The 128,705-nt window shown below is 46.7% G+C and overlaps 1 protein-coding gene and 1 non-coding gene across 4 annotated transcripts; one reads left to right on the forward strand and one right to left on the reverse strand.

Annotated features, from left to right (window-relative positions):
* Positions 1-15,988: 15,988 nt before the first annotated feature.
* CLIC5 (chloride intracellular channel 5) lies at positions 15,989-119,380 on the reverse strand. Of its 3 annotated transcripts, none has more exons than XM_042986491.1 (6): positions 119,142-119,380; positions 64,517-64,626; positions 60,661-60,786; positions 51,892-51,998; positions 26,849-27,033; positions 15,989-20,562 (listed from the first exon to the last, which is right to left on the reverse strand). In XM_042986491.1, exons 2-6 carry the CDS (start codon positions 64,570-64,572, stop codon positions 20,395-20,397), a joined length of 642 nt encoding a protein of 213 aa, XP_042842425.1. In that variant the 5' UTR covers positions 64,573-64,626; positions 119,142-119,380; the 3' UTR covers positions 15,989-20,394. The 3 variants fall into 3 exon arrangements, with proteins under 3 accessions (XP_042842425.1, XP_042842423.1, XP_042842424.1); XM_042986489.1 differs by lacking the exon at positions 119,142-119,380 and adding an exon at positions 118,259-118,649; XM_042986490.1 differs by lacking the exon at positions 119,142-119,380 and adding an exon at positions 64,227-64,363 and having other exon boundaries at positions 64,517-64,607.
* A 2,003-nt stretch (positions 119,381-121,383) lies between these two features.
* LOC122238912 lies at positions 121,384-121,491 on the forward strand. The gene has a single exon (XR_006218060.1). It is a non-coding gene; the product is annotated as a U6 spliceosomal RNA (small nuclear RNA).
* Positions 121,492-128,705: the final 7,214 nt, after the last annotated feature.

Genomic DNA, 128,705 nt, shown 5'->3' on the forward strand with positions numbered 1-128,705 from the left:
CCAGGTCACCCTTTCCAAGTGCAGAAGGTTGTGTTTGGCCAAAGGAAAACCAGCCTGACCACCGAGGGCATGGGCCTGGCTTGAAATGTCGAACACGAGAATTTGGACTGGGTTTTGGCAAAGGGAAAATGACTTCCCCCTGGTCCCGGTGTTTACACAGAGGAAGAAGCCGTCCTTTAAAAAAGGAAAAAAGAAAAAGACGTGATGATGTACACATCAACTCCGGAGCGTTACCCGGTGGCCATCGGCATGTGAGTGTTAGCCTCTGGTTCACAGGTTCAGGAAGAACGCTTGATGCTTTACTTTGAGGTTCTTTGAGAAAATGCTTTCACCCAGAGACTCCCAGCTACCCCCAAACACTCTGGAACCCTCTTGGATGGATTTCAAGGACCATGGCATTTCTGCGTCCAGGACATGCATTTCCCCACCCTCCATCCACAGCAACCCAACCACTGCATGGAAGCCACAATGGCATTCCTTCAATCCAAAACAAACATGTCATTACCAATCTCAGATTAATTGACGCCATTTGTGTGCCCTGCCTTTTGGGTTTCAGCTGGAGTCTGCCCAACAGCAATGGCCACCGCCCTTGCAAACCTCAAGGCACTCACAACGTTGGCCTTTGGCAGAATTCTCCTAGCTATTCTTTGTCACCCCTGTGACTCCAAGCCCTTTCTCCTTCCCACTCCCTTCCCGCTCTGAGGCTTTGGGTAAATTTGAAATGAGTTGCTGGTAGAATGAGGTTATCTGCAGAGCAGAGTTTCGCTTGGAGTCAATGCCTTTGTTCTATTTCATGAATTGTAAGAAACACATTTGTTTTTGTTTTAACACCCCCTGAAATTGGGATATTCCTTACAGCTCACGATGAGAAGCATTATGGTGAGGTCATGGAAAACATTTCCCTTTCTCGTGGTTCATGTGATGGTGCATCTATTCTGGTCCCCAAAGAGATACATAATCACTCTTGAGAACACCGATAAACTTGCACCTCCCTCGCTCATTCTTTTGCCATTCATTCTTCAGTAAGAGCATATTGACCGCATGCCTGACTCTGCAGTGAGGAGATTGGAACAGTGTTGAAATGGCCTCTCCCTTTCAGAAAGCTGTAATTTAGTTCTAGACATAAGTGAATACATGACCAACCATGCACAGTGCTAAATTAGCGGTGTGGCCAGAAAGTGGCGCAGGAGAGTAAGACAGAGCCACAGAGTGGGATGGAGTGACTCTAAGCCAGGGGCCGGGTGGCCTCACTGCTGTCGTGGCTCTGTGCTCCCACCTGTAGTATGAGGGCCTTGTAGCAGATCCGAGTATCCCGGTGTGGGTACAGCAGAACAGAGTCCAAGGGCATGCTCTGGGACACGAGGGCTCCGCGGTGGGGGTGGGGCATCGACAGCTATCACCCCACTCCTTTCTCAGAGATTCTTTACATGTACTAGCACAGTGTGGGCTCTGGGAAGTTCTACAGTGAAGGATATGTTCGAATTGTGTTTAACTCCGTGTTTCCCAAATATATTGGTTCCTGGGGTCCTTTCTTCCACTCAATATAGCCATTGCTCTAATAAAACTTAGGGACACTGCAAGTCTATTCCGACCCCAACATCGTGGGAATTCATGAGACGACACAGAGCTGTAGCACATGGGGAGAAGAAAGCCTGCCCAAGAGAAGAGGCAAGGGCTGTGCTTGCGGTGTGCTGGGCTCCTGCATGGGGGCAGAGTGTACCTGATAAAAAGAACATAGTTTAATCCTGACAGTGTAGATTGTAATAAATAGAACATACCGTGCTGGCTGCCAGGAACTCAGAAACGAGCAAAACACTGGCCCTGACCTCAAGTGCCTCCTAATCGTGGAGAAGACTAGATGTTAACAAACGGTATACCTGGCTTGGCGATTCTCCTGGAGGTAGAAAGAATGGGCCCTGAGGAGACGAAGAATGCCTGGAGGAAAGCAATGAAGGCTCCGGGTAGAAGGAACCGTCAGAACTGGATCTTGAAGGAGGAGGGTGAATATCCGTGTGCCTGAGACAGGAGCAGGAGGAGAGCATCCTGGGCAGGAAAAGGAACATGAATAAAGAGAAAGAGGCAGGAGAATGCTTCCGTAGCTGGAGGGCAAGATACATTGTGATGAAGGCTGGCTGGTTAGGTTGGGAGCAGACCATGAAGGGTCCAACTCAGCAAGTAACAACAACAGAAGAGGAGACTTAATTATCTCCCATAATAAGGAGTCTCCGGGTCCGTAATGAGAGGGTCTAAGACTGGCTCAGTGGCTCAGTGATGCCTCCAGGGGCCTGAGCTCCTTCCATCCCTCTCCTTGGCCATTCTTCACCACGCTGGCTTTTTATCCACATGCTTGTTGCCTCCTGTCAACAGATGCTGCCCCAGAACCAGGCGTATTTCTGGTGGATGATACACCTTATCCTTAAACATCGGCATCTGGAGCTAATTTTCAGGCAAGGGAAGCAGGCTTTTTTGCAAGGAGAAGTGAGCTGATCCATCAGACGGTTGTTTTTATAGGATGACTGGTCACAATGTAAAGGCAGGAGGGGAAGAAGAGAGACTGGAGGCGGGAGACAGTGTAGCATTGAAATGTTCTAGGCGAAAAACTCTTGCGTGCTAACATCAGATCCCTAGCAGTACTTGGAAGAAGGAGGCAAAAGAGAAAATGCTGTTCTTTTATTACGGAAGGCAATTCTAGGCAGCCCCAAAGACTCGCCTTCTCTTCCATTGGCTAGAACCTGGACACATGGCCACTCCTGGCACATGGAAGGCTGAGAAATCCAGTTTCTGGTACAGGCAAATGCCGTAGCCATGAGACCACTCGGGATTCAGTCACCGCAGCTGGGCTGCGACCTGAATGACAAATTAACCTTTTATTTCATTAAGCGCTGAGATGTGGCAGTTACCGGTTACAGCCGTTAGACCACCTTTTCCAATACATGAGAACCCCAATGCTTAATCACTAAGGAAGACAATATGGCTTGATGTACGAGAAATGGAATTGAAAACTGAACTGTGTCAACTGCACTTTTGGGGAGAGGGGACACGTTGGGGATCATGTACCCCTTGCCGTTTCACCTCTTCAGAGGTTAATGATTTATAACCACCCCAAATGTGATAAGCGGTCAAAAGTCCAGGAAAAGTGCTGTGTATCTCATGAAATCATTTTTCGATAATTTCAACTTTTTTATTAAGGGTTAAAAACAATGACCATTCAGTTGAGAAGTCTAATTGAGACCCCCCATCCCACCCCTGCCCACTATCTAACCCAAGTATGAGCCTCCCCTAAGTATTTTAGTCAATGTTGTGTTGTGCCCGTCATGTCCACAGAAAATCGTTGTTTCCCCAGAGAAACAGGTCTGATTGAGAGGGTGGGGTCTGGTCAGTGAAGGTGTATGGAAAATGCTTCCCCACTGTTGACACGAATCTGACAGGGAGACGATGAAAAGATGGGAGGGACTTGCAACTCCCTGGTTACTGCCTCTGAATCTAATTTCAAGCACAAACAAGGCCAATGAAATGAAGTCATAGAAATCCAGGGGAAAGTGGCCCTCTCATTCTAGAGCTCCTAAAAGCTAAGGGAGCACCGTGATTTTAGGATGTAGGCGGACTTTCAGAAGTAGGCGTTCAAGTAGGGCCAGAGAAGAACACGTATGCAGCCATGTCAAGAAGCTTCAAATGTAGAAATGGCCCACGAGGGATGGGAGGCCCTCAAAAGTCTGAAAACATGATGAAAACATGACCTTGGTGAGGAAGCAGGGCTCCCCATCGGAAGTAAACCGATACGGCACAGGAACTTCTTTGGAAAAATTCCATGAGACGAAAACAGGGGAACATGGATGTTCTTAAGATGGGTTCAAAAGAGTGGGCCCAGCTGACTCGAGGAGAATCTGGGAGATGAGCTCCCAGTGAGATCAGCCTTGTAACCTGACTACCACAGGGGCTCTTGTGGGTCTCTTCAGAATAAGTCCCGAAAATGGGTTGGTCTGGATTCATAGATGGTACCACACGGCGTGAGGAAGCCAACTCCTCAGCACCTCTCCCAGGTGCAGTCCTGACGCTGCCCAGGCTTCTGCCTCAGCATCCGGGTCAGTAACGGAAGGCGAACCCCAGGGAAGACGCTTGCCCAACCCTCCACCCTTGGGTGTGCGCTGAGCGGCCCCCACCCTGTCCTTGTCCGTGTAAGTCACACCTGCACAGACCCCTTTCATCAGCACAGCTTCAAGTGGCAATTTAAACCTTTTAAGGCCACCTGTCGAGCACCCACTCTGTAGATTTCCTTTTATCGCCAGCTCGAGGGGAGTAACTAGATAACATAATTATGAGGCAGGAGAATGGGGTGTTTTGATTTGTGTTCTTTGAGGATTAGCCAAGTGCCCCACTGCCAAATCCGCGATCACCTGAAAGGAAATCTGAAGGAAGAACCTGCCAGGTAAGTCCTCCAGGTGCTCTTCAGGCAAACGGCTTTGAAAATGGGCCTTTTCTGCCTTTTTCTCGTCACTGCAGAGCTCAAAGGCGTTTGGGGTGGACAAAGTTGGTGGGTGCCTTCTTGCACAACGAGGTGGAGGGAGGCAAAGAAAGGTGTTTTCCAAACGCCTGGAGCTGGGGCAAGACATTTGGGAAGCCCTTTGGATGTGGGATGATGTGCAAAGTAATGAAAGTAATGATATGGAGCCACACCTCTGATCTCCCGAGCATCCCTGGGACATTACCTGTGCCCCCTTCGGTGCAGACGCTCTTGACTACTTCCAGGGAATGTCAGGGAGGTGGCAAGAGCAGGCAACTTCGTCTCAGGCTGCAGGATGTGAAATGCTGAAATCCCGTCTTTGAGGCAGCAGGCGGCCTCTCTGAAGATGCTTGAGTGACGTGCCAGCTTGGGTGGGAGCACGCAGGCTCAGATCAAGAGGGGCCACGGGCAGGACATTGTTGCGAATACAGATGCACAGTGTGTTAGTCTCCAGGGCTTCCATAATAAAGCACCATATCCTGCGTGGCTTAAAACAACACAAATCTATCTTTCACAGTTCTGGAGGCCAGAAGTCCAAAGTCAAAGTGTTAGCATGCTTTTCCAAGGCCTCTAGAGGAGAATCGTACTTTGTCTCTTTCAGCTGCTGGTGGCTCCAGCTATGGCAGCATTATCTCCAGCCTCGGCTTCTGTCTTCACATAGCATGTTCCTTCTGTGTCTGTCTGTGTTCAAATCGTCATCTTCTTATAAGGATGCCAGTCCTGTTAGATTAGGGTCCACCCTAAGCCAGTATGACCTCATCTTAACCCGATTACATCTGTAAAGACCCTACTTCCAAATAAGGTTTACATTCACCGGCACCGGGGGTTAGGACTCCAACGCATCTTCTGGGGGGATATAATTCAACCCATAACATGTGGATATATGAAAAAGCAAAGTTACAACTGCTATAACTTATCACATGAGTAGCTGGAAGGCTTTGGAATCTTGAACCTATTGTCACTTCAGTTTTGGGTTTGCCCTCTAAAAGAGGCAATGGCTTTTTAATATTTTGTTCTAATTCCAAAGAGAGACATAAGACATTAAATAATGTATAACAAACTCACATGCAATAAAATTATAATACAAATTTAGAGGGTGGTTGTAAGCCTGAGGGAAAGGGAAGCCACAGGGGAAGACTTGTTATAGGAAGACGTTAGGGGAGAGGGGTAAAAAAATATTGAGAGGAGGGAGGAAAATGATCTACTTATTAATGGATAGAATTCCCCGCCCCCGGTACCTCCTGCTGATTATAGCATGGCTTGTTGAAGGTGGTGGTTAAAGACAAACCAACAAGGTAGCACCAGTGTGGTCCTAAAATTCTCGGAAGGCCCAAGTGGTGGGTTTTGGTTGGTGACACTTCTGGGCATTCACAGAAGTAGCAATTTAGAGAAGTGGACTGAGTGAGAACAGTTCCAGAGGGCTCGCCCCTGGGAACCTGCGGAGCTTGAGGCTCAAGGCAGTATGTAGCCCCATCTCACCCGTGGGCCCTCGCCTGGGCTTGGCAAACCCAGGCTGCCAGAGAATTCTCTACAGCCATATGTTGTCTCCTCACCCAATGCTGGATCTGTATGTCATATGGGTATTTTCTACCAATTACATTTCTTTTTTTTTTTTTAACTCTTATTCATTTTTGAGAAACAGAGAAAGAGTGTGAGTGGAGTAGGAGCAGAGAGAGAGGGAGACACAGAATCCAAAACAGGCTCCAGGGTCCGAACTGTCAGCACAGAGCCCGAGGCGGGGCTTGAACTCACGGACTGTGAGATCATGACCTGAGCTGCAGTCCGTCGCCCAACAGACTGAGCCACCCAGGCACCCCTATCAATAACATTTCTTAATTTAATTCTGTGGGAAGGATCGGTTAACTCGTATATCTTTCTTTTTTAAGATACTTTTTTTTTAATATCTTATTTATTTTGAGAGAGAGACAGAGGGCAAGAGCATGGCTGTGAGCGGGGGAGGGGCAGAGAGAGAGGCAGAGAGAGAATCCCAAGCAGGCTCCACACTGCCGGGTTCCATCCCCCAAACTGCGAGATTATGACCTGAGCCGAAATCAAGAGTCAGACACTTTACCAACTGAGCTGCCCAAGTGCCCCCATGTTAAATGGTATTTCTAATATTCCTAGGGTTTCAGGAAAAGGGATAATGCTAGCAATATTAAATGAAGCAACTGGGGAAGAAAATTCATGAAAACTTATGCTGATGGTTGTACCACAAGCCAGGTGGAGCAGAGACGGGATGGATTTGGAAAAGAAGCATATGGACATTTATAACTCTGTTTCAAGAGCCTGTGGATGCACTGAATGGCCCGTTTTAAAAAATAACATATGAGTTCACCTGAACCTGTCATAAACAGATTTTGATGCATATTACGTATTATCCAAAACAGGTACAGAATGCAGCACTATAGCATAGTCACATGACCTAAATAATAAAATATAAAAAGGTGTACAGAGAAAAACCTCCTTCCTATCTTGTTCCCTTCCATTCAGCTCCCGTCCTTCCCAGCAAGGAACATTATTATGTTGTCTGTTTATCCTTTCAAGGGATTGTCAAAAACCTGCCTGCCAACACAGATATGTAATTCTGTTTTCCCTTATTGTTTTAACCCAACTGGTAACGCACTGTATGCATGTTTCTATATTTATTCACATGAATGAACAGTGATGTATGTACATATTTATTCATTACAGCCTTGTTTGCAGTAGCAAAAATTTAGAAATAACTTTGGGGTCCATCAGAAGGGGAGTAACTAAGTTATGGAATATCTATACTTATGGAATGGTATGAAGCTATAAAAAAATGAGGATAAGCCCTATGTGCTTATACGGAAATATCCGGGGGTGCATTAAGTAAAAAATGTAAGAGGACAATGTATGTAGTATGTATGTACTCAGGGTAACGGAAGAAGGGAAAGGATAAGAATACATATTTGCGGGGTGCCTGGTAGGCTCAATTGGTTAAGCGTCCGACTTCGGCCCAGGCAACGACCTCACGATTTGTGAGCTCGAGCCCCACGTCAGGCTCCGTGCTGACAGCTCAGAGCCTGGAGACTGCTTCGGATCCTGTGTGTGTCTCTCTCTCTCTGCTTCTCCCCCGCTCATGTTCTGTCTCTTTCTGTCTCTCAAAAATAAATGTTAACAAAAATAAATAAATAAATAAATAAATAAATAAATAAGAATATATACTTGCATTTTCTTTCAATTGAATAAAGAACAATCTGGAAGGATTCACAAAAGCTAATAAAATCTTTACTCACAGATGATGAAGGAAGTATAATGATGAGGGATAAGGTGGTGAGATTTTCCAATATTTATTTTGTTACACTATTTTAAGTTTTGAACCACACAAATGCATTTTCTGTTTAAAATACAAATGAAGGGGCGCCTGGGTGACTCCGTCGGTTGGGCATCCGACTTCAGCTCAGGTCATGATCTCACAGTCCTTGAGTTGGAGCCCCGCGTCGGGCTCTGTGCTGACAGCTCAGAGCGTGGAGCCTGCTTCGGATTCTGTGTCTCCCTCTCTCTCTGACCCTCCCCCATTCATGCTCTGTCTCTCTCTGTCTCAAAAATCAATAAACATTTAAAAAAATTTTTTTAACAAAAAATAAAAAATAAAATGCAAATGCAAATGAAAATAAATTAATTAAATGCATATCCCTCAGATCTGCTAATCCTACAGTTATGTTCTCATGTATTCCCAAAAATACCACCAAGAATGTTGGCTGCAGCATTATTTCAATGGCAAAAGACTGGAAATGACCTTATTGATTATTAAACGTAGGCTGGTTAAGTGAATTAAGTCACATTCATACAGTCAAACACTCTGCAGATGTTACAAAAGATGTGAAATGTATTGATAAAAGATATTTATATTTAGTAAAAAAAAGGCAGGATAAAAAAATCATGCTCCCTTTTGTTGATAAAATATGATGCATGTATATGCACCCACATATCCTATATTCTTCCAGTAAGGTGCAATGTGGTGTGTGTGTGTGTGTGTGTGTGTGCGTGCGTGTGTGTGTGTCTGCATTAAAAATTTCTGGAAGTTGATGTAAGAAATTGTTAACAGTGGTGTCTTCTGGGAAGTGGGTGACAGGTGTTTGCAATAGTAAGGTCGCCCTCTTCTTGTAATTCCTCTTGAACTTTCCTTTTACTGTGCATGTTTTTCTTTTCCAGTTCAAAAATATTTACAAATAAAGCAACAAATAAAGGGGCATCTATACAATAAAAATTGTACACCTATAACACAAACAACTGAGGAAGTTCTTCATGAACTTCTACAGAACAGTTTCCACCATACGTTGTTAAGGAATGTATATTTTTAATTTTCGATGTTCCAGGGATTCCCATGCTAGGTGTACCTGGTTCACACCTCCACCTGGTGAGCAGGTCAGGGGGCTTTTCATTCCTTTGGGTATGATCTTATTTCAGCTCTGCCTTTCAGATTGAGGAAGACTCTTTTGGTTTGTTTGTTTCAGCTCATCTTCCTCACCCGTAAGATCCACTGTCAGTCTTTTGGGTTGAAATCCTAGTTCCTACTGGCTAGTGAACACAAGCAATTTGTTTAATGTTGCTTAATGTTCTTAATGGCTACGGGCCTCAGATTGCCTTTCTGTAAATACAAAATGGATTACGTTATGGGAATGTTGTGACAGCTCGAGATCATTGCAATACATACTATTTAGCAAGTGAGGACCCAAGGGTAGGCATTCAACATGGTGGCTATTGCCACCATTAATATTCCTTGGCGTTTGTCGGTCTAAACCGCGGACAGAAGTGACCACACCCTGGGTTTGCACCAGGAAATACAAAGCTTTGTGTGTCGTGGCCAGTACTGTTCCAGAGGAGCCCAGCATTTTTCTGGTCTTTTCGACAGTAGCCTTGGGCTGGTATCTCAGAGAATCAATGTTCTGTGAATGAAATTGGGGTTGGATTCTTACTCATATGGGGCATTTTACAGCCCCTCTTAGGGAAACTTATTCCCACTTTTTGGACATAAATTTTATCCAGCGGCTTCCCCCCTCAGGATGCCTCTTGTTGCCATCTGTTGCCCCAATCCTATTTGAGTTGGAGTCCATGTTTAGGGCAATGTCTTCAAAAGAGGAAGTGAAGATGTCCTTGTAGTCCTTCTTCATTTTTAGAGAGTTAAAAAGAAAAACAACTGCCTCTCCATTTTATCTCTCAATATAGCTCTGGGTCAAGTGGTCTCACTGATTATCTAGTTGGCTTTCTGCCTTGATGCATTTATAGGATCTTTTATTATTGACTTTGGAGCTCCTTGCAAGGTACTCCAAAAAAGCATATTACAATAGTCTCTAGTGGGCAATTTACCTTTTAACTGCTCCTTTCATTACCTCCCCCCAACACCCTCATTTAGTTCCCCTTTCTAGAATTAAATAACCACATGATAGCTTTTGGGCTCCATGTCTCTTTTGGTTGTTGAACTTGGCCCTGTGGTGGTCTTAATTATGTAATGGTTCAGTTAGACTCTCATGCTCTTTTACATTCATCCCCTTTCTTCTACATTTGTTTTCAGGTTATACGGCATCTTGATAGATTCAGAGCCAAATAATTAGGACCATCTTGGTTTGGTTTTTTGAGAATCTCTCTGAGAATCACTGACACCGTGATAAGAGATCGTGCTCAAGGAGTTGTGTGATGCATGAGAATGGGCTGGGGGCAAAAGGGAAAAATAAAGGCTACCATTTCCCAAAAGTCTTTTGGTTCCAGGTGAATGTGAAGTCTCTTTTCCCCATTAATTAATCTAGGATTAAAGATCGAAGATCTGCCTGTCTATTGGGTCTTACTTTAGAGGCCATCATACTCTAGAGACCATCACCCTAGAAATACAGACTTGGATTCAAGGTTTTCTCAATTTACTTTTCTATCACACTTCCCATAAATCCCATGGCAGGGCCTGCCGACTCACCATTTTTCTCTCAATTCACTTTATCCACACTCATCTTCCCTAAGGACGGGACTGACCTTACTCTGAAGGCCAAAAGCTCAGTGAGTTTCTGGTAGAAATTTCTGGCAGAAAATAGCTCTTCCCAAGTCCAATGCTAATGTTTCCAAAGCCATAAGTCAGAGAGGAACCCTGCCCCTCCCACGCATATCCATAGACAGCTTCTCACCATGTTCCTAACACCCTTAAGACTATACCGACAGGGTATAAACTGAGTTTGATCTAGAGTAGCAATCCTTATGTCGCCAAAAGTATTTCTTTTTCTTTTTAAATTCCCTCACATTTGATCTAAAGAAGGAATTCTATGTGTTTCTGTTCTACTTAAAAATACATCAAGGAGTCCAAAGGGGAGCAAATAAACCAGTTTATACTCGACTCATTCCATGATGTGGCAGCTTCATGGATATGTAGTAGCTAAATACTGGAGGAGGAAACTTGCACACTCCCTTCTAAGAGAAAGAAAACCTAAAGACAGTAAAGAAAGTAGAATTGTGCACTTAGGAGAGATCCTCAGCAAGTGGGTAAGTAGACAACCATCGGGAGCATGTCACTTCTCAAACTGAGAAGAATTGAAAAAGGATGAATCTCTATACTGGCAATGATGTAAGAAAATAAGCATTCGTATTCTTCTGATAAGAGAGTGAGTTTAGAACAATCTGGAGGCAAATTTAGTAACACATAATAGGTGTCTTAAAAGATGCATGCCATTTGATTGAGTAATTTCACTTCCAGAAGTCAATTCTACAGGGAAAATAGAGGTAATGAAGAATCTAGCTTACTGGAACTTCATAATAGCATTGATGATGAGTTAAAAACTTAGAAAAATCCTAAAGGTCAAATAATAGGCAGCTGATTAGATAGATTATGATACACAAGAATGATGTTATAGATGTTATGGAAAAGGGACATGGAAAGGTGTTCACGATATGTGAGTGGGAAAAAAAAAAAAAAAAACACTGAAAAATGGTAAGCAGAATGCCAGTTGACAATTACCAAAACAAAACAAACAAGAAAAAAACACCAGAAAAACTTGATTTTAAAAAGTTACATTTATTAGATTGATTTCAATCAAAAAGAACACCTCTTTGACAGAGTCTTAGCAGTGTTAGAGGAGGGAGGTTGGGAAGGATATTTACAGGGTTTCAGAGCCAGAGTCCTGTGACTATAAGGTGGGTCTCACCAGGTAAGGGGCTGGTTATGACTGGGTAGTTGATGACATAATAATTTTGAATTGGCGGTCACAGTAAGGTAAGGTCTTGAAGCAAATACTGTTGAGTAAGATGCTGGTTTTAATAAGTAAGCAAGTAACAAGTTTGTTACTATTCTTGTCTGGTCCCGGTATTATCCGGCAGAAAAACAGGAAAAAGTGCTTTACTCATAACTGTTTATCATAGAGACAGGAAAGTTCAGTGGTTTTAGCTCTTAATCATAGCTCTCTTTTGGTGAAAAAAAAAATATATTCACGTTTATATTTCTATCTCACTAGAAAAAGTCTAGGAAGATAATCATTTACACATTAAAGGTGGTGGTTATCCCTGGGATCCCATGGGTGGCTCAGTCGGTTAAGTGTCCGACTTCAGCTCAGATAACGATCTCACGGTTCATGAGTTCAAGCCCCCCATTGGGCTCTGGTGCGGACAGCTCGGAGCCTGGAGCCTGCTTCGGATTCTATGTCTCCCTCTCTCTCTGCCCCTCACCCACTCATGCTCTGTCTCTCTCTGTCTCACAAAAATAAATAAACATTAAAAAATTTTTTTAGAAAAAGGTGGTTATCTCTGGATGGAAGGATTACAGGTATTAACTTCTTTGCTTCTCTGTATTTTCTAAATTTGCTCTAATGAACATATATTCAGAAAAAAAAGATTTATCTGTTTAACTCATACGTAACCAGACTATGCCAGAACTACAGTATCCAGAGTCACCCTCACTTCAGAGCATCTAGTCTTCTTGTAAATATAACACGCCATCTATGCAGAATTTTGTGGCCAGCTTGGGAAACTGGCTAAACCATTCCCTAATCACAACCATGCAATCCAATAAGCATCAGGCAACTCTCCATCTTTTCAGACAGACAAACAAATGCTGTGTAGACTGCTTAGGAGGCCCCATTGGTCAAAAATATAATGGAAGCGTATTTAACCAACAGATGCCTGTTTCTCTCCTAGACTCACGGTTATCACCCCCTCTTCAGAGTTCTGGTGCAGTGGGTGTCGGGGAAATGAACTGTGAGATATGAGGTGAACCCAGAAGCCTAGAATACTGACTCATGACCTCTCCAGTGAACCACTAAAGGATGTTTTTGAGCAAATAATATTTGCTGAGTGCTAGACAAGGTGAGGCGTGGTACAAACATTGGATAGCTGACATCCCGCCCCTTAAAAGAGCTAGTTGTGGGGGTTTTTTTGTTTGTGTTTTTGTTTTAGGAGCTTGGGTTTCAATTGGGGAAGGGGTGGTGAGGAGCGACGAGCACACAGGCACAATTCCAAATGCACAAAATGGCATGCAACCAAGCACTGCTCCACAGGTAGGGGAGCACTTCATTCTATGCTGGCCCCATTATAGTATTTGTATCGTGGGTCTTGCATGGTCCAGTCTCTGCGTCATATATTCATTTGGAGATAAGAAGCTTTGGGTTATCAAGCTATCCTAGTCAAAGGAGGTTAAACTCAAACTTTTTTTTTTTTAATTTCCATACTTCTTACTGACAATCTTACCAAAATTTGATCTGCTTTATTTTCTGCAGCTAATGACGCAAAGTGCAGGTCCCCAGGGTCATTTCAATTGCACATAGATATCGATTTCATGGAATGTGAACTCAAAAGATAGGAGAGTGACATACATGTGCATTGATCCCAAGACCAACTGAAGTTTACTTTAGAAGAAAGGAAAAGAGCGGCGCTTGGGTGGCTCAGTCGGTTGAGCGTCCAACTTCGGTTCAGGTCATGATCTCATGGCTTGTGAGTTCGAGCCCCGTGTCGGGCTCTGTGCTGACAGCTCAGAGCTGGAGCCTGCTTCTGATTCTGTGTCTCCCTCTCTCTCTCTGCCCCTCCCCTGTTCTGTCTCTCTCTCTCTCTCCCTCTCTCTCTCTCTCAAATATAAATCAACATAGAAAAGGGAAGGGAAGAAAAGAAAAGGGGGCTCCTGGGTGACTCAGTCAGTTGAGCGTCTGACTTCTGCTCAGGTCATGATCTCACAGTTCTTGAGTTCGAGCCCTGCATTGGGCTCTCTGCTGTCAGCACAGAGCTTGCTTCAGATCCTCTGTCCTCCCCTCTCTCTGTTCCTCCTTCCCCCACCTCAAAAATAAATAAACATTTAAAAAAAAAAAACAATCCACCAGTTCCAAATACCCAAGTCTTTTCTGGTGATCAGCTTCTTCCATTAAGGAGGATCACAATGAGACCTTCTAATAGACTGATAGTTCCAATTGGTTGAAATGTCTTTTCACTTGAAATAACCCTTTATTACCTATAAGCACTCTTCATCAGGGATCTCATCACCTCAAATAAGGAACTTTCGTAACCCTCTTGGGGAAATGGGCCCAGAAAGTTCACAGAGTTAATGTAGTGATGGATTTAGGATTACAAGTCAGACCTGCTATTTTCAACTCTGACCCTCCTCCAGTCTGATACCCCAGTTCTTTTCCTACAAGGTAAAACTTATTGGGGATTCTGGGGATCTTAGCTAGTAGACATAAACATGAAAGAGACACGGCTCATGACACTTGTAAGTACAATGAGATGCTCTTGTCCCCCAAGGGCACTTTCTTGGCAGGTTCTCTGGAACAGGACTCTGTTCTCCTTAATGCCAGGCACAGGCACCGCCACTCATGTGCCCCTTGGTTTCATCACCACGCGATTAAGGAAACCAAGATGCAGAGAAATGAAGTCTCCCGTGCTCTCAGCTCTTGGTCAGCCTATGGAGCCAACAATGGGAACACGGAACACCTCCTGGCCGGGCACTCTGATGACCAAACTGACTCTTAAAAACAGCGGTGGGGCGCTTGGGTGGCTTGGCCAGTTAAGCGTCCGACTCTTGATCTCAGCTCAGGTCACGTTCTCACCGTTCCTGAGACCAAGCCCTGCGATGAGCTCTGTGCTGACAGTGCGGAGCCTGCTTGGGATTCTCTTTCTCTCTCCCTCTCTCCCTCTCTCCCTGTCTCACCTCTCTCTCTCTCTCTCTCTCTCTCTCAAAATAAACAAACACTTAAAAAACAAACAAGAACAGCAACAACAACAAACTTGGCTAATACACCACTTAAGATGCCTTTGGCTGCCTGTAATAACAAACATACAAACACCCTTCAATGCTCTAGGATGCATTACGGAACAGGAAATGAAGAGTGAGAGCCACTGGCAGGGTTGGCTGATTCAGCAGCTCAGTGGTCCATTCCAGGAGGCAGGCTCCCTCCATTCTTGGAGAGAATGCGGTGTATTGCCTGAAGCACACCCCTCATGGTCTCCCTGGGTGGCAGCATTTCCAGGCCTCACGCCCGCATCCAGGAGCAGCCTCAGAGGCAGTGACTTAGGGAGTCACTTCTTCAGACCAAGGAGATCTTTCTCAGAAGTTCCTGAACAAATCTCCTTTCACAATACGGAGTGGAACTTGGTCAAGAACCCACTCTGAAGTCAACCACAGCCGGAAGGACAGGATCAGACCCTTCATGATTCACCCCCTGGAACTGGGGTTGGAACCACGTTTACCTGAGTCCTATGAAGGTAGGGAGTAGGAAGGAGTGGGGAGGAAGGCCCCGGACCCAGTCAGAGCTCTGCCTGAGGAAGCCAGGGGATGGTCAGGAGGGAGGGAAACCATCGACAGCATCAACTACACCTACTCTGAGCGACAGGCCACCTCTGATGGGAGTTCCTGGAGTTGGGTGTTACCTCCCTTCCAAGGTGAGGAGAGCCTATTCTGACAGAGCAGGAAAGACTCAGGAAACTGAATGCTCATAGAGGTCCCGTTGGGTGTTCATGCTGGCTTCAAGTAAAACTTACTAAAGACTCTGGGGACCCTAATCTAGAGTCAGTGATGTTCTAGGGGTAGAAATTAGGGCCACGAACCCTGACAGGGCTAGGTAACTGGGGGGTGGGGGTGGGTGGGGGACAAGAGAGAGTTTGGGGTGCAGGTGGACCAGTATTTTAAAGTACTCCTTAAATCTTATCTGGATTGTCACTGTTTGCCTACCCCCAAGTGTGACCCTACGGATTGGCAACTGAAGTGAGAAACATGAAGAAACATCAGTGTATTTCTTGACCCAGCCCACGTTCTATAGAATAGAATCGAATTCATTCTTGCTAAAATAAAAATTGATTTTTGGATGACTGGGTCACAAGCTTCTTGCTTTTCCTTCCCCTCTTCCTCTTTTTTTTGCTTTTGATTTTTAAGAATAATGAACATATTCTCTTTTATAATGGGAAAACAGAATAACCCTTATTTGGAAAAAAAAAAAGGGGTATTTCACGCTTCTCATTTAGAACAGCATAGGAAATCCCCACCTCAAATAAGCAGTCTGAGGATCGCTTTTGTAATATTTGAAAATAAACCAACTTTATTTGAATCAGCCAATACCAATCAAGACTGGAAAACAAATTTCTAACTGCTTCAGATTCATGAAGAAAACATTCAACAATATCTTCATTAAAAGGCAACTTATATTTATTAAGGCTTGAAAGCATGTCTTAGTACTTTATCACCACAGTTAAAGGTCTTGAGAAAATCAAGTGACCATCATTTGGAGTGTCTTTCTAAAATGAAATTTTGTCCTTCTATAAAAGCTAGGCATCTTTTGCTAAATTAGCTACACCCCAGCTTTCCAAATGGGAAAAACAGGAAATCAGGAAAGGAAGACAAATTCAAACGTCAGCCGGATATTATATATTTTAAGTATAGGCATAATCGATAATATGAAATCGCTAACTATACATAAAATACCTTAGATAATTGGATCCTTAAAACTATGGTTTTCCAAAAAAAGATTGCTTTTAGCGACACACAGATTAGCCCAAACCCTATAATGAAGCAATCCTCCATTTTATTTTTGGTGGGTAAGGGGAACATTGGATCTAATTCCTCAGGTAACATTAGGCAAAATTATGCACACTTTGGATCATACCGAATGATGAAAGGAAAGCATCCTGAAACTAAGCTGCAAGAAGAATATTGGCAAAGGTCGAGGAACAGGCATTCATGAAGGGGGCACACGTTCCTTGGTTTGAATGCTACAAAGCACTGGATAGAAGACAATGGTCTTGTTTGCAGAAAGGGCTCCAAGCCCAAAGATGTTCAACTCCAGATGTTTCACATGCATACTTTTCTCTAACGCTTACAATTCTTTTCAATGGCATATCAAAAACGACGAAGTGATCCCTTAGGAATCAATGAACTTAGTTTTACTAATGACTTAATACTGCTTCATCTTTCCAAGGAGAGAGACACTGGCATCTTGATTCACTCTGCTATCAAAAAGGCTCCTGGCCACTGGCAATAGTGGTGCGTCAAATACATCTCCTGCTGCCTCTAAACCAACTGATTTTTAGACACAGACCTCAATGGTTTCTCGCCACGGAAAACTCTTACTAACACACCCTCCTGACTCTGTCCCTTTCTTAAATTCTATTTGCCTAAGCCTCCTGGGATTCTTAGATCTGCAGGGTCTGTTCCAGGCATCATCCACTTTGCAACAATTCTAAGATGCTGGCGTCGTCTGCCTGCAGAGTGGCCAGAGGGCACAGATGTCGTGAAGAGCTTCCGTTGTTTCATTTGATAAATGCTAGCATGTGTAGCTCAGGAAACTTCACTCTTGGTGAAGCCTTTTTTCTAATGAAAAGGCCAAGATCCTTGCTGGCCCCACCAGCGGGGGATGTGAACACCAAAAACAGTGGCATTTCCTGGGAAGCTGAAACCGTCCGAGATTGTATGACCAAATAAAAGTGGTTTTCACTTTTCACAGCCTGTGATTCTGAATTGTCAGGCATCTGAATTCCCTTATCAGGGGATAAAGACACACAATAGAAGGGACCGTTATCCAGCCCATCTTATAAAGTTATTAAAATCATATCCAATACCTTCTCTCTGGGCCATCCTGAGAGGCAGCCCAGCCTGACAGATGGGTAAATTCTACACAGTTATTCTAAGTTGGGTTCTCCTTTCTGCCTCTGCCTCCCACCATGCTATCCCATAAAAATCAAATAAAACAGTGACACGGAAACCAAAGAAGAAAAATAAATCCCAAACAAAATAGGATCTCATCCCAAACCTTTTCAAATGCCAATGAAATGTTTTCTGAAGGATCAGTATCCATTCGAGACCGGTGACAAGGGTGACCTCCTCTTAAAACTCTGGAGTCTACACTGCAAACCTTGAATACTTCCTGAGTTGGTTCTGGAGACACCTAAGGACCTCACCATACGGATGTTGGAAGATGATTTGCCATGTATATAACAAGGTTATGGCCAAGATTCTTCAGGGAGGCTGCAGAATCTGGAGGCAAATCTCTTTTGGAAAAAAATAATCAGAAGATAATATTATTGTTACTTAAAAATATTCTAATAAATCTGGTCATAAAACATTAAAGCTCTCAGTCAATACTCGTATTATATAGTAATCTACTGTTGAAAGAAAAAAGATATTCCTGAATCAAGTACTCAGAAGTGCTTTCCATCTATAACTCTGCCCCCTGTGTTAAATGGTTATAAGTGATCACGTAACTGCCCCCCCAAACTCGTGCCTTAATATTTATGTAAAACTAAGTCAGCCACAGAAGGAATATCTAGAAACAACCATGTTGATTTGGTTTGGCTTGTTTTTAAAGACTCGCCAACGCTGAATTCTGACAATCAAATCAGTCATTAGTATCTGACAACTCGTGTGGGGAGCCATCCCCCCCGGGTGGCCTGTTTTCTCTGTCGCGCTGGCCATGCTAACACCTACCTGCTTCAAGAACAGCACCACTGTGGGTCTCTGGAAAGTAAACTGCCTCTTAGGTCATCATGCCTGTGTTGGTCAACTCAGGAAGGGGTTTCTGGGGACAACAGGATTTACACTAATTCAAAGTCTCTTGGGATCATTCAAGACTTCATCTCCCAAGAGGCCAGTCTGGGGCTTTACTGTAGAGTAAAAGGGGCCATTTCCTCAGCATTCTCCTTTTTAAACATGTCTCGGGACTAAGTTCCCGGGAAGTCCCAGGGAAGGTTCCTTTAGGGGTGGAAATGAATCGACTCCTCCTGCCCTTGCAAAGCTCTCAGGCTAATAAAATGTCCTACTGAGAAATTTCCTCTTCCTCAGTGGGCTAAGGGGTCCCCTGTTTCCTCCCCACTGCTCAGATCTGTGTGCCATTTTTGTTCTCCAGAGCTCCCTGGAGGCAGGTGGGTCTGGGGCCTGCCGGGTTGAAGATGCACGGATGTCTTCACGGAAAGGCCCCATGCTGTCCTGCCACCCTTCCTGAGCAACGAGCCAGGTCCCGAGGCTTTCTAGCACTTGGAAGCCTCATCCTGTGGCAGGTGGCTTTTCTCACAGGGTGTTCACCAGGATAGGGGGCCGATGGTTAGCTCATTTCCCTGAGTTTCCTCTGCCCGGGTCCCCAGGCTCAAGCCAGGTGAGCTTTGAAGGAGGTGACACTCAAGGAGAGTGACCAAGGAGAGAAATACCAACTAAAAAATATCCTTTTTCATCTGGCAGGTGAGTCAGATGGCAGGAAAATTAGCCCAGATGGGGCACATATTTTTCTTCAAGTTCAAACCACATGGTTTCCCAGTCAGAAAGGCCCATGGACTTTCTTCCTAAGGTGTTCCATGACCATGCCACCTCCCAAATGGACCCATCACCCGATGGAGGCTGCAGCCGACTCAGCCAGGAGCGCCCAGCTAGCAGACCCAAGACCCACATCCAGGAGCAACTTGAAGGAACTGGAAAGTCATGTTTGGCCAATTCTTGGTTTTTTTTGTTATAGGGTTCGCAGTGATATATAACATCAGCAGTTCAAGACTTAGGGAGATCATAAGAGAGAAGACCTATCTGAAACATTGCCAGGGAACATGGAGCCTCATGAAGAACTTCTTCACCCAACCACCCCCCCCCCCCATCTGCTTTCTCCAAGACTGAAATTCACTCGTGGATCAAACGTAATCTCCACCAAAACAACTACCCCTAAAGCAAGCAAAATCCATGGCTGGTAGACCCCGTGGTCCTTTTGGCATTGACGCTCCTCCTCTGGCCCTTCCCAGTCACTCTGCTTTGCAACTGCATGCCAACTTCCCTTCCTCGAAAGGCCTGGACAGTGTAAAAACAGAGGCTGGTGTCAGCCAGATACACGAGGGCATCGCAATGCCCTCAGCACGGCAGCAAACGGAGACTACGTCTGAAGTGGTTTTCCAATCTGGTCTTCAGCGCCCAGTGGGACGGCAGGTGTCAAGACTGGGTGTGTCTGTCACGTGCCCAATCCCCAGCCTGCCGGTCCTCCGTTCACTCTCTCCATCTCCCCCAAACGTAGCGGATCTGTTTCTACTAAGAACTACGATGGCATCTGTCCTTGGCCGTGGAGTTCCCAACAAAGAGGAGGGCGGAAGAGGGCACAGTGTCGCACGTTTTCCTAATGCAGCTGAGGAGAGGTTCTGATATTGGCGGAGGGGGCAGTGACGGTCCCTTACGTGGGTTCTCCAACACTGACCCCAGATGCACGGAACCCAGGCCAGGCCCAAAGGTTGAGAGCTTGACTATTTCTATCATTTCTGCTTGCAGATTCCTGCACGATCACATGGGGTCGGCGCTGACCTTCCTAAGAGACAGCAGGCCGGGGTTCCATGAGGCCAGCAAGAGGCGGCCGGCTACAAAAAGGAGTGTCCCCGAGGCAACGCGGAAGAGGAGTGTGTGAGGCCGGAGTCCTTTGGGAGAAGCGGAGTCCTTCTGCTGGAGCGGTGGGGCAAGGTGGCCGAGCTCAGGACCGACTGAGGCGCTTGGCAACATCCGCGTAGGCCGACTCGATCTCCTTGTCTGCCGCACAGGTGTTGGTGAACTCATCCCGGGCATAGGCGTTCTTGAGGTACCGCCACAGGCCTGTCATCTCAGCGGGGAAATCGTAGTTGCGGTATTTCTTGGCCACAATCTACAACACAGGCGACAGGACAGAGATGGCGTGAGCGGGCAAAGCAAATCACTGAGAAGGAGTTAAGCGGCTTGACCTACCATGTGGCCTGGGAGGAAACCCAGCAGGCATCACAGGGGGCCATCAGCAAAGTGTCTGTGACACAAGCTGGCAAGCACTGCCTCCTTGTCATCTTATCTAAGCTTATTTATTTCTTAAGTAAATACAATTTGCCCTTTGACCTCGCCATTCTGCTTCTAGTGATGTTTCCTTAGGAAACAATCATGTACATATACCAAGATTCAGCTACCCGTATATGATCATGGAACTAACAGTAAAAAAAAGAATGCAACGGTAAAAAAAAAAAGGTATAGAACACAAATGTCCGCCAATATCGAAATGGAGAAATACATCATCATACGTAAATACAGGGCCATTCCGGACAGCCATTGAAAATGATGCTGCGGGGGCGCCTGAGTGGCTCAGTTGGTTAAGCATCCGACTTTGGCTCAGGTCATGATCTCACAGTCCGTGAGTTCAAGCCCCACGTTGGGCTCTGTGCTGACAGCTCAGAGCTTGGAGCCTGCTTCAGATTCTGTGTCTCCCTCTCGCTCTGCCCCTCCCCCACCTGTACCCCCCTCTCTCAAAAATAAAGATTAAAAATTTTTTTTGAAAATAAAGTGCAGTATAAAATAAAGTTTTTAAGAAGTGCAGTATCATGCATTTGGAGAAATGTGTGTGATTGCTTAGAAGTACGGGTACCAAAATGTGATCAGTGGTTAAGTCTGACTGATCGAGCTATAAACTGTTTCCTGTTACCTGCTCTGTTTTACCTAAGCACCCGTATTTTTAGGAGAGAATAAAAAGCATAAGGAGTGTAAGTTAGATGTGGGAATGGATAGGCAGGTTCTCGAATGAACAGATCTTGAGCGGGAGTGAACGAATGGTGATTTTTATTCTGTCTGGAGTCTGCCACACGTGGGGGCTGTGGATGGGCGTTCTGGGAAAGCGGAGTTCGTGCTGAAACGGTCGGACAGTGGTTAAAGCGTGGGCTCTCGATCCCAGCTGAATGCATCTGGAATTTTTACTCCACTACTTAATAGCTGTGTGGCCTTGGACTACTTACTTAGCCTCTCTGAGCCCCAATTTCTTTATCTCTCAAAGGAAGATAATAATAGAACCTATCCTGGAATAACAAATTAGTTAACACACACGAAACGTTTAGAGGGGTACCTGGCTCATACTGAGTGCTCGAGAAACATTACCTCCTCTTCTAATTCATTGAGACCCACCTTTTGCCCATTTGCATGTGTTCACAGATAAGGATAAGGTGGTCTTCGCTGAGGGTGACCTGTGTAGTTACACAGGGCCTCGAACTCAGAGGGGCCTGTTCTTGGTTTAATGCTCTGCTGTCACCATCTGGAAATTCTGAGTACTTTTTTTTTTAACAGGGCCCCCTTTATTGTCACTGTACATTGGGGTCCACACATTAGCCGTTCTTGCCTCGAGCCCTCGGGGGGCTAGGGTGGGAACAATAAAGAGTAGCCTCTCTCCTAAGGCACTGACTTCTGACTCCTTTCCTCGCTTTCTTTTTAGAGAGGTTGTCAGACTGCTGACCCTGGGATCCTCCCACTCAGAGAACCTCCCCACCCCCCCCCCCGCCACCCCAATTCAGCTACTCTGGACTTTCACCTTCATGTTGATGCCCGTGATGTTCAGGGTCCCCTAGAGAGCTGTGCTGAGTGAGGGCAACGATGAGGGAGGGCAGGAAAAGCTCAGCCTCATCAATTTGACCACATTCCCAAGGAGCACGCATCTCCCCCTCCCTATTCTTCAGTTTGGAACGTCTGTTACATACTAAGCTCTGTTCTATTCTGAATTGCAATTACTGTTTTCATATCCTCTCTCTCTTCTCTAGCTTGTGAGCAGTAGGAGGACAGGAACCACAACTTCTTCATTTCTGTACTGCCTGATAATCTCAATGACACGGTTTATAAGCATAGCGACACTAGCAAATACTTATCTACTCTGCACCCTGCTCTAGGCTCCACCTTAAGCCCTCTGCAAGCTACTTTAAATCTCTAAATAACTTTATAAGGAAGAGTGTATTATATTCCCATTTTTACAGATGTGGAAAGTAAGGCAAAGGGAAGTTAAATAAGTAAAGGTTCCATAAACAGTTGTACGGAATCTTTACTATCTTCAGTCATCCCAAATCAGAGTGCATCTCCTAGAGTCAAACGTAAGAAACGTACTTTTAAAGACCAGAGGTCCTCAGCAATGAACAAACTGAAGCCACAAGAGATTCAATGGCTTACACAACATTACACAGGAAATGAATTAATTCGACCAACATCTACTGAGTAATCACTAATATTTATTCCGGTCCTTGCTTTTCTTTTCTTTTTTTTTTTTTATTTGAGTGTAGTTGACGTGCAATGTTACATTAGTTTCAGGTGTACAACCCCGTGATTCAGCCAAGTTTCCATGCTGTGCTGTGCACAGCCACAGTGTAGCTCCTATCTGTCACCACAGGACACTATCAGTATCACTGACTACGTTCCTTAGGCCCTGCCTTTTAGTCCTGTGACAGTCCTTCCCTCCTAATCTGCGGTCCTCTCCACGGGGCTACCGAGCCCTGTGCAAATGATGCAGGAACCGCTATACTCAGAATCCCTCTTGTGCCAGTTATTCAGCTATAGCTGCTGATCTCCAAACCACCCTTGGGCTTGTTTCTTCCAGCCGCTGGGGCAGAGACTCTGCAAATCACATCTCTGCTTTGCCAGTGACTCCCTGTGAGACTCTGTCACGAGGGGGCGCTAGAGAGAGAGGCTGCAAGGCTGGAGGAGGGGGAAGAGACGTCCCTTCCCTTCCTAGGCATTCTGTTCCTCTCAGTCCCCTTTGCTCCCGCAGTGGCAACTGACTCCAGTTTTCTTGTTTTGCCTACACTAGCGGAACCCGTGCATCACCCCGTCTGAGAGAGGCCAGCACACGACAGTGACTCCTCTGGACTGTCCTCTTAACTCCCCCTCCAGTGCTGGCTCGGCAGCGCCCCACCTCAGAGGTCCAAGGTTCAGCTCTGCAGGGGCCCCTCATCTAAGTTTCCAAGTTTAGATAATTCTGACCTCTTCCGTTTACCTCTGCTGCCCTGGGGGTTGTAGCTGCCTCATCCTGGTGAAATGTCATGGTACACTTTGCCTTCCTAGATCTTCAGTACTTAGTGCTTCTTTCTATTAAATTCTTTTGGTGGGGCGCCTGGGTGGCTCAGTCGGTTGAGCAACCGACTCTTGATGTTAGCTCCGGGCAAGATGCCAGGATTGTGGGATCGAGCCCTGCATCGAGCTCCATGCTGAGCATAGATCCTGCTTAAGATCCTCTCTCTGTCTCTCTCTCTCTTTTTCTCTCTCTGCCCCTCTCTCCGGCTCATCTCTCTCTCTCTCTCTAAAATGAAAAAAAAATTAAATTCTCTTGGCTAAGATAACTGGTCTGGTGTGGTCACTGGAGAAGCCATCCCCACAATGTTGTGTCCGGCTCAGGTGTGGCTAAAAAAGCAAAGGGGATGGAATCTGAGTCCTCTGGCAGAGCACCGGCCATAAGCAAATGCCGGGTCCAACAGACACTGCCCGTTCACCTTGGCCTTCCCCTATTCACCGCAGGGTGAGGGCCCTTGGGTTTGCCCAAGAGCCTTTGAGAAGAAGCTGTCCCTGCCCCGGCAAGAGCAAGTCCCTGCAGGATCCGTGGGTCACACGCTGACCGACAGAGCGGCCTCAAGTCCCTCCGTGCTGGGATCTGTTTTCATTTTTAAAAGATACGACATGAGATTTAAAACAGCAGAAAAGCAATTTATGGACATAGACTTGTGTTCATGCCTCCCTTCCTGTTTGCTTCAGGGGCTGAAGCAGGTCACTGTGCTAGGCAGGGGTCCCAGTGGCCCCGAGAGAAGGCCCGCCATGCCCCTCCCTGCCCGGATCTGCACGCCCTGAGCCTTGGCCACGGAACCGGCTATTTCCTCGCATGTCGGTTTGACTTGAGGAGCCAAGGACTAGAAGGGAGCCAGACAGCACGAGTTCAAACCAGGCTCTCAGGCAGGATGAAGATGAACCTGAACGAGAGCCAGGCAAGAGAGAGAGAGGGAGGGAGAACGCACGCGCAAGAGAGCAGGCGGGGATGCGCGCACGGAGCTCTGACGTTCACAGGAACTTCCACGCTCCTGCTCTGAATTTGCTCTTTCATATGAAAACAGTTAGCTCCCACAGCCCAGATTAGGTTTTGGCATCAGAAGCCAAACTTGACTTGGCTCCCCCTTCACTCTTTCTTCATGTCGGGGGTTTGCCAGGTCTCTGGGATCTGATAAGCTGGATCAGCAGAAATATGAGGAGACAGAAGGCGAGGCCCAGCCTTGTCCCCTCCAAGGCCGCCATCCCCCCCACCCCCGGCCCGCCCCGATCCCCAGCTTCTCCAAGGACACGGGTGTCGCATCATCGTTTAGGGCTAGGAGGCACTGGAGGAGTCGAAGGATGAAGCACGGGGCCTGGGAGATCCATTTGTTTACCTTATTTGACAAGAGATTCTTCAAGACAGAAGAAAAGAGCGAAGGAAGAGAGAGAAAGAGGCAAGAAGGAATATACTTCCTATCTCTTCGTTGGGGCATGAGAAAAAAGAGTTCCAAAGAGATTAAATGACTCGCCCCAGCTCATGCTGTCAGGACTAGCATGGGGGTCTCACGCCTTTCTGAATGGGGGTCCTTCCGTTACACCACTCTGACGCAGTGTGGCTGACCTGGAATCACACCATCCCTAAGGGTGCCACTTGTAACTCAGGAAAAGAGAATAAAAGGCGTTTCCAGGGCTGTGGTGGTGCATGCAGTAATTAACAACCTGAAAGACTTGTAAGCTTGGGTGGACTTACAAGTAACCGTTGGCCTGGCCCCGAACCCAAAGTGCCTTCATATTCATAGGCTGCATTTTCCCAGCCTATCGGTAACGGCATGCATGATTCCCACCCAGTCTCCAGCTCTGACCAAGTCCCATGGCGCTTGCCCAGCTACGATCGCAATTCAAGCTGGTTGTGCTCTGATTGGAGGGAGGCCCGCGTTTCCAGCTCAGGACTACAGCTGAAACACGATAGGCAGATAGCCAGCTGATAAACGGTTCTTTTTACGAAGGGTAGAAGGAAAGTGGGTATGATAAAGTCACAAGCTAAGTGATGAAATGGCCAATCAGTGAGTATTTATGAAAGGGCCACCATGAACCCGCCCACCGTCATGCTTGGAGAACCCACTATCCCCACAGAGCTGACTGCCTGAGACGTACGATACGAGTACGTATGAGAGTAGATGACGATCTAACTGCACGATCCCACTGTGTGTTTCTCTAGGCTGGTGAGGGCCGGGAAAGGAGGTAAGAAGAAGCATCAGTTTAGAGAGAGAATGTTGGGGCACCCTACTGTTGTCTTCAAATGAGATGAAACAGAGCAGTCCCGTTCCATGCTGTTCCAGGATACAAAGGGTGGCCTGGAGGCTGATGGGGCTCAATATAAGGATGTTTTAATAATCACCGCTGTCCAAAGGGATAGGGCTGACTTGCTAGGCAGGGGACTCTTCATCATCAGAAAGGTGCAGTGACAGCTGCATGGAAGCCTGTCACAGACACACAGAAAGTGGTCCCGTTTGGGGTGGGAGATGGTTTGGGATGACCTTGGGATTCCCTTCTTTCCAACTCTCGGATCCTCCGATTCTTACAGGACAGGATTACACGGGGTGACGAAGTTGACCAGTGAGTGCAACCATGACAAGAAAATGATGTCACTTCTTACAGCCTCTGGCTCTTCAACTGATAGATGAGGAGGATGCTATATGCCTGCCCTAGGGAGTTACTGAAGGGAATGAGAAGGCTCGCACATGAAGCAACTTCAGAGAGATGTGGGGGTGTGGCCAGTGAGAACCCAGGAGGCAGAGACAAGGAAGAAGTGCCCCCACTCACTCTCTCTCTCATACATGAAATGACAATGAGCTACTATGTATTGAGCCTTTACAATATGCCAGGCACTGTCACACTGTATTTACTCTCCCGGCCAAGAAGTAAGAATGAGAATAAGGAGGAAGTAATATATGCCTGTTTTACTGACACTCAGAGAGTCTATACAGCCACCAGGCAGTGGAAGCTGACTCTGGGTTCCTATTCGTGTGACTTCAGAGCCCAGACTCTGGACCGGCCGTGTGGCACTGTCCTTGACTCATCCACACAAGTGACCGGGCCTATGGCGGACCTGGATACAGTGAGCCACCTGCAGATAGAGCGGTCTTTACCTTGACCACATGGAGTTTGGGCAACAGATTGCAGTCGGCCAGGGTCAGCTCGTCCCCGTCTAGGAATTTGCGCCGGGACCTCTTGTCTTCATCCCCGCAAGTGTTGGCATCGATCTCCTCTGGAAGAGGGGTGTTCAGGTAGTCATCCAGTTTCTTCAGTGCCTTGGTCAGGCCTTTCTCAAGGGCTGGCATGAAACAGCAAAAGAAGTATCTTTAGCAGACCTTCCTGCCACTGGCAACAACCGCAGGGACTTCGGAGTAAAGGGGCTCATCCCGAATCCTGTCCCCCTCGTCACACGGCCAGCTCCCCACACACTACAGAATACCTGGCAGTCACCAATCTAATGCAGTGGAAGAGGACTAAGTGGTCTGAAAAAGCAAACTTTTTTTTTATTAAAAAAAAAAAAAAGCTTTTGAATATTTATTTATTTTTGAGAGAGATTAGCGCAAGTGGAGGAGGGGCAGAGAGAGAGAGGGGGAGACAGGATCCAAAGCTGGCTCCGTGCTGACAGCACTGAGCCTGATGCAGGGCTCGATCGAACTCATGACCCATGAGATCACGACCTGAGCCGAAGTCGGACACCCCACCGACTGAGCTACCCAGGTGCCCCAGAAAAAGCAAACTTTAACCAAGTAATGTATACTAGCTAATCATTTGTGGAAAAAACATAAATATAGAAATACAACCATTAGGATATACGTCTGAGTTTTTAGAGTGCTTATCTCCAGTAGATATAATAATGACAGTTAATTTTCATTTTCTATTTTGCTTCTCTATATTTTGCCAATATTCCACAATCAACCCACATAATAATTTTGTAGAAAGGGCTCCTGACTAAGTAAATAACAACTGCGTGAAATCCCTAGGACAGAGATATGCACCAGACTTTGCAGAAGCATTAACCATGGGAGCACTGACGAACCCAACCTGAGAAGGGAAGGTGACAAGGTTTGCAGGAAGACCTGACATAGGAAAGTAAACCACCTGTTTGGTGTTGCCCCTAGAGGACCAATGCATACCAGAAAGCCCTACTTCAGTTTAATCTAGAGAAGGTTGTTCTAAAAATCAGGGATGTCCAAAATGGAAGGGCCAGTGCACCAGAAATGCCCAGTCACAGCTGCGTGGAAACCTGTCACGGACACAGCTCAAAGAATGAACGTCCAAAGGAAGATCATGTGGTGGATGACGTTTGCAGTCTTGTCCCAGTAATTTCCTGCCGAGTAATTCATTTAGTCACAAGAGCAGAACAAAATATTCAAAAGAACAGCCGGATGGGGCGCCTGGGTGGCTCAGTCGGTTAAGCGGCTGACTTCGGCTCAGGTCACGATCTCGCGGTCCATGAGTTCGAGCCCCGCGTCGGGCTCTGTGCTGACAACTCAGAGCCTGGAGCCTGTTTCAGATTCTGTGTCTCCCTCTCTCTGACCCCCCCCCCCCCCGTTCATGCTCTGTCTCTCCCTATCTCAAAAATAAATAAAATGTTAAAAAAAAAATTAAAAAAAAAAAAAAAAAAGAACAGCCGGAAGTCACTATCACTCAGAACCATTCCATCCAGAACTTCATAGTCTATTCCAGGCACAGAACACTGGCCACCTGAACTCAGAGGACAGAGGCGGACAGAGGTCAGGTCACCAGCCAGTCTTGATGCTAATTCTAGCAGATGAAAGGGGGATGCTCCCTCTGGAGGAAGAGCCCAGAGGACTGTACTCTTATTTACTTTTTCCCAAATGGGCCTTCTGTTAGCCACTCCTCCCTCAACCCAAGTTTGTCTTTTCATAGAAGGCCTTTGTTTGAGACAATGAAATGACACCAGCCCAAGATAAATCAATTGAACGCTTACTGGAATGTTGAAAACAGGCTGGAGGTTGGACGTGGTTTCTCAATACTTCCTTCTCCCTGGTGTGGCATTTGAACTTGTACTTCATCATCTGCTTTGTGTTTCCAGTTTGGGAGAATAGTGAGCAGGGCTGGGAAAAATGCTTGTATTCCCCTTAGTAATTGTCTAGACTAGGGATGGGACTGCAAGCCTATTCAAGGGCAGGAGCAGAGGGTGGGTACCAAACAATAGTTATTATGCTCCCCACCCCCACCAAAGCACTTGTGATCTATATTGGGTTTGTCTGCTCCCTTAAATCCCTCCCTCCCTTTCAGTTATGGAGATTCTGACAAAATCTTGATGATAATGGAGATAGGAAAAGTCAAATAGAGGAGTGCTTGTTGAAGTCTGACCAATGGATAGCAATGCAAGGGAAAGAGACATATGATGGGAAATGAAACACTGCTGATTGTACTTCTAAAATGCCCGCTGGAGACCGGAGCAGGCCACTGCAGAAGTCTGTGCCCAAATTGCCCAGCGTGGGAACTATCATGACATTTGCAAAAGCCGCCTAGCACAGCAACTGGAGCTCCTTGGGAGGGCGGTTCTGGATGTATCAACTATCTCTCAACGAGCTCTTGAGGTGGAAGAATAAAGTCCGGCAGTGGGCGTGGCTGTTGTCCTATCCTGTAACTGACATGTATGTAACATACCAAGTGGGTGTGTTCTGAGGATGTCCTCCGAGCTTCAGTTTCATACTGGACTTTGTGTAATTTCGATCAGGAATGTGAAGGGGGTGGGGGAGTTGGTGTTAACCCTGGTAGAAAGAAGAGGAGACCAGGCCGCAGGGAAGGGGCCAAGTGACCTGGAGCTAACCCTGTGTTTAAATTTTGACCCCGCCCAGGGTGTATTTACTGCGACGTTGCTGAGGTGAAAGCTTCGGTTCCCTTAATCACATGGGCCCCTTCCAAGGCCTTGAGCTTGATTTTTTTTAATTCCTTATTTGTACTTATTCCATTGGCTTCAGACCCCGCAAGTGTTGGGAACGTCCCTGATCCTGGAACTTACCAAGAAGTGTGACCTTGGGCAAGTTCCTCAACTTCACTGAGGTTCCGTTTTCTCATGTCAACTGTGAGAGGAAGATCGCTAATCTTCGTAAAGCCGGGGCGAGGACTAGCTCAGATTATGCAGGGAAAAGTGCCTCAGACTACGCCTGCCCCATGCTAGGACAGCAGTTAATGACTGCAATACCAAATATGGCAGCCATCTGCGCTCTGTCCCTGACCCCACACTCGCCACCAGTACTTTCCTCAAAAATCCAAGGTGCGGCAGGCCATGAGAGATTCTCAGAAGCTCCAGTTCTGAGGCCCGGTCCCTGAAGGAGAGAATCAACAGCCCCGAGCCCTGCTTCTCTTCCCGATTTAACATACAGCCACAGCCGGTCCCTTACACTCCGCCGGGACCCTTCTTGGTGACGAGCTGTGTGAGGGGCACGGCCAGAGGGAAACAGACGCAACATGTCTGTGCTAACACACTGCCCTTATTATCGAATACCAGATGCCAGCACCAAGAACTTCTCTGCCAGTTCTTTTCCCTCCCACCTGCCAACTTATTCCTCTGACCCTGGCTCAATCTGGCATCCATAGAATTTAATTATCTCTTTCGGCTGACGGTACCCAGGTCATGAAAGCACAGGCGTTCACCTTTCTGGTAACAGCGCAGGGGACATAAGAGAAACCAGAGTGACAAGCAGACGGTAATCCTTCAGTGTTCGCATTTGGAACCCTCCCTCCCAAAGACTTCCTCTGAGCCGCAGGATGGGGCAACCCTCAGACCACAGCAAGTAAGCCTGAGGCCAGGGGACCCTGAGACCCAGGACCAACCACGTCCCAGGCACTTGACGGGTACCCAGTCCTTTAACTGCTTTCTGCCCTCTCCACCCGCCCTTCCTGTAAAGATTTATTCTGTACCACACGCAAATGTGCTGGGTAAAATATGTGATGAGGAAGCAAGGGGAATAGTTCATAAATATTCTCAGCCATATGCAAACAATCTCAAATTTATTTTTCTCCTTTTTAAGGAGGAAAAAAAAATCCACCCATTCCATGATCACTTCCAGATTCATTGAGGTTGATATTACATAAGAACCAATATTGTTTTCTCGTCGTAGAGAAATAATGACTTGGAAACGGCAATTTGAGCTAAGAAAATAATATACTCTTACCAGGGCATGGAGGCTGAATGAGGACCAGGGAGCCAAGACTCTAGCTCAGCCTCCAGCAAGCTCTTGCAAGCACGGCTCAACCCTGCTTTGCTGGCACGTCTTGTGCAGCGGGGATATCAGCAAGCAGCCACACAGACTCTTTGGGGCTCAGAACTCACTTAGAGCGGAACAGATGTCAAAGGTGGTCTTTGAAAGGACAGGAGCAGCTCTGTGGGCCCAGGTTCCTGTACCCTCAGCTCCTAGCGCGCGTTTTCTCTCTGGCATGTGAACTTGCAGAGAGGTAAGAACCAGGGGACCACCTCCGATCACCGGCTGCAGCCTGGATGGGCGTCTCTTCCACTCTCCCATGGAGAAGAAGATCATGGCTCCTGGGAGCTGGCCCCAGGCCGAGGGACTCTCTGTCCCGCGGCGCCTCGTTCATGGCTCTGATCCAGCACCGGCAAGAAATACACTAGCTGAATTTCTGAAGTAGACTGGGGATGTTTATGCGACCTAGCATCTAAGTACACAATGAAGCTATTGAAATGGGCATTATTATTCATACCCATTTAGCAGATAAAAAAAAAAAGTGAGTCCTAGACTTTCCCAAGGCACACACATATGTACAAGCAAACTGTTCCCAGGATACATACTGAAATTGCACCTTGTTTGCTTTTTCACTGCTGTTGCCTTCCTTACAAGGCCCAACCTCTGGGTAATGGGAAAACAACAACTTTAATTTAGTCCACTCTGGATTACAACATAGTCCAATGTAATAAATAGTCTCTCAAAAAGAATTCTCAGTCTCTTTGACATGAGAATGCTCAGTCTTACAGAAAGTCTCCATCACCTGTGCTCTCCTCCCTGAGTAAATGAGGGTGGGAGGATTCCTGTGACCTCATGGCCTTGGGGAGAGAGGGGTCCTGGGATCTAGTGGGTGGAAGGCTTTAGGAAGCTACCACAGGTCCCGCGTTTCTGCTCAGTTACCGTTTCCTCAGCAAAACCTCCACTCCCTTCCAGAGTAAGGCTGGGGATGTTGAGCCTTGGGTGGTGGTCACAGGTAGGCTGTTGGGCTCCCTCCAAAGCCCTGGAAGGCTGCCTGAGCAAAGTGTCATGTGGGGTTTCCCAGATACGACTCTAGGCCCCTGGCCCTTCTACCTCTCTCTCCTCCTTCATCCCCAAATCCCCTGGGCCAGGAGGAGGAAGGAAGGCTTTCTTGTACGTCTTCCTAGGTCAAATAGTCTAACAACCACAGACTACTTCTCTAGGAGTCAAGTCCTCTAGATACGGTTCTTGATGTGCTAAATCTGAGAGATAAAGGAATTGAGAACATTCGGAGATAACAGCTTGGCTTGTGAGGCCACTATCTTGACGGAAATGTTAGTTTGAATCAGCAGCTAAATAGTGAATGCTTTTTTTTTTTCTTCCTTAGAATTCCTTCTGTAGAATTCTTCTCTCTCACGGGGCCAGTGGATCCTCAGGACAGATTAGAATCAAGAGTGTGGCTACTCCCTCACGTCCTACCTTCGGCTCCTTTGATAAAATATCTGTGTTCTTCTATTAACGGCTTGACTTCCTCTGGAGTTCTTGGTACTGTTAATGACCATCAGTGGATCCAGAAGGAGTTACTATCTCTGAGAAGCGAGCCTACTAGGACCCTTCCCGTCATTTCTCAGCAACAGATACTAACTTTGTCTGCACTCAGGGCCAATGCTGTCACATTGTCTGTGTGAGAGCAGAACATCTGGGTGAAAAGACAGAAAGTCATTTGGGTTTTGCCTATGAAGAAAGAAATATCTAGATATTGGGAAATACCTGGAGGACCAAATCACATTGTTTCTCTTCATCTCTTTCGAGATCATGTCGATACAACAACGACGACGACAAAGCATAGCTGTGGCTTGAGGGAGGCCACAAAGGAGATTTCTCTGGCCATCACATATTCTTGGAGAGAAAACACAAAGATGGCCACACCTTGTTGACATTTGATAGTTTTAAACCTGAATGATAATGTGATGGGAACCCCCCAAAATCAAATGGTAACAATGTCATATCATCTCTCCCTCGCCTTTCTGGAGCAAGAAGCCTTTCTTTAGAAACAGTGAGGTCATATGGCTTTAGACAAGATGCCCAGGGCCAACGATCCAAGCAAGAGGAGGAGGCTGGGGCAGCAGTAAGGCTCAGGAGAGTTACCGTGGTGGGAAAAAAGGAGGTGCAGGTAGGGTGGGCAGGAACATAAATGCTCATAAAGAGGACATGTTTAAGGAGGGACAAGGATGCTCTAAGGTGGAGAAGGGTGGTTAGGACATTTGGCTTTGGGCTGGGCAGTGTAGTTCCCTCCCCCCAAGAAACCTTCCATAAAGATCTACATTCATCTTTCAAGTTTAAGGAATTGGAAGCCATAGAGCTTTTCTGTGTTGTCCAAGTCCTTAAAGACAGAAAATGTAGCCCTGTTATAGTTGGGTTACATGAAGTATGAATGGGCACATAAAGGCAAAATTATAAGCAGGTGGAAACCGAGGTTCACACCCTCTGATCCACAGCGACCCATCTAGAACACATAGCAGGTAAGTGGTAGTGGGTCCCCATGGTCCTTCTGTCTCTCAAAGTATCATCTTCGCCTGGTCCGTTGACCACACGGTCAAAAAAAGGCAGCAGGGTCGTAGAAGATGGGAAGGAAAGTTTGTTTCAGGCTTGGTGAGCCCTACTCTCCTGTGTCTGGGTCCTCTGGGTATGTTAACACATCACAGGTATCAACAGGGAAGGGACAGGGGGGGGCTGGTGGCCCTGTACTGTGCTTCCCTGAAATGTCTGCACATCCACTCTGTTCTTCAAGAGATCTGAGTTTGAATCCTGCACTGATTATGGTTATTCACAAGTTGCTGTTAAAGCATCTTCTACAGACTCTGGTGCATAAAGGGACTTAACAAAAATCAGGCTACAGGGATGTGTCACACTTACTTGGTCTGATAGTTTGGAGAATTCATGTCCACCTTTGGCATGAGACCAACACTAGACTTGGCCTCATAGCCAGAGAGGAGGATGTTGTCAAATTGGCTCTAGCTGTGAAAGACCCAGGGGCTCCCCTGTGGGAAGCAATTCCCAGGCCTCCGTTTCTAGGCACTGGTGAAAACAGGAAAGGTGGAAAGACAAACAGTGGTTTATGAGAAAGCAAAACGCAATGGCAACTTCAACAGATTCCCTACTGTTCACTCTTGCAATGTCAGCTGAGCTTAAGAGGAGTCTAGCTCATGCTGCCATGGGTATTATTTGTTTGTTCTAGAAAAGACTTCAGCCTTGAATGGGAGGGTGGATTAAATGACAAACTCCCATGGTTCTTTCCAGTAAGTGGTCAGTAAACGATTCTCTAGTCCCAAGGCAGGATTCAGGTCATACCACTAAGGTGGACTGGGGTATAGGACACTATAGGATGCCCCTTACCCACCTGGGTGGAAAGATTCACCAAGCAAATGGGTTTATAGATTTCTTTGATGTATTTTTAAGGTGGTAAGGGATTTTTCCTTGAAGGAGAGAAGATCCTCTGTACGGTTTCTTCCCCAAGCCCTAGAGGGGATCATGGTGAAGAATCATCTTTTTTATACAGTTCCGCAAATCAACCCAATATTTGCCCCCCATGTTTAGAAGTATGACTCCCGACAACAAATGAACTGTGTGTGTGTGTGTGTGTGTGTGTGTGTGTGTGTGTGTGTTTCAAGGCATGGCTTTGGCAATTAGCTAGCTGTGTTTAAAAAACCAGAATGGTTGGGGCGCCTGGGTGGCTCAGTCGGTTGAGCAACTGACTTCAGCTCAGGTCATGATCTCATGGCTCGTGAGTTCGAGCCCCACGTCAGGCTCTGTGCAGACAGCTCAGAGCTTGGAGCCTGCTTTGGATTCTGTGTCTCCCTCTCCCTCTGCCCCTCACCTGCTCACACTCTGTCTCTCTCAAAAATAAATACATATTTTAAAAAACCCAGCATGGTAAAGAATTTAGGACTTTTTGCCATGCCTTTCATAAGATATTGTTTTTACGTAGGAAGGGAGGTATGCATAATATAGACACTTCGAGCTTCACATAATTTTCTAAATCTAAAAGCCACAGTACATTTGAAAAGAAAGATGATCACTTATGTCTTCAAATTTAAGTTTCCTTTTGTGTACATAGTCTGTACCCTGCAGACTCCCCCCAGTGATAACTTATCAACGGGAAGAGAAAGAGAGACAGAGAAAAACTGGGGCCAGTGGAAAGAGGAAGCTTCAGAAACTCCCGGGGAGGGTGCGAGCTGGCTGCAACAACCCAGAGAGAATGTGGTCCCCGTTGGAGCCCTGCCCAGGCTTCAGCCACGGGGCGGTGGCGACCCCTCCTGGCCTGTCCTTAAGCAGCGGAAACTGCATCTTCCACAGCGAACACGTATAACATGCATGTGTGTTTTCTATTAGGCTTTCCAGAAACTCATAAATGGTTGTAAAAACCATTGTGCTAATAGAAAGAACGACATAAATGCTGACTGAAGCTATTAATGCTGGTTGTAGTTTATGTAGCAGACTGAATCAGGCTGAAAACTGTTAGATTTTTATGGCTACTTTGTAACAGGTTATTTTTAACTATCAGGCCATAGATTAGGCTCAGCCCTCATGTTCGAACATCGAACATCGGGAATGAACGAGACAAGGGAGACGCTTTCTCTGTCCAGCGTTGGGACCTAGGCATGTTCTTTCTCAACGCTCCCTGCAAACGCTCAAGCTGAACTGACTTAGCCACATTTTGCCCTGTTCATCCTCCAATGCCCACATCTTTTGTAGAAGAGCCATTGACAAATTTAAGAATCGTCACGCAGCCACCACAGCTCTAAATTTAAATAATTACTGGTTTCTGTCATTCTGTCACTATCCCGTCTGGAAACTCTCCCCCAGCCGCCCATTCTTTCAGTTGTTAATACGTCTCTCTCCAGCGCCCTCTGTGGGTGGGCCAGGTTTGGTGCCCCTCGCCTCTCACGGATGTTGAGTCACGACTCCCCAAGTAAAGCTGGGGGTTGTGTAGTGTATTTGGAACATGCACATGCTAGTTGTTCCGTGGTTTATGAACCGATTTGATCACCGTTTCCTAAATGACCTTCCTACTCTTGTTGGAAAACTCAGCACCACGTGCATGTTAAATAATGAATTATTTCAATGTCTCATGTATACAGGTCAGGTGCACAACTGCGGGACCAGCGGCCTGCATGGGGATCCACACTCGGCCATTTACTAACTTGGATGGGCTGCTTCACCTCTTGTGCCTCAGTTTCCTCCTCTGCAAAATAGAGATCATAACAAGGGACACCTTGTTAGGATTGCCATGGCGGATGCCTGGAGGAGACTTAGAACCACCTTCGCCTCTCAGCGTGTGGTTCTTATGGGCAAGGCGTGACGCTGCCGCTGTGTAAGAAACAAAGCACACAAAAAAGCTGGTGAGTTCTTAGAATTGCAAGCAAAAAAGCCTGCTTGGTAAACATTGTGCTTGACTTGTCCTCCACCCTGAGGAAGCCACCCCAGATGATTTACACAGTCTTTTGTTGAGTTTTCAGCTGGCCCTTTCACTCTGACTCTGCTGTCGTAACCACAGTCCCACCAGAGTGAGCCTTGTTCCTGACAGTCATGCAACGGGGCAACCTTAGAGGGTAAGTTCAGCAGGGGTTGGGGGCAAGTGATATTTTGCAGAATTCCCCAGATATACCACAGTAATACCCACCCTCCCCCACCCTTGCTCAGAGGAGTCCTCTGGGTACCCCCACTTGCCCCCTCACAGCTTACAATCCGCGGGGAGAAGCTTTAGTTGCACGACTTTAACTTGCATCTTCTAAAGTTTGAGGTAAGAGTGTTGCAGATTAAGTATGCAACTTTACATTTCTGTTTCTTAAAATCTACGTGGGGTAATGATTCAGATTTGGTTAACCCCAATGGAGAATTTGAAATACTAGTTTTTGTTTGTTTGTTTGTTTGTTTGTTTTTGGCATGGCCAGATCAGATATTTTCACTGTAGTTTTTGTGTGTGTGTGTTTTAAATCCCCTTCTGTTGAAAATGCATTGTATGGAGAAATTCACTCTCACCTTCCTGGTACCTAAAAGAACCCAGATTTCTTCGTAGTCATGTGCCTAGTCAAAAATACTTATGTTCCCAGACTGTTACTAGAGAAGGCCAAATGACCAAGTTATGACCAACGAGATCAAAGTGGAAATTTACGGATGGGCTTCTGGGCGACAAAAGACCGACACAGCTGCCCTTGCCTGGAACTCGGACGTAATGTCCGGAAGTGGTGTACCTGTCTTGTGACATGAGAATGACAGTCACACATTAACGGTAGAGAATCAGTGCTCCAAGGATCTAGATCGATGACTTCTATGAGCAGCTACAACTGCCTGGACCTCTCTACTCTCTGGCCTTCTTGTTATGTGAGAAAAGCAAACTCTGATTAAGAAGTAAACATTTAGAAAGAGTGCTTTAGAGCAGGGCATGGCACATAGTAAAATGCTATGTAGGTTTTTGCTAAGTAAAATAAAATAAATATTTGCTTTGGTGTCTGTAATCAGGTTTCTATTATATGTGGCCAAGCACTGCCCTTGCCAATTCACGTAGATATCGTCAATATTTCTTTATTACATTATTATTCTAGCACCTTGTGCAGTGCCTGGTACTGAATAAGTGTTTGTTGAAAGAATGAGCTATTCAGTAGGGTCTGAGGAAAGGTGAGGGCCCCTAAAATGTAACTCTATATGTGTCTATATGCTTATGCAACTGCTTTATCTCGTTAGAGGGCCTACAATGGTTCCCTTTCTTTGTGTAATGGTAGCCCTCGGTCTCTCGGGGATGGATGAAAGGATTTCACTTGTTTGGCCTGGCATGCCCTCCTGGGGGTGCATCAGAGCCAAATGCGGACAGGTCCCCACCAACCTGCCCCTCTCTGCCCGGTGACACAGGGAGGACTGAGGCCAGGGCCAGGCGTAGACAAAGTGTTGAGTAAAACCTGTCTTTGAGGTCCCCAAAACAGAAACAAAACGTGGGTCAGATTGTTCTTATTGATTGGTTTTAAACGTGGTTCTTCCCACCCCACCCCACCGCCAGCCATCATAAGGCTGCATTTAACATAACAAAAGTGATACGAACATTATGTACTTTCAGCTGAGAGAGAGTTCTGGTCATAGGACAGAATCAACCAAGCAGATGCTGGGAAGTTTCAAAAGTAGCCACGAGAATGGAGGGCAGGGGATATGGGACAGGCTTACAGGTAAAGCTGGAACAGGAAGCAGATGGAGGAAATGGCCGTGACATTGATGAGGCAGGGTAGACCCTTTTATCGAACGTCTCTTGGGTACCCGAGCAGACAGCACAGGTGCCTCTTGAAGCATCTGGGAGATGATGCGTTCATTCAGCTCACAAAGGTTGGCTGTGGGCCAGATGCTGAGCTGGGCTCTCGAGACAGTAACTAGTGAGACGCACACAGCACATGTCCTCATGGAGACTGCTGCGCAGAACCCCGCTTCCCAAAGCTCCCTCCTGGACCATCAACACTGAATCATCTGGGAGCCCTCAGGCCTCACCCCAGACCCACTGTGTCGTTATCTGTATTTTACCAAAACCCCAGGGGATTCAAACGTGCATTCAAGTTAAAAATGACCTGAATAACACGGCAAACAAACACTGGGCACATAAGTCGTAAACGTGTCTCTTTAGCTCATGGGGCTACTCAGGCGAAACTCACGCATGGGCTTGAGGGGGTGTGGGGTGCCCTCCGGAAAGACGGCTCGAGAGCAGATTTTTAAAGAAAGTTAGGAGTTTTAAAGTCAAAGTTCTGTGTGGCAACCTTCCGCCCCCCCTCAACGAATTATCTAAATAACTGATAAATTCAGAATACCAGACTGCATTTATAACCCCTTGGCTTCACTTCCCATGCTTCAGCATCACTTAGTCTGTAGCAAAAGAGTTTCAAAGCTGAGAAATGCCTGGTTCGTCCCGTGACCATCATGGCTCCCTCATGTCTCCGGAACAAATTTTCCACACCCCAACTTCTCCTGTGTGAAACGGAGAGAACGTTGTCCATCCTGCCTGGACGAGATAGTGACCAATTTGGCAAGGAGAGTTTATGATTGAGGTGTTTGAAGTTTGCGGAGAAAGTTTAATACGCCACCTGGATTTCACATCTTGTCATTCCCCAAAATGGGAAAACCCAGTCTCGATGCTAATTTCCCCAGAGCCATTCTCCAACGAGAGTCAACAGAGGAGAGAGAATTTTCCCTCAGGGCTACGTTCTAATGACGGAGGAGAGGTTATGAGTACAGACATTGCATAACCAATTAGAGTACTCCTGAGCCACTCCTGGGTGGCTCAGTCGGTTGAGTGTCGGCTTCGGCTCGGGTCATGATCTCACGGTTTGTGGGTTCGAGCCCCGCGTCGGGCTCTGTGCTGTCGGCTCGGAGCCTGGAGCCTGCTTCAATTCTGTGTCTCCCTCTCTCTCTGCCCCTTCCCCGCTCATGATCTGTCTCTCTCTGTCTCTCGAACACACACAATGAAGTGCGGACACACGCGCCCACTGCCGCACTTCTGAGGCCTACACACCGTTATGCTTAACAGTACAGCTGTTAGACCCGTGTCAAGTCTTCTCACTAACACAACTTCGCATGCAAGCACATTTTTCAGATTAACGGATACACGTCCTGTTTACTTAAGGAAGTATGTAAAGGCCTCTGCTAGTACCTGGAAATATCAGAACACACAAGAGCTGTCTGTGTGTGTGTCCGTGTGTGTGGAGAGAGAGAAACATATTTAGCTCCCACGTATAAACTGCACAAAGACAAGAGGTGTCGGTTGCACAGGATGAGGTAACGGTAGCCAGAGGTGAAAGAGCATTTAACTCGCGTTCAAATTAGTCATTTAATGTTCCTTTATTCCCCAGGCCTTGATCTGAGGCCAGGCCAGGCCAGGCGAATTCGTTCTGGTCAGACGGCGGGAAATTCCACCACATGGAATGGTGTTGGTGGTCTCCACTCCCCTCCACTCCGGCCGGGGAGCCCACACAGCGAACACGGGCTCCTTGCACTAATGAATGCGCCCACCCACACAGGACCTGCCCCCCCCCAACCCAGCCCCTGCCCCCCTCCCCCGCCCCCTCCCCGAGCGGGCCCCGTCCACATGCAACCCCACCGCCAACCGCCTTCCAGAGACTCGTTTCAGAAGCAAAATTTGCTAAATTATAAATGGCCAGCATCCGCCTCAATAATGAACCAAATCAAAGACCCTCTGGAGGAATCCTCTGGGCAACTTCTGGGAGGTGCCAGAAGGAACTACTCACGCCTTCCCCTCCCTCTTGCTCTAAGCCTCAAGGACCCCACCGCCTGTGAGGGGGCACATCTATTCAGGACATGCCAAGCCTCGGACGTGGGTCTCACTGAGCCTAGGTTATTTGTTTTTCCTTGTTAAGAATGCTAATCAAAGCAAAACTTTAACCCAACAAACAAACAAACAAAATATCCTGAGTTGGCTACTTGCACGCAGGGGTGGCCAAGGAAGGCAGCCTGAAGGGTTCCTTTATGACCAGAGGCGTTTTTGAAATGAGACAGCAATGGCTGCTTTACGAGGAAGTGGCAAGACAGTCACCTCGTTATCCTCACCGCTGTGGTGGTCTGGGGACCACCCAGGAGCCTCCACCATGATAACAGCCTGGGCTGAGGTCTTCTTCCAGGGAACCAGTTGTCCCGAGTTGGGACATAGCTACCTTTCTCCAGAGAATAGGTCGGTGTTTCTGACAGAACAGACATGGAACACCACTGGCTTCCTCGCTCTCGGCGGACTAATTAGAACTCACATTCCTGCCTTCTTCCCATTGCCTTAGCTCTCCCCTCAGAGCATGACATTGAATGAGAGGAGGGGCCCTGCCCATCCCCTTGGAAAGACTGGGCCCACCGGGATATGGGGCTGAGGGTTGGGAGGGAGGAAGAGGAGGGGGAAATAATCACCTTGTGATTGAAGTGGCTTGGAATAACAAATACACACGCTCTTTTAAACATGGCTCGCCACATCCTGGGGAATCTAGAGAAACGTTCCACATCACCTCCCCAACCCTCACTCCCAAGAGTAGTTGGCTTTCAGGACGCTTTGGGAGAAAGCACAGGGCCTTTGATAAGAGGCTTGTTAGTTCTGGGCTAACAGTCCTCCCAGACCGCTTTGAATCCTTTCAAATATTTTCCCATTTTAGGTCAAGGAGGTTCGTAACGGTAAACACTGAAGGTGGCGGAAGGGGAAGAGAGAAGGGAGAAAGATGCGACCAGGACAGTAAGTTACCAGGTAACCAACGACCTCTCTGGAAGATCCATTGGGTCTGGTGGACATGCCCTGCTCTGGGTGTAAGGGAAGGTGGCTTTGAATCTCCAAGGGAGACCTGGCCTCGTCTTGAACCCCCAGTTTGGGCATAACTGTGTTCTATGCAGAGGATGCTTGAAAATCCTTAAGCTAAAAAGGATTAGCCCTCTCTGGCGCTGATTCTTCCAACCGCCAGAAGAGGGCAGCACATGCTTCTACATCACAGCGAAAGCCGGGCTACCCAATCCAGAGAGTGGACACGAGGGAATTTGGGACAGGATTTGTGAAATTAGCAGCAGCAGTCGTAGCAACTGTAGCTATTGTATATTGGTGCCCATGGTGTGCTGGGAACTGCCTTAAGGGCCTTAATGCGTTAATTCATTCAATTAACAAGACCACGCTACAAGAAAGAACACTATTATAATCTCCCTACTATAGACGAGGAGGCTGAGAAGTATAGAAGTTAAGAGAGCTGGCTACTGTAATCTGAGACTACCTGAGACAGAGGTCAGCAAAGTATAGTCCAAGGGCCAAATTCAGCCCACTGGGTGTCTTTGCACTGCCCTCAAGCTAAGGATGGTTTTCACATTTGGGGATGGTTGGAAAAATTCAAAAGAAGAATAACGTTTCATGACCCCTGCAAATGACGAGAAATTCAAGGTCAGTGTCCGTAGGCAAAGCTGTACTGGAACACAGCCACACTCACTTGTTTACGTGTTGTCTGTGGCTGCTTTATCACTCCAAAGGCGAAGCTGAGCAGTTGTGACAGCCCACAGTGTTGGAAAAATCTGAAGTATTTATCATCTGACCCTTTCCAGAAAACGTGTGCCGAACCCTAACCCAAGGGGTAAGTGCTACCTGTTTCCAGCCACCACAGACACGTTCCCGGACATGGAGTTAGGACAGCTAGCCTAGAGGGATCCGGAAGTAATGCTGACCTCAGGTCACTTTCTTTCCACCAGCATTTCTGGGAATAGCCTACCTACCACGTTTCATTTTTTCACACCTGACATCTCTGAAGTCATACTGCTTCTTACAATCACAATGTTAAGCATATTGTTTCTTACAGGTAGTTAAAATAGTAAGGTCTTATCCTAGATGACACCTTAGATGAGGCAGCTCCAACCTCAAAAGTCCGGCCGCTTTTTGTACCTTTCCATGGATGGGACACTCACTTCTTTTGCTGGGAGCCCATTCTACAATTTTAAGGGCAAGTTTCTTAATATCGGGGTGGCGCCTGTGAGCCTCAATTTCCATATATCAAATGGAGATGGTCTAAGGGAGTGACGGGTATATGTTAGGAAGCAGGTACTTGGCCACTGGGATAGGGAGGCGCGTGCACAGTGGCTACAAGACGAGCCTGTCTGCTGGTGTGGTGCCAGCCGGGCAGGCTGTGAGGTGGAAGGACAGGAATGAGCTTGTGGGGACACAAACCACGGGGGACATGGCAAGGGAAAGAAAAATTTCCAGTGTTGCAAACAGATTCTTTTTCCACCAGCATCAGCCAGGAGCATGGATGGCCCACCACATCACCTCTTAGAAGAGAAGACAGGACAATTCAAAGATTCGGGCCTGATGGAAGGAAGAGGCAGGGAAAGCAGGTGCAGCTGGCTTGGTCACATTTCCGTGAGGGCTCTGGGGGAAGATGAAGAGAAGGGGGGGCAGGATGGGAGCAACTGATATTGTGGCGATATTCAATCACACGTTGGTCAAGTGGGACTGGTCATCCCAATGATGAGATGAGCTCGCAGAGTTTTCCGGGACATTCTAGGGGTCCTCTTCCTGATATGTGGTTTTGGATTGCCCATTTTCTCAGTATCAACCTGGAGAGCCCAGTGCTTGCTTCCAGGTCCCTGGAAGTGAAGCCGCTGACAGGAGCCTCAGGAAGGAGGAAACCCTCGCCCTTATTCGTAAACACACGACAGCGGCTCAGAGAACTCCGTGGTTAACGGCAACTTGTGTGTTGCAGCCAAGAATCTGGGGCCAGGAGGCGGCAGAAGGAAGCCATGATATGCTCTCCCTCCCTCTGTGGAGGGGCAGCCAGGTTTGGATTTGGGGTTGGGGAGGAGGGAGAACAGAAGGCTAAGCCCCAAACAGGTGCTTTTCATTTGGGGACATGTGTCCTGGATTTTCTGGGACAGTACCAATTTCTTCTAATTTGATTATTTTCAATGAGGGCAATTTGTTCGACATCTGATCTTGAGTTTGGAAAACGACGGCCACTACGCTTCTAACTTAACGAGGGCACCAGCTCAGTCTCCGGTGTGAAACCCTACTCTCAACACAGAGCACTCTATCCAGCACATCACAGGTACCCGGGGAAGGCGTTTAGGACTTTGCTTAGGAAGTCAGACGTATTTTATTAGGACAAGTACTTTAGGAAGGGTATTAGGACCGCACAGGGTCTTGCATGAGTGGAAAGGGGCCCGTCTCTGCAAACACAGCACAGGAGCCTGAGAGTAAGGATAAAAACACACAGGCACGGGCAGCCTGCGATGGAACAGAGTAGGCAGGCTGGTGACACAGGCCTGAGGCTGCAAAGATTTCTCTCCTGCTCCTCAAGAGAAGCTGGAGAGGAAAAAAAAAAAAAAAAGAAAAGAAAAATACATCTCAGGGGTAATACACACCAGCAGGGTGGGGGGGGGGGCAGGGGCAAGGTGGGGCCAATGCCTGCAGGGAAGAGACCGACAGCTTTGTCTACAGACAAAGGAAAGGGAAATCAAAGGAGGCCAAAGGTCAAAGTAAATGAAAATAACAGCTCCGCCAAGCCTGGAGTCCTCAAATCAATAAAATTTGTCATTCTTCCCGGAGGTTGGTAGGTTTTTGTCTCCTGGGAGAACCCAACTGTAGCTGACCGGGGGTCCCTTCTGGCTTTCGTCCGCTGGTAGGTTTAGTGCCAGATTTGCGGTCTGCGTGTGTGTGCGGCTTCGGGGCTCTCGGAACTGGCTGTTTTAAGCTCACCCTGAGTTCTGTTTTATGGTGCCCCCGCCTTGTTTTTCTTTCTCACCTCGTTCTGCTGTGCTGCTCTGCTGGGCATGGGCTCTGCGAGCGGTTATGAAGTCTTTCCTGAGCAAGTGGAGTATACATTTGAGGATAACGAGGCGGCTCATCGGAGGGAAGAACACAGACACAAAAATAGAAGAAAATGCTACACTTGACGGGGGAAGAGACGAGGGGATTCCAAGGAAGCCCGAAATCATGCAAATTGGGAAAAACACCACTCGGCACAGAAATGTGGGGTACCAGCAGCGTGATGAGTATGCGTTAGAGGAGTTAAAAAAGGAATATGCAAATGTGGCTGGGGAAAGCCATAAGGCTTCACAGGAGGTGTGGACGAGATAAAAGAGACGGGGTGTGAGGCTTTGCACACCCCTTAGGAGGGAAGAGAGTCCCGTGGAAGTGGGCACGTGCACGAGATTGGAGATGGGAGGTGTGGTGTGAATGCAACAGGAGAAATACTGGATTGTCTCAGCCCACGTGCATACACCTGTCTGCTCCCTCTCTGTGCAAAAAGAAAATGGGGAAAAGTATATAACAATACAACACGAGGGGTGCCCTGGATGACTCTGTCGGTTGAGCGTCAGTCTGACTTCAGCTCAGGTCATGACCTCACGGTTCATGAGTTAGAGCCCCGCATCGGGCCCGCCACTGTCAGCACAGAGCCTGCTTTGGATCCTCTGTCTCCCTCTCTTCCTGCCCCTCTCCTGCTGGCGCGCTCTCTCTCAAAAATGAATAGACATTTATTAAAAAAAAAATACAACACAAGCCAACAACAACATGAATAATGATACTGGAGCAGGAATATTAACTGTATCTGGGGAAATGTGATAGGGCTAGAAGAAACGTAGAAGGGACTTTAAAAACAGTGATGAATAGAGGGGTGCCCGGGTGGCTCAGTTGGTTAGGAGTCTGACTTTGGTTCAGGTCATAGTCTCACAGCTTGTGAGTTCGAGCCCTGCATCGGGCTCTGTGCTGATGGCTCAGAGCCTGGAGCCTGCTTTGGATTCTGTATCTCCCCCCTCTCTCTCTCTGCCCCTCTCCTGCTCTTGCTCTGTCTCCCTCTCCTTCAAAAATAAATAAACATTAAAAAAAATTTTTTTTAAATAGTGACTAACAGAGAATTAAAGATGCACATTAGACCTCCTGTCAATCGCCTAGAATGCACAGTATATACAGAAAGTGAAATAAACCTGTAGACTTAATAGGATAAAGCATAAGGAAAAAGGGAAGTTGTGAAAAAGTGTAGTATTTTGGGGTGCCTGGGTGGCTCAGTTGCTTAAGCGTCCGACTTCAGCTCAGGTCATGATCTCACGGTCCATGAGTTCGAGCCCCACATCAGGCTCTGTGCAGACAGCTCGGAGCCTGGAGCCTGCTTCGGATTCTGTGTCTCCCTCTCTCTCTGTGCCTCCCCCACTCACACTCTGTCTCTATCAAAAAACAAATAAATGTTAAAAAAAAATTTTTTTTAAATATAGTATTTTACCTCCAGATTAGGGTAAGTAGCGAAAATGAGTTTCTTGAAAGCCCAGGGGTTGGGCAGAGATTTTTAGAGTCTTGAAATGGCAGTTTGAAGGTTCAGAATGCAAAAGGGAAGATGGGTGGGTATTCAGAGAGAAAAGCCCAGGTCCTCTTGGAGAAGACAGAGTGAGGGACACAGGTTTCAGGAGGGTGTAAAAGAAACCCTTCAAGGGAAGGGACAACCAGAGAGGCAGCGATGTCCCCGTGGCATGGTGCCGGAGCAGGATGGGGTACGGGAGCCAGGAGAGCCAGAGCTGTGGGTCGGGGCTGCCGCCAGGTCACCGGACCTCCACGTGTGGCGGTGGCATCTCAGAGGAGGGTGAAAGCAGTAAGTCCAGGAGGCAACACTTGCAGAGAGAGGTGGAGGATGTGAGCGATGTAGGCCCAAGCGCTGCTGAAGGTGGAGGCCAGGCCACCGCTGCACTCTGCCTCTCGGGGAAGCAGCATGGCAATCGGGGTGGGGACAGAGCTGACCGCTGGTCACACCTCACCACCAGGTGGGTCACCAGATGTGCCGAAGACGGGATGGCCAAAGCTGGCGCCTTCCCCTGGTCCTTCTGCTGTAAACCTTCCATACTGAACCAGCTACTTGCCCCTGCTGGATTGAAAATGCACCGTGCAGGGGCTCAGAGCAGGGGCTCCTACAGCCGAATCCAAGCCCAGTGCTGCTCTCTCCATCCTGAGATGTCCTTTCTCAGGCCACGAGCGCTCCCTCCTGGTGAGCTCTGGATCCCATTCCCCCATGGTCTCCTCCTGTGCAGATCACCCCCCTCCCTGCCAAAGGAGAAGGGCCCTGCTCCTCTGGCCAGCCCGGACTCTCTCTGGTGGTGTAGGATCTGAGACATGGGCAGCTGCAGGCCAAGGGGATGTATCCAGAGAAGCCGCCCAAGGACTGCTCCAGGCAGCTGTGTGCGACAACGAGGCTTCCCGTGACCCTGTGCACAGCATTTCATACCACGGATCACTCTTAAAGCAAACAAACGGGGGTGCTGAATGGCTCAGTCCGTTAAGCGTCCGGACTCTTGATTTTGACTTAGCTCATGATCTCATGGTTTGTGGGTTTGAGCCTGCCATCGAGCTCTGCACTAGCAGTGTGGAGCCTGCTTGTGATTCTCCCTCCCTCCCTCTCTCGTTCTCTCTCTCTCTCTGCCCCTCCCCTGCTCACTCTCTCTCTCAAGATAAAAAAATAAACTTCAAAAAAACAAACTTTCCTTCCTCATCTTCAGCATCTTTTCCGTCTTCTACCCTTCCTAGCTTTCTTCTTTACTCCCTGGCTAGACCTTAACCTTCCTCCCTGACTCCTCTCGCGCTGCCCTCCCATAAGTATGGGTGATCCTTCATGTTGTCCCTAGTGCTCCCCTCTTCTCACTCATGGACTTAACTATGTGTAATTGTAATCAAAATAATATAGTTATATATAACCTGAGGTACGTACAATTATTGCGCCCATTCTACAGATGAGAAACCGAGGCACACAGAGTTGATATGATGGGCCCAGTGTCACAAGGCCAGCAAGAAGAGAGGCGAAGCTGGGGTCTGAGCCCAGGCAGCCGATGCCAGAGGCTGCAAGTTGGAACCACCCCACCGTTGCCTGTAGGGTCCTTGGTTCCCCCACGAACCAGGGTGGCAGTGGGGATCCCAAGTGATAAGAAAGTAAGCTCGCATAGGACCTTACTCCATGGGGGGTCTTGGGCCATTCTGATGAGGAAGTCAGTGCTACCTTTAAGCGGAGTGAAGAACAAGTTTGGAAAGGGAGCATGGAGGGCGTGGAGGTGGAATCAGGTCTCAGCAGACCAAGGGGACCAGGATCGGGTAATCACAGAAGGAGGAGGCTGAGCAGTGATAGACAACCTGACAGAGCACAGGACCAGGGCTTCGGGGTCAAACGTAACAATCCCGAAGGTGTAACAGGTGGAGCCAGCTCACAGACCCTCTTTGACGTGTCCTGCGGAGAGGAGGGAAATGCAACAAGAAAATGGGAAACACTTAAACAAGTGGAAATGAGCTGACACGAGCCGGAGATTTGAAAGTGCTGGTTGCGGGTAGCGGGAGTACGAGCTAAGGCGGCAGCGTCTGATGCCGATATTCGTGTTGGTCTCATTTTGTTCAATTAGCAACGAGACCCAAAGTGAACATTCAATGAGCATTTACCACGGGTCAGGCACGGTGCTAAAAGGATTTACAGGCACCGACTGATAAAGCAAATGAGTCTGCGTTACAAACCTGGGATATGCTATTAATTGCCTTCTGTGGCAATGAAGACATTGAAAGTATTATTAAGTATATTTCGGGGCGCCTGGGTGGCTCAGTCGGTTAAGTGTCCGACTTCGGCTCAGGTCACCATCTCGCGGTCCGTGAGTGCGAGCCCCGCGTCGGGCTCTGGGCTGATGGCTCAGAGCCTGGAGCCTGCTTCTGATTCTGTGTCTCCCTCTCTCTCTGCCCCTCCCCCGTTCATGCTCTGTCTCTCTCTGTCTCAAACATAAATAAACGTTAAAAAAAATTAAAAAAAAAAAAAGTATATTTCACAGATGCAGAAACAGAGGCTCAGAGAGAAGTCTCTCTAGTGAGGTTGTACAGCTAGACGCAGCAGACCTAGGATTCCAACCCCGGCCAGCAATCGCCTGTTTATATGTTTTACAGCCCCTGGTTAGCTCACTGATGGCAATGACTTTGTCTCATCTGTCTTCACAACTCTAGAACCTAGTACAGTGCCTGGCATACAAGAAAAGCTCTTTAAATTTTTTTTTTAATGTTTATTTATTTTTGAGACAGAGCATGAGTGGGGGAGGGTCAGACAGAGAGGGAGACACAGAATCCGAAGCAGGCTCCAGGCTCTGAGCGGTCAGCCCAGAGCCCGACGCGGGGCTCGAACTCACGGACCGTGAGATTGTGACCTGAGCCGAAGTCGGATGCTCAACCGACGGAGCCACCCAGGGGCCCCAAGAAAAGCTCTTGAAACATTAGCTTTGACTTGTGGCCACTCGATGCAATCTGTTTGTTGAGTGAATAAATGACTGTGTGTACAAACTGGGGGGAATTCTCTTGTGTGCTAGCTGGGGATGGCTCCCTTGGATTGGGTCTGGGTCTCAGTAGCTGGGGACTTTTAATGTTGTGTGAAACAGGGAAATTTTGAATGGCAGTCCCTGTATCCACCGTGGGAGTGGAGAGATGACCCAGCATGCAGACGATGTCACAGTATTGGGTTTTTTCACACTTTGATGTCATGAGGGCAGGAAAGGAACAAGCCATGGCCCTTGTATATATGGGGTCTGAGAGGTATTGGGTGGGCCAGAGGGAAGGGAGGGAAGGCTTTTTTCAAGAGAAAAAAAAAGTTGAAAACATGTAAGGGCCAATCTGAAGACAGGACATTGAAGAAATAGATGCAGAGCTGAAGATCCAGAGAGAAAAATGGGAAAGCGTGTATAGGAAGGCATGTCGGAGGAAGCCGGGGGTCTCTTGCTGAAGTTGTCACGAGGGGCTGCCTGGCACAGCTGGGACAAAGCAGAGAGGGGTGTGGACCGTCTTCCAGGTTAAGGGGCCGCATGGGGTGGACCATGGCGTTACTCTCTGCCTTGGCTTCTGGCTTGATAAGCCTCAGAACTTTTGGACCCAGTAGACCATAACTCGGGGATAAGGGTGGAGGGAAGGAAAAAGAAAGGAAAAGGCAGGGGTAGGGGTGGCCAAGCTATGGTGACAGGGGAGGAACAAATGCGTGGCATCTAGCTCAAGGCAGGAGAAGAGACCGGCACAAAGGGCCATGAAGGGGATGGGCTCCCTGGGACAGCAGAAATGCCAGAGCCCTGAAATGCGCAAATGAGTCAGGGGGAGAAGGAGTCAGGAGGGCAAAACCCAACCCAGAGAAAAACAGGGTGAAAGAGAAGAAGTGGAAACAATGAAAATTGGAGAGTGTTGAGTTTGTAAGAAATTGATACATGATGTTCAGTGGAAACTGCTGCTTTGGGTTTGGGAATAGAAGAACTGTAAATATGGAGACTATGTAAATACTGTTTGTAACTTGAAAAATCTGGAGGGCTCAGATGAGAGAATCCTCCCGAGGGTGCTTTGACAAGTATGAAGGAAGGTATTTGTGGCTGAGAGGAAAGGGCCCTGGATGTAGAATCTGCAAACCGGAGCTGAGAGCTGGGAGCCAGTCCTGGCCCGGGGGGGGACAAGCACTAACCACTGGTCGGCTCATTTGTCTCGGGTCCCCAGCCAGGCAAGCCCGGCCTGCCCTCGCACACACGGCCGTGAGGGGCCACATTCGTGCCCTCAACAGAGCACCACAAAGTGGGCGGCTTACCACACCAGAAATCTGTTCACCCACTTTTAGAGACCAGAAGTCCACCATCAAGGTGTCGGCAAGGCCACACTCCCTCACAGGGCTCTGGGGCGGGCTGGGGGAGAGAGTCCTTTCCTGCCTCTTTCAGGCTGTGGTGGTCCAAGGCATCCTTGGCTCCTGGCCACAGCACTCCAATCTCTGCACCACGTTCACAGGAACCACCCCCCTGCTCTCTGTGTGCCCTCTCCCCTTCTTACAAGGACGCCAGTGGTTGGATTTAGGGACCACGCTAAACCCAGGATGATCTCATCTCGAGACCCTTAACTAATGATATCTGCGCAGATCCCATTTCCAAATAGGGCCTCAACCAAGCAAGAGCACAGAGCATGTTTAAAATACCTCCACATCCCTTCTTCTTCCTCTTCTCCCCGTAGGCCACTCTCCTTATGGCGCCTCTTCACGCACCTCTAATGGCTGGCGTGGCCCACAGGATAAAACCCAACCTCCCGGGCTGATGCTTCAGGCTCTGGCCACCCTCCCCAGTCTCTGTCCCTGGCACTTTCCCAGCTCCCCATCACCTCCTCCCTATAGTCACAGCCAACTGACTCCCCCTTAACCTTCATGACCCAGGGGAAACCCCTTCAAAGCAGCTTTCTCAAAGGCCCTGGGGTACATTCTTCCTGCTCGGAACCCCTCTGGCAAGTATTGCTTCCCCTTCCCCATGGCAGCTAATGAGCTCTTCAGACTCCCTTGCCTCTTTTCTTGCTCTTTGGCTTTTTGTGAATTTAAGCCTTTTCTTCTGCACCAGCCAGGTTTTCAAGACGAGAAGGTATCCGTTTCTGGTTTTCCTAGAATCTAGTCTGTGCCTGTTACCACCCAGGTCCTCAGTAACTGTTAACCAAAATATTTACTTTCCACGGCACCAACTCTGTTCCTGCCAAAATGTTCTTCCCTTTCCCTGCATGCATGGCTGCCCCTCCTGGTCACCTTGTCCCCAAAGATGCCTTTCTCCTCTGATCTCCTAAAGCGTCTAGCATTTCCCACCTTGCTTGGGTCCACTGTGTGTTCCTCTGATGGCCACTCATTCACAAAGATTCATGAGGCCCCTGCTCTGTTTGGCTCTGTGCTGGGCTCCAGGCCCCCACCCTTAAGGTGCTCCTTTTCCCCCTTGAAGGCAAGTGAACTTTCTCATCCTTCTTCTTTTTCCTCCCGGGGCCTATCACAGTTCTTCAAGTGTTACCCGCGCTCAATGTGAGTTCTATTCAAATTGCTTCAGCGAATTCTTAAAGGAAAGGCCAAATGAGGGACTTAAAGTGCACTGCGCTTAAATGAGGCGCCCAGACCCCTCCGAGAAGGCCTCATAAGAAAACTCGTCCTGGGCTCTGTAGCCAAGGCCAGATGGAGGATGAACCAGGTCTTGAGATGTGGCTTCCCCAGCACCCTCCGCACTTGCGGTAGGGCAAGGCTCTGCTTGCCGTCCCACCATGGCCTCTGCACAACTCCTTCCTTGAGCAAGCTTTCAGGGACTGGAAGGAAGTTGGAATATGTGGTTCCAATCAGGGCCTCCTGAGAACACAGGCAGGCAGGGTTATGAATGTGGCACAAATGGACAGTGGTATGGCCGAGGCAGGAACCTTCTGCGCAGGCCATTATGATGTGCAGTAAGGCACGCTCAGAACACAAAGTGCATCCCTCCCTCCAAATTCAGCAGAAAGGGCCACGGGCCGTTCTCTTGCACTAGACAAAGAGAAGGATCTACAGCCTCTTGTCACAGGGGACACGGGTGTGGGCGAACAGCAAGTCGCATGGGTTCCAGGTGCTTCTCTGGCCTAAGTACCTGAGGAGCCCTGGGCAGGGGTCACTACTGCCAGGGGCTCTGGGTGGAAGGGAGCCACTCACCAGCATTGTTTTGCTGCTTTGTGTTTTTGATGTAGGCAGAGAACTTGGAGAAGATGTCGATGCCTGCCGTGTTGGATTCCCGGTGTTTCGCAGCCAGTTTAGGGTACCTGGAAGGGAAGGCATGGTGTTCTAGAATCAGTGAGAACTTGAAGCTCCTTTACCCCAAACGACTAGCAACATCCCTGTTTCTAGTTTGATCTACAGATCTTTTGGGGGATCTTACACCTATCCTATAGGGTGGATGGGCAGAGAAAAGAGAGAAAACAGAGGCCAGTGAGGTTAGGAGAGTTGCCTGGGGCCGGGGGGGGGTGGGTAGGACACAGTCTGTGGGCAGAGAGCCAGAAAAACCCTTCAGAGGGCCTGGGTCGTGCCCTCTTCAGAAATGACCAAGCAGCGTTTGGACAAACAAAAGGACTCTAATCAAAATTCTAGAGGAGTTTGTCTCTACACCAGGTGGGGTCCTTGAGGTTTCCCAAATCATATTAAAATAACCAGCCACTTCCAGGCTTGTGGTGATAATCCTAACTGTACTGAGCTAATTAATTCCAGGGGCCAGGGGATACTAAACACCTTGCCGCTGAAGCTTGGAAACCATTTCTCAAAAGAAAGGGTACAGTTGGTCCTCTTCTGAAATATCCTTCCCACGCACTTCTTTTTTTTTTTTTTTTTTAATGTTTATTTATTTGAGAGAGAGCGGTGGGGTTGGGCAGAGAGGGAGGGAGAGAGAGTATCCCAAGCATAGGCTCTGTGCTAAGCATGCAGCCTGACCAGGAGCTCGAACTCATGAACCATGAGATCAAGACCTGAGCCCAACTCAAGAGTCAGACACTTAACCGACTGAGCCCCCCAGGTGTGCCTCCTTCGCACACTTCTTACTTGTGTGAGGGAAAAAGATGTGGAAAGCACCAGCCTCCAACAGCACAAGTGTTTTCAATGGTTTTATTTCCAGGTGTGGAGACAGATTTGCAATGATCCAGCCTCTCACCTTTGTACAGTCTTTCATGTGAAGCCAGAAGAATACACGAGGCAGACCGGAGTTAGGACTGTTTTCTATTGGCTGTAAAACTGGACGAGGTAAGGTTGCTTGTGTGGGAATCCACGGCTTTGACCCCCTCAGCACCATCCAAGTGACCAATTCAGACCAATTTTTCAGAAATGTTATTTCACAAACGTTTTATGTGTGCGACCAGGCAGGGGTGGACGGAGATGGGGGACAGATGCGTACTTACACAGTTATGTGGACCTTTGTGATCTCTGCATAAATAGCCGGCTACTGCTCGCTGTTTGACTGCTTCATGTTAAAAAGCAAAATACTTTTTAAATTTCTTTTAACATTTTAAGTAATATGAACCAAAAAGTCTCTAAAAATTACTTGTTGCTCTGTTTTTCCCTTCCTTTCTTCCTTCCTTTCTTCCTTCCTTTCCTTCCTCCCTCCTTTTCTTTTTCTCTTTCTCTCTTTCCCCTTCCTTCCTTCCTTCTTCCTTCCTCCCTCCCTCTTTCTTTTCCTTTCTTTCTTTCTTTCTTTCTTTCTTTCTTTCTTTCTTTCTTTCTTTCTTTTCTTTCTTTTTCTTCTTTTCTTTTTCTTTCCCTCTCCCTCTCTCGCTCTCTCTCTCTCTCCCCTTCCTTCCTTCCTTCCTTCCACTCCTCAAATGGCCCATTAGGTAAGACCGTCCACTCTTGGGCCATGCTAGGCGGCTGTTTAATCTCAGATATTGCTATCAGAAGAGTCCTCAGAAGGTCACTGGGTCCAGCCCTCTGCCATCAGGCAGATACAGAAGGCATTATGGTCCTCATTTTACAGGAAAAGCAACCAGAGACCAGAGAGGTAAAATGGCCATTACAAGGGCCCATGGATAATAAATGGTTGGGGGACCCTGAGAATCCGGCCTGCCCCTGGAGCAGTGTTCCTCATATTCAATCACATCACTTCTCTGATATCAGCAAAAGCTACATTGTATTGAGTGCCTGCTATGTGCCAGGCACTGTTCTAGCCCCTTTATGTGTATTCGTCATTTATCTTTACAAAACTTTTGCTATTATCGGGCTCATTTTCCACATGAGAAAAATGAGGCCTAGAGAAGTTAAGCAATTTGCCTGAGGTCACACGGCTAGGTAGCAAAGCCAGGACTCCAACCCAGGCAGTTTCACTTTGGAAGCCCAGCTCTTCAGGGCCTTGTCCTGTGGCCTCTCACGGACTCTACTGTTTACCCTTAAAGCCCCAAAGCCCTCCCTCCAGCCTGGCTGAGCACCATGAATGAAATCTCTCTGTTCACCTGCAGAGGGCGCTCTGGACAAGTTCAGCACACGTCTTCTTGAGTATACCGGGAATTATCAGATTCATCTGCTATAACTGAGGGCACAACACAGTTTCCTGCAAGATGCTAGGTAATCCAAGATACTGAACTTAGGATCAACCTTCCCTATTCTGGCCTTTGCGTGTGGAACCTGGCATGCTCTTAGAATTGATTGCCTTATTGGGTGTTGTATGTAAGCGATGAATCACGGGAATCCACCCCCGAAACCAAGAGCACACCATATACACTGTATGTTGGCCCAAGTGACAATAAATTATATTTAAAAAACATCATTTGGGATCCTGAAAGAAAAAAAAAGAATTGATTGCCTTTATTATTAATAACTACCAAGGGCTCTTTGTTTTTGCTTGATAAGGTAAAGAGAGAAGGGCCTAGAAAATGCATTTTCAGTGGACTATTTGTTTGGATTTGTTGTTTTACTTTGCTTTATGCCATCATTCGGTCAGACTTGAAACAATGTGACCATTTCTTCACAATCAGCGTGGGCCCAACATGGGTAGATAGAACCAAATCTAAGACAGATAACAAAGGGCCATGGTGGTAATATTGTCCGGTTTTCTAAGCACTATGATTTCCTGAGACTTTACTGCATAGCTTACTGTCCCATTTGAAGTTTGTCTTTGTGAGAAATGTGTATCCAAATATTAATCTCACCGGTTTCGGTAACTAGACTTGAGAAGGATACTATCCAGGATGTTAAGTACATTCACTGCAGCTCCATATTTATACCATATTTTGCATATGCATATAAGTGGGCTGGCTACAGAATACATTCTGTTTCTCTAAAAGGCTAAGTAAGAAATAGTGTTTCATTCATAGAAGCATCTTTGAAGGTTGTGATGTGGTCTAATGACAATCAGAGATGATGAATTGCTCTAACTCCGGGGTTAGTAAACTACAGCCCATGTGCCAAATTCAGCCCAATATCTGTTTATATATCTCTCATGAGCTAAGGATAGTTTTTAACATTTTTAAATGACTGAAAAAAAATCAAAAGGAGGACAGTATTTTGTGACATGTGAAAATAATATGAAAGATAGTATTTCAGCGTTCATAAGCTCTATCAGAACATAGCCATGTCCGTTCATGTTGTCTGTGGCTGTTTCACTCCACAACAGCAGGATTGTGACACAGACTCTATGGCCCCTAAAGCCAAAAAGACTTAGTATCTAGCCTTTTACAGACAAGTTTGCTGATCCCTGCTCTAACTGATGACAATTTCTCTCCTTTCTATTTTTAAGAGATCGTATTTCAAATGCATTCATCTCAGACAAGCACTTAAGTTTCATTCTGGGATGTAAAACAGTTGGCTTCTCATAAGAAAAATTTTTTTGTACATATTAGTGGGAAAAAATATATATATATGCTATAAATATATATATATATATATATATATATATATATATATGCGCTATGACTAGCTTAGGATCCCAACTAACATCTCACTTCAGAGACAACCATGCCACTGAGCAAAAGGGGCCCATACAATAAAACCAACATGCATGAAGCATCCACTAGGCCCTGTCTGTTCCTGGGGTTGGGGATACACTGGAGAAAGAAAGACAATTCTCCTGCCCTCGTGAAGAGGCCTTAGCTGATTCTAGGGTCTCTCCTGGCAGTTGAGTGTTGACCGTCCTTTTTCTAATGAGCTGAAAAGGGGATGGACCTCCTCTCTCCCTTTCCCTTTATTTCTGCTTCCTCACCTCACCAAATCCTCACTTGAGAAACAGGTTAATGCTTCTGATTCTTCTGATCTTTGTGTGCTGGCTTGTCTCTGCTAATTAAGCAAATGATTTTTAGATGTACACAGGGTCTGGCTTAGTCATTAAAAGACATCTCTTGGGATCTGTGGTTTTGAGACAAAGGTCCTTATGATTGCATCTGGAAAACAGTCACCAAAAAGGGAGACTGGCTTCTCTTTCTAATGCTTCAAGAGGCCATTTAATGAGCTCTTACTCAATGTCAGGCACTAGGCTAAGAAGTATTATCTTCGATGATAGCCCCATGAGATCAACATTACGATCATTAGTTTAGAGATTTGAGAATGAAAGATTAAATATCCACATGCTTCTCTGCATTTCCCAGCTTCTACCTCTCGGGCAGATTGGGGCCATGTGACTGGATTCTGGCCAATAGGATGAGAGGGTAAGTGATGTAACCACTCACGACCATGGCTTTTAAAAACATTTGGTAGGGGGCGCCTGGGTGGCTCAGTCGGTTAAGCGTCCGACTTCCGCTCAGGTCATGATCTTGCGGTCCGTGAGTTCGAGCCCCGCGTCGGACTCTGGGCTGACCGCTCAGAGCCTGGAGCCTGTTTCCGATTCTGTGTCTCCCTCTCTCTCTCTGACCCTCCCCCGTTCATGCTCCGTCTCTCTCTGTCTCCAAAATAAATAAACGTTAAAAAAAATAAATTAAAAAAAAAAAAAAAAAACATTTGGTAGGAACCTTCTTACTTCTTCTCTGCTGAAGGAGCCTTGGAGGTCCCGTACTCCAAAGGCTACAATATGGAAGGGGGCCATACTGCCCCCTGCCCCCTCGGACTTTGCTGGAGTGAGGAATAAACTGCACTCTGCTCAGCTACGGAGATTTTGTGGCTAATCTGTTACTGCAGTGTGGCACAACCCAGTGGTGTGGATTAGAATGCAAGTCCCTCTGACCCCAAAGCCCATCCTCTCAGCCACCGTGCCATCCTGTCGTTGGTACTGAGGCTGCTTCTCTACTTCCCAGAGGGTTGAGAAAAAGCACTCTTGTTTTACACTATTGTGAGAGATCCCTCAACACTTCTTAAACTCATGAATTCGGAGTGTTCCCCAATTCTGGCAACGTTCCAAATCCTGTTTACACCCAACGCATTCTTGCTAGTTGACTGACCACATACTACGCCATGTTCCGTTATCTGTTTCCCCTCCTGACCTCTTAGCACAGCCATCTATGCACTAGGGTTATTTTAAATAATAACCAGCTCAGGTAAAGCGCTTTGAGACCCTCATGGGATCACAGAGCTTCTGCTGAAAGGCATTTTTGAGACTATGTAGTTTCACCCCCTCGTGAGAAAATGGGAGACAGGCTTGCCCAAGGCCATACAAACAAGCCCTATAGACAGGTGGCTAGAGTCTGGTCTCCTGCCTCTCAGTTCTGGATCCTCTGAACCCTGGCCATTCTACAGAGGTGAGAGGTGAGGCCCAGCATGCCTCAACAGCAATCGCCAACGCTAATCCCGGGGCTTCCCTGTTGAGCATTAACTGGGCCAGTCTTTGGGAAGAAATGGAAGTGAGTCTCATTTAGAAACTACTTGAGACTTCCTGAATTCCTTTTGACACCAAATGCTTTGTGGGACCAAATACCAAATATGATTTAAAAAAAAAAAAATGGTTGGAGTGTTTGCATGCGGTTTTTTCCTTTAAAAAATAAAGCTAAGGGGAAAAAGGCTACCACAATGCCTTGGCTCTCTGGCAGCTTTTACAAACAGTGGTGTGATGGAAAACACATGGCCGAGCGGCATTCAGTGAACAGTTATGGGGGGTTTGCTGCCCCCTAGAGAATCAGAGGGGCAGGCTGCACTCCTCCTGGGGCCTCCCAGATCCAGGCAGCGGGAAGCCAGCAGGGGCTTGCGGCTTGTTGTGGGTAGAATAGCAGGTCTCCCTTTGTGGTGCCGAGGTCCCGGCTAGGTGGCATTTACTGGAAGGTAACTGGGGCATCTGCCCCCGTCTAACCCCTTAGAAAGGCATCTAAAGGACACTCCTCGGGGCTCTAGAGGGGTTGATGGTCTCATCGCTACGGCCTCCATCTTGGTGGAGTTCGGGAGACAGGCATTGTAACAGTTTTGAGTTTCCGCTACTTGGGTGTGGTGGGTTGTCGCATCACTGACGCACAAAAGAGCATGGAGGAAGCAGAACTCGGGACAGGTAATGGGGGTGGACAGGGAAGAGAGGAGGCAGCGTCTGCGTCCAACCCCGCTTAGCTCTAGTTGGATCATGGAAATTTTTTAGAAGGATGAAACGATGACGCATCTGATGACGGTCCTCCCGTGGAAGAATGTACATGTGCACTGGAAGAGTGTAACTCCGGGGGTCTTATCGGCCCCGTTGGTCCCACTACGGATGTAGACAGGAGACCCCTGAGTAAGAGAAGCAGCCTGGAGAAAGGCACAGCCGGTTGAGGCGGAGGGACCCTGGCTAAGGTGAGCATAAAGTGCAGGAGGGGCCCTCGGGTCATCCTTTCACACCGAAAGGGAACATCCGAGGGGGTCACAGCACAGGACTGAACCAGGAGAGCAAGCCGCACCCCCCCGCAGGCCCAGCCCAGGGCTGCATACGTCCACCCACGGGCCTGGCCGAGGACCCGGTAGGACCCGCTGCTCCCCACCGCTTCCATTTCGCGTTCCCCACTGGCCTTGACGCAAGTGGTCACTCCTGAGTGTGGGTCTCACTTCCCAAAGAAAATAGCTTCGCCCTGGACATCCCCTCCTGGGTCTCCCATGCAAAGTCTAAACCCTGTCTAGTTATTGCAAACAGCATGTATTGTCTCATGTGGGATTTCAAACCAGCACCAGCGAGGAGATGGGAGGCCCGAGGGAGGGGGGTGGTCCCTGAGCCCTCTCGGGCCCCTTCCAGCAAAGTGGCTGGCTGGTGTCCTGAGAAGGGGGGTATGGATGATTTAATTAATGAGCTCATTCAAAGTCTACACTCAGCTGCTTCCAATGGGCTTGAGGCAGCTTTCCGCTCTCGGTGTGAAAATCAACTGTCCCAACGTGAATGACAAAGAACACCCTTCAGGAGGAATGTAGAAATGTTAAGGCTTATTCAGAGCGTGACTGGGAGTTTTAATTTAACAGTGACTTGTTAGATGCGTGACCTGAGGCAAGTTACTCAACCTCTCTATGCCTCAGTTTCCCCAAATGTAAAATGAGGCGACTGGTGGGGCGCCTGGGTGGTTCAAGTCAGTTAAGGGTCCAACTCTTGATTCCAGCTCAGGTCATGATCTCAGGGTCATGAGACGAGCCTGCTTGGGATTGTCTCTCTCCCTCTCTCTCTGCCCCTCCCCCACTCGTTCGCTTGTGCAAAAGCTCTCTCTCTGTCTCTGTCTCTCTTTCTCTAAATACACTTAAAAAAATGAGGCATCCATCTGGTAGCATCCATCTCACAGGACACACAGTTAGGGCTATACAAGTATTGATAAATAAATACAACTTTAAAATAAATGCAAGATGGTGATTTCCAGTGGTCAAATCCCAGTTATTTTATGTGCTAAGTAAATACTGAGGTCCTTCGTACCTCTCTGTCCCCAGTTCACTGCCTCTGCCTTAGCTCAGCCACCTGGTCTGTCTTCCATGGGCTGATACCAAGTAGCTCCTCCTAATTGACTTCTCCACCTCCAGCTTTTCCATCCTCTGCCCTCCTGTCTCCCCAGCCCCGACGTAAGCCTGAAAATGGGCTCTAACCACTTTCGCTTCAAACTTCTCAGTGGCTGTCCTACAGGATGGAGTCTGTGCCTTGCCTATAGAAATCTTCTTCTAGTTAAAACAAAACTGTGTGATTGTTTGAATCCCCGATTACAATGAGGTATAGCCAACAAGTCTAGTTTCCATCAATTTTCAGAATTCACCTTCCTCCCTTTATTCCTCTTTTACAGCTTGTCTATCCAAACCTACAGTCAGCCCTCTGATCTCCTCCTTACCATGTCCCCTGGGGCTCACTTCAGACCAGGGGTCAGTCTAGGGGCACTGGTGGCTTAGCGGGTTAAGCATCTGACTCTTGACTTGCAGCTCAGGTCGTGATCTCATGGTCTGTGCGTTCGAGGCCACGTCGGGCTATGTGCTGACAGCATAGAGCTATACAGCTTACTTGGGATTCTCTCTCTCTCTGCCCCCCTTCCTCACTCTCTCTCTCTCCCTCTCAAAAAAAAAAAAAAAAAAAAAAAAGATTAAAGAAGAGGAGTCAGTCTTTTTTAATCCTTGAATATGGGCTCCAACCAGACCTTGTCAGGTTTGTGACTCCTATGCATACTTGGGTGTGGTTTTAAGTCACGGGGTTACCGCTCTCCTGGCTTATTCACATTTTGTCAGCCTCCCAGCTCTCGTTCTAAAATGAGGGAGCCTTTGCCCTCGGTTAGGGGTCTTTCAGGCAAAGTGAACTGGAGAGGACTCATTTAGGGGGACGGAGAGGGACACCCTTCAACTGGAGAGGACTCACTTAGGGCGACAGGGGGGACACCCTTCCCGGCGCTCTCCTTAGGAGGCATATCCTGTTCCCAGGGGTATCCACCCTTGGAGTTGGACTTTGTGGAGCGGTTTTGAGATTGGTAGCCCTCTGGGGTTGAAAAGAGGGTCCTAGGCTCTGGATTGATGCGGCTCCGCTGAACATCTGCCTCCTCAAAGCTAACGCCGTGCTTTTTCTAGTTCCAACACGGACCCACCCCGGCCCGTCATCAGCTTCGGAAATAAGCAGCTCATTACTTTTCAGGAGTCAAGGTCTCCTCCAGGAATTCCTCAATCTTATTGACGTCCGTCTTCACGTCCCCGTTGAAAGTCAGGAAGGGCGGATGCGTGCCAGGGGCCAGGTTGTGCAGGTCGGCTGGCTTTCTGCAGAGAGATCGAGATTCAGGAGGTGGCTTACATCAGGGCGCCTCACCTTCGGGGCAACCTGCAACTTGTCAATGACACTCCCTGGGCCGTCCAGCCTTTCTGTGGGCAGAACAGACGTGTGGTGGGGGGTGTAGGGCAAGGGAGGGTGGAGACAGCTCTGAAGGGATGTGGTGTGACCGCGAGTCTGTCCGGTGGAAGTCACGAGAGTAAGTCAAGATGAAGGAACTGAGTCCTACCGAAAAATCAGAAAGGAATGGCAGGTGGCTGTCTAAATGAGCGCCAAGATGTTAAACCCAGGGCAGAGGCTGGGCTTTACTTTCAAACGTTCCTTCACCACTCAGCTTAACAAAAATGCACTGTACAGAATCCCAAGCTTTAGCATTTTAAAAATTAATGGATCCAATCACACTTTTATGCTAAGAAAGATCTTCTGCACCGTTAAGGGTATGGGCCACAGGAGAGAAAGTGGCCTTGGGCTGGCCCGGGGGCCCTGATGGTGCCAAGGGCGTGTTTCCATGCTTCCACCAGCTGGTGGAAATGCAAGTGAGGGAGGAGGACCGGTCGATGCAGGGGTGGTGGGTGGGGTGGGCATGAGACAAGGAAACAGTAAGGGAGGGGAGGGACAACAAAAGACACTTCCCTGCGCAGGGCTGAACATCCGAGTCACCCCAAATGCTCCCGCAGAGCACACAACACTTGTGGGAGTCGGGAGTGGAAAACACGAGAGGGAAGAACAGAAGAAAAGTACACAAGGGCGAAGAGGAGTCTGTAATGAAACAAATTCCTGGCGGGCGTAATCAGTTTGGGAGGGGACGGGAAGAATTTCAATTAGGGTGCTACTCCCATATCATTGCCCAAACACACATCCTCTCCAGCTGCATTGTGTGACACTTGGAACTCCTTAAGGCGGCTGCGACCAGAAGTATTTTTAAAATCTCATCTACTTGGTCCCTTTGTTTACTGGGTGCGTGTCCCTCATCTGGACAATGAGAGGACATTCTTTACCTGCTCCTCCTGTTCTCCAGAGCTGACACAGGCAGAAAATGCTTGGGTTCCTCAGTTGGGAGGGGAAATCTATACCCATTGTATTTGTCAGCCACTACCTCTCGTGGCTTAAGGATACAGAAACCGGGGAGCCTGGGTGGCTCAGGGGGTTGAGCGTCCAACCTTGGCTCAGGTCATGATCTTGCGGTTTGTGAGTTCGAGCCCCGCGTCAGACTCTGTGCTGACAGCTTGGAGCCTGGAGCCTGCTTCGGATTCTGTGTCTCCCTCTCTCTCTGCCCCTCCCCTGCTCATGCTCTGTCTCTCTCTCTCTCTCTCTCTCTCTCTCTCTCTCTCAAAAGTAAATAAACATTAAAAAAAAATTTTAAAAGACACAGAAATTATTTTTTTTCCTGTGACTCGAGAGAACGATGGCCCCTGGAGTCTGGCATCGCTGAGGAGTGCTGCCTATAGCTGTCAGTGTTCAGGTGGACTTGGCCAGTGACCTGCTGGTCAGTTACGGTCCTCTGTCTTTGTTGACCCTCTTCAGCATTTATGGATGACACTCAACATTAGCATTTAATTCCATGTCACCAAGTCTAATTTATGGCCTATTTAATATAGATCAGCCCTCTTTTTCTGACTGCATCATCAGTTCCACAAGGGAAGGAATGATGCTAAGAACAGTCTGTGGGTGTCGCTCCTGATACGAGCCAGGCACAATAGTGGATGTAAATGCTTTCCATGGCTTGCCTCACTACATCCTCACAGTTACCCTATACAAGGCAGTGCTCTTATCCCTATTGTACAGATGAGGAAACGGAAGCTCAGAGAAATGAAGGGCCTTGTTCAAGGTCACTCAGCCGATAACTGGTGGTGCCAGGACAAGAAAGTAATATTCACCGTATCATACATTTAAAAGGTCCTTAACTCTTTGCTATATATATGTTTTCTTTCTTTGTCTCTTGTTTCTTTCCTTTTTTTTTTTTGCAGTAAGAAAGTTTCTGTATCTTTTGGACTGGAGTTCTGATATTGCCTGGCCTACCTCAGTGGGTGTTGGCAGGGTCAGATAACAGATATGAGACAGCAATATAAGCATCTGAGGAATGCTTGAGGTGGCTTCCTTTCCCATTCTGATCCCCAGCCAAACCTGCAAGGGCACTTTCGCAGATGATAATCCGGGGGAGGGGGGCTGAACACCAGTCTGTCCATTCAGGAAGGCGGGAGAGCCTCCAGAAGGCCGAGGAAACATCCTAGCCAGGGGCTGGAGGCCAGAGGGGACGGGGCAAAAGGCAGTCCAACCTGACAGAGATGGAGAGGCCACCGAGAGAAGCATCAGGAAACAACGTTGGGAAGGGCCGAAGATTAGACAGAGAGCTGCAGCTACATTTATTCCGCAGATGATGGGAAGGATCAGAAGGTTTTCTGAGTGGGGGAGCCCCATGATTAAAGAACTATTTGGGGAAGAATAAGATTTGGATAATATAAAGGATGGATCAGAAAAAAAGAGAACCCAGAAGGGAGAAGTCCGGTTGGATGAACAAAGAAACAGTCGGGCTGGCAGTGGTGGGACCTGAACCACTGCTTTGGGCTTTGGGAGCAGATGAGAAGGCCCTAAGGTGAACAACAGCACAGAGGGACAATGCCCTGCCTTTGGCAACTGATTGACAATGGAGGTGGCAAAAGAAGGGAGCTGGAAACTCTCCAGTGCTTAGACAACAGAAGAACCCAGGAATTCAGGAGGGGAGCCCAACTCAAAGGAGGAACGACAGATAACAATTTTTGACACATAGATTTTATTTATTTATTTATCTTTTAATGTTCGTTTATTTTTGAGAGAAAGAGAGAGTGCTTGAGCAGGGGAGGGCCTGAGACAGAGAGAGAGAGAGAGAGAGAGAGAGAGAGGGAAAATATGAAGCAGGCTCCACGCTGTCAGCACACAGCCTGACATGGGGCTCGATCTCACAAACCTGAGCCGAAGTTGGATGCTCAAGCGACTAAGCCGCCCAGGCGCCCCTCAGTTTTAAAGTGATAATAGAAAGTGCAAATGGAAATATCTCTAGATATTTCTAGATGGCAGGGTTCTGGGTATAGAATAATTTACACAAAGGCAACATGGAGAATATGCTAAACTGGCCAGGGAAGAAGGCAGAGGTGGATGATAAACGCTCAGAGAGTGAGCCTTGAGCTCACTGATAGGACAGGCGGAAGACAGGAAACAGGATGTAAGACTGAAATGCGTGTGGCTCCAGATAGTGAATGATGCCTGGTATTTTTAACAACCATTAAAACTGCACGAGTGACTCTCCGTCCCACCCTATGGTCCAGAAGGCTCACACTAAGGAATTCTAAAACTGGGGACAAAGCAGAGGAAATGGTCAGATCCCAACACCCCCTGGAAATTCAGCCTCTTACACCTGAAGTCCCGCTAGGGTCCCCCAGGATGGGGCACTAACACTGCTGGAATGGTTGACTCCTGGATTTTTAGATATGCTGTCCGCTCACAGCTGCACATCCAATATCCATTCCTTCCTTCTTGCTACTCAAATCTTGTTAATTTGGGCAGAGAAATGTTCAGTCCCCGGTGTCTCTCCTGTAAGTGGGGAGGGTCCTGAGACACGGTCTGGCCAATGAGGTGTGAGCAGGAGGCTGCTGGGAGCCATGGGCAAGCTTCCCCCCACTCCCCCAGAGAAAGATCTCTGGTCCTGCAGCCAAAGGTACCCCTCATTAATACAGCATTTTTTACCTTTTCAGATCTACGGTGGTGACGTTGAACACAACGCCTTTCAGCCACAGGATCATAAACAGACGCTGAGAGAAGGGACAGTTGCCAATGCTTTCCCCATCGATTCCGGCCTAGAAAGAAGAGAACCAGAGTCTTGAATCAGCATGTACATGTTAGCAAGAAGGAATATACAGAGAATTTACTAAAGCCATGACCAGTCTAACGTCAAAGGGCAGTTGCCTTATCTTACTGTTGTCTTCCTAATATCTTTGCAGGGCAATGCCTGGCACGCGGTAAGGACTCAATCAATACAGACTGAACTGAATTTGAGCTCCCAGTATGGCAAGTATGTACTCATAAATTTCTGAAACCATAGAACCATCTCAGGGTAAAGGGAGACCTTCAACATCACATAGTCTAATATAAATGATGTTAGACCACCAACTTCTGTCCCCCCAAGTCATCATCTAGTTTATGTTTGAATATCTCCACTCACCAACAATTTATATCTCTCAAAGGAGTCCATTCTGAGGGTACTTCTAACAATGAGAAATACTTTTCCTTGGCTATACCGAACCCAACTATGTTCCTCCCTGGTTTACTCTGTTCTATCCTTTGGTCGTTGCTCCATGGTATGTCATGAGAACAAATACCTCAGACTTTAACCCATCTCTTTATATCCAGACAGCAGACTCAAGATTTTAATCAATAACGCCCTTAGTACTGGTTCTTTACCTCAGTGTCAAGAAGCCATTTGCTTGTTAAACTATTCTTTTACTCAATAACTGTATATTGGCTCTCAATTATGTGCAAGGCACTGGAGAAAATTACACAGGAGATTAAAAAATGCATGTGGTCAAGGAGCTTATGGCCTTCTGTGGAGTTGGCTGGTGGATAAGGCAGGAACACATATACAGTAAAACCTTGGATGGCAAGTAACCTGTGAGTATGTTCTGCAAGACGAGCAAACATTTCTAATACATTTTAACTTGATAAATGAGTGATGTCTTGCCATACGAGTAGTACGTGATGCTGAACGTCACATGATCACAACTGAGCCCGTGGTTCTCTCTGTCTCTTTCTCTCGTTGCAGGATTGTGGGTGATCGGCTCCCAGGCTCGGATGCTCAGTCTCAGGCCAGCGTGTGGCAGAAAATCAGTGATGTTTCAGAACGTTGGAAGGTGCCCCCAACTGGCACTAGTGTATGTTTTGTCACTTTAAAGCACCTATGCACGGTTCTTTGCGTTTCTACACAAGAGGAAGCTCAGGAATGGTTTGCTTCATTGTAGGTCAGGCTGCCTGCAGATATAGCCCCTTTCCTCTGCTGCCTGATTGCCAGTTACATTAAATACAGTATATGACAAGTGTTTATTAATACTGTATTGTAGTCTATATCCAAGTGAGCGTATACAATGGCCCCCATGCAGAAAAAGATTCCATTGAGCAGTGATTCCATTAGTGATAGTGAAAGACGTCCTACACAGTAACCCTCCTCTCTCTTATCTCCCTCACACCCGCCAGGAAGGTTTTCAAAGGAAAGCGCAGGTCAATTTGTTTATTTTTCTTTATATTTGGTATTTTCTTTATTATTTTGTATTATATTACAGTATTGTAATCGTTTTTATACGAATATTTTTGGGTTGTGGAACCAATCATCTGAGTTTCCATTATTTCTTATGGGGAAGTTTGCTTTGATATACAAGGGTGTTTCTGGAACGAATTAGGCTCGCAAACCAAGGTTTTACTGTATAATGATAATAACAGCATTACTGAGTGTTTGCATAATTCTGCTCACTAGATGTCCCTTTCTCAGTACCTTCCTCAAAATAAAGTGGCTTTTTTGTTTTTGTTTTTTAATCAACTGAAAGGCAAGTTTCGCTTTATTTCTAAGCGGGCTACAGAGACGTGAATTTTATAAGGAATTCATTTTCAGCACATCCATGAACAAACAAAAAGGTCGGGAGCCGATCCCTGTGTGATTCATTTCCACCGAGTGGTTTATGGGCCCCTGACATGGTGCCTAGAGGGGGAATCACCCACTCACTCTAGTTTGTTAGCAGCTGCCTTGGAAACGTCGGCCCCAAGAGGTGGCTGGAGTGCCTTCCTCCAAGGACAGGGAGGGCCAGGGGAGTGAAGGCCCCCAGGCTTCCCGGCAAAGCTGCAAACAATCCAAAGGTCCCGGGATGGGGGCTTATTAAGACTTTTTTCTAAGGGAGGGAGAAAAAAAATGCACTCCCAAAATGCAACGCGAATTTTCCCCTTTGAGGTCTGTTCAGCTGTGGCATTTGGGTGGGGAGGGGGTGACGCTGTCTTTCATACATGAGAGCCTAATTGTGTGCTTATTTCTGCCTCGCAAACTGCTCCCAGCAGAGGCTCAGGTTTATCGCGGAAAACTGGCGCCTTTGACGGTGTTGGTTGTAGGTAATTGCTATGAAATTACAGTTATTTTACCTCTCTCTTAACGACACCAAAAGCCCCATCCCTATTCAGTTCTCACTTTTCCTTGGTGCTGGAAACGGACCCACTCCCGAGCAGCTGAGACACCATGGGCTCCGTTATTCAAAATCTGAAAGGTGGGAGGGCACAGCGTGGGCGCCACACCTACCCACAGAGCTAAAGTTACCGATAAAGCCACACTCCGACAGGCAACGGTGAATTTAATAACAGCTTGGTTTGCTAACTTGCGTTTATGATGTCAGCCCCCTAAGACCTTCCCAGGAAGCACTCACTCAACAGGTACCTGGTTCCTGGTCCTTTAAGACATCCTGACAAAGGAACTGTTCCCTAGGGCCCGTTACACTATAAGCGACAAGAATTAAAAAACAAATCCAAAAGTCATATCCATATACTGTCACCTGTTTTATCTCTGGTGGGAGTGGGGAGGGGCAATGACAGGGAATCGAAGGAGGAACCAGTAAAATATTGGAACTCTTATTGGCTGGACAGAAAACTCATGTAATGGTAACAACTGATGTCTGTGTTGTCGGGCACTGTTCGAAATGCTTCACATATAATATTAATTCACTTATTGCTCATGAGAAGCCTATGTAGTGGGATATTATCACCCTTTTGCAAGATGTGGAAACTGAGGCACAGAGAGAGGAAATAACTGGCCTAAGGGTTCCTGGATTGAACCCAGGCCATCTGGCTCCAGATGCAGGGCTCCTGCCGCCATGCCTGTGGTCCAGTCTGAAGACCCAAACAAGGTTAACAGGGTGGCCCCAGGTCACAGAGCTGCAGGTGACAGTGCTCAGGCTGTACGCACGCACCCCGCCCTTCAGTCCGCGTGCACGCAGCTGTGCTGGAGGGTGCACAGGGTCTTGGCCTTCGCAGATCCCCCCATTTTCACTATTGTCCTAAACTAGGATACTAGGCCCGGTAAATGAAAACTGCCAAAGGAGCAATAAACACAACATGGGAGGATTCTCAGCTTCCTCTTTCGTTTTCTTTTTTTTCCTCTCTTTTCTTCTCCTTTCTTGTGGGAAGAACACCGAACACAAGATCTAGCCCCTAAGACATCCAGTGGACAATACATTACTGTTGACTACAGGCACGGCGTTGCACTACAGGCACGGCGTTGACTACAGGCACGGCGTTGCACAATGAGTTCCAGAGCTCATTGATCTTGTTCACCTGAAACTTTATTCCCGTTGAATAGCACCTCCTCGTCTCCCACTCCCCCACCCCGGGCCCTGACAACCGCAGCTCCTCGCTTTGATTCGATGATGTTTACCATTTTCGTGACCTCACAGGAACGAAATCATGCAGTAGGTGTCTTTCTGTGATTGACTTAACTCACTTAGCCTTATGTCCTTGAGATTCCTCCCTGGTGTCGAGTTTTCTGAACTTCCTTCTATTTCAAGGCCTCTTAAAATAGACTTTATGCAAGTTCTTAGCCCGTGTTTCAATCCGGGTATTTGTCTTTGTTGTTGTTATTGTTGTTGTTTCTGTTTTCCTACTGAGTTGTTCAGCTTCTCCCTTTCCTCCTTGGCAGCTCACCAGTTATGCGGCCCAGATAAACCGTGGTTAAACTCATGGGTTAAATGAAGGGAACTTGTGGCAACCACTCAAAACACAAACAGGGAACAGCCAGGTGAAACTCAATGGGACTCCAGGCCTTGAAAAGTGTGAGGGAAAATGTGATGGATGGCCCAAAGAGGCTCTGAACAATGAGGGCAGAGGGCAGGCACAAAAGCAGTGTAGTAAGTTAAATAATGCCTCCCCCCCCACCGCCCCACACACACACACACTGAACCTGTGTCCTTCCAAAACCTGTAAGTGTGACCTTATTTGGAGATAGGGTCTCTACAAGAGGAAATTAAGCTAAGATGAGGTCATATTGGATTAGGGCGGACTCTAAATATGACTTATGTTCTTATAACAAGAGAACAGTTTGGCCACAAGATATGCAAGGGAAGACTTCATGTGAAGACAGAGGTAGAAATTGGAGTCCCTCATCTACATCTGGCAACCAAGGATTGCCAGAAACACCAGAAGCTAGAAGAGATGAGGAAGAGAATCCTTCCCTAGAGCCTTTGGAGAGCATGTGACCTTGCTGACACCTCGATTTCAAACCTCTAGCCTCCAGAAGAATTTCTGTGTGTGAAAAGCCACCCAGTTTACGGTAATTTGTTATGAAAGCCTAGGAAACCAGTGCAAGCCAGAAAGTGTCAGGAGAACAGGGTACCACTGACGGCAACCTTCCCAAGTTCACAATTCTGCTTTGAATTTTTTTTAAATGTCTTATTGATTTTTGAGAGAGACAGAGAGAGAGGGAGACACAGAATCCGGAGCAGGCTCCAGGTTCTGAGCTGTCAGCACAGAGGCCAACACGGGGCTCGAATTCACAAACTGTGAGATCATGACCAGAGCCTAAGTCGGACACCTAACCGACTGAGCTACCCAGGCACCCCTCACAATTCTGCTTTGCCATGAGCCTAGTGCACATGCACAAAATCACCAGCCAACTATGACCCCAAAGTACTTCCTATTTCCTATAGTGAATGTATTTACTATAAGTTACACTCTACTATATTATATGCTATATATAATAGAACTTACATAATACATAATATCGCATAAGATAATAACCGTACAATGTAATTATGTAGGTTGTATGAATATACATTATGTTATGTGCCAGGTAAGTCATATTATATACTATGAGATATTGCCTTTCATATAGTCTCTCCCTGTAAATGGTGAGCTTGGGTCCTCCCAAAACATGGGCCATGTTTTATTTACTTTGTCCTCAGCAACAAGAAGTGGCTGCATGTTGAGGGGAGGGTGGTACTACTCCCTTTTTATGGCTTGAGTAGCTCAAAATTCTGATGTTGGAACTCTGAAGAGTGTCCTGAGAAAGAAGTTTGGGCTGTATAACACACTATAGCAGGAGATAATTGTTCTAAACCCATCTCTGCCTCTAATTTGCTGTGTGACCTTGAGTAATGCAGCCACCCTCCTCTCCGCCTTCACCATCGCACTCACAAATTCCTATAGTTTTAAAAATTCAAGTGACTAGTGGAGATTTATTGAAGATAGCAATTCTCAAACATTGTGGTCTCAGAACTCTTTTTAAAATAATTTTTTAAATACTTCTATATTTTTGAGAGAGACAGAGGGTGAGTGGGGGAGGGGCAGAGAGAGAGGGAGACACAGAATCCAAGGCAAGCTCCCAGGTTCTGAGCTGTCAGCACAGAGCCCCACACAGGGCTTGAACTCACGAGTCTTGAGACCATGACCTGAGCCGAAGTCAAATGCTTAACCAACTGAGCCACCCAGGTGCCCCAATGATCTCAGAACTCTTAGATGCTTTTAAAGATTGTTGAGAATCCCAAAGAGCTTTTATATTTACTGTATTATAAATGAAAGCTAAAAAATATTTTAAATACTTATTGATTAAACATAACAGTAATAATAAGAAACATACTGTATGTTAAAATAAATGACATATTTTAATATAAAGGAAGTATTTTTTAAGAAAAGAAATTGAGTGAGAAGAGCAGCATTGTTTTATATTTTTGCAAAATCTTTCATGTCTGACTTAATAGAAGCTAGCTTCTGCAATCTTTTGTTTTTGGTTGAAGTATAAAATGAAAATCTGGTCTCACTCAGATATGTAGTTGGAGACAGGAGGAGTAATCTAATAGCTTTTTCAGATAATTGTGGGCATTTTTCTTTAATGCCATACCGAAACTCGAGTGATAGTTTCTTAAAACCGAGTTGATAGGTGGAATTTGAAACCCTATCAATGAAGTTCTTCTGTTCCACTAAACCCCATTCATCTGTCTCGCACTATGAATGGATCTTTCAACCATGAATGATTTTTTAACATCACAAATTCGTCATTTGGAAAATAGCATTTCACCGAGTTATGCGGATCTTCCAAATGCTGATACGTTTCATCACACAATGTCAAAATATTTCATTCAGTAATATCACCACTGAGCTCATCGGAGAAGTTTAAGAGAAGTGGTCAAGTGCGTGGTAGCAGGTTATCTGTTTTCCAGTAGTCTAGTGTTCTCTCGAAAGCTTGTGTTTTATCACTGGCAAGAAATACTGTCAGTTGTTATCCTCGAAATGACAGGCTCATTTCATTGATTTTCCAGAGAACGTCTGGGAAACACCAAGCCTGAGGAGCCACAGTTTGTCTGCCACTGGCTCTTTCGAGTAAAATCTCTGTTCCGTGAGAGAAGCGGCTGGTTCGGTTCACAACTCAATCACGAAAGTGCTATTCCTTGGAGGACCGTTGTGCTTCGGCACGCAGCCCAACAGCTTTATGTGCATTTCCCATTTCATCAGCCAGAACGTTTAAAAGACATGTACCCAAGGGTTGAGACTTTATTACGTTATATACTTTTTACTGCTTCATCAAGGACATTCATAAATGAGACTCTTTTTTTTTTCTGCACCCACGTGACTCCTAACACTGTTTGTACCACTGCCTTGATTTTTGCTCAAGCACTAGTAGCTTTTACTCATGAAATTTCAACCTCAGGGAGAAATTCTGTTACTTTGAAAATAGTTGTGACCTCCCAGAATCCCCGAAAGAGCCTCAACGACCCCAAGAGGCCACAAACAACGTTTGAGAATTGCTGATTTAAGAACCCCCACGGACAGACCAGGTACATAGAGCTTTGTCTCCAGACAAAGAAGCAGCTGGTAATTGTCCAAAAGTCATGTGAGGGCACCAAGGTCCAAAAGAGGGAATGATTTTCCAGAGAGGTTCCAAGAAGGAATGGCAGGAAATGGATAAGTGACATTTAAGCTTGACAGACCCTGTATCATTGATCAGTTTATTGTCTCTCAGCTCCGAATGCGCCCGTAGGAAATGGACTCACTGAGCCTCTCACAGAGATGTGAGGTTTACAATAGCCAGAAGGCTTCTTACCCCCGCTAATGCCTGGTTCCCGCGGTCGCCTGTGACACCACTGCTGACCACATTCTGCCACTCGAGCTCTGGACAGTGGCCGGTTGCTTGCCCAAGCAACTCCAGACCGGTTCTGGCCTGGCCAAACCAGTGAGCTTCTACGCATTTTGCTGGGCTGACTGTAACTTCTCCACTGAGATTTGAACCCCTTCCTTGGCTATTCTCCTTCAGCTCCAGAATTCTCATGTCTGTTATGCTTACTCTCTTATCACGGTTAATACTTTTTGTGAACCTTCCCCTGTTTCAACTACTCTGTGGTTTCTCTCTCCTGACTGGGCCCAGCCTCCTACAGATGCTTAAATGTCTGATACTTCAAAATGCAAGATTTTTAGGCTCTTTGATTCATTTAAAACCCAACAAGGTTGGGGGGCCTGGGTGACTCAGTCGAGGAAGTGCCCGACTCTTGATTTCAGCTCAGGTCACGATCTCACAGTTCCTGAGACTGAGCCCCACGTCGGGTTCCACGCTGACAGCACGATGCCCACTGGGGATTCTCTCTCTCCCTCTCTCTCTCTGCCCCTCCCCTGCTCTCTCTCTCTCTCAAAATAAATAAATACACATTAAAAAAATACTTTCATTAAAAATAAAAAGTAGTATAGAAATACTAGAAGACAGAAACCTCCATTTTCTGCAGAAAGTTAACTGATGGCACATTTCAATTTTTTGTTGCTTTAGCCCATAAAAACTGTCCTCAGAGACTCAAATAATCAGGCAATTTTCTCAAGTTTAGAGATAAAAAATTCTACAATAATAGAGCCAGAACTGATCTCAGGGACAATATGGTCTAGCTCTTTCTTCCTGGTCAGGAAACAGGTCCAGAAAGGTTAAACAACTTGCCTATGGTTGCACAGTCTGGTCCCATGACAGGATCAGGGATAATTCCTGATTTCTGATTTATAGCTTTCTGCTATGCTAGGCTGATTGTTATCTTATGGGAAAGAGTGTCAAGGTGACAAAGGCCACAGGAAGAGAACTTTCTTTGAATACAGAATGACTCATCTATAGAGCACTAAATGGATTCACATTACATGAAAGAGAAAGAATTTTTCTTTATAATGACAATATTTGGAGCTGCCCACTTTTTCCTTATTAGTGTAGGTCAGGTAGTATTCCTTATTAGGACTATTTTTTAAATACCAAATGGTGTGTAATAATTAGTAAGCCCGCTGCTAGCAGGGATGGGACTTGGTGGTTTGTGGTCCACTTGAACACAGGGAGTTCTGCCCTTGAAGAAACAACATCCCTTTTCTCAGCAGACACTTAGGGCCTCACTCCCTGGGGTCACTCGGGCATTTTTCATTCGGTAAACACAGAGGTAACAAGTACACATTTGAGGCTTCAGACACCGTCAGCATTTATGTAAAGTGGATTAGAAAGGCTGAACCAGCACTATGCAGGTAACCTGAAGAATTCCAAGTGTATGAGTCAGGATTGCCTAGATAGAGCCTACAGGATGTATGTGTGTGTATGTGTGTGTGTATGGGTGTAGATAGATAGATATATAGAGATATCAAGATAGATAGAGACAGAGACAGAGACAGAGATAGAGACAGAGATATTTATTTTAAGGGACTGGCTCACATGATTGTGGAGGCTCAGTGAGTCCATAACCTCATGGAGTAGGTCATCAGATTGGAGACTCAGGGAAGAGTTGCAGGTTCAGTCCAAAGGCAGTCTGCTGGTAGAATTTCCTCTTCCTCAGAGGGGGTCAGTCTTTCTATTATGGCCTTTAACTAATTGGATGAGTCCCACACACTGTAGAAAGTAATCTGTTTTACTCCAAGTCCACTAATTTAAATGTTAGTCTCATCCCAAATACACCTGCAGCACAGAAATATCTAGAATAATGTTGGACGAAATATTGACACATAAAATTAACCACCACACCAGGCAACTGCAAAATTATTACCTGAGACAGCAATCCAATGTCTGTCACCAACACCTTAGCTCGCCAGATGGTTTTATAAAACAACTCAATATAGCTATGTAAATATCCCCTCCCAAAGGCCCTTGTGGGTGCGATACCAGAAGGCTGCTCTGTTAAGCGTCTGACTAAGAGAGCAGGGGCCGATGGTGCCCGTGACCCTGAGTAATTGGTCTGGTCTGTTAGTGGCTTCAGGCCCAAAGACGCCTACAACCTTTTGTGTTGCATACTGTTGCTGTGCTCGCGGCCTCTTGGGAGTGTCCTTCAGCTTTTCTTGGGCTTTATCTGCACTGAGTCTATATACACCTTGGGGTTCTTCCACATACTCTGGGAAAGAGCTGCCTTTTCCAACCCAACACCAGTGCCCCTCCTCTCGGCCCCTTCTTCCCACTCCTACGTGGCTTTTTATGTCTATTCTTTCATGTCCATGCTGTTTGGATAAACGAATGGGTCTCTTTTAAACCTCTTGCCTGTCCTGCTTCCACTTCACACCCTCTTTTAAATGATTCTCTCTCAATCACTTTCGGGGCCTAAGCAATGCGTTTTTGTTTTTGTTGTCTTTTCTTTGTAACTTACTCCTACTTGACTTTTCTCTTGTAGTTAGAACTTTTGCTTATCCCTGCTTCTTAAAAGTCAAGATGGCTCAGCCTCCCTGTCACTGGGTGCCCCCCGGCCTGCTGGGCTGGCTTCATGGACAGGCTTCCCGTGCAGGTGCACGAGGCCCCAGGCTCAGAAGGCCTCGAACGTGGCTTAATGTGGTGCTGTTGCTGTCGGTTCTGCATTTGACCCTCCTGCTCCCTGGCTGACAACCTCCTCTTCCTGACCTTTGCCCTCTCAGCTAACAGCTCTTAGGGGTGACGCCCTCGAGAACTCCTCTACTCCCAAGAACATGATTATCCTCCCTAAGTCAGCAGTGCTCTGGCTCTCTGACCTATAAACACGCCATTTACCCTGTGAGCTTAAAAGAAAAAAAAAAAACAAACACAAGAAGCAAAAAGAAATGCAAAGAAAGAAAGAAGAAAAGAGAAAATGTTGAAAGGCTATAGGGCCCACTTGGCTGCATTCTTCTTTGTGAACTCCACCCCCTATGCTATCTAGAATTTGCCTCTTTACAATTGAAGTTTTCCAGTTTTTAGATACCTGAGGGGTTTTTGTAATTTTATTAGTAAAAGTCAGGTAGTATTCTTTGTTATTCATATTTTTAATACCAAATGATCTCCCTTTCTAGTAAGATAGTTGATAAATCTTTCATTAGCATGAATGGGACTTGGCGATTTGTTTCATTCATTCATTCAGTTAAATTTATGAAGCCCTGGGAACCCAAAAGGTGCTCAAGAAATATAAATTTGGCGGTCTTAGTACATCGTCCAAGTTACTGTATTGGGCTTCAGGAGACAGAACGGTGCTCCTATCACAAACCTGCGCCAAGTTTTGGGGGGGCCCCCCACATCCAAACCTCTGCCTCTAAGTTAGGCTCTGTCTGATCTAATAGCCCCAGGTATAATATTTAACAACTAAATGCCATTACACTAGAAGCAAGCTTGCGTCCTTGACTTCACAGAGTTCTGTAGTACAGTAGAAAGGCCATGGTGTAGAGCCAGGCAGACGTGAGTTCAAATTCCAGCCGTGATATCAAGCAGCTGTACGTGGCAGGTTTTATTTCCCAAAGTGGCTACAGCAGTATTTCTAGTTCCAAATATTCTCCAGAGGTGGAGTCTATATTTGCCTTCTTCTTGAAATTGGCTGGGCCTTTATGGCTGCCTAGATGAATTGTACAATGTCAAATTGTATGACTTCTCGAGACCAGGTCATACAAGGTAATACAGATTGTTCCCAGCACTCCCTCTCTCCTTTGGGATGCCTGTCCTGGGAACCCTTGTCATGAGGAAGGCCAGAGCACAGGAAGAGGCTTTGTGTAGTGTTCCAGCTAAGTCCTCGGCTGACAGGTGGCACCACCCATCAGACGCACAAATGAGCGAGACTTCAGATGATTCCAGCCCCCGGTCTTTGAGCTGTCCCAAATGACACCTAGTGCAGTAAAATGCGTTATCCCTACCACCCCCTGGCCGAACTGCCACGTTCAGGGACAAAATTAATGTTTTGATCGCTTACAGCCACTAAGTTTTGGAGTGGTATGTTAGCCAGCAGATAACACATACACGCTTAACCTCAGGTTCTTTATCTGCAAATTGGGGGTAGAAATATTTACGTTGCAAGGTTGTTATACAACGGAGTGGTAGTACGTATAAAACCCATGATATCTGCTTTATAAATTTACAGCTATAGTCATTATGACCACAGAAGACAAATATTTAGGAAGAGCTAATTAAACATCCCTGTTTGTGAAATGCTATGCCCTGGTACAGAGTCAGGAGACCTCTCTTTGATGGCACAACAATTCAGCATTACGTTGGTGTTCAGGGTTTTGTGTGTGAAGCAATACGTTCGGTAGAGAAAGAAAACACAGGAAGAACCATGATCGCTGTCCACTGGCTGGAAAAGTGTCCCTAAATGAGGACAGTCTCCCACTGACCATGAGGGAGACAGGGAAAGCGATGTATGTTTGGTTAACTGTAGGTATGATCATAGGCACATGCGTGTCTATTCTCTATAAGGTCACTGAGTTTCTCTGCAGAGCTACATTCTTCAACACAACTGTTTTCAGGTCATTCAGGTGCCAAAGACAAGAACTCCAGGGAGGTGGATGGATGAAGGTGAGGGTCAGGTTGTGGCAGATTGCTGGTGATTTTCTGTTGAAGCCCAGTGGAAGCCTGTGCGCCCTCTCGTTATCCGGGAACCTCTGCCCTAAATATTTACAGGATCATCGTGCTGTGTTCTTCAGCCTTGTCTATGCTTGAACCCCAATGCTTGAGTCGGGCAAGCCAAAAACTGGAATTCTTCCACGTCAGAAATGTACGAAAGCCCAGGAAACCAAAGAGCGATACAAATCTACAGCCTCAAATAAACAGAATTCCTTCCCACATGGGTTTAATTTGAAGAAGATGCCTTCTTGCTTAAGCCTACCCCAGAGTATACCAGTCCTAACGGAGAAAGCATGCTTTCCACTCAATTAGGCCACTGTCAAAATTTTGCTTTCCTCCCTCGACACACTTTTATTTATTATTTAAGATGCTAGAGAAACTGCTTCCAGCTTTTGACCAAGGATCCATTTCCCCTACATTCATGAAATGAACCTGCAACTCCTATAACCTTTATACCAAACCAGGATATCCTGACATTGAGTTGGGCTTCTTCCACAACCGTTGGTGCTTGGGCTCCTGTGACAGCGACGACCGTCCCTCCGTTACTATTCGTCCTGCCCTCTGCTTTGGCTGTCTGAATGTGGAGTTTTCAATACCGCATCTTGATTATCACAAGCGGGTCTGGGAAGACTTTAGAGATATCAGAAAATCTGTCATCCCGCCTCTCAGTTGGGCTCAATAACGCTCATCCACCCTAACCTCCCAAATATGGCAGATTAAAAGCTTATGCCACTAACAGCAAATCTGAGTCATGAAATTTATTACATAGGTTCACCTAAATCTGGGACCCTGTGGAATTTTTTTTTTTTTGCAAAATTCATATGTTATAATAGGTCAGCAAAGTAGGTTTACAGAACTTGAAAAATCTAATGCTCATTTAAAAATGCATGCCCAGGGGCACCTGGGGGGCTCAATCGGTTAAGTGTCTGACTTCGGCTCAGGTCATGATCTCACGGTTCATGAGTTCAAGCCCCGCATCGGGCTCTGTGCAGACAGCTCAGAGCCTGGAGCCTGCTTCAGATTCTGTGTCTCCCTCTCTCTGCCTCTACCCTGCTCATACTCTGTCTTTCTCTCTAAAGTAAATAAATGTTAAAAAAATTTTTTTAATGCCCCACTCTCAAATATTCTGATTTAACATTGAATTCTTTTTTCTTTTTTCAATGTTCAACCAGTCCGGGCGACCTCTGACCTAGTGGTGCTCACGGTTGGGGCTATACAATAGAATCAGTGGAGGAATGTGCTAAACAAGAAAATTGACAAAAAGAGGTCCCCAGGCCCACTCCAAACACACCAAGTCAGAGTCTCAGGGAGATGGCAGGTGCCTCCTTACTCTTTTTGTTCCCTATTTCCTTGGTACTCCTGCACTGGAGAAGCCTTCAGGTCCCAGCCCTCCTCCTCCCACCCCACTCCTACTAATGCTCCCTCCACGGTCAGCACTTGCATAAGGCCTATAAGAAGGGCGCCATTTTGAGCCATTCAGGGAATGGAGAACACACTTTGGATGCAGACATCTGGAGAACCTCAAGTCAACACAGCCACAATGCCAGGAGCCTCCCTTGTCAGCTAATGTCTTTATGGTTGCACCTCCACACAAGATTGCTCTTGATGTCTGCAGGCCGGTCCTCCCTGATGGTGACAGACAGCCCTGTGATCAGGCCCACGTACTCACATGGTCATATGTGCTCAACCATGTCTCCTCTTCCCATGCACTATCCTCTAGCCCGCATACAACTCTGCTTCTTCTACAGGTGGGACCCCCCCCCCCACCCCATAAAGTCCTAGTCCTTTCCTGACTGTGTGGAGCACCAGGAGGCTTTAGCCACACCCTGAGCCATATGCAGTCACCTGACCACTTGGGCAAGGTGGAAGACAAACATCTTCACTGAAGGCCTGCTCGGTGCGGAGCCTGGGAGTTTGATGATGAATGAGAACCAGTCCCTCTCCTTGGAAAGCTGGCCCGCGTTGAGGCACCAAGAGGTAAGGAGATGACGTCTGGGTCATAAGCGAAGTGCAATAATGACAGAGGTAGATTGGGAACATGAAGGAGGCCACAGGAGAATCAGGGAAGGTCTTAGGGCGGCAGTGATCCTTGACGTGAGCCTAAAGGTAGGAGGATTTACTCAAGCAAAGCAGTGGGTGAGGACATGGGGAGCAGAACTGACTGCATACGCACAGGTCTGGAGGCTCGATTACACAATGTCGGGTGTGCAGGCAACTGCAAGCAGGTGGCCTTGTCCTTTGTGCTGTATCAGGGGAACCCCCCCCCCCCCAGGAATTCTCCTTTCTTCCTTCAGTCTGAGGATGCCTGCCCAATCACAGGCAAGGCCACAAACCAGTCAAAAGCCTATCTTCTGGGCGTCCCTGTATCCCTTGGGTCTGTTATTCCTGCCATCACCGGTCCCTAACCCCTTCAGCCATACATGACCAACATGGCATCTTCCCTACTTCCATTTCTTAAAGCCCACTCTGAAAGCATTGAAATTTAAGTGTGAATTCTTGATAACTATGTAGCATTGATTGTGGACCAGATATAAGCAGAAGGTATAGAGCTCTAATGGTGAGGTTCCAGGCATCAAGCAGGTGAGTGAGGATCTGGGAAAGAAGGAAGATGGGCAACAGCAGCCTCCCGGAGTCTTGAAACCAGACACATGGGCTTTTTCCTATTAAATCCTATGTGAGATCTGGTCAATTCTTACCTCTGCTACTTACAAGGGCAGAGCATCCGTAATGGGTGCTCAGGCCAAAGGGAAGCCCTTCTTGTTACGGAGCTGCTTTGGTTTCCATTTAAAAATCTCTATTTAACAATAATTCAGCCCTGGCTGGAAAGGCAAGACTCAAAAACAAAAACAGCACATTCTTTTTTAATTAATTTGGAAGTGGGGGAGACTACAGGAATGTTTAACTTCACCTTTGATATGAGTGCTATGCATTTGGGATCGCTACTTGTGGTAAGACCCTAGCCAGGATATTTGCAGGTTGTCTGGGTGAATTGAGTTCCTTGGGTAGCCCTTTAAGCAAAAGACAAGAGTGGAATAACAAGCAGAAGATTAGAAGTCCTGTGTTCCTGGGGCGCCCGGGGGGCTCAGTCTGATGGGCGTCCAACTTCGGCTCAGGTCATGATCTCACATGAGATTGAGCCCTGTGTCGGGCTCCGTGCTGACAGTTCAGGGCCTGGAAGCTGCTTCAGATTCTGTGTCTCCCCCTCTCTCTGCCCCTCTCCCACTTGCACTTTCTATCTCTCAAAATAAATAAACTTAAAAAACAAAACAAAAAGGCGTGTGTTCCAGACCTAGTTTGGGCACAAGTAACTGTGTGATCTTGTGCAAGTAATTTCCCCCTCTTCCTGAGCCTTAGCTTTGTTATTTATAAAGTGGATAAATTAGAAAAGACGATCTCAAAAGACACTCTAAAATACTGCCAAAGTGTGGGTTGGGGAAGAAAAATAGCACTGAATCTTACAGCTGAATCTAAGAATTCCACTGGCTGAATAGAAACTCCGTGATCCAGCATGGCCCTAGGCTCCCAGACCACACTGGCTCCTGGCACGGGCTCCCTAAACGTTTGCTGAGAAGATGGAACTTTCGGGCTGGCCCTCTACCCTGAACAGCAGGCAAGTGGACGTCCGGGGGACAGTGGGCATCACTGCAATACGAAGGGGAAATCAAGACACAAAGTGAGAACCACCCCTAACCACCTTCATGGGTCCTTCAAGGCTTTGCCTTCCCACAGTGTTCCTCTAACAGCTTTCCACGTTATTCTCAGCACATTACTTCAGAAAGCCATTGAAGAGGCTTTCCTGTTGGAAGGCTGCCCCACCCTCACCCCCACCCAGATCCCTCAAGCCTCACCCAACTCCCTCATTTCTCAGACGAGGCCAACTGAGGTCCAGAAAGCGCAAGTGACTTATCTGAGACGCGACTGGAGGGGTGGAGTCTTCAGTAGGAGCGGAGAGGGTTGAAATCTCGGTCAAAACCATCCACCGTAAGTAATTCAGATGCACTCACAGGAGCTATGAGAACTGAATCCTTCCAGAATTCATCTCTAGAAGTGTTCCTGTGAGCCCCTGCTCACCTGTCATCACCTGTCTCTTAAAACAGCAAGATACTGAAGTGGCAGGAAGAAAAATCCTGCTGATCGCAGGATACAGATTCAAACCAAGGTTTATTCCACTTTAAGGTGAAGGATTCACTCAGAGTAAAGACAGGAAGCCAGACGCACACGGAAGGTCCTGAGCCCCCAGCGGGAGTAGCCCCCAGGGGAGAAGCTCTATTGCTAAATCCCCACCTCCCCTCGTCCCTCCTCCCCCATGGGGTGGCTGGGAGGATTCAGAGAGATTACACACGCGAAACGGGGGCACCGTACCCATCAGAGAGCAAGCCCTAGACCCATCAGCTGCCCTCACTCTCACTCCGCCCTCTGGGCCCGTCCCTCCTTCCTCTGGCTCACCAGCCCCAACCAGAACGCTAAAAGTCACAGTCTGGAGAAACTCTTCCAGGCAATAGGGAGAGGTTCCCACCAGCCGGCGCCTCCTATCACATAAGCCCACCCATCTCCTTTCTTTCAAGGTCGTACAGAATTTACCGTGAAGATTGTAGTCCTGGATGATTATTTCTTCCGATTTTAAAAACAGCCTCCCAGCTACAGACATAGAAGCTGAGCCAGCTTTTGTGTCAAGGAGACCCACGTTCGTCTTCCCTGCGTTGCAAAAACTCAATCTGACCTCGCTCCTGGCTGAGTTGTACGTTCAAGCTCAGCCCGAGCTATAATCGAAAAGGAGTCTGTCTTTTGTGATCCCCTAGGCCCAAAGGGGAAATGAAAAGCTTTTCCAAATGTCAGGCTAAGGCAGGAAATGTTCTATTTATTGTACTCCCGTTAAAAAATAAATAAATAAACTCACCCTAGTAATTATACCACACACACAACAGTCCAAGCCATCACCCAGGAAGCCATAACCTGAGATGAAGTCTGTGTTTCTATTCGGAAAAGGAATGTTTCCAAGACCTACAGCATTTTCTTTCATAAATTCTACAGTTACCGGAGACAGATTTCCCACCCTGCCTTCTGTCTGGCCAGTGGCGGTCAGAAAACCTGCGTGTCCTGCAAGACAAATGTGCCCTTGAGCAAGTGATTGCCTCGAGGTAGCCTTCCGCATCCTTGCCTATAAAAATGAAGGGGTTGGGCGCCTGGGTGGCTCAGTCCGTTCGGCGTCTGACTTTGGCTCGGATCATGATCTCACAGTCTGTGAGTTCGAGCCCCACATTGGGCTCTGTGCTGACAGCTCGGAGCCTGGAGCCTGCTTCGGCTTCTGTGTCTCCCTCTCTCTGCCTCTACCCTGCTCATGCTCTGTCTCTCTCTGTCTCAAAAATAAATTAAAAAACATTTTTAAAAAATTTTAAAAAATAAATAAGTAAATAAATAAAAATGAAAGGGTGACTGGATAACGTCCAACTCTGCTCGTGCTCACTCAGGCAGCAGTATTATTTGGGCACACAAAAAGTTGGAAATGGCCCATGCCTGTGAGGAACTGTCATGTAAATTCTCCACTTCATGCCTCCGAGGGACAACCCGAAGTGGCCTTTATAAAGATACACAACTACTCCCAGGTGACTCCAAAATAAGTGAGGTGTAGGAATTGTTCTGCACTATTGGGTCCTTTCTGGAAGCCTCAGAATTTGGCATAATGCTCTTGGGGTACTAAAGCTCACAAGCACCAAAAAACCTTACTATTGCTTCTGCATCATTATACTGGGATCCACAGAAAGGACCCCTCAAATCAGCCACTTGGTGTATCAGAAGATGGGACGTCGTGTTCCCAGCTCTCACAGAACTTGCTCCTTCCATAGGTTTGGAGTAGAAGGTTATGTAACATAGGTTTAAGTCAATAGTCACGAAAGTACATCTTCTGTATCTCTGTTTAGTTTGAAGGTACCCAATAAGGTAGATGCACGCGGTTGTTAAAAATTGTACCATGGGGACGCCTGGGTGGCTCAGTCGGTTAGGCGTCCGGCTTGGGCTCAGGTCATGATCTCACGGCTCGTGAGTTCAAGCCCTGCATTGGGCTCTGTGCTGACAGCTCAGAGCCTGGAGCTTGCTTCAACTCTGTGTCTCCCTCTCTCTCTGCCCCTACCCAGCTCGTGCTGTCTGTCATAAATGAATTAATGTTAAAAAACTTTTTTAAAAAAATTGTACCGTGGCCCTGCCCTCTAGACCAATCCTCAACCATATCCACCACTGTAAGCCAGGACAAGCCATTCACAATAGCTTCCCTTCATTTGCAAGCTCTACCTAAGGAAGGAAGCTCACTATTGTTGGGCTGTGTTTAGAATGGATGATGCAAAGCCCTGACCTTCAACAATAGCAGATAGATTTCTGAGTTCTATCAAATGTTCAGGATCAGCCCCTTCAAATTATCTTTTGATGGAGGCTCAGGAAGGGCCAAGATGTTTCCATTTGTGCTTCATCTCTCACCCATTGGAAGAGAATGCCAGAAGCGTGATGCAGAAAATTCTGAGGCCTCAACTGGGATCAGTGGGACAGAATGTCAGTGCCATTTGGTGATTACATGTTTTATTTATAAAGCCACCCTTAGATGGGATTCTGCAGACACTTCTCCACAGACAGCAGAGGACTGCTGCAGAGGGACACTAGGACAAAGCTAAAATGAGAAGCTTAATTTCCCCCCTCTGTTCTCCCAATTAGCTCTTATCAGATCTTTTTTTAAACGGGATTCTTCTACTAAGTCCTAAAACAGACCCTGTTTTAGTTTTCTCTTCTCAGTCTTGTGATAAGTGCAGGGCCAGACACGGTCATTCTAATTGTTCAAAATGTAGTTAGTTTCCATGCAAATACCACAGCCTGGGGGAAAGACCTCAGGGCTGAGGAGAAACAAGGCCTTTGAAACAAATGTACTAGAAGTGGAGTGTTAATCATCCAGGACTTTAGTCTAGTGCATCTACAGTTACCTAACTAGCTTTGAGCAAAGGCCTTTCTTCTCTCAATCCCGTCTGTGGTGGGGAAGGCAGAGTGGCTTGAATTAGTCTCAAAGCTCTGCTCCTCCTCTGTCACTGGGAGTAACAACAGCTTCCCAGGTGCTTCCCAAGTTCTCTGTGAGGCTCAAATGGGGGAATGCACACGCAGGTGCTCTGGGAGAGTGAGGCACAATAATAACACCGCAAGCCCAACAGGAGATTGACATTATCGCTGGTGAACCATGCCCAGTCCACATAGGAAAATGGAACATGAGCCCATTCCCCAATCAAGTCCCATTATGAGCGTTTTATCTCTCCCCAGGATTCCCAGCCATGGCCCTAAAACAGTTCTCCTGATGGGAGGAAATTGTAGGCTGTCTATGCCTTGCTACTCAAAGTAGCCTACAGACCAGCAACATCAGGTTCCTCAGAATGTAGGTCCTGGGTGGAAACTATATCCTCAGGCCTTACCCCAGGCCTCCTGAATCACAATGTTGCACTTTTAACGATCTCTAGGCCATTTCTCCCTATTGGTATTTAAGAAGACTAGTATTCAGAACCTTTGGAAGACAAAGGCCCGCCTATGGCAACAATGCAAATACCTTCATGACCTATGCCCAAGTCCACGATATCCAGCTTTTTTTTCTTTTAAAGAGTACATCTTTGCACATCTGGATTTCACATTGCTCCTATTTAAAAAAAAAAAAAAAAAATCTCTACTCCCACACATGGTAATCTGGCCCTCCCGTGTTCTAAAACTGTTAGTGAATCTCAGCCAAATTTCCATAACTCGCGCAGGGGTGGGGCCTGCTTGCAAATAACAATGGCAGCCTGGTGCTGAAAGTGAACGCTGAGGCTGAAACTAGAGCCAGGATTAAATTATTTATTGAAATTCCATGATGTGGCTTGTCCAGGAGGAGCCCGGCGGAGCCTAGAGTCATCGAATGTATCCATCCTGTGCCGGGCCCCAACCTCTGCCCCCTGAAGTCACCTGCCTCTTTGCCCAGGAAACCACGGGACCCTGGCCTGACAGGTTAGGTTATGGCAACCTGACATGCTGTCGGCAGTGAATGGGGGTCCTACAGGCTGCAGACCAAGTGCTCCCAGGGCCCATCACTGTGCGGTAAGGCAGCTGGGCAGGCTACCTGCCCGCACCCCCCAGAGCATAGAAAGCCTGCGTAGAAAACTGCAAAAATACAAGAAAGGCAATATGTTGCAGCTAACCCCTAAGAAAGAAAGAAAGAAAGAAAGAAAGAAAGAAAGAAAGAAAGAAGAAAAGAAAAGAAAAGGAAGAGAAGAGAAAAGAAAAGAAAGGAAAAGAAAAGGAAAGGAAAAGAAGAGAAGAGAAGAGAAGAGAAGAGAAGAGAAGAGAAGAGAAAAGAAAAGAAAAGAAAAGAAAAGAAAAGAAAAGAAAAGAAAAGAAAAGAAAAGAAAAGAAAAGAAAAGGAAAGAAAAGAAAAGCAACATCTGTCTCAGGATTTCCACCTGTATAATGCAGACAAACGGTTTCTTTGCCAACCAACATGCCACTTTATATAAGGTGAACTAAACTCTAACAAGTTGCCCTGTTATACTCACTACTCAAAATCAAAATACTGTATGGGGCGCCTGGGTGGCTCAGTCAGTTGAACATCCAACTTCAGCTCAGGTCATGATCTCACGGTTCACGAGTTTGAGCCCCACATTGGGCTCTCTGCTGTCAGCACGGAGACTGCTTTGGATCTTCTGTCTCCTGCCTGTCCCCACTCACTACCCGCCCCCCCCTCAAAAACAGACATTCAAAAAACCCAAAATACTGTAAACATATGTCTACCAATAACAAACTGGTTGATTACAGTATGGTGTGGCCAGGTTATGAAATAGTATACAGCGGTTTTAAAAGAATGAGTTGGGTTCTTATGCACTGTTCTGGAAGGAGTATGTGATCCCTTTTTTATTTAAAAACATTATAACTTTATCCTTCATTGGATCAAATCCAGTGATTCTCAGTATGAATAATCACTTCAGGCTCTGCTGAAATGGGAGATGAACATTGTAATGGTGCAGACCTATGAGTTTTCCTAAAATAAGATAAAAGGCAGCTAGTCAGGAAACCAACAACAAAGGGCTCTTGTTGATTCTCTCTAGGGGCGGGGTGTTAGGTGTGTGTTGTGTGCCTGAAAGGTGCATGTCGTTATTGCCATATTTGTTTGACTTTTCATTGTTGAATGGGCAGTGTAGTTCAAACAGATCTGCCCACATATCAAAAGAGGAAATTACTTCCTTTGAGGGCTTTGTCCTTTGCAAAGAAGCCCTGTTTAAGCTCTGTGATGACTTATAATAAATGTGATAAATATTTATTTTAAATAAATAGATGGGGTAAGTGCGGTCATTCTATCCTTGAATAACAGAGGTCGTGGAACCTCTCCATTCTTTGTTTTTGGCCCCATGGTCTTTTGGATTTTGCTTCCCTCTTTTCTGGGACGGTACACTGGGCTTCTTACAGTGAACTATAAACCTCATTTTTATCAACTGCCGCTGCAAGCTTTAGTGACAGGCATACTGTAGTTACTATAATGGCATGCAAAATGGTAACGAATCAAAACACATTCTTCTCTTGTGGCCCATCCAGGCAAACTCTCCCAGATCTGCAGTCCACCCAACTTTCCTCTGTCATCTGTAAAATTAAAAATAGGGGCGCCTGGGTGGCTCAGTCGGTTAAGTGTCCGACTTCGGCTCAGGTCATGATCTCACGGTTTGTAAGTTCGAGCCCCGCATGGGGCTCTGTGCTGACAGCTTACAGACTGGAGCCTGTTTCAGATTCTGTTTCTCCCTCTCTCTCTGCCCCTCCCCTGCTCTCAAAAAATAAATAAGTGTTAAAAAGAACCTCTGTACTGGGTGTCAAGGATAGAGAAGAATTAAGGCAGGTGTGTGGGTTGGCCTTCCAAAAGAGCCAAGCACCAGGGTCTGAAGAAAACACACAGCAGGGTGGAATGAACCCTGGGCCTGGTTCGAGTACCCAAATTCTAGCCCTGGTGCTATCCTTCACTGGACTATGACCTCGAACAAGTCAGTCACTTGCTCTGAGCCTTGGTTTCCTTATTCATAACATTAGGATAGAACATTCCCTTCATACCTCACGGTGCTGTGTGGACCAGGGACCAACGTAAAGAATGTAAAGTATTATATGTACTGACTGGAAACCAAACTTGAGAGTCGAGGGAGGGGACATACCCTCCCCTTCTCCAGTCCAAAGCGACCCCCTAAATGGAAGAGAAACCCCCTAAGCAAGCCGCATTCTTTCCCAGTTCACTGAAGTATTATTTATAACCTTAAAGACCCCAACTGCCTGAATAGATTCCTCAAAGCCTTAAATCAGCTTTGAATCAAGAGCCCCTCTCTGGAAAGTGACATTAGGGACGATCCACCACGGGGTACAGGCACTCTATCTACCCTTTGGCCTTTTGCTTTGTCTTGAACCACACTGGGCTGCCAGTAGTGAAAACCTCCTACCACTTAAGGTTAGAATCTGTGAAAATCATTTCACTTTCTCAGTGTTGCACACACACACACACACACACACACACACACGCCATACAAAACATCATGTGAGAAATGATCTTAGAACCCCGTGGCACATGTAAAAACAATGTTTCACATGAAGAGTAAAAGCCAGAGATAAAACGTTGTGAACAGAACACACTAAAATGGAGAGGCTCTATGATCCCAATATTAAACAAACAAAAGACTGGAAAGAAAGATACCGAAATGCTACCAGATGTATCTTTGGGAGATGGATCACGGGTGATATTCTTCATATTTATCCGTTCCAAGCTTTCTACAAGGAACATGAACTGCTTTTATAAATAGAAAACAATTAACATTATTTCTCAAAGTAATTCAGCGGTAGGGATTTTTATTTCCTCCAAAAAATTAGGTGGCTTCTTCCACTCTCAAAAAGAGCATTCTATAACTGATTGCTTTTTGCTTTTTCCTTTTTTCCCCCTGGCTCTCCAAGAAGCTCAGAATCCTATTTAAAGCACACCAGAAAGAGCTGACATTGAGACCCTTATTAGAGGTGCATAGAGTCCTTTGCATTTTGCATTTTACTGCGGACTACATGTACGGACTACAAGTACAGACTACCTGCTTTTACCTATTAGGCCAAGTGGAAATTTCGTGTCCTACATCATTTCTGAAGTCTCTAAACACTCTGAACTATTTAGACGCTCATTAGGGGGCCCCAAGCAAGCTAAAATTTTAATTTAACAGATTAAATGATGGGAGCCCCTGAATACCCGCAAAACTAACATCGTTTCTCAAAGGCTTATGGTTTGTAACCCGAGAGAAGTTCAAGCGGTGGTTGAATCATCAATCAAATCTGATTCATTGTGCACCAAAGACCACAATATGTGTGCAGTGTCCCTTCTATGTGAGCAGTCGATACTCAAGACCAGATACGTGAGGGTTCCCCTGACTGTGGTCTCTGCGGGTGTCAGGCCAAGGTGGAGGACAACTCTGCACCTCCCCATCGCCGTTCAGCTTAGTGGGCATCCGCCAAGGGGACCACCCTGCAGGAAGACGCGGCACCTGACGGAACGTGGGGAGCAGTCCAGGATACCCCCGAGGCTTTGACCTCAGGACACTGGGAAAGGCAAAGAGGACGTGAGAAATGAGACATATGGGGCACCTGCGTGGCTCAGTTGGTCCAGCATCCGACTCTTGATTTCAGCTCAGGTCATGATCTCGTGGTTTGTGAGATCGAGCCCCACATCGGGCTCTGTGCTGACAGTGCAAAGCCTGCTTGGGATTCTCCCTCTCACTCTCTCTGCCCCTCTCCTGCTCGTGTGCACACGTGCACACACACACATTCTCTCTCTCTCAAAATAAATAAATAAACTTAAATAAAAAGAAATGAGAAATAGGAGGGTATCTCCCTTAAGGGGAAAATTTTGATGTCTGGTGAGGTGGCAGGAGGAACAGCGAAGAAGGCCGGACCACAAACCAACAGGTGCTTTGATTCTGGTCCCAGCCTCTCCTTATCAGTTGGGACGACTCAAGGTAAGCCCTTCCTGCCTCTCCTTGAGACTCAGCTTCCTTATGAGTCGAGCTAGTTCATCTCTAAGGTTCTTCCAGTTGCTTCAGTGGATGAGTCTGTGACAATATATATAGGCTCTGCAACTCACGAGAGATTTCACACAGAGATAAAGGTAACAGCTCTGTTTGTCTCAGATTGCACGGCTGCACAGAGGAGTGGTTTTAATAAGACACATTTAAGAATAGGAGACATTTGGGGCGCCTGGGTGGCTCAGTCGGTTAAGTGTCTGACTTCGGCTCAGGTCATGATCTCACAGTTCATGAGTTCAAGCCCCACATCGGGCTCTGTGCTGACAGCTCAGAGCCTGGAGCCTGCTTCAGATTCTGTGTCTCCCTCTCTCTGCTCCTCCCCCATTCGTGCTCTGTCTCTCTCTCTCTCTCCTTCAAAAATAAATAAAAAACATTTAAAAAAGCAAATAAAAAGGAAAAGAATAAGTGACATTTAAGAAATCAACGATTAGATTTTAGTACTGACTGACATCTATCTCTTGCCTGGGAGCCCGTCTAAAAGACACGCATTCGGAATCTGTAAAAACTAACAAGGACAACGATAAACCCAGAAACGAAACAGAAGGTGAATAGAACAGAATGGTGAATGGAATAGAATGGTAGAAGGTAAGAAACGATTCAAGCACAACATGAATTACTGAGGCCGGCTGCCTAATTTTATGGGCTGCTCAGGGGAAAGCATACGTGTTCAGGGAAATGGAGGAAAACGAAACACTAATAAAACAGGGGCTGAGCACCCCTGTGGCGTATACTCAAAGAGAGCCCATACTTGCCCATAAACCCGTTAGATCCTCAGATGTCCACCCCGGGGCTTTTCCACAGGCTGGTCCCACCAGATCTGAAGTTCATCCAGCCATGCAGGAAGGGAGGAGTGGCGGTCAATGGCAAGGTAGGGCTTTGTTAGTATTCTTAGTGGGAAGCTATAAAAATCCATGCCTTCTGGGAAGGGGTGTGTTCAGTCATGCACAGAGCCAGCAAAGTGCCATTGAAAGTAATGTCCCTGCACTCCTGAGAGGGGGCTGGGGTCGGGTAAGTGAAATCAACACAGGAAGAGGAGTGCTTGCACACCACATACTGGCGTGGGCAGGTGTCATCACAGCCTGCTGGAACCGTGAACGTGGCACTCTGCAGAGTTCAGCTCGAGCCCACGAGGCACATCAGGCTTACCTCAGGGGATAGCAGGTGTATCAGGAGGAAGGGTGGACGAAGAGTCACATGGAGTTAAGTATGGACCAAAGGGGCAACAGGTAGGTCAGGATAGAATGCGGGGGGAGGTGGAAGGGGTGGATGACTGGTTAAAAAGAATAAAAATAACTGTTTATTCGCTCACTCATTCATTTTAACTTATGCACACATACATTCATTCAACAAATATTTCCTTAGTACCTGCTTAGGGGCTAAAATATAGTGGCCTTCTCAGCTAAGTCTTTTGTTCCCTCTCGCATGGAAATTAGCCGTTTACTGGGACATCTGGATGACTCAGCCGGTTAAGTGTCCGACTCTCGGTTTCAGCGCAGGTCATGATCTCACAGCTTTGTGGCTTCAAGCCCCGCACTGGGCTCCTCGCTGGCAGTGTGGAGCCTGCTTAGGATTCTCTCTCTCTCCCTCTCTCTCTGCCCCTCCCCTACTCGTACTCTCTCTCTCTCTCTCAAAATAAATAAACTTTATTTAAGAAATAAATAAATTAGCCCCTTGCTTATTCCCTTAATAACACTATGTATAATCTGAAATTACCTGACTTCTTTATGTCCTATCTATCTCATCCATCAGAATATAAGCCTCGCGAAGGCAGGGATCAGGTCTAATGTTTTCACTACTAGACTCCAGCACCTACAATAGAGGCTAGCACACAGTAGGCCCTCAAAAAACTGTTCTTGAAATGAATAACTCACAGAAATTAACAGAACCTGGGTCCTTGGAGAAGATATTCTAAGAGAGTGCGGGAAAAGCACCTACGAGGGCAGTAAAACTGAATTGCCCACCCCCTAAAATTTAACAAGATACTTGACATCAAAAACAAAACATCAGAGGAACCATCCATACGTTGGATCCCGTGTGCAATGAGAGGGTTGAGCAGTATTAATTCTTAAGTGCTTTCTGGTCCCTCTGGTCTGTGATCTACTGTCTTCAGCTAGACAATGCCAAGGCTCTTTCGTGTTGTCCGTGCTATCCTTCGTCTCGCTGTGCTGGAGTGGAAAGGACACACTCGGCAGAAGGTCAGAAGGCCCAGCCCCACACTGCCGTGTAACTGGCTGTGTGACTTTGAGACAAGACCCATGGCTTTGGGACAAGACGTGTGACTTTGGGAGCTATGGGTTTCTTCTATCAGAAAGGTGGGGATAGTGACATTTGAGCTAACTCTGCCCATTTCCCCAGCTTTGTTTTGTGGTCCAGACTGAAAATGTAGTGCATGGTCTCTGTAAACCGTGAAACCCCATGCAGACGTTTGCTATGTGACAGTCACCGGGATGCCTCTTCCTGTGACTCACTGCAACGCGAGTCCTTCATGGGATTGTTGCCTTCACCAGAACTGGCTACTCACAAAATGGAGTTCTAAGAATGGGCTTTAAAGGAAAAATATAAATCAATAGGTGAGTGCCTTTGTCTACAGCTATTGATCAAAATCACTCATGAAGAATTCATTGAGTTTTCCAGGACATTTTGTTTTCCAACATGGGCAGACTGGTGGGCAAGAAATCCTTCTTGTCTTTCTGCAAATATCCATTGAGAAGCTCTGTGTGTCAGGCACTGTCTTAATACCAGGGCAATAAGGTCAACAGTCACCATCCTTGATCCCATGACCCCTCAAGGGCAGACACGGAACATTCGACATGCTCTCAGAAGGCAATGACATGGGAGCAGTGACAAAACCATGCACAGGGTGTTGAAGAAACCCCCAAGTGACTTATACCAGGGTGGGTGGGAAAGAGAGCTGAAAAGGCTTCCAAGGGCTCTAAGTCCAGGCAAAAAGGATAAGAAGGAACCTCCAAGGTAGAGAGAGAAGCATGTGCAGGACTGAGAGGAGAGAGCCCTCCTGGGCCCTCTGGGAGCCTTGAACTGTTTGTTCAGCATGGTTGTCACTTGGATGGTGAGGCAGCATATGGTGATGGATGGGTCCAGAGAGATACAGGAAGCAGACCCTAAAGCAATCCATCCTACTCAGAGCAGAAACATAAGGATTTAATCTCACATATCAATTTGAAGGAAAGAATCTAAAAGTCACTATACCCTTTTGGTACAGCAGAGTAGGAAATATACATATTTACTTAACCTCCTCATAAACGTCTTCCCATAATTCCCTTTCTGTAAAAAGCAAGCTCACCTCAAAACAATGTTTGACCAGGGCCCCTGGATGGCTCAGTAGGTTAAGCATCTGACTCTGGATTTCTGCTCAGTTCATGATATCACGGTTCATGAGCTCGAGCCCCAAGTCAGGCTCTGTGCTGACAGTGTAGAGCCTGCTTGGGATTCTCTCTCTCTCTTTCTCACTCTCTCTCTCTCTCAAAATAAAATAAACATGAAAAAAAAAAACACCCCAAAAAACCAACAATGTTTGACCAGGCAGTGCAACAGTGAAATGACAACTTCCTAACCAGTTGTGTTGGATATCTCTGTCCCTCCAGACCCCCTCTCCACCTGTCCCACTTGCCTGGACCCTGGGAGGCTGATGTGGGGGAACGTATCAAGGGGTTCCATGCCCCCTGGCTGCCAAGGATGGATTTGACCAGTGAGGCACCAGAGGAAGATAGGAGGTCTGAAAGAGCATCAAGTCAAGGTGTTTACTGCCCTGACTCTACCCTTATCAGGCTACTCTGAGTTGGCTGCATCCCTCTAGTGAAGGCCACACTCCTTCCAGGGACTCCCTCTGGGTCTAGGTAAAGGTTCAGGCCTAAGAGGGGTAAAGACTCCTTGCTGTTGCTCTCCCAGATATATTCCTCTACTCTCTCCTGATGGTGCCTCTAAGTCCTGGTCATACATTTGTAAACAGCCCCGTTTACCAAACTCTTTTCCAAGTGCCTATTTTGAGGATGGCCAATAGTTTCCATCGAGCTCCTGACTGACACACCTTCTCATTGTCTTCCTGTGTCGCTGGGTTCTTTGGTGTAATTGGGACACAGGGTTGTCAGGATCCTTAGTGTTATTGTACGAGGCCACCCAGAGGGTAAGGAGCACTGGCTGGAGTCAGAAAACTCAGGTTCCAGTCCCATCTTTGTCCAGAAGTGGCTATGTGACCTCAGGCAAGTAAAAATCCTTCTGGGCATTAATTTGGATGAAAGGACTTTGTTGCCTAAAGAGAGAGGGCAGTGGTAGGCATGAACTGAGGTTTGGGGACCACGGTCCCTGGAGCTCCAATGTTTTTCAGAGGTGCCTCAGGGCCACTTTCGGGTAAGGGGAAGTGGACCACAGTAGACCCTCTTCTATGTTTTTTCATATAGTGGGGTTCTATATATGATTTAGTTCAACAACAACAACAAAAATTCCTTGGAAATACTTGGAAACTACTGGGCTTGATGAAGCAGTGTGATCTTTCCTGACTTTTTAGGGCTGAGATTTCCCCTCTGTTCATTCATGGAGTGGAGAACCTGGTAAGGATGTGATCGCCACTACAACCCGTATGGCTGCAGGTAGCATCATTTAAATGCTTAGATTACAATGAGGCGGTGATTGTGACCCCGCCCACCATAAGGAGGCTTGCGCAGGGACAGACGACCTGGCGCCATATTTCTTGCGCACGATTCCAGAACAGCATTTACTTGAGTCATTTTCCACGAACTGTTCATATGTATCGGCGGCGGTTGTGCCTCACTTGGAAGTCAGTGTGGCTCCTGTGTTGCCCATGAAACTGGAGACCTGATACTCTTCCCCTGGCAGCCAGTGGAAAGATGCTGAGAATAGCAACATGAGTGGTACGGTGGACTTAACCCAAGCATCTGACCCCATTAACTTATCTGGTATGTGGGAAGCTCTGCAAACGTTTGCTTCCTACAGACATGTATTAACATCACTTCCCACTCTACAAAACTTTTCTTGATAACTCCCTTGTCAGAAGTCATTGCTCCCTTTCCAAACTCAACATTCAGCACTATCTTCTGCTGACCTTCCAAGATAGATTCTTGTTGGTGTCTACACCCAAGCTTTATCTCTTCTGCTAAGCTGTGGTCTCCACTGGGGAAAAGAACGTGTGGTGCACTCCTGAATTCGCTGGCAGGGAGGTGATGTCCTGGGAAGAAAACTGAAGGCCAGTCTCAGCCTAAGGGGTCCTGGTTGTGAGTACACAGATGGTCAGTACTGAGAGCCAAGGCTCTCCCCATCCCAGGGGGTGGCATGAATCTCCTGCCCACATGGGTACAAGTGCTCTGCAGCCTGGAGGTACTGACATGTGGGACCTGGTCTGCTCTTCTAGACTGCACTTGGTGTCCATTTGATCTTGTTTCACTCTTGTCAAAATGTTGCGGGGAGGAGGGAATACACAGCATGACTGGCTCTAACTGAAGACTCTCATGGTCCCCGGTGATACTTTCTGGGTGTCCTTTTATATGAGATGTGTCCCCTTCCCTGATTGTCATCACTAGGACCTCAGAGACCCCCTTCCAGCTTCTCCTACCAGTAGCCCCAGCATCCCATTGAGGTTATATTGTACTGTAAATATCCTACCTCCAAAAAAAAGAAATCAAGTCAGGGTTGCTTTGAAATTCGGGAAAAAGCATTGAGGAAAAGCCCCAGCCTAAAATTAAGATCAATGGAAGTCGTTTTCTAGATTCACCACCTTTCTGTGCCTAACATCTTGGATGCTGGTTTCACAATCTCACATCCACAAGGTCAACATTTAAACCACGTAGTACAGTTTAATCTAAATGGGAAAACAGGAAAGGCCCATCTTGCTCATTGCAAGGATTCTCTGCCTGGCTCTGCTTTGTGAATGAGGAATATTGAAACACACAAAAAAATACCTTGAAAAATTAGCATCCCATTAAAAGTACCCAAATCCTCCAAGGGGCAGAGTGCTGGGCAAGTCACATTGCCCTCCAGGATGGGAGGTAACAGTAAAAGTACCAGCCCTGAGCTAGTGGTTTGAGGAGTTTACCAAAAGCCTGTTGACAGGTAAATTTTGGGGTCAACTCTGCGGGTCCATGATGGAATTCATCTCACACGCATATGGTTTCTTCAGTGATGTCCCCACCCATATATCCATCTTTGCTCATGAGAGAGGGAGTACAGATGGACGGCTTGGTAGTAAAGACTGGGAGGTAGACCCAGCTCTTCCTTGTATGCACTGTGTGACCTTGGGCAAGACGCTGAGTCTCTCCCTGAAATGTCCCCTCATCTGTAAGTAGGGACATGGGAACAGAGTCATTAGGAGAACTCGATTATATAACTATACAAATATGCTTTAGGCTGCAGACTGTTTTACAAACGACAGGTATTATAAAAATCAAGCCAAACAAGGTAGGTTCTCTGCCCTCCTCTGCAAACCTCACCCTCTGGATCACTGTAGGCAGCAGCAGGCTTGTGCTATTATTTTTTAAAGTGGTTTCCACTCATGTTTAAGTCACTAGTTTCCAGTCCAGCAACAGGTCAGGGAGTTAAAGAGGCAGCTAAACAAATAACTGCCTGACGCAAACAAACAAAAAAATCCCTCCGTCTTGACTTTGATTTTTGTTTCCTTTTTGTTTTAGAAAGTGATTTGAGTTGGCCCGTGGGTACCTGATGGAATAAAGCACGATAGGGAGATGGGGGGTTTAACATCTGACTCCCAACAACTGTGAGAAGTTCAACATCACATCACCTGCCTGAGCTTGCAGCTGAGTTTCCTTGTAGCGAGAATTTGGATAATAACATTCACACTGCAGAATGGTTATAAGGGAATATATACAACCTCCACCCCCTCACACAGTAGGAGTGTCCTTCCTTCCGCAGAAAACAGATTGATGCCAAAAAGTCCAAGGTCATAGATGTGCGCTTCATCTAAGCTTGGGAAGAAATATAAACAAAGTGGGGAAGCTTCCAGGAAGGTCAGAGTAAAACTTTAGTTTCCAGTATAATGGTGTCCTCAGAGGACTTAAGACTGTCAATGCACTTAAGTGGCACAGAGACTTTTTGGTTGACTGGTTTGATGTCAGACAAACCTGAATTTAAGACCAAGTTCTGTCCCTACTAGCTGTGTGACCTCGGAAAAGGGGCTGGACCTCACACCTCAGGTTCCTTTACTGTGAAACGGGTCCATATCAATTCTTTCCTCACACAGTCATGGTGATATGAGAAGATGGTGTATATGAAGTGTTTGGCTGTTATTACAGGTAGAGGCAACTTAGCTCAACCTACCTATGACAGACAGACCCTAAGGTGACCCCTCCTCCCCACCGCTGACCATGACTCCGGTCTTCTGACATTCATGCTCTTGTACAATCCCCTCCCTCCCTTGTTTCTAGCTAACAGAATATAGTAAAGGGGAAGGATTCGGGCAAATACAATCACAGCCCCAAATCAGCGGATCTTAATTTAATCAAAAGGAAGCTGTCCTGAGTGGGCCTGACTTAATCAGGAGACGCATGTAAAAGACTCTCCTGTCGGCCTTAAAGAAGCAAGCTGCTATGATGTGACTCGCCCATGTAGGGGGCCCTGTGGCAGGCAACCGTGAGGGGCCCCAGGGGCCTCAGGACCTCAGTTCCACTTCTGCCAACAACCACAAGGGCTTGGAAAGGGCTCTCTGCTCCAGAGGATATGCTGAACAGAGGACCCATCTAAGCTGATGTGACTCCCAACCCACAGAAACTCTGACATAAAAAATGCATTGGTTTTAAACCACTAAATTTGTAATAACTGTTACACAGCAATGGAAAACAAATACAGAGCCTCTTCTGGAAATCATTTCCTACAGATAGGCTGGGATCGAAGGAAGACAGCGTCCGCCTTTACCCCATCTACTGAACTGTTGGATGTACAGGTGAGGGAAAGAAAAAGGAGCTTCCCTAGACACATGTCATTCCTGTTCTGATGCGGCACCTGGGAAAACTTCTCATGGAGTGCTCTGGGCCCTCCCCTAACCTTTGCCGCGCTGGTCACACCCAGGTCCCCACGAAGGCTGTTCAGTGGCCACCTGACTCTGGTTTGCTGCCCTGCTCTATAAAGTTGGGCTAATCTCTTCTTTTCATCTGGGGGGTAGGGGGCTTTCAGTTTCCACATCTGCAAAAAAGGTATAATTATAGGAGTTTTACTCAGTTCAGAGGATGGTGGGAAGGTAATACAAAGTAATCACTGTGGAAATAGGGTTTTTAATAGTTAAAATCAAAAAGAACACCAGTGGCTCGCCTACTGAAGAGTGGGGGTGGGGGGCAATCTCTACCCCCTTAAAAGAAGGCTTCAAATGCAATCTGGAAACAGCAACTGCTCTCACACGTACGAGGGCATCAGGTGCAACAGCACCCAGGTCTCGGTAGCTCAAAGCTCAATACAGGTGGCGGCCACAGATTCTTTAAGAAATTTCTCAAAACTTAGTCTTTAATTTCATGTTATTGATTTCGAAACTCGGCGCACCTGCGTGGCTTGGTCGGTTGGGCGTCCGACTTCGGCTCAGGTCATGATCTCGTGGTTCATGGGTTCGAGCCCCGCATCGGGCTCTGTGCTGACAGCTCAGAGCCTGAAGCCTGCTTCGGATTCTGTGTCTCCCTCTCTCTCTCTGCCCCTCCCCCGGATCACACTCTGCATCTCTCTCTCTTTCTCTCAAAAATAAATAAACATTAAAAAATGTTTTTTAACTCAAAGCTCCTCCCTCCAAAATTTTGAGGGCACTCAAAATCAATATCAGCTGTGATCATTAACAACAGTAATTAACAATAATCATAACTCAACTTATTTAGTTTCATTAAGTAAACTTACTAAAACCACCTCTCAGTGCATGCACAACAGGCTCCAAAGTCTTCTACCTTCTGTTGAAGAGCCGTTATGAGGCTGTCACGAACAGAGTAGATATTTGGGCCGTGCCAGCCGTTCGAATTGAAGTATCTGCACGGGTCGGCCAACAGCTGTGCTGGAGCACCTCCCCGCCACTCGGACGTCCCTCCCTGGGACCCTCTGGACTTCCTCAGCATCCAGCATTAATGGATTAATGGCAGACATGGTGTGGGGCCCCCCAGACCTCGTTCCCAGTGCCACAACTGGTGCCCAAGGTCAGATCATGTGATTATCATCCGGACAACCAACCTTTCTGGTTAATTCTCAGTCCTCCTCTGGGCATAGCCAAAGCGGGTTTGTCACTGGACGCCCCCCCCCCCCACCCTGCTCCCACTCCATGCCCTAAACTCCAATGCTCTGTCGTATTTGCCACACGGCTCCCTCCACCTGCAGTGTCTTCTCCACTCCCCGCTGCTCTCTGCCTGACCATGTTCCTCCTAGCTCTGAGATGCTGAGAGACGGTGACCACCTTTCTAAGCCTCAGTTTCCCCATCCCTAAAGTGGCAGTTCTAAGAGGACGTACTTTCATGAGGTTAAGGATGAAATCGCAGCACGGGTGATGCATGGGTACAGTTCTAGGAGCAAAGAGACAAAGTGTGGCCCATTTGCATGACCAGTCCTGCTCCTTCCAAGGTCCTCCTCAAATGCCAGGTGAAGCCTTCCGCCACCCTTAGCTTGAAATGGCGGCTCTCCCTCTGAAACCTTGTAGGCTCCCCAGACCTTCCTCTTGGTTCCGGCTCCTCTCCATCAATCTCTCCGTGGTAGGCAGGTGGGGACGTGGTACCTCCCCCCAACCCAAATCCGATCAAAGGCAGACGTCCTGACTCATTCTTGTCATTTCTGAGCCCAGCCTGGACACAACACGGAACGCTTACAGCAGTCCAGGAGCCTTGGCTGACATAAGACAAAATACCAAGGTAAGTGTTTGTCGAAGGAATCAAGGCCAGAAGTCTTTAAATAAGAAATGCCAAGAGAGTAAGTCTTAAAAGTTCTCCTCACAAGAAAAAAAATATATATATAACGCTGTATGGTGATGGATGGTAATAGACCGATTGTGGTGATCATTTCACAATCTATGCAAATAGCAAATCATTATGTCGTACACTTGACACCAATACAATGTTGCATGTCAGTTACACCTCAATAAGTAAAGCCAATTTTTAATGCCGGAGAGCATGACGAGAGCTGCACGGCCACGTGCAAAGCCAAATGACAACAGTCAACATCGACCAGCACTTACTACAGGCCAGGCACTATTTTAAGCACTTTGTAGACGTTAATTCATTCAATCCACCCACCGACCCCGTGAGGGAGGAACAGAGATCACTCACTGACTGTGTACCTCCCAGGGAGCAAGCTCACTAAGGGGACCTGTCCTTCATCTCCTGTCCTGCACCTGGCACAGGGTAGCTGCTCACCAAACAGGGAGGGCTCACAGACTCGTTGGTTTTACCTTCTCTGTGCCCTCCTCTCGCTGCTTTCAGGAGTCCTGTCCCCTCACCACCCCACCCCACGTCTGACCTCAGAGGCTTCACCCACACTGAAGTAGAATAACCACTTAAGTCTCCAAGGGGTAGCTGCACTATTTGGAAAAACTTGGGGAGTTTTTCTTTGTGTGCCTGAAATCACACCTATCTTAATCAGACGCAAAGCTGGTATTGCAAATCCATATTCTATTAACTGGGACACAGGGCACAAGAACCAAGTGGAGGCAGGAGAGTGTGCGTGTCAATCAGAAAGGGGTTTCTTGGGGCGCCTGGGTGGCTCAGTTGGCTAAGCGTCCGACTTCAGCTCAGGTCACAATCTCGCAGTTCATGGGTTCGAGCCCTGCGTCGGGCTCTGTGCTGACAGCTCAGAGCCTGGAGCCTGTTTCAGATTCTGTGTTTCACTCTCTCTCTGACCCTCCCCCATTCATGCTCTATCTCTCTCTGTCTCAAAAATAAATAAACGTTAAAAAAAATTTTTTTTAAAAAGAAAGGGGTTTCTTTAGGGGCGCCTGGGCGGCTTGGTGGGTGAAGCATCTGATTTTGGCTCAGGTCATGACCTCGCGGTTCAATCTGTGAGTTCAAGCCCCACATGGGGCTCTCGGCTCTCAGTGCAGAGCTCACTTCAGATCCTCTGTCTCCCCCCCCGCCCCATACCCCTGCTCCTGTCCCTCCCCAGCTCCTGCGCCAACGTGCTCTTTCAAAAATAAATAAACATTAAAAAAAGAAAGGGGTTTCTTTAAAACAACAAAAGCTGATTTCTAAGAAGGTAAAGGAGAGAGGAAAAGGAGACAGATGAGCTTTCCAGGTGAAGAAAATGGTATGTCCCGAAGCAGCGGCCGCAATGTGGAAGTCTGGCGTTAAGGCAACAGGAAATACAGAGTTCTCTTTCCATACCCAAGTTCCTTGGTGGAGCCTAGGGGCTTGTATTTTTCAGAAGTTCCCAGGAAGGTTGTGATGCACAGTCATTTGGGGGACCTGATGGATTAAACAAGTAATGCCCAGATTGGTTGCAATTAGAATCATCAGGGGAGTTTTAAGACAAGCAGATGCTTGGGCCCCACCCCCCAGAGGCTTGGATTTAATTGGTCCAGAGTGGGGCCGGGCATCGACATTTCTTGAAACTCCCCGAGTGCTTTCTAAGGAGGGTTGGGAATACATCATGGAAGTAAGTCAAGGAGTAAGTATGAGCAGAGGGCCAGTATAATGGCCAAGAAGGTCACTGAGATGGAGTGCAAGGAACTCAATGCTGACTCTAGACAGCCTTGACGAATACAGGTATTATATGTACGAATGTGTAACAAGACTTTTTAAAAAAAAAATTAGACTTTATGAGCAGCTATGTGGCTCAGTTGGTTAAGTGTCCGACTCTTGGTTTCGGCTCAGGTCACGATCTCACAATTCCTGAGTTTGAGCCCCGTGTCATGGGGCTCTGTGCTAATGGCATGAAGCCTGCTTGGGATTCTCTGTCTCCCTCTCTCCCTACCCCTCCCCTGCTCTCGGTCTCTCTCAAAAACAAATACACGTTTTTTAAACATTTAAAAAAAATTAGATTTTATATGTACCACCTACTTCCAAAAACATTTTCAGGGCACTCTAAATCAAAACACGGCATGATCACAGCAAAAATAATTAACAAGAGGAAAGATGAACATCAGGATAAGGTTGATAAAGGAGAGCGAGGGCAGAGAAAATTGGATCGGGAGTACCAAAAGATGTGAGGTCAGCCCCTTCCCCTGTCTCAGGCTATTTCAGTCACCTCCATTCTTCAATGGGTTCAGGGGCGCTCACACCTGTAAGGCCCATCCCTAACCCTGACTCTACTGTGGGGTCTCAGACCCAGGGGCCGAGCTCCCCATCTCTGCATGCCCCATGGGATACCTTACAACACCAACCGGGGAGGGGCTCGGTGGATGTCTGGTAAAGTGAGTTGGTGATCCAGCTCATGTCTAACAGGCAGCCTTTCCACAGAGTGACAGCGAACACAGATTATCTGTGTTTGAAGACTGTGCACAATGTTACCTGAAGTGTCGGCAAGTTAAAATGAGGAAGGCAGTTCATGGCACATCAGATCTTTAATGGGGGACATGACAGTTGAAAGCGAATCCCTCAGTTGCAGAAAGTTTCACAACGAACACAGAATTCAGTCCTGTCCCTGTCACCAATTCAATCAGTTCAATTTTGGGGTGAATCTACTATAGTATGTATATGTATGTGTTTATGTATATGTGTTTATGCCTAATAGACATACATGCATGTATGTTATATACATGTGGCCCCACAAATACATGTGTATTTATATATCAGTGAATCTGCTATACATCTGTATCTGTGGTTTTCAACTTTTTTCATTATTATCTTCCCCAAGAAGCCTTTGCAGTCATTTTCCCCTCATTACCCCCACGGAAATTTAATACCACAGATACATTATATATCTGGTTCTGTGTTATATATGTATTTGTGCTTTATCTACCAAAAAAGAGTAAGAATTTTCACCCCACAAGAGCCAATTTTATCCCCTTGAGGAGATATTGTTCCCCATGAGAATGCACGCTCTATACATGCCTCTGTTCACACGTGTGCACATGTCCGCGTGTGCATGCATGCGCGCACATATGCACACACACTCAGCACACAAGCCAGCTGGTTCCTGGGAAAGAGACCTACGAAGCATTTTGAGCTCCCACAGGAGAGGATCCCCGTCAATCACAGCCAATCAGAAGAGTGGTTTCTGGCCCAGCAATTCCTGCAGGAAATAGATGCTGGCAATTACAAAGCCGGGCGCCCTAGCCAGTCTAAGCTCACTGGGCATGACCTCATTTCCAAGTTTTCAGAGTTGGGAAACATTTCAAGAAGCCATACGAGCAGAAAATATCTGATTATGTATAAAAGGAAAGGTTCTGAAATTCTCATTTTCACATGGCCATTGCAAACTATTAAGTTCACGTATCTATTTTAAAGAAAGTGGACAGAACACGCTTTGGACAAAAGACAAGAGTCAGCATATTTAACATTTTCTAGATCTCGTCACCAGGACTGGCAAGATTTTATTGAACAAACGATTAATCAGTCTCTGAAAACTCCTTGGGTATCTGCCAAACGTTTGGCCCTTGCAAAGACTTGCAGGGGACACGGAAATAAAGGTCAGTGCAACTGCCTTCAAATGCCTCACGGCCCAGTTTTGTTGTAACTTAAACTAGATAAAATGCATGGGCACATCAACTCCTGTGTGAGCTACAGCAACCCCAGGACACGGGGGAGAGAACCCCTCCCGAGCTCCTCTGAGTAACTCCAACACTTCAAAAGCGTAACGTCATTTTAGCAGATTTCTAACCTTCACAAACCCTTCACGTAGTAAGTACTGACCACTTGCATGTTTTCCAGTTTACAGCAGAACTACAAATTAAAAAGAATATTAAAACAACAGGCCACTAGAGGGGGAACAGGTTTGTTAACGATTGCTACTGTTTAATGAGCACCTACTATGTGCTGAAGACTATGTGCTAGGCCCAAATACACAGATTCTTTCTCCACCAAGCCCTGTGGAAGTCATCCAACCACTGTTTAAATATATCCTTCATGGGTAGTTCACCACCTCTCTCGAGGTACCCATCGTTCTGTTTGACAACTCAGTGCAAGGAAGTTCTTCAGTGTGTGAAATTAAAATCAGCCTTCCCTACTTAAAATTTAAAATCAGCCACTCAGGGGCGCCTGGGTGGCTCAGTCGGTTAAGCACCCGACTTCGGCTCAGGTCGCGATCTCAATTTGTGAGTTCGAGCCCCGCGTCGGGCTCTGTGCTGACAGCTCAGAGCCCGGAACCTGCTTTGGATTCGTGTCTCTACCTCTCTCTGCCCCTCCCCCGCTCACGCTCTGTCTCTCTCTGTCGCTCAATAATAAAGAAACATTAAAAATAATAAAAAAAAATCAGCCCTCAGCATTCACCCTTGGGATTGACACAAGCCTAATCCCTTGTCCATGTGGTTGACTGAAAGCAGGGCTCAGGCTCAGCAGATGTCCTCACGAGGGTCCTATCTTCAGCACAGGCTGAGAGGGAGGCATCGGGAGGCTGAGGGTAAGGCTGTTGGTTAACAGCCACTTACCTTTTTAATATTTCTGTGTCAACTCGGGGTATGTATAATGAACAACATCTAAGCCTGTTACAGTATTCAGAAAGGGGAAGAGAAGGAGGTAGTAAAAAGGCCCACGGGTAGTCAGGGAAGACTGTCCCTTCACCCTCATACACCACACAGCCTCAGGTCACTGCTTCGCGGAGGCGGTGAGTTAGGAACACTTGTGAGCTATGGGATCTGGATAAGCCACTTACCCACTGGTGCCTCAGTTTCCTCGTCTTACACCATAGGGTTACTAGTAATAGTATTATTATGTGTGTGAAGCAGTTAGCACATCGTAAGCACTTAATAAATGTTAGTTAATATTACTATACTCTTCGTTCTTAAAGGAGGCTCTCGGATTACCGTAACTTGTTTTCGTTCAGTGAAAAGGCTGTGCTTCGGTGACACTAAAGGGGACGAGGAGGGTGGAGAAACCCAAGTGATCTGCTCTACCCCCGCCTACCCCAGGCTGGCCGGATGAGTCAGATTAATTCCGGGTTCCTGGATCTACGTTTGTAGTAGCCTTTATTAAAATCACCCGCAAGAATTTACTGGGGTTATAAAAGAAATATTTGGTGTTCAATCTCCTATTGGGACATTCTAAGGTTTTATAATGAATGTCAAAGGATCTGTAAGACTTCAAAGAAGATCCTGTTGGGCAATTTTTTCTGAGGAAATACTGATACGGATTCTTTGTTGCGAACCACAGAACACCCGCTCCCTCATTTAAGCAGAATGGGAATTGGTCTCCAGAGTCAGTTCCTGGCTTCTGCTTTGAAGAAGCAGGGCCTGCGAGGAGCGTGTTCAAATGTGCTGGGCCTCAGCCGAGAAGGACAAGTGCGCGTTCTACATGTCAATACTGCAATCAGTTGAAAGGACTCTCCAAAGGATAAACACGAATGATGGGCGAAAGTGCCCTTTATGAAGACTTGTTGGTACAGGAGAGAAATAATTTTCTGCCAGATCTTGGTTATGTGAGGCTGCTGAAAAGACCTGAATATGAGGAAACTAGGTGCACACCCATGCGGCCATGCACACACTCACACACCCTCACGCTCACACCCATGCACACTCACATGCACGCGCACAGTGAAACTGGCTAATGTGAAAGTTAATCGAAATAAGTAAACAATAGCCAGAGACCGTAAGTGGATTCCATGAATCTACACAATCTGAAGTGAGGCCAGGATCCAGCAGGCCTAGGAATGCAGTTTCATCCACGTCATAGTTGAAAACTTCCCCGGAGAGGTCAAGTGTCTTTGTCAAGGACACAGGGGAGTCAACGGCATAAAGTGCCCCCAGTGTTTACCATCGGGAATGTTTGCCTCGGAAGACAACATTCTCCTTTCTCAGGAAAGCAACCTTCTGGAGCAGTCTTCAGAGGCCTCATAGAGGGGCTTGCCTATTGGAATTGCTTACCTATGTCACTTGCTGTGCAAGACTGGTTTGGAAATGAGGTCTTCACTGTATTTTCACCTGGTGACCTACCTGGGTAGACCCTGTTGTAACTCCGTGCAGCCAGGAGGTCGTGCCCCAGCACACAGATGTTAGAGCGCTGCCCAGAGAAGCAGCGAGTGTTAACATCAAAGGGAACAGAACCGCTCCCAAGCACAAGGGAAGTGAGAAAAAGCACTCTTCTACATACTGTCCATGGCTGCCTTCACGCCACAATGGCGGAGTTGGGTAACTGTGACACAAACGGGACAGACCACAAAGCCAAAAACACTTACTATGTGACCCTTTCCAGAAGCAGTTTGCTGGCCCTGACTAGGTTGTGGGAGCTCCAAGACCCTTCACCGGGTAGATGGGAACCTGCTTGAGAACTCAGTCCTTTTGGAAGCTCTCTCAGGGCCTCCCACAGTGCTCGGTACACAGCAGAATCAAAGGACCGATTTTTTACGGGACCTCAGCTATCATTTCATCCAATCCCCGTGTTTTAAGGGATGAAGAAGCCCAAAGCGACCAGTCCAGAATATCAGGCTGGCAGAAAGCAGAAGCAAAAACCAAGTTCCCTGAATTCTATTGTACTGCTCTGTGACTCAACAACTATGCGGTGGCTATGGAATATGGAATAAATGCAGATTAGGTATGTATGATTTAGCAATAGCATTATTTGAACATATAGTACATGCCAAAGCCTTTTTATCTAATGTATGTCTATAACATGTATTGCGTATAATATATGGGATCTACAGACACAGCAATAATAAAATGAGGGCACACAAACTCCTTTGTAGGAAACAACCAGCCACCAGGAGAGGATCTATCTCATCTGTGACTTCAAGGTAACCATTGTCAGTTGGTTACTGTCCTATTCACTTGGACCCAACTAAAGGAAATCAGCACCCAGGGAGCAGAGCCATGGCCAGTGAGACATGTATCTTCATCCCTGGCCTCTTTTTCCAGCTCCTCACAGACTGTCCTTCCCCCCATCAACGAAGTGCATCTGATAACCACTCCTTTCCCCTCCTTGACTGATGGCTGGTTACACGCCAGGAGGTACTCCTTCACTCCCAAGTGTGAACCGGCCAGGCATTCCCACCAAGGGCCATTTATCTCCCGCTCTGGAATGAAATGTGCCTCACCCTTGATAGTGGAATTCTTGGCACACAGGTAGAAAAATGTTTTCTGGAGAGCATCAGGCCTAGATAAGCTTCAGATAGCCCTTTAAGGTGACTTAGCATGGGAGAGGGGCCAGAAGGATCCTCCACGGTTGTTCTTAGCGGTGTCAAAAGAAGGACCTGGAGTCCTGAGAAGGGTGGAGAACCTAGGGTCCCTTCATCACCTGCTCCTTCCAGAATCTGCGCTGGCCATGGGCCCGTTGAGGGGAGAGGTAGATGGCATCGTCTCCCTTCTCTGCCTCAGATCAGCAGGGACTCTCATGTCCCACCCCTGAGTTGTATCCTAAGTCCTTCCTTGCCTGTGCTACAAAACTTGCTTAGTGCCTTCTTGATCCTGGGTCCCCTTGCTTGGAGGTCCCATAGCCTTGTACTTGCCCTGGGTTCACAACCCCCCTGCATGTCCAGTGTGCCCTGCCCCCTCCATTCCCAGGCTGTGAGTTCTGCCAGGGCTCAACTGCGCCTGCCTTGTGCAGCTCATTCCCTATCAGAGCCATGGCCTGGTGGCTGGCAGACCTTGATAAAGAGCTGCCACATGGAAAACGGTATTTCACGCAACTTTAAAATTTTTTTAATGTTTATTCATTTTTGAGAGACAGAGAGAGATTAGAGTGTGAGCAGAGGGGTGGGGGGGGTGGGGCAGAGAGAGAGGGAGACACAGAATCCGAGGCAGGCTCCAGGCTCTGAGCTGTCAGCACAGAGTCCGATGTGGGGCTCAAACTCATGAACTGTGTGTGAGATCATGACCTGAGCCGAAGTCAGATGCTTAGCTGACTAAACCACCCAGATGCCCCTGAAGCAACTTTGACATTAACTTTGTTATTTTTTTTAAGTCTATTTATTTTTGAGAGAGACAGAGACAGAGAGAGAGAGAGCACTCATCAGTGATTAAAAATAATTGTGGGGGCACCTGTGTGGCTCAGTCGGTTAAGCATCTGACTCTTGACTCCAGCTCAGGTCATGATCTCAAGGTTCATGAGTTCAAGCCCCACATCGAGCTCCGTGCTGACAGTGTGCAGCCTGCTTGAGATTCTCTCTCTCTCTCTCTCTCTCTCTCAAAAATAAATAAACTTAAGAAAGTCTTTGGGGGACAATACCTACCATGTCCTAGCTCTACAGCCTTGGCCAGGGGACGTTGTCTCTCTGAGCTGCAGTCTCTTCATTTGCAAACCGGGAGTCACGATCAGGATTCAGCCAATGCAAGTAAGGTATTCAGAGCAGCATACAGCCACGGCTATTATTATTCAGTCTCGAAACTGACCGTCTGGTTTCCACAACTGCAGAGAGACCCAGGGCACCAAAAGTGGACTGGAGAGTGAGGTCTGGTTTTGCTACCTCAAAGTCAAGTCCGTTTCCCTTTGTCTCTCCCACGCGTTGGCCCCCTGCCATCCCCCCAATCTCTTTCCTGACATCTTCTATTTCAAGCACCTTATGATCTGGGGATGGGAATGAACAGCTGGGTAAAAAACAAAAACAAAAACAAAACCCAAAACACCTGGCAATGACTGTTTTTATAGCTGCACAGTCCGTGGAGTGCATTCTAAAAGCATGGGCCAATATTTAAGATGGGGTGACCTGAGAGCAGCTGGAAGGCCCACTGCTCCCTCAGGTTTCTCTCCCGTGTCTGCATGTCACTGTGCCTTAAATGTCCACCATTAGTTTCACTTCTTTGGGATCAGGATATTCACAGGGGCCCTTGTTATGTTATAGCAATGTTCCCATAACGGACCGTGCATCCGAATCACGGGGTACTAGTGAATTATAGACGTCTGGGGCCCCATCCCCTGAAGACTCTGGCTCCTAACTTTGGGCTAGAATTTGGAAAGTGTCCTAGGTGGTTCTCGTGATCTTACAGGACTGGGAAACCCTGTCCTGGTGGGGACTGGTCAGTTCTAGAATCAGGATCTCCAGGTTTCTCCCTCGGCTTGTGCAGAACAACACAGCACGTAGACCCCGGCAAGCACCTCGTCTGTGACAAAGCTTAAATCTCTTCCTTCCTCAAAGGGGCTACATGTGAGGATAGAATCAGAGAAGAGACTCAAAAAAGCATAAAAAACTACTAAGACACATAAGGAACCATTTTCAGGGAGTATGGGAAAGAAGGTCGGGAAATGGAATGCTGGCTTGTTCTGGACAGTCTTCAATATGAAGCTGAAGCACCTGAACTTGATCTAGCAGGTAGAGGAGGGGGTGTGATAAAGGGAGTATCTGAGGAAGATTAAGCTAATGGCATTAAACCTGGAGGACAGGAGGGGCGAGAGGCCGCAGGCAGGATGCCCTGACAGGGGTGATGAGGTAATACGGTGGCAAGAAACAAGGAAATAAATCATTTCTATGGTAGATAATGACTTGTGGTTCACCAACCTGTTCCCCCTCTTCCTGGGAACACAGCTAGATGATACTTGAGTTCTGGACTATGGAAAGTGGGTGACAGTGACGTGGCCACTTGCGGTCAGGGACCACGCACACCTTCCAGGGGATCCTCCTCCTGCCGTCTCCCCCTGTGCTGGCAAACGTGGAGTCCAGACAGAGGAGCCGGCAGCCCTAGGGGGTGGCAGGACCAGAGTGGAAGGAACCCGAGTAGGGAAAACCATTCACTAAACACTGCGCCGAGCTGTTAGGGCCCACGCTGACCAATAAGATACCTCTCACACTCCAACAGGGAAAAAACGCTGGCTTGCAAAAGTGATTCGTGTTTCTTACTTGTCCCTTGTAGTATCCTGCCAAACAGGTCAGCTCTCTGGTAGGCTCACTCAGTACCCAAACGAGGAGAGGTCTCGTAGCTTTGCCCACGTGGCTCCCCTGTGCCAGAGTCCTGTGGTCAAGCCCTGCCCAGAACTCTTTATCCGCCCAGGAAAACTCTGAGGCATTGGTGATACATCACCACAGGCGTGTGGCTCCTTTGGTTTCTCAGGCAGATTAGAAAGACACTGTGGATCCTAGATTTTACGATAATGACTACAGAATGCCACAGCACCCAAATGTGAACAAACGAACTGCCGCCCACCTGCTGTAGCGCCCGGGCCTCTGTTCGCCGTCAGCACCGGGCAGCAGAGGCGTGCGGGTTCGGAAGAGGGGAGCCTTGAGCTGAATCGAGAAAACTGGCTCTGTTGCCATGACAACCTCCCAAATTGGATTTTTAAGAGATAGTAACGGACGCGGAGGTTTTCCCTTCCTCTTCCTTCTAGGTAATGGGCTCCCAGTTGGACTCCATTCACTATAGGCCCTTCCCTCCCTCACCTCGGGAGTCCTCTCTCCAGCCTGATGCTGTCGCTCTCCTCCTTACCAGAGGATAATGATTAACAAGGGTGGATAACCTCCTCTTAAGGACCACAGAGGTTGTTACCCGGGGGGTGGAGTGACCGGCACAAGGCCTGTGACACCGTGAAGACCGCCGGAGTTTTAAACACGTCTCCTCGGATGCGACAGGGCCAGGCAGGCCAGCTTCAGATGATTAAGCGCTTCCCTCCCCACCAGCAGGTGCTTCCACAGGCAACGTTCTACGTTGTAAAAAAGCTCCAAATTGCTCGGCCTGCCATCAGCGGTGCCTCAAAATCCGACCCTAACTTATGTTTCTGTCGCCTTCCTGCTTCTCTTCACATTCTCTTTGCCACAGCCACAGGGCACTCAGTTCTTCGGGGACACCCTGCTGTTTCCTGCCTCTGAGCCACGTTCCCATAGTGCCCTTCATCCAGGGCGGCTCATTCATTTCCTCCATCTCTGCTCCTTCCTCACCTTTGCCGGCTTCTCTGGGGCCTCACTCCTCCCCCTCAGGTGGGCATTTCCTGAGCACAGTCCCTATTTCTTTACTCCTTCACGCTCCTTCCTCCTCCTCTGCGGAACTTAGTCCTTCAGCTGCAGCTCTGAGCAGAAATCCAACCCCCCACCCCTCACCCCGGCCTTCCGGTCATTCTGAGTTCGGGCTTTCCAGCCCTCTGTTGGACATCTGCACTTGACTGACCTGCCATTGCCTCAAACAAAACCCTTCTAGCACTAGAAGATTATTCTCATTAGCAACCACTCCTGTCCTCGCCGCTCTATGGTAGACTCATAGGGTTTCGGGGCTAAAAAGAACTGTAAAACTCAAGCCCAATTAGTTTATCTGCACTCAGTCCATTTACAACATCTTAGACAATCATGAACAAGCCCATCAATGGTGTCACCATCCCAAATATGGAAACCTGTGTCTCAGGAGGTGAATATAGCAACCTAAAATGTTATACTGTGAATTTATCTGCTAAGAGGGGGTCAGAACAAAGGACTTGTAAGAGGTTTCTCCAAGTCAGAAGTTCTACCACTTTATAATCTCGTATCCCATGTTACAGAAGAGGAAATTTGGCCTTAAAGACACTCACACACCTGATATGTGGCCAATCGGATTTGGAGTCCAGGGCTTCTTACTTTTGAGTTCATTCAACTGCCGACCACATCATGCGATACGGCATATGAGCCTTTCCAAGCAGGCACCGAATTAAGGTCCTATCCTGTGTAGAAACTTCTGGTTGCTTCCCACTTACTTATGATGGAGCAAAAAACATTTACCGGCCACTCACAACCCTTCCCACTGTTAGGTTTTTTTCTACCTTATTTCCAACTGCACCCCTCCTCATAGGTCATTCTCTTCGGACAATCTTATATACCCCCTGGGCCCTAATATCCTCACCGCATTCTGTTGCTGGACCTGACCTGGTTGCCACTCCATGAATCCTAACCATTCTTCGAAGCACAACTCAGGTCCCACTCCCCCCAATTTACACCTGGAAACATCGTTCAGGACATGCTGGTCCCTATACCTGCACCCGTCATTTCATTTCCTGTCCTTCATGAGGCACTGATGCTTGCTTGAAGTTTTACTCCTCAGCTGCAAACTCAAGGACTCCTAAGACCCTGTCTTCCTTGCTCTCCAGCAGCCCCTCTTGAGTTTCCATAGAGCCTGGCACAGAATAGGCAGCTTCATAAGCATGTTGGGTAACTGGTTGATTGGTTGGTTGGTTGACCGACTGTTTTCAATCCCTTAACTCCAAAAGTTCCAAAAGTTCTTTATCTCACGAATATCTCCTTCATGTCTACCTTTTAAAATTACTGGTCATTCCCGGGGCGCCTGGATGACTCAGCTGGTTACACGTCCGACTTTGGCTCAGGCCACGATCTCACGGTTCATGGGTTCGAGCCCCGCTCTGGACTCTGTGCTGACCCCTCAGAGCCTGGAGCCTGCTTCGGATTCTGTGTCTCACTCTCTCTCTGCCCCTCCCCCCCTCCCTCTCTTTCAAAAATAAACAAACTTAAATAAATAAATAAATAAATAAATAAACAAAATTACTGGTCACTCCGATGTCATAACACAATATTACAGACAATAAAAGCAAGTTATAAAAGAAAGGTCAAATGGATTCCTTTCCTCCCTTTCCCGGTTTATTTGTGCTCAATCCAGGGTGATGCACGCTAGTAAGAGTACTTGCCTCAGTCTCGTCCACCCTGCGAAATGCACGCTTCAAGCAGGGGCTGGACTTCACGTCGCCCTTTGGATGCCACTCCTTGTACAGCTCTATTTACCCATGGTCTGGGCTAGTGGCTCTCAGTCTTCGATAAATCCCAGAATCACCCAGGGATAGCTTCGTAAGGAGACAGATGCCTGGGCCTTCCCCAAATCCTCCTAAATGGGGATTTCTGAAGAAAGGGCACGAGCAAGCCGGTGTATAGAAGCTTTGCAGTGCCTTTCGCACATCCCCAAACCGAACGCCACTGGCCCAGCTATTGTTCACCGTGAGGGCTACGACACATGCAGTTCAAAGAATCTTCCCACGGAAGCAGAGCGAGAGGGTGCTGGTAGAAGTTAAAACTCCATTTCTTCTTCCCAGAAAAGATTCATTTAGTTTCTGACAACAGGCTCTCTATCTTATTTATCCTGAAAGAATTTCCCATCTCAGAACTAAGCTATTACTTCACTACATGTATGTGTTTCCAAAGTAGATTCTCCATCAGGGAGCTGGCAGATTTCCCCGGTGGTTGGAGCTGACCCCTCAGAATGTAAGCAGAGTCAGGTCTAGGATGCCCTGGGTAGACAGAGAATCTTTTGATCACTGACCCACATCTTCAGGAAAGCCACGCTTACCCACTTTGCTCCTTCACGATTTCTAGTCCTCCAGCCTTGATGACAAAGACAGATAAGGATGTCTCCTGGGTAATAATTTTTAAAAATACCAGATATCGAGAGTCTATTACGTCGTTTGTATTGTGCAGATAGATAATACACGTAGACACGCGTGTATATTTTCTAGAAGAGCAGCTATGGCTACTCAGAGCTGGAAGGTTGCTGGGGTGGGGGTGGGGGGGTCCTCCTGAAACCAAAGGTGAGAGACTCTAGAGCCTTCTTTCTCGTCTAAGGGTTAAAGGTATAGGCATGTTCCCGGTGAGCCAAAGCCCAGTGACTGGAAAGAGAATGACGCCCCTAAAATAACATCCCCACAAGAGGCCTGTGATGCCCCCATCCCCCACTCCGCGCACACCCCCCCCCTCCCCGCCCCAAGGGTTTGATGCATCCTGACCCAGCCCCCAGGGCTAACGTGGGAGTTCCCTTGGATGAGGGAGCAACTGATGGGGAGGAATCAACTTCCACTGAGCTCCAGAAGCCCAACCACTGGTGAGGGATCTGCACACACCCTGTGGCCAGGCCAACCACATAACTGCAGACAGCGGCCTCTGGGGACACAGAGCAGCACTTCACAGAGGCAATCAGATCCAGTGACGTTTGTACCCAGCTCCAGCAGCGAGGCAGAAGCAGGTAGGACTGAGTCTGTGGCTTCTCGGATACACCAGGGTAGGAGAGCTCATGGGCTTGGCTTCTCACCAAGGACGCTGTAGCGGAAGAAGCTACGTTTTTGCCCCAATTCACGCACAGCTCATTCAATGCTCACACCAACTCTACAAAATATGTACTACCTTCATCAGTATTGCCCTGGTTAAAACAAAACAAAACAAAACAAAACAAAACAAAACAAAACAAAACAAGAACAACAACAAAAAACAAAACAAACAAAAAAACAACTGTGGCACAGGGAGCCACAGCAGCCTGTCCTAGCCGGCATGGCTGGGAGCCCACGGCCTGACCCCAAAGCCAGCAATTCCTCCAACACACCTCCTGCCGCCACCAACAGGGGCCCAGCACCTGGCAACTCAAAAGGAATCAAGATGAAAAGGTTTTTACCTGACTGTCAAAATTGATGGAGTCTTTGCCCCGGGGAGGGGCGGAGCTGCGGGGAAGGGAGGGGAGCCAGGCAACCTAGAAAAACAACGCAAGCAAGCGGGCAGGGAGGCAGGAGCTGAATGGACTTCGCTTCTGCAGACCCACAGCCCTCACCCCCACCCCCTCACCCCCACCATCTGCCACGGGGCCTGAGGCATACGCCAGTTGACCTCTGACCCTAGCACTCCCATGGATGCGTTTCCGGAAAAGATGTACTCATGGACACAGCAGGGCAGGTGAATGTGTGCACTGGATTATTGACCTCAGACCCAAACCTGGAGTAGCGGAAAAGGAAAACAGCTGCTTAATAGGATGAAGGGGATGTCAAAACCTAATGATCCCCTGCTCAGGCAAGGTGCCCAAGGTGACCGGGCAGCCAGTGGGCCGCAGGGATCTGAGAGGGAATGTCACAACATGTGATCCTGTCTGTTCTGGAAGTCAGATGACTGTACTATGGGTTACCATGACTTGACTTGTGCTCTGCACCACTGTCAAGAGCCTTCTGGATCACTCAATAAATAAAACAACCAGTCATTTCCATCAGACAATCAGCAGGATGCCGTTTTATTTCCCCCACGCTGAACTGAGGCTTATTTGACTAGACCCCATGCACTGATTGTTCTGGAGTCCTGTGGAGAGGGCTTTATAGTCCGTCAGCATCTGTTAACCGAGCGCAGATTGGGTGCGAGCTCTCTATCAACATCACTCCTGATCACGATGCCCTGAGGCTGTTACAAATTCTGGACATTAATCCGCACTTGTGAGGCCACCTATTTCAGAGTGACAAAAGCTGCCTGCAGTCAAACTTGCCTCTGATCATGACTCAGTGACTCTGTACCAAAGCTGCACCCTGGACTCGCCTGGGGGTGGGGGTAAAAATACTGCTTCTGGGTCCCACGCCCCTACAGAGACATCCATGTAATTGACCAGGGAGTAGCCTGGCATAGGGAGTTTTTACAGCTTCCCAAACAACCTGAATATGTAGCCAAAGTTGAGAACCACCAGTCTCTATTGAAATTCACCGCCCTGGCACCAAGAGACATTTGTAGCAAATTGGTCTAACCACCTTAGTGGTTTTCTACTTTTGGGGGTCTAAAGATGAGACTAGGTGAGAAGGCATCAATGCAGATGGGAGGAATGTCTTGATCTAACCTACTCAGCACATCCTGTGTTTGTTTTCCCAGAACCACTTTCTGTTTTGCTTTTACTTCCTTGCTCTTTCTTCGTTCTATAAACCACACTCACTGCCACTGTCAATTTAACCTGCTGTCTTCCTTATGATCAAAGTCCAAGCTGTGTGTGATCTCATTTAGTCTTGAAATAGCCCTGCAAGTGAGGAAGCAGCCAAGCTTTTGTTCCTTAAGGCAAATCAGGGGCCTGCAGATCAGGAAAGGTTTTATCTGACATGGAATTCATATCATTATTTTACTTATGTGTGTTTATAGCCCTTTTCATTTACGAAGTGCTTTCACCTATTTGCTCCTGTGGAGTCCTCACAGCAAGTCTGTGGTGAAAGTATTTTCATAACCGAGTGGCCACACATCTTGATCTACCCCGAACAATTCTTGTCCTAGCCCAATTATTCATAGCACCCCCTTTCACTCCCCAACCAAGTGTCTTTGTCGGAACAATACATGATATGATCACCTTATTTATGACCATCCTCTTGTTTTTAAAAGAGGCTACTAAGGCTCGTAGAAGTTAAGGAATTTGGAGGCTCCTGGGTGGCTCAGTTGGTTAAGCATCCGACTTTGGCTCAGGTCATAATCTCACGGTTCTTGGGTTCAAGCCACGCATCGGGCTCTGTGCTGACAGCTCAGAGCCTGGAGCCTGCTTCCAATTCTGTGTCTCACTCTCTCTCTGGCCACCACCCCCCGCTCCCGTCATGCTCTGTCTCTCTCAAAATAAATAAACATTAAAAAAAAAAAAAAGAAGTTAAGGAATTTGTTCAGTCATCAGCCAATTAAAAGCAAAACAAGACTCGATCTCATGTCCTGTCTCTCCAAACCTCTGTCCCGCCCATGGGGATTATGAAACATTAGATCAGAGCTGATTTACTCAAAGCTTTCTTATTGTTGAAGAAATTAAAAGTGTGAGGGAGATAATTTCCTAAAAGTCACTACTACAATGTTCTCTGCAAGGAGTACAGAGCAAGGAGAGCAGACTCCTTGGCTGCATTCTATGACTACATTAGAATGCATTAGTTAAGTATCAATGAATTGTCCTCTTGGATGGCCCTCAAGAGCTTAGCTCAGCAAAACCAGGTACAAGGCCTAACATGGGTATTTGGAAAAGAAAGAGAAATTCAGAGTCCAAACTGCTACATAGGAGGACTGGATCTGAATGTGACCAGGCGTGTTCAACCATAAAACAGGTGGAATCATCATTCTTACTTCCCTGGGTTGTTACACAGAAAGCAAACTGTGGCTCACTGAGTGCTCTCACAGCAGCTAAGTCTCACAAGGTCCCCGTGAGTCACTTTTTTTTCGTTCTCTTCATTTTTCATGCGAGGGAACCAAGGCTCATAAACAGGATGCTGGGGATCCAACAGGATAAAGTATTTGAATGTGCTTCATAAATCTTAAAATGCTACCATTTATTATTATTATTATCATTATTATTATTATCAGCAGCAGTAATAGTTAACAGATGATAATCAGTTGATGTGGGCTAGAATCATGTGTCCTTGAAACTCCCTGGGCGACCCAGGTTTTGAATGATGCACCCAGTGGACAGGCCCGGTGGAGAGAAGGTCCCTTCCAGAAAGTTGTTGAAGATGACACATAGGATTCTGGGTGGGGCCCAGCCTGACCGAGAGGCTTCCTAGAAACCAACCGATCCTGCCTTGCTGGAAGGACCTCAGGCACCGGACACCCTCCACAAGAAGGCCTTTCTTCATAAGAATCACAGAGCTCAGAGAAATGTCAATTCTGTAAATTGATTCTGGAACTCAGGACATTGTTTCCCTAAAATAAAACCAATCATCACCTGGACAGGATCTTGATTTCACAATCATTTTTCAGCCTTTGCTGCTCCCTATAAATGATAACTACAAACCAGAATTGCAAAAAAGAAGGGGGAAAAATCAAGAGCTTTCCTGATTTTTTTTTTTTCTCCCATCAGTCCGGTTTTTGAGCTAATCATGAAGGCCTGCCTGGTTCTCATGGATTGCCTTCCTTTAGGGCCAAAACAAATAACAACACAGGCATTTTAGAATTCTTTTGGGGGCACTGAGGGCTGTGCAGTGAGCTTTTTGTATACGTGGAAAAAACCTTCAAAGCTGCCAACACGAAGTTCCCAAGGTGCAGGCAGAATTGGTCTCCGTGCCTAGTAGTGGGTCAAAGGGCTCCTCTGACTCTAAAGAGTCAATTTGTGTTTCAAATAGCTTTCAGGAACTTGACACTATGAAACTACCTGCTCCCAGGAAATCTGAGAAAGTCCTAGAATAGCTTTCTTCAGGGAGAGCTGCGAGCCTCCTGGCTTTGTTAAAGCTCTCCCTGTTCATTCCCTTCCCTAGGCCACAGGATTGGATGGTGAGGTTCAGGGCGCCCGCTCCTGGCCCTTGGTCCAACAGGGCCCAGCTCTGGAGAGGACGCGACCTCTTTCGCTATCTGGGTCTGCCCAAGGACCTGGTAATCCTGCCCAGAGGGGACCCAGAAACCAAATGAGGGAGACAGAAGCCACACCTGAGGGGAGACAAACAGGTTCAGCAAAGCAAATGACAGGCATAATTTCTATGGATTATTTTGAAAAATAAACCCAAAGAAGGTAACACCTAGCCAAAAAATATTTAACAGACCTTTGTGGTACGCTAGGGCCAACTGGGGAGGACCACTTACCAAGTCGTAACCTGATGGAGGTTTGGGGATTGTTCTGTTCGGTTTTAGGCATCAAAAGATACCAAAGACCAAAGGGTTGCTGTCAAGGTTTATGCAGATCTTATCCTTTTTTGGTGAAAATCTCTCATCAGCTTGGAGATAAGGGCAATTTGCTCAAAACAATATCTTTCCCATCGCAGATATATAGGTCTTTTCAGTTCAGCCGGGAGACTCCTGAAAGGCACCAAGGAACTCTCCTCTCCTCAGTCACCTGTGCCTTTCCTGGGAAACTTTGCATTTGAAGGCTATTTCCCGCGCCCCTCCCTCCCCCCCGCCTTGGCTCTCACGCCGCCAGCGCACTCCCCTCCCCCCAAGCCTGGCGACTCTCCCCGCACCGCCCAGGAGGCCGCTCTCCGGCCGCCTCAGGTTTCCCGGCTTCTGCGGTGAGCCCGCCACAGCGAGGACTGATCAAATGTTTCTTTCTTACACCGCACCACCCGCGGACCGGGAAACGCCGCCTCCTCCGCCTCCATGCTTTGCCTCCTACAGGTTGCAAATGAAATACAGCCGTTGGGAGGGTAGATTGTTTCTGCCCAGGGAGCGAGGCGACTGAAGTCAGTTTGTGCACTGTGCCCCTCCATCCCAGCCTGCCCCAAGTTGACCGGGGTTTTTTTTGTAGTTGTTGTTGGTTTTCTTTGTTTGTTTGTTTGCCAAACCTTGGCATTTCCTGATACTCCCCTGCAGAACCATGATTATGACAATAATAGTAATGTTGGCCAATGGAGTGTTTGTTTTCTGCTTTGCAGGTCACAAAGCAAGAAACACCTTTGTTTCCTTTGCTTTTTTTTTTTTTAGTAGCTCTCGGCAAAAGAGAGAAAAGACATTTGAAGAACTGTTATTTTTATTTTGCCAAAGATAATTGTCCGGATCGGCAATGTTTCCTTTTCTTCCCTTCCCTCTCTTAGCCCTCTCTCCCACCCAATTTTAGAGGCACGCTCACGGCTCCAGGCAGGTTCCGGCCACCTCCTTATACCTTGAGATGGCTCTTAAGGACTAGCCAGAATCGCACCGGGCAGGGACCTGTAGCGGCGACCCGCTTGCTCTACAGAGGATCTGACAAACGGCCGGCCAACTCTCCAAGAAGATAGCCACCTGCAAGATTGCACCTGACTCCACAGCAGCCGGGAGCCCCGAAGCGAGGCTCTCTGGCTTGCAGGAAGGCCACCCAAGGGATCGCTGGGCTGGGCTGTCCTCCCTGGGGAGGGTCCAGCGTCCCAGCTCTGTCCGCGCCCAGGCACGTGAGCCCGCGCAGCCGGGAGCCCGACTGCAGGCGCGACAGGTGCGGCGGGCGCAGGGACGCCGACCTACCTTCACGAAGAGTTCGATCTCGGGGTCCCTGTCGTCCCCGTTAGCTGTCGCCGAGTCCGTCATGCCGTCGGCGCCCGGGGCCAGCGTCCCGGGGCGGGGAGGCGCCACCTCTGCGGCGCCTGAGCCAGCGCTCTGCGCTCCTGCTCCTGCTCTGCGGGGCCCTCCTTGAGAGCGGCGCTTATTATTATTATTATTATTATCGGATCTATTTCTCAAGCCGGGAACCGCAGTGTCTGACAGATCAAATGTCCCGAGAGATCACATGCAAAGGAGGAGAGGGGAAAGGTGGGTTCAAGGATGGCAGCAGGTCCCCGGAGCAACAAGTGCCGGGCTGCAGGGAGGTGTCACAGGATCCGCTCCAGTCAGCGATCCCCGCGTCGCCGCCAACGCGCCCAAAATAGCCGGAGGCCGCGGGGCGGGGTCAGCCCGGGCGGGGCTGGGCGGGAGGGGCGCCCGGCGAGCGCGGCCTCTGCCCTGGCCCCGGCCCCCGCCCCCTGCCCCGCCGCCCCGGCCCCGCTGGACCGGAGGCAGTCGCGGCCGACCCGGGCTGGCACCGCCTACGAGGCCCCGGGGACCTTATGGGAAAGGTAAAGGGAGGGAGAGGGAGTCCAAGCGAACGGGAAAAGAGAGGGGAGAAAAGATGGCTTTAAGTCTTATGTGTCATTAACGATGCTTTAGCTCGTCCAAGTTACTCGATTATTGGCGTTACCCACTCGGAAAGCCCCTTCCTGCCTTAGCCGTGCTCAGAGTGGGGAGGAGCTGTGGAGAGGGGGCAAGGAAAGAAAGGACCCCTATGAGGAGCCATCCTAGAGCTGGGCAAATGGGGTAGGACATGGGGTGGGGGTGGGCAGAGCTCATGTCTAAGGTAGAGGGGTGAGCCAACCTGGTCAGGGGCAGCCGGAGCCGAGCACCCGCGTCTTGCTGATCTTCTAGGCTTACTTTTTTTCCCACTTTCTTTTCTTGTCTCTTCTTTTCATTCCTTTCTTTCCTAGTCAAATTCCGTTCTCTGTTTTGTAGTGAAGTATGATGCACATATGGAAAAATGCACGTATCACAAATGTCCAGTTCAATGAACTGAACTCACCCATGGAACGCCAGATGAAGAATTAAAATACTAACTACACCCCCAGAAGCTCCTTTTGGTCTCTCTTCTCTTCCTTTCCTCCCCCTCCACCCCTCTCTTCCGCCAGAGTAAACATTATCTTGACGTGTAACAGCACTTGTCCGGAATCTTACAGTAAATACAGTATATATACTCTTGATGTTTGGCATCTTTTGCACACCATTACATTTGTGACATTCATCCATTCTGTTGTGTGTAGTTGTAAATCATTCATTTTCATTGCCACAACTTAACATCCGTATTTTTGGTTGATGGACATTTGCATGGTTTCCAGTCAATGACTACTGTAGATACTGCTGCTATGAACATTCTATCAAACATTCTTTGGTGATAACATGGACACTTTTCTGTTGGGTATATCCTTAGGAGTGGAATTTATAAGTTATAGCGTACAAGAATGTTCTTGAATAGACACTGCCAAAGGGGTTGTACCAATGTATGTTCCCACCTTTCATTTATTTTAAAAATAGGTACAAAATCTTTTGCATCTGAAATCTGGTCAACTTTCATTTGTTTTCTCTGCCTTCTCTCTAGCTAATCCTGTTGCTGCTCTCTCTTGCCTTGCTCACAAATAATGCATTTATTTCACAGCTTTGTAAGAAAACAAAGTAATCCCTTAATAATAAAAATAACTAATAATACTTGTTACGTACCAGACAAAAAAAAGCACTGGAGATCTTAACTTGTTTCATCTTTACAGTTAGTGTTATTATCCCAGTGTTCCAAAGGGGGAAACAGGTTTAAAGTATTTAAGTAACTTGCCTCTAGTCATTCAACTAGAAAATGGCAGATTTGAACGCAGAAAGACTGAGCCTCTGCTCCCAACTACTCTACTAACTGCCTCTCTCAAATTTAGTGCATGCTGGGTAAGTCATTCTGAAGAAACAAAGACACTGTCCTGGTCTGAATGGAGATTAAGTTCCATTTCAGGATAATAGTCACATGGAAGGAAGACTAAGGCTGTCACATGAATTGGGCTCCATAAATCAGCATGTAGACAGATTATTCACCACAGTGGGAGTGGGTAGACAGAAAGGCCTCATAAAGCAGAAGGCACTCCGCTGAATCTTCCTGAATGGCCAGGCACCTGACAGGCAGAGAAGATGGCAGGGTACCCTGACCACCCTTTATGGCAGGCCGTTTCCCCAGAAACCACAAGTACAAATGTTCCTTTTCACTGAAGAAGTCGCCAAGCCCAACTTGCAAGCCCTCACAATACACTACAGCTTAATCAAGGTGAGGTCTAATTGCTCTCCTCCTCCTTGGTTTCAGGCTTACATCACCAAAGCCTTTAGAGAAACAGTCACCTTCACAGCTCGTACATTCTGAGCCAATGACTGCATACCTTCACTGCATGCTGCACAGACTCATCACTTCCTGCTCTGGACTGCAGACAATATTTGCAATAGCGATGTGGCAGAGGTAAATAAAATTATATGCGTGAAATGCCCTTGAGGGTTTTTTTTTTTCTTTAGATGAAAAATGCTTTACACGTGTGATCATGTTCTTGGCTATGATCTAAACAATGTATGGTGTGACCTCCACTTTCCTGACTTCCAGCCTAGCAGAGTTGGCTTCCATTTTGTTTTCTCTAAACATCTACTGCTTACTGCTTATTGGAAATGAACTAGTTCCCTTTTAATCTCTAGATAATACCTTCCATTTGGACATCCCTACAGACAACTGATAGTTTTGATATTCTAAATCTTCATGTTGACACACACACACACACACACACACACACACAAGTCCGCGTTGGTGATGAAGTACCTTTGTGCATATTTCTAGTTTTTAAGTCCACATTCTGCTTTCACTCAAGATAAAAAAAATCTTTGTTTTGTACCCTTTAATGTCAAATCATAATTGGTTAGAGTCTATTCCAGCTTTGTCCAGAGAAAAACACTTCCTTGATCATACACTACTTCTGATAATCATAGTTTCACACAGTTAGTGCAAGCTTTGGGTAACTATTTACCAGGAAAGCACTTCAAAGACATATTTAGTGCTCACTTTGGCTGCACATATACTAAAATTGGAACAGTACAGAGAAAATTAGCATGGCCCCAATGCAAGGCTAACATGTAAATCTGTGTAACATCCATACATTTGTATGATTGTTGAAAGCAAAAATTATCACATGTCTTACGGGGTTTAAATATATTCAGACTCAAATGATATGGCATAAAGGTGAAGGTAAAGGGATTTATATAGTGGTAAGGTTTCTTCGAGGGGCAAACTATGACCTGTAAGCAGACTGAGAAAAGTTAGGTATGTATGTCATAACCACTCCTAAAGCAACAACTATAAAAGTTATATAAAGAAATGTAGTAAAAAGCCAATAAGTAAATCAAAATGTAATGGGAAGAAATTTTCAAATAATCTAATAGGCTTGATGGGGGGACAAAGGGAACAAACATAAAACTTACTGTTAGACGGCACACCTAAATCCAACCATATGAATATTTACACTAAATAAAAATGATCTAAACACATCAATTAAAAGCTGGAGATTGTTGGATTGGATTTTAAAAGATACTCAGCTCTACAATGTTACAGAATCTCACTTCAAGCATAATGATACAGATAATTATAAGGAAAAGGATGGAAAAAAATACCATGCAAACACTAATCAAAAGAAAGTTAGTGGTTATATTCATATCTGACAAAATAGACCCCAGAACAAGGAAATTATCAGCGATAAAGTTGGATATTACACAATGATGAGTCAACCCATCAAGAAGATATAACAACTCTAAGTGTGTATGTACCTAATAAAAAACTTTCAAAATACGTGAAGCAAAGCTGACAGAACTGAAGGAAGAAACAAATACACGAATATAGTTGGAGACTACAAAATTTTTTTCTTAGTAATTAATAGCACAAATAGACAAAAAAAAAAATCACTAAGAATATAGAAGACTGAAATAGTACTACAGCCAATTTGGCCAAATGAACTTTTATAGAATATCCCATCTAAATAACAACAGAACCGGGGCGCCTGGGTGGCTCAGTCGGTTGAGCGCCGACTTTGGCTCAGGTCACGATCTTGTGATCCGTGAGTTCGAGCCCCTCATCGGGCCCCTGTGCTGACAGCTCAGAGCCCGGAGCCTGTTTCAGATTCTGTGTCTCCCTCTCTCTGACCCTCCCCCATTCATGCTCTGTCTCTCTCTGTCTCAAAAATAAATAAACGTTAAAAAAAAAAAATTTTTTTTTAAAATAACAACAGAACCCACACTGTTTTCAAGTACGCATGGAATAGTCACCAAAATAAACCATATTCTGTATCACAAAACAAACATTATATGTAAAAGAATGAAACAACACAAATATATTCTCTGACTATAATAGAACCAATTACATCAATAAAAAATGTTTCTGGAAAACCTCTAAATATTGGGAAATAAAGCAATTCACTTTCAGAAATTCATTGGTTAATAAAGAAGCCTGAAGGATAATTATAAAATATTTTGATCCGAATGTAAAGGAACATACAATGTATCAAAATTTGTGGGATGTAGCTAAAGCAGTTCCTAGAAAGAAATTTATACTTGAAATGCTCATTTAGGAAGGGAATAAAGATCTCAAATCTAAGCGTGTACCTTAAGAAACCAGCTAACCCTAAAGCAACAAGGAATAAAATAAATATAAGAAAAAAAATGAAATTGAAACAAGATAAAACAATGGAAAAAATCAGTGAAACCAGAAGCTAGTTCTTGTAAAAGATCAATAGAATTAATAAATTTGTCTCTGGATTTGCCAAGAGAAAAAGAGAGAAGGTGTATTTTATCAGTATCAGGTGTGAAAGACAGATAGCAATGCAAACTTCACAATCAGGAGAAGGTAATAAAGGAACAATATAGGCAACTTTTTGCATATAAATTAGATACTTAAATGAAAAGAACCAAATCTTAAAAGACACAAAACTCATTCAAGAAGTAGGAGATAACCCTAAACCGTAAGAAACTCTTAAATACAGAGAACAAACTGAGGATTGGTGGGGACGGGAGGGGAAAATGGGTGATGGGCATTGAGGAGGGCATGTGTTGGGATGAGCCCTGGACATTGTATGTAAGTCATGAATCATGGGAATCTACTCTCGGAGTCAAGAGCACACCGTATACTCTGTATGTTAGCTAACTTGACAATAAATTATATTTAAAAATAATAATAAAAATAAATAAAAAACATTGTAATCAAAAAAAAAAAAAGGAGATAACCTGAATAGTCCCATATACAGTAAAGATATTGAATTCATAGTTGAAAATCTTCCCAAAAAACCCCTACCAAAACTCAAAAAACTCCCAAGCCCAGATGTCTTTATTAATGGATTCAACCAAACCTTTAAGAAAGAAATCATAGCGATTCTTTTTTTTTAATGTTTATTTATTTTTTTCTTTTTTCTTTTTTTTTTAATTTTTTTTTTTTTTAACATTTATTTATTTTTGAGACAGAGAGAGACAGAGCATGAACGGGGGAGGGGCAGAGAGAGAGGGAGACACAGAATCGGAAGCAGGCCCCAGGCTCTGGGCCATCAGCCCAGAGCCTGACGCGGGGCTTGAACTCATGGACCGCAAGATCGTGACCTGAGCTGAAATTGGATGCTCAACCGACTGAGCCACCCAGGTGCCCCAATGTTTATTTATTTTTGAGAGAGACAGAGACAGAATGCGAGTGGGTTAGGGGCAGAGAGACAGGGAGACACAGAATCTGAAGCAGGCTCCAGGCTCTGTCTGAGCTGTCAGCACAGAGCCCAACACGGGGCTTGAACTCACGAGCTCTGAGATCATGACCTGAGCCGAAGTCAGATGCTCAACCGACTGAGCCACCCAGGCGCCCTGAAATCATAGCAATTCTACACAGTCTCTTCCAGAAGTAAGAAAAGGAGGAAATAAAGAACTTGTATCCAGAATTTGTGAAGAATTTTCACAACTCAAAGATAAGAAAACAACCCAATTAAAAATTGGCAAAAAGAGGGGCACCTGGGTGGCTTAGTGGGTTAAGTGTCCGACCTCAGCTCAGGTCATGATCCTGCATAGGGCTCTCTGCTGTCAGCACAGAGCCCGCTTCAGATCCTATGTCCCCCTCTGTCTACCCCTCCCCCACTCACGTTCTCGCACTCTCAAAAATAAACATTAAAAAAAAGTTGTTTTTATTTGGCAAAAAGAATCTGAACAGACATATCCCCAGAGAAGACATGCCAATGGCAAATCAGCACATGAAAAGATGATAAATGTCATGATTCAGCAGAGAAATAGAAATAAATACAATGATACCACAGTATACCTATCAGAATGGTAAAAATATATACACGTGATAACCTCATGTGGTAGCAAGGATACAGAACAACTGGAATTCTTGTACATTGTCAGTGAGAAGGCAGAATTGTACAGTCATTCTGACAAAACACTTTGGCAATTCCGTGTAAAGTCAAATATATGTTAACCATAAGACTCGCTCGTCATCTCCTGGATATCATCCTAGAGAGATGAAAACTTCGGTTCTCACAAAAGTCTGTACATGAATGTGCATAGCAGAATTTATAATTGGTGCAAACTGGAGACAACCTAAATGCCCCTCAATAGCTAAATGAATAAAAAAAAAATTGTGGTACATCCATACAATGATATACCACTTAGCCATTAAAAAGAATGAATACCTCCAAAACACGGATGAATTTCAGCTGTATGTACCAAGTCAGAGAAGCCAGTCTCAAAAGATTGCATACTGAATGGTCCTACTTGTATGACATTCTGGGAAGGCAACATTATAGTGATGGAGAGCAAATCAATGGCTGACAAGATTGCAGAGGGGTGGGGGACTACCAAAGGGTAGCACAAGGGAATATTTTCAGGTGATGGAACTATTCTGTATCCTGTCCGTGGTGGTGGTTATAGATGTTTCTGCATGCATGAAAACATACAGAGCTCTAAACCAAAAAAGAGAATTTTCTGTAGGTAAATTTTTAAATGATCAAGATTCTTTTCCTTTTAATGTTTTCATTTATTTTTGACAGAGAGAGAGAGAGAGAGAGAGAGAGAGAGAGCATGAGCAGGGGAGGGGCAGAGAGGGGGAGACACAGAATCTGAAGCAGGCTCCAGGCTCCGAGCTGTCAGCACAGAGCCGGATGCAGGACTCGAATTCACGGACTGTGAGATCATGACCTGAGCCAAAGTAGGACGCTCAACCGACTGAGCCACCCAGCTGCCCCTAAATGATCAAGATTCTTAAAAACTGCAGAAAAAGGTAAAACTACTAGATTTTATTTTTACACCCCCTTTCCACGCATTCTTTGCTTCAAATCCTTAGTCTCAGATCTCATCTTACCATTGACTTCAGATGTATGAAACGGCTCTCTGTTCCATGAGACCTGGTGCTCCTAAGTATAGTCATTCAGTAAAATAGAAAGAACTTTCATTGAAATAAAAAATGAAACAACAAAATAAGCATATTTAGACTGAGAGCGAGTGCGTGTCTGTGGTAAAAGGACATTCAGTATGAAATAATGATGATCCTTTTAGGAAGATTTGATAGAAATGTTCACCTTGCCCAGTGCCAGAGTAGAAGAACGTCAGTAGATATAAGCTCCAACTTTTACGTACCTAATGATATTCACTCGAACCCACTCAGTCTGCCCAGGGTAGCAGCTACTTCTGTGAGAATTAGATTGTTCCTCTCTTACGTTCTTCACGGAGAATCTCTCAGACAATCCCAAGAGCTTGAGGTTCAAGCTGAGGGGACAAGTAGGTTTTGATGGCAGCTGCAGGAGCATCAATTACATTGTGTCTCTGTGAGAGGACCAGGTGGGTGTAGACAAGAGGAGGTGAGTCCTGGAGGAGTTACAATCCCATGAAGTCACTGGTTGGGCTGTGAGGGGGATTAGGGTGGGTTGCTAGTTCTATCTATCCCTTTATAAACTAATGTGCTCTTGGGCATGCCTAACATTACCAGTAATCTCTGTCCCCACCGCAGTGGGCCTACAGACTCCCGGGGAGAGCCTGGGAGTGGCCTGGACTGAAGCCAGGGGTCCTTGTCAACAACCTTCACTCATCCCACTGATTCACCCATTACTCATTCTCTCCACCAGGGTTTTGGGGAGCACTGCTCATATGCTTTCTAGAACCCTCTAAGAACACGCATTGTGCACATCACCTCCTGATGATAAGCAGTCTTTGCTCCTGCATTATTCCTTCATGGATTGAGTCAGGACTTTTCCACAAAAGTAAAGTCCCCTTGAGGACAGGAATGCAGTTTTATGTCTCTTTTGCATGACCCTCAGAACATAACAGTTCCCTGCTATAAACTTTTAAACAAACAAAAACCACTTATCAAACAAACTGTTGATAATTCAAGTACAAGTGTACATGCTCAAGAAAATAGTTGTTGGTGGAATGAATTAATGAATAACTGGAACTTTCTTTCACAGCCTCCTCCTCCACTAGAGAGTCTGCCCTTACTTATATTAACTCAAAGGCTGACATCACTAAAATGGTCATTACAATGTGGGGGGGTTTGTAAAGATTCTAATTTTGAAGTAAAACATGGAAAAGAGTTTGTAATAATAATAATAGTTAACATTTACCAAGGGCCCACCATGTGCCTGAGGCTCTGAATCTCTTATGAGCTCTCTTTGTCTCTATAAATAACCCTGTGAGACAGGTGCTATCAGTCCCATTTCACAAATGAGGAAGCAAAGACTTAAAAAGATTAAGTAACTTGTCCAAGATGACACAGATAATAATAAACAACACAGCTGGTATTCTGACCCAGGTCTCTCCATTGTGAAAGCCCATTTTATTAACCAGCATGCTTTACTGTACATGAGAAGCAGGATGGATTTGGAGGAGGCTGGGATGATGTTAGAGACTTAGAAATTGCTTCCTGAATTGCAGTCAGTGAATAACTGGTTTTGGATAAGAAATGGCTAGATTTGGGGATTCTAGAATCCCTCTTCACTCTGCTTAACCCAAGAGACACCAGAGACAAGCTGAAAAAAGAAGCAGGGACCAAAATGTGGTTCATGAAAAATAAAAAAATACGGAGCCCCTAGAGAAAGGAAAGCTGTGGGAGACAAGAGGCCAGGGAAAAGTGATCTGAGGTCATGTTCTGTTGCATCACCATGAATTTTTGGCAAGATTTATTGCTCTGGTAATTGTCTCACTTAATGGCAAAGTTCATACTTTAGTCACAGCAAGATCACATTAAAATACAACTATTACATAAGTATATTTTTAAAAACCTTGGGCCAGATCCAGGATAAATACATAATTCAAAATACATAATTAATAATAATTCAAATACATCATTTGTAACAAAATCCCCAAAATATGTTGACCCATATTACTTTTATACACACAGCTAATTTTCTTTTGGCCAACAAGCCCATCTTGACAACTGATGAGAGATCAAAAAAGGGCATGGTGTTAAAGAGGACCCAGGCTGGAGAGAAGCAAGGTAAGGAATCTTGTGGTGTGGAAGTCAGCTTGTCCATGGGTGGGAGCAGAATGAATTGAGGGAAGTGGGAAAATGCCCATGACCAAGCAGATTAGAATTCTGAAAGGAAAAGTGAAGAGTTGTTATAATGATTGACAACTAGAATCCATTTGCCCTTTTGTTAAAGGAACCCTGAACTTTCTTTGGAATCTGCACCTGTTCCATTCACAGCCCATTAGCTTCAAGCGGAGCTTCCTGATTGGGCAGGTAACTTGGATTGGCCAATGGGAGCATTGACTCCCTGTGAGCACTATGATTCGTCCAAAATGGACACATGATCAACTTGGGGCCAATTTTCTGTTTTTAAAATGGAAAAAAAAAAAAGGTCTTCTAATAGACTTGCAAAGCAAGCTACTTAGTGTTGCGTTCATGACATTCTCATTTACAGTGTAGTTTGTGAAGAATCACGTTTTAAAACTGTAATTATGTTCTCTAGTTAAGAGAACATAGTTAACTAGTTAACTAGCAAAGCTAGTTAAGGCTGTTTCTTTGTAACTCTTAGAAGACGTTATATGAATCCTCATTACGACATAGTAAAAACAGCTCAGACTTTGCTCAGATTTGGGGCTTTTGTCAGAAATGTGCCTAAGAGTCAGTCTTTCCTTCTGTTGGACTTACGGAGAAACTAGGATATGGTCCTGGAGCTGCCTGTGCTATGTAGCCACTGCTAAGACAGTATAATTGAGAGTAAAGCCAACAGAGAGAAAATGAGGGCCAAAAGCTGGAGAAGGGAAACCCAAGTTCTGATGTCTTGTTTGAGTGACTAGATGAGTGACTTGTTGAGTGACTAGTGGTCCACATGATAGAAAAAAGATTTCAGGGCTCTTGTAAGGT

The sequence above is a fragment of the Panthera tigris genome, chromosome B2 (genome assembly GCF_018350195.1).
Source record: "Panthera tigris isolate Pti1 chromosome B2, P.tigris_Pti1_mat1.1, whole genome shotgun sequence".
NCBI classification, from domain to species: Eukaryota; Metazoa; Chordata; class Mammalia; order Carnivora; family Felidae; genus Panthera; species Panthera tigris.

Bases quoted from the DNA above. Each gene is read 5' to 3' on its own strand.
- CLIC5 (XM_042986489.1), bottom strand. From the start codon at position 118,321: ATGACGGACTCGGCGACAGCTAACGGGGACGACAGGGACCCCGAGATC. The intron at 64,627-118,258 runs GTAGGTCGGCGT...TCTTCTTTCTAG, and splicing joins AGATCGAACTCTTCGTGAAG to GCCGGAATCGATGGGGAAAG. The intron at 60,787-64,516 runs GTAAAAAATGCT...ATCTCTCTGCAG, and splicing joins ACCACCGTAGATCTGAAAAG to AAAGCCAGCCGACCTGCACA.